Source organism: Rhineura floridana, chromosome 22 (genome assembly GCF_030035675.1).
Source record: "Rhineura floridana isolate rRhiFlo1 chromosome 22, rRhiFlo1.hap2, whole genome shotgun sequence".
In the NCBI taxonomy this organism is placed as follows: Eukaryota; Metazoa; Chordata; class Lepidosauria; order Squamata; family Rhineuridae; genus Rhineura; species Rhineura floridana.
In genome coordinates this window covers 20136071-20274480 of record NC_084501.1, presented here as the reverse complement: position 1 = coordinate 20274480, position 138410 = coordinate 20136071, and the positions used below count along the sequence as shown (strand labels likewise).

The window sequence follows — 138410 nt, the reverse complement described above, 5'->3', positions numbered from 1 at the left end:
CCCCACATCTGTGCTGCTTTTTCAAAACTTGTGAGGTAAATTTGGGGATCCTGCCCAGGCTCATACACGGTGAAATCTTTTGGAATCACTTTTATTTTTGCTTCATCTCTCTCTTTTCTTATCTCCTCAGAATGAAGCTTCTCCCTTTCTAATTTTAACTTTTCCACTTTTATCTCAGCCTCCATTCTCAATCTTTCAGGCTCTAAAATCCACTGCTTCTCCTTTTCTTCAGCCTCCAATCTCAGTTTCATCATCTCAATCTCTCTATCCTTATCCTTGTCCTCACGTTCCCATCTTAACTTCTCTCTTAAATACTCCACATAGGCAGGATTACTTGAGCACTCTTCTGGGGTCTCTTCTCTCACAGGCTCTTGGTTTTGCACCCATGTATACGTGATTAGTGTTACCTGCAATTCATCTACCCCTTTACCCTCATGAGGTAAATGAAAGGCTATACATTTCTCCACCAGCTCTCCTCTCTTCATTTTCAAGAACTCAGCCATGTTTCTAAGAGCTCACAAACTTTACCACACACTCACAAGTTCTCTTTATTGGTTATTCCCCTCACAATCACTACTTTCTAGGGACTCTCTCTTGTTCATATTCCACAGCTACACCACCTGTCAGGCCCCCTCCTGTGGTCTCCACCTGTCACGATTCCACCTCAGGTCCTGATCTCTTAACAGTTCTGTCACCGGCCCTAGCACAGATCTCTCAAGATCCCACTGCTAGGCACCACCACCTGACACTCTCTGTAACAATATTGCCTTGAGACTGTGCCTTAGTCTCCTCCTGGCCCATTCCTACGTAGTGTCTGGGTGCACTTACAGGTCACAAGCCCCCTGTATCTTTGTGCCTATAAAGATTACAGCTCTGGGTTGTTTTGGATACCTGATGATGTCGCACTATCTCTTCACCGCTGCCACCATTGATACTGTTTCCCAACCTTAGTATATGCCCTGCCCACCCTTCTGGTCTGTGAAAACCCAGCCAAGGATCAAGCGTTTTGTTAAACCAAGAACTATTTATTTATTTACACAGGGAATAACAAGATTACTTAAAGGTTCAGTGAACAAGCGTGTGGTTTCATAAAATGTGTTACTCTTTATATTTCTTAGTCATAAATAACCTGCCTCACTACCCACCTAAATCCAATCCACCCCTCCAAAACTCAGAACCAACCAACAAACTCCCAAACCAATTGTCATCCTCTCATTTATACCTTCAGAGACCCAGACTCTCAGCCAATCACCATTCAACTTTCTTCAACATTCCAACCCATGTACTCCCCCCTCTAACTCAGTCTACTTACCACATATACTCTAATAAACCCGCACTTACCATATTTACAGTTATCAAACTATAGGGACATCACAGGCCTTAACACACATATGTGGAGCCCTGACCTAATTTAGGCTCCAGTGAAGGATGGCTGGTCCTGAGGCAGGCAGGTGCTGCCTCACAGTGGCCATGTTTAGCACAGTGCCTGAGCCAAAATCCCCTAAATGAAGCACAATATTTGGTGCAACAATAAATCCAAAGTGCAAATGAATTTAATAGGCAGCTGGACAGCCACCTGTCGGAGATGCTTTAAGTTGGATTCCTGCATTGAACTCAACGGCCTTATAGGCCCTTCCAACTCTACTATTCTATGATTCTATGCGGAAGGGGAAACTGGCAGGAAGAAGAAAGGAATTATATGTAGAGAGGCCCAGAAGATCTAAAGGAAGGAAACTTTAATATGGTCTAAAGCAGGGTTCCCAACTGTGGCCCACAAGATTCATTCGAGTGCTCCATGGCGTGAATGTAAAAATGTAACTAAAAACAGCATCTAGTGCAAGGCATGACAATTACTGCCACTGGCAGAAAATTAATTCAGTGGTGCTCCAATTGTCAATGTTCAAAGTGGTCTGTGGGGGGGGAAATGTCTGGGGAACCACTTATCTAAAGCTGATGTTTAAAACACTGAGAAAGAAAGCAAAGTCCACATTGTTATCCCCTTGTCTGTCTGGAGGTCATGGAGAAAGCATCTGATTTCTCAGCCAACTCCTATTATTCCATTTCTTCATCATCCACTATTTTATTACCTGAATAAGCTATCAGACTTTAAATGTTGGGAGGTGAAAGGGCTTTATACATATTTATAAATGGAGTCCCACATACTTGAAAACAAATTCAGGATGAACTGCATCCACATCAGTGTATTTGGCACAAATTACTACAGGTTAAGCACTTGATAACAAAACCTTCTGTGGAGGAGGAGTAGAGACAGAAATCACTGACTTCATTTGAGAAATATTTAGTGGAAACTTCGTTTACTGTTCAGGATTCTCTATCCTGTTTATATAAAATATTATATATAAAGACTGGGAATCTAGATAGTCTATAACAATGGGAGAAAGATGTTTGTATGGAGATTGACCCTGTAAAATGGGGAAATCTATGGGATAAATTCCCATGTCATTCAATATAAGTGAAACTATGTGAAAACTCATATAAGATTATTCATAGGTGGTACCTAACTCCATTAGCTCTGCATAGAATTAATAACAATGCTACAGCGATGTGTTCGAGTGGGTGTGGAGTATATGGGAATTATTTTCACGTGTGTTGGATGTGCACTGCAATTCAGACATTTTGTGAAAAAGTATTTAATGAGATTGGGTTGATTACAGGGCAGAAGATTATCCCTGACTCTTTTATCTATTTTCTAAGAAGATAATTTGTCACTGCACTCTAAGGATTTGATAGTTACTTTAGTCATTGCTCATCATAGGAAAAAGGTTGACGGCAGTTTAATGGATTCATGGTATTCTCAGGTTTGGAACATAGCTTTGATGGAAAAGTTAACACAACAAAGGTTGGTGAGGTGGGACCCAAATAAAAAATATAATTTTCATATTAAGTGGTTTAGGTTTATAAGCTATGTAGCAGTTGTTGTTGTTGTTATGCGCCTTCAAGTTGACTACGACTTATGGCGACCCTATGAATCAGCAACCTCCAACTGCATCTGTCGTGAACCAGCCTGTTCAGATCTTGTAAATTCATGTCTGTGGCTTCCTTTATGGAATCAATCCATCTCTTGTTTGGTCTTCCTCTTTTTCTACTCCCTTGTTTTTCCCATCATTATTGTCTTTTCTAAAGAATCATGTCTTCTCATGATGTGTCCAAAGTATGATAACCTCAGTTTCATCATTTTAGCTTCTAGTCATAGTTCTGGTTTAATTTGTTCTAACACCCAATTATTTGTCTTTTTCGCATTCCATGGTATGTGCAAAGCTCTCCTCCAACACATTTCAAATGAGTTGATTTTTCTCCTATCCGCTTTTTTCACTGTCCAACTTTCATACATACATAGATATTGGGAATACCATGGTCTGAATGATCCTGACTTTAGTGTTTAATGATACAGTACATCTTTGCATTTGAGGACCTCTGCTATGTAGCAGTGGGGGAGCATAATTTCTGTCTGGCATCGATTCATGCCTCTTTATGGAGGGATGTCTTTGGGTAGTACCTGGAATTTACTATGGCTAAACCCTTCTACCAAAAGTGGGTTTCCAAATCTGTTTTTAATTACTTAGATGAGATCTATGGTTCAATATGTGTATCGATGAAGTAGTAGTAAGGATGATAGCAAAAAGGAAGTTGTTTAGCTACAGGTGTATTACATTCTGTGCTTTTAAAGTTTACATTAATCTCAGTAACTCTTCAATTTTTGAACTTTTAAAAAAATATAATTTTGAAACATTTTTCATTTTGTTTTGGTGTGGGTTTTTTTTGTTAATTTATATATGTATACATGCTTTGCTCATATAAGTTATCATTCATTGGCGGTCACTTGTGGCTGAGTAAGATTGTCTTCCAAGATAAGGTCTTTAGTGGTGGGTCCGTAAGAGACTGTGGAGGCCAATTTTGGATCCACACAGCCTCCCACAGTGAGGACATAGGTTTCCATATGGGAGATGGTCACGATGAGGATTTGCTTGACGTGCCTTCCACTTAGCTCGTTTGTCCCGTTCGCCCTGTACTCGTGCTTCTTCAAAGTCCACAGCACCTTTGATAATGGCCAACCTCCATTTGGCACGTTCATGGGCCAAGACTTCCCAGTTCTCGATGTTCATGTTACATATTTTTAGATTCGCTTTAAGAACATCTTTAAACCTCTTTTGCTGCCCACCGATTTCTTCCATCCTTAAGTTGGGAGTAAAGTAGCTGCTTTGGAAGACGGTTATACACGTTAGTACATTGTAGTAGGTTTCTATATTTCTTTGAAGAAGCTGATTTGTATACTTAAGAAACTGAATAAAAAGAATGTCAGCAAACCAACATGATAATCCCCTGAGGGACTGTAGGGCGGAGGTGCGCGCGAGAAAAAAGGCGAGAATTTTGAAGATCTCCTCAGCCGCCCTTTCACCCTCCCAACCGCCGCCCGCTGAGGCAAAAAGTAGACGAATTTCCCGCTCCTTTCACCCATGCCATATCTCGCCCATTCAGTGGCCGCCGCGCCACTGACAGCCGTGAAGCGCGGCTAATCAGGATTAAGGGCAACGGGGAGGGGGAGCGCGATCTAGGTGCCGCAGCAGCCCAATCGCAGAAGTTCGGAGGCGGGGCCTCACCCCATGTGGGCGTGGTGGAAATGGAGGAGCGGGAATCAAACACCCAAAGGGTTTTTCTAGGGAGGGGGCGTGGGCGTGGTCTAAGTTAGTGGGTGGGGCCTGTCAGTCCAATGGGCGGTGCCTAATGGGGTTGCTGCTGGCCAATGGGCGCTGGAGGGGCGTGGCCACACTTCCAGAGTGTTCCTGGAAGAGAAGGAGGTCGGAGCGCTAGAGGGTAAGGGGGGGGCGGAGGGGCTTTTCGGACGCCTGGGTCCTTTGTATTCTTCCCTCCCCCCCTCTGGCGCTTTGGTCCCTCCCGCTCCTCCCTGTCCCGGACGCTTGGGTCCTTTCTCCGCCCCTGTGGGGAGGGGGCGCGATGGCCTCCTGGGTCCTCCTTCCCCTCCCCCTACCAGCTTTTGTTTGTTTTCCCCCCTCCCCCAACTTCTTTTAAAAACTCTTTGCTGACTTTGTTGTGCCCTTTGAAAAATATTGTGTTCTTTTTAAAATATATATTTTTGCTTCTTTTTATCTTGTATCTTTTTATCTTATCTTTTTGTTTTTATTATTGTATATTTTCATTGCTGTGTATTTTGTTGTGTGTCTTGAAATTATTTTTTATTGTAGGTCACTTTTGGACGTTTTGCAGAGAGAGAGACAGAGATTGAGGGTTTAGGCTGCAAAATGCAGGAAAGAGTCTTGTGCAAAAGCTCCAGTATTTTTTTTTAATTATTATTATTATTATTTAAATAAACTTCCTTTTGTACCTGATGAGGTGAGCCCTCCAGAGTCCATCAAAGCTGACTTTAAGGTGCCACTACAGAACACTGGCTTTGAATTTTGTTGCAATTTTGGCTACTTATACTGTGCGAGACCCCTCTGGAAGGTGGGGGTATGTTTGTGTGTTTAATATTTTTATTGAAGTTTTGTAAAAACAACAACAGAACAAACAGAGAGATTCCCGTAGCTAGATGAAAGCTAGTTTACAGTGTCTCAAGACCAGACCAAATTCAGTCACATCTTTTCAGCTCTTTTTCGAAAGTCATCCTGTTAGTGCCTTGTGTTTTTTTAAATGCTGTGTATTGTTTTTTTATATTTTGTGAGACACTGTGAGTTGCTCCATTTGGAGGGGACAATCTCTCTCACACACACACACAATATATGCTGAAAACAAATAAGATATATTGAAGTTTTCCCTCTCCTTTCGCCCCCTCTGCTTTAGATGACTGACAGCACAACTCTATACACATCTCCCTAGAAGTAAGCCCAACTGACTTCAGTGGGACTTACTCCCAGGGAAGTGTGTGTAGGACTGCGTCCTAGTGACTCCTTTCCCTTAGACACCTGGGGAAAGAGCCCTGACTGCTTTATCTTTCCTTGGCATTTTAAGCACAGGGCTGCTTGTGATGATATTTCCATAGCATCTTTTTAAAATGATTATTATTGATGAAGTATTGTTGACAGAGGACTTGGAGCAAAAGAGAGTCTTTTTCCTGTAGGTGGCGTACAACCTCATGTGCTGTCTGTGAGTAAATACATCTTGGCTTTAGCACAGTGGGGAGGAGAGCCTGGCTGGGAGTCCAGAGTCTGTGAGTTCAAATCCCTAAGGAGCCCAGTTGCCCCCCAGCTGGCAGTTGCAGACAAGGAAGGGGCTGGCTTGTGCAACTGTGGCAAGCTGAGCTGGGGAGGACTAGCCTCAGAGGGAGGCAATGGGAAACCCCCTCTGAATACCACTTACCATGAACACCCTATTCAAAGGGTTGACTTGAAGGCAGTGCATTTCCATTTTGTTAAAAACATCTCTACTTTTCTCCCCTCTGTGCTTCATTCCTATATGTTCCTTTCTGTGTCGGTGAAGTGGCACAAGACCACACACACACTCTTTTTGTATCGCTGCTTTCTTAGGACATCTCAGGCCCCTTCTCTGCCCTCATGGGAGGCAAAATGACCCCAGATCTCCTGCAGGCTTGGCCCAGGCTCTGTGTAGATGCAATATTTGAGGAAGGTCCGTGGCTCAGTAGTAGAGGCAGAAGCTCCCAGGGCATCTCCGGGTAGGCCTGGGAAAGACTTGTCTGAAACGCTGAAGAGCCCCCACCAGTGAGGGCAGACAGTCCTCCGCTGCATGGGCCAAAGGCCTGACTCAGTGTAAGGCGGCTTCCTATTTGTTGAGGTGTCACTTGCTAGCCCTGATCCTGTTGCTCTCAGGTGGTTACTGAGTACACAGGATGGGATCTGGATGGGTGCAGGAGGCTTGTCCCCGGGGGTCTCTGCTTTCTCAGTTTGTCTTGTCCTGGGAAAGAACTGAAGGTGGCAGGACTGGAGCAGCCAATTTCATTTCTGAAGAAAACTATGTTTGTTTTTCTCCTTGTAAATAGGGCAGCCTGAGACCCATTTCACTTGCAACATAATATTGTTGTAATTAAACACATCTATACACCTTGCACAGCAATGCCTAGAGTGCTCCAGGCACTGAAGGAAGTGTGAGTGTTTAACACGTCCCACCAGCGGTACCAGCAACAATCGCACCGCGGCCTCTACGCGTGCAGTGCTGGTCACGCTTGTGAGAGCCTGTTGTGGCGGTTCTTCCAGGGCGCAGTTTGAAGCGCTGCGAAAACCTGTTTGCCCAGATCCTGTGCTAGGACAGGGACGGAAAGTGAAGAACAGAAGTTATTCCCTGGCTGTGGCAGCTCCACAAAACGGCCCCTAAAATCTGTTTCTGCACCCAGCCTCTGAGAGGCCCCAGCTCTAGAATCATAGAATAGTAGAGTTGGAAGGGGCCTATAAGGCCATCAAGTCCAATCCCCTGCTCAATGCAGGCTAGATATAAGGCAGCTTCTTCAGTTCCTCTTTTAGTAAACCCTTTATTCAGAACCATGAGGACTGGAAACTTGCTCTATTTTAAGGAGAAGGACTATAGCTGAGGGGTAGAGCATCTGCCCTAGGTTCAATCCCTGGCAGCGTCTCCAGGTAGAGCTGGGACAGACTTCTGGTCTGAAGCCCGAAAGAACTGCTGCCAGTCAGTGTCAACAATACTGAGCTAGATGGACCAAGTGCCTGACTCGTGTAAAAGGGGGATTTCTGATGTTCTTGGATGAATAGGAAGTTGCCTTATGCCCAGGCAGACCATAGTTCCATCTAGCTCAGTATTGTCAGCACTGGCTGGCAGCAGTGGCTCTCCAGGTTTTCAGACCAGGCATCTTTCCCAGCCCTGTCTGGAGATGCCTTTGGGAGCTGAACCTGGAGGGAGAGTGCATGGAGTCCCCAGAAGCCAGCGGGTGGGGAGCTGGCGTCTCTGTCTCCGGCTTCCTGGCTTCCTTCTAGGATTAACCCAGTATGAGTTAATCGGATGTGGATTGACCTAGCGGTCAACGCTGTGCCAGTTTGGAGTTTCTTCATAAGTGGGGTGTGGAAGTTGGCCACAACCACATTATGCTTCATTTAGGGGATTTGAAAAAGCTCAGCAGGGCTGAGGTAGGAAGGCCTTGGCTTCGTTGTGGGGCAGGATCAGACCCTGAAATCTGCCATGCTGAAGAAGCTTTCGTTTACAAAATGCCCTGGAGATTTGGCCTGACGGCTGCCGTGCATCAAGCATCCTATGTGGGGCAGCGTTCCTGGCGTCTGTTGCCCACAGAGCGCTGCTGCCCTTGGGCAGGAGCCTGAAACCAACCGGGCGGGTTAGCTTTTCACACCTGGCTTTGCCAGGGAGATCAAAGGCACCTCCTTTCACCTTAGAAGCTGTTCCTGCCAGTTACAGTTTCTTGCTTATACAGGGCAATCTTGGGAAGCAGATGTTTTGCCAGCCTGCCATCTCCCAAACAGCTTCTCTCCTTGTCTGGGATGCAGATTGGCCTTCCTGTTAAAGTTAAAGGGCAATTCTGCCGAAGGGTGCAAGGCTGGCCTCTGATGAACTCTTGGCCATCCAGCTGAAACCAGGGGAAATGCCAGAGGAGCGGGAGGGAGGTGGGCAACCATCCGCCGCTTGGGAAGCAGCCGCTTCTCTCCTGCTCTGGGCCTAGATCCAGAAATCGCTGCTTATTGGGAGAACCTCGGCAGCATCAGGAGCTGCGTTCTCATCAGTCAGACCCTTGGTCCACCTAGCTCAATGTTACCCACGGCCGGGAAGGGGGTCCCCCCAGACTGGTCCATGAGCTTCATGCAGGCAGACAGTGAAGTGGCCAAGAGCGCCCTCAATTTCCGAGCAGTCTGGGGGGAGACGGTTTGCAAACCACTGAGCTACACGGACTGGCAGTGGCTCTCCACGGTTTCAGGCAGGGGAAGTTTCCAGCCCTACCGGATGTTGGTGGGAACTGCATGTGGGCCCTTCTGCATGCAAGGCAGCTGCCACTGTTTGCAAATGAGTGGGTTTGTCCCCTATTCATTTTTAGTTGTTTTAAGAGTTCTTGTCTGTCCTTCATTGTAAGGTCCCAGGATGCGTTGCAGCAACTTAATCACACAATTTAAAACAAGACAAGAAGCAGAACAGTTTATAAAAAGGAATGCAACCATTCCAAGCAAAAGTAACACCGCACAGACCAAACGAAACAGCTGAGGGTGAGTCCCACAAAACAAAATGCCTTCACTCTCAACAGCCAGGGTAAAGAGGCGTGTCTGCCACATACATGTGGCTGCAGCTGAGTTGTGGCAGGGCCAGGCGCTCCTCTGGGGAGGGAGTTCCCCCGTTTAGGGGCCACCACGAACAAAGCCCTCTCCCATTCCCTGCATTCCTAGGAGTGTCCCAATGCCTTGCCCGGATATCTGCCATCCGGCAGGATAGTGCCACACAGCCCCTCTTGGTTGGCGCACCACTCAGTTCATCAAAGAGGAGCAATGCCTCAGGCCTAGCAGTGGTTGTACCACACAATAACCAGGCACTGTTTGGCAGGCGTTGAGTGCCTTGCATGAGCCTCACCAGCAAAGGGCCACGAGGTGCTCAGCGCCCATGTGCACGAGTGTCAGGTCTCCGCCTTCTCATATGCGAGGACAGGAGCTGCCGAATGAGGAGGGATGTGTTCACGTGGTTCCTCCTGTTCAGCACCAGCAATGTGGGGAATGGCCAGAGCTCAGTGCTTTGCCTGCAGAAGGTCCCAAGTAGGGCTGGCAGAGACCTCCGAGTCTGAAACCCTGCAGAGCTGCTGCCAGTCAGTTTGGACAATACTGAGGTGAATGGACCAATGGGTCTGGCTCAGTATGAGACTGCTTCCTCTGTTCCTGCGTATTGGGTGACAGGTGGCACCTACCTGTATTGGCTGAGTTGTTGCTTAGCATGCTGTTGGGTCCCTTGGGTCCCCAGATGTTGTTGGACTACAACTCCCATCATCCCCAGACTGCACGGCCAATAGTCAGGGATGATGGGAGCTGTAGTCCAACAGCCTGTGGGGACCCACGGTTGAAGAACGCTGGTTATCATTTAAATCAGGGCTGGGGAACATCTGTGGTCCTCCAGATGTTGGAAGGACTCCAATTCTCCCATCCTCCGCCTTGTTCACCGTTGGCCAGGGCCGGATGCTGGGAGCTGGAGGGGAACACACGTGCTTCCTGCCCCTTTCCTCAAAGAACAGAAGGAAGACGCTAAGACTGTGGCCTTGTGTGCATGAAGAGCCTTCAGCCTGTCCCACAAGTGTCTCAGAGGCGGTTTTCTCAGTTTTTTAAAAACTCATTTGAGCTTCCTCGGTTGAGGCTGTGCTGTGTCAGGTTCTAAAAGGCTTCCTGGGGTGCCTGGGGTGCCCTAGCTGCATCAAAGGGACTCTTGAGCTTTGCAGACCGAGGCGCTTCTCTTGGCTTCCAACCTGTGGCTGTTCAGCTGCTCTTGGGCAAGGCCATCTCGAGAGAGTTTTCCCTGCTCAGCTGACCTTGTGCTTGCAAAACAGCTGACGGGAGCAGATTGCTTCCTGTGCCGTCCCATTCTTCATCCTGGGTTTGTTAACAGTGCTAGAGAATTTGCTAAAGAGGGGAAGGGATCTTGCAGAGAAGGAGGTCTGCGTTGCTGTCTGGTGGCCCCTGTAGCACTTTTAATAGACAAGGCATTTTGAAGTCTCTGTTTTGTGTGCTCATAAGCAGCAAAGGGTTGGAGAGTGTCCCTCTGGGGCAGGCCCTTCTGTGGAGACCCAGTTACCTACCCCCACCCACCCCCCATTATTATTATTGTTGTTGTTGTTGTTGTTGTTGTTATTATATTTATTAGTCGCCCATCTGGCTGGTTATCCAGCCACTCTGGCCGACGTACAAGAAAAATACATAAAACATTAAAATTTAAAATACCAACAGTAAAACTTAACCCATCCCAAAGGCCTGCCTGAAAAGCCAGGTCTTCAAAGTCTGGTGGAAGCTCATCATAGAAGGGGCATGGCGGATGTCATTTGGGAGAGAATTCCACAGGGTGGGGGCCACTATTGAAAAAGCCCTTCCCCTGGTCCTCACCAGTCTAGCTGATTTAACTGGTGGGATCAAGAGAAGGTCTTCTGAGGCTGATCTTGTTGAGCGGCATCCCTGCCGATGCTGGAGGCGCTCCTTCAGATAGACTGGTCCAAAACCGTATAGGGTTTTAAAGGTCAAAACCAACACCTTGAATTGGGCTCGGTAAACAACCGGTAACCAGTGTAGCTCCTTTAGCACTGGAGTGATGTGATCCTGCCGGCGGCTGCCTGTAATCAGACGAGCCGCTGCATTCTGTACCAGTTGCAATTTCTGGACTGTTTTCAAGGGTAACCCCACGTAGAGCGCATTACAGTAGTCTAGGCGAGAGATGACCAGGGCATGTACTACCGGTGGGAGCAGATGGTTGGGAAGGTAGGGGCGCAGCCTCCGTATCAGATGGAGTTGATACAGCGCCGCCCGGCTCACAGCTGAAATCTGAGCCTCCATGGACAGCTGGGAATCAAGAAAAGCTGCTCAGTCTGTGGCTCCATCACTTTGTGGCGCTTGGGGGGGCAGTTGTCATCAAAGACTGGCGAAAGGGATGATGTGTGTCCTGGCTTCTCCCTACGGATTAAGCAAGAGCCCTTGGCAGTGGATCTACGGAGACGTCTTGTTCAGCCTGCCTGCCTCTCCGCTGCTGACGTCAAGACGTAGCCCGGAGAGGCAGCTGGCAGTTAGGAAAGGGCCTGGCTAAGTTGCTTCATCCCAAGCCTGACCCTCAGATCATTCAGGAGGAGTGGCTACCATTTTTTAGCCCGAGGGCCACACAGAGGGTTGGCTGCCCCTTTGAGGGTCACATGCCATCAGTGGGCATGGCCAACAATGCTCTCTCTGTCTCCCTCACACACGCCACACATTCAGGCAGGCAGTCAGCAGTGGGGCAGACGCGCCAGAGGAAGAAGAGGAGATTTGGCAAGGTAAATCGAGGCAGAGGCACCTCATTTTGGGAGGGCTGGTGGGGAAGGGCCGTAGCTCGTTGCCCCTGCTTGAAGCTTTAGAGAGCTGTTGCCAGTCAGTGTTGACAAAACTGAGCTAGATGGACCAATGCTGTGACTCAGAGTAAGGCAGCTCCCCACATCCTCCCACAGTACCGTGGCAGGAGAGCATTCTTTTTAATAAATAACACTTTGGCATTTATTTCTTATTACATTTATATCCCATCTTTCCTCCAAGGAGCTCAAAGTGGTGTACCTGATGATCCCTGTCCCCATTTCATTTGCACAACAACCCTGTGAGGTAGGTTAGGCTGAGAGGCAGTGACTGGCTTAAGGTCACACCCAGTGAGCTTCATGGCTTAGTGGGTATTTGAACCCTGGTCTCCCAGGTCCTAGTCCAGCACTCCACATTATTGCATTCTCTGATTCTCTTTTTTTCAAAGCGTTTGCTAAATTCTTGGGGGTGGGCTGGCCCTGGGTTAGGGGCCCTTGGTCTGCACTGACTGGCAGCAGCTCGCTCTCTAGGGCTTCAGGCAGGGAGTCTTTCCCAGCTGTGCCTGGAGATGCCAACAGGAGGTAACCTGGGGACTTCCTGGGCGCAAAGGAGGTGCTTGGCCGTTGAGCTCCTTTCAGTAAGGTTTGGGGAGGGAGGGAGCACTTTGCCCACAGCCTCTGTTGGTGCAGCCAGGACGACCGGTGGAAGGGGAGGCCTGGATGGAGACGTTGGGGGGGGGGAGAGGGTGGCTCAGGCTAAAGCGTGCAAGGAAGTGGGAGGGGCAGGCTTCATCCTTCGTCAGTGTGTGAGCAAGAGGCAATTAAGCTTTCAAAAGAAAGGCGCTGCTGAGATGAGGTGAGCTGTGTGATTGTGCAGGGCAGAGGACTGAGGAAAGTAGGACAGGTGAAGCTTGCTTGGCCTGTCATTTTGCTGCTGCTGCTGCTGCCGCCACCTCCCTCCTCCACGCCCTATAGGGCTTAGAAGGTGCACACGCTCATCCTGTGAGGAAGGCTGGTTAATAAGCACCTTCAGGATCTGACGCTTCCCCATCCACGCCCTCTTGCTAGCTTCCTCCAGCAGGCTGGTTCACACACACACAGCAAGAAGGCACCTGAATTGGGAGGCTGTGGAGTTGGGGACCTGGGCTCGGAGCTGCCTCCTTTGGCTGGTTGGACGCGGAGCTGCCTCTCCAGTGGCGTGAGCCAAACGACACTTCACTGCAAGGAGGATAAGCAATTAAAAGACCAACTTCGCCTTTCTTCGAGACTGTTGTAAATTACTTTTCTTTTAAGTGTGATGCTGCTGGATCTTTTCCTAGCCAGTGATTTGGGTTTTTTTAAATTTAGAGGCTGTGTCTAAATCGTTTGGCTGTATGTTTGTGGGGTTCTTTTACTGAAAGCTAAGGTTTGTTAGAGCAAATGCTCTCAAGGCTTTGACAAGAGAGCCTGCGATCTTATAAGCCTGAAGCTCCAGGACTCCAACCGCTCAGCTTGCCTTTCCCTTTCCCTGCGGCAGGAAAGATGGTGAAAGAAACTGGCTACTATGACCTGCTGGGAGTCAAGCCATGTGCCACGTTGGACGAGATCAAGCGGGCGTACCGGCGCCTGGCACTGCGGTACCATCCAGACAAGAACCCCAGCGAGGGGGACCGGGTAGGTGCCGGAGGGCAGGCTTGTGGTAGCTGGTGGCTGAGAGTCCTGCAGTAAGCAGTTGCCCTCCATCACCCCTGTTCTCTCTCTCTCTTTCCAGTTTAAGCAGATTTCTCAGGCCTACGAAGTGCTGTCAGATCCCCACAAGAGGTCGCTGTACGATCGTGGTGGGGAGCGGGCCATGAAGGAAGGGGGCATGGGGGGCAGAGGTGGTTTTGGACCCCCCATGGACATCTTCAACCTGTTCTTTGGAGGCAGGGCCCACACTCATGGACCCCGGATGGAGAGGAGAGGTACTTGGGTGCAAAAGAAGAGGGCTGGGGGGGTATTTCTCGTATTCTGCAACTGGCTGGATGGGGCAGAGCCGGGGTGAGAGGGCAGGTTTTGGCAGGGATCGGATTGCAGTAGGCTTTTGGCTGAGTCGCGTCAGGCCTCAGACTAGGATGTTTGAGGGAAGCGAGGCAGAGCCCAGTCTACGGGTCCTTTGGAGGTCAGCCTCTTGCTGAGATAGTCGTGTTTGAAGGAGGGGTGCCTGGTTTTATTTTATTTCCTGAATCTGTACACCACCCTGTGGTAGCAGAGCTTTGTCTGTCACTTCTCTGCTTATCCGCCCATCGCCCTCCATGGAAGGTGCGCCCCATGATGATGTCATCCTGGCTGTCTGTAGCTTTTGGCATGGCAGGTGGGGGGAGTAGCCGTAAATGAGAAGCAGTGGAGGAGGGGAACATGCACCCCAAGTGGTGATGTCATCGTTATATGACTTGGCTGCTTAATAAGGAGGACTGAGGGGAACTTTCTAAACCAGGGACAGGGAGCCCAGGTCATCCCTGACCATTGGCCACGTTGGCTGCTTGGACTGATGTCCAGCAACATCTTAGACAGCCACTGATTCCTTGGCCCTGATCAAAACAGGCCCGAGCCACAAGAGTTGATTAATGTCTGCCTGGTGCTCCCAGAGGCACTCTGCTTCCTCGTGGAGCAAGGAGGAGTGTGAAAGATGTCCCTTCTTGCTCTGTCTCTGTGATCCAGAAGGACGAGCTAAGCCTCAGTTGTGGTTCTCATTTCCCGTAGTGGGTTGCTAGCGGTGGAGGGCTGCCTCCAGCTAAATCCTCTTCCCATTGACATCAGTGGCCATGGCTGGATCTGAGGAAGTTCTGCTTGGGGTACTGACCTGAAAATGGGCATTTTCTGCGTACTCTGGAATGCCCTTCCCTCGGCCATCCGTTGCTTCAGGAGTCCTGTGGTCTTTGGCCCAGGCTTTTCAGGCATAGGAACACAGGAAAGCTGCCTTATACCAAGTGAGAGCGTTTGGGTCCATCTAGCTCAGTATTGTCAACACTGACTGGCAGCGAGCAGCTCTCCGGGGTTTTAGGCAGGGGGCGTTCCCAGTCCTACCTGGAGATTGAACCTGGGTCCTTCTGCATGCAAGGCAGGCGCTTGGCCCCCGGGCGATGAGCCTTTGCTTTCCCTGGGTCAGAAGGACCCTGATTTAAGTGCATGAATCCCCTGAATCCCTGTTTTACTTGCCTTTGTATGTTTTGTTGTTGTTGTATTTATGTTTTAATGGATATTGGTTTTTATGTTGAACACTGCTTAGAGAGCATTTTTAAAATATTAAGTGGTTTGGAAAGAACTTGAGTCCTTTGATTTCGTTGGGCCTACTCTGAGTAGGACTCCGCTGGAGACAACCCTGAGGTCTATGCTGGTGCTCCCTTAAGACCGTCCTGAGAGTGGTGTCCACGGAGGGCCCAGCAAGAGCAAGGGCCCTCTGCTTTCCCTTCCAGGGTCAGGGTGTGACCCTCCCTTGCCCGGTCCAAATTCCAGCTCCCAGTAATTGCATCCTTCACTCCTGCCCCATATCCCAGTTAGGAATGCTTCGCCTGCTACGCAAGAGCCATGGGCTACCCTCTTGGATGTTGTCTTCCTCCTGGTAGGGAGGTTTGCAGTCTTGTCGCTCGCTGGATCAGGCTGCCTCACAAGACAGATCCAGGTGGCTGTGAGAACACTTCACTAGCCTAAACTCCAGGGGAACCTCCATTTGGCACATTTGCATTCTAGCATTTATCTAGAACAGGGGCAGCTAACCCCCAGTTTGAGGGCCTCACCTGCTCACCCTCCTCCAATCTCAGGAACAGCTGTAAAAAGGAAAAGTGATGTAGACGGAGTCCAGGGATGGGCAGAGCCCAGCAGCCTGACGAGGATGCAAATCTCTGCCTCTCCAGTCCTCCGAGCCCTCATTTGATGAACAGAGGGGGGATGAGAAGTGAAGGGGGTTCACTCAGGGGCTCCTCTGGGGAGGAGGGGGTTGGCTGACCCTGGTCCCAGTGCCTGGTCGTGGCCCCAGGCCTGTGAGAGTGGGATGCGCTCTGTTTTGCCCAGTCTGTTCCGCCCCCTTCATTTGGATTCCCCACATCCTGGGAGGGTGACAGGCGGGGCATGAGCACAGCGGCGCTCTCCACACTCCCGATGCCCAGCAGCTGGTATTCGGAGGCATGAGATTATGCAGATTAATTATGTGTTAGCTTCAACTGGTGAGAACAGCTGCTTGTTACCTTTTCCAGCAAGAACTGCACACTCAGCATTGCAGATCAGCTGCTCCTGAGGAGCGATCCTGAGCGCCCTCTCTCCTTGGCGGGCAAAAAGCCGCAGCAGCAGCCACAGTGCAGGTTGAATTTCTTCTGTTGCTGCTCTAGAGCTCCCTGGCAGGGCTTTGGCCTTGGGCTCCCACACCCAGCCGCCTCCTAGCAGGTCGTTGGTCAACAGCAAGAGGTTTCTGACACTTTTCCCCTTTGGCCTCCTTTCAGGAAAGACAGCCGTCCATCAGTTGCCTGTGACCTTGGAGGACTTGTACAACGGTGCCACTCGGAAACTCTCCCTGCAGAAGTGTGTCATCTGCAAAAGTTGTGGTGGTAAGCGAAGAGGGGGCAGCAGTGTGGGGGAGGGCCCTCTGGTAGGGTGTGGGCCCTCAGCAGATGCCTGATGATGCCGACTTCCGAGGCTGGCTGTGCCGCCTGTTTCTGCAGCTTTTTGGGAGCCTGGAGTTTTCCTTCCGGGACTCCTGTCCTGCCATGTCTTTGCTTCTTTTCAGGCCGTGGAAGCAGGGATGGCCTGGACACAAGGTGTCCCAAGTGCCACGGCTCTGGCGTGGAGGTCATTGTCCACCAGCTGGGGCCAAACATGGTTCACCACATCCAGACGATGTGCTCGCAGTGCAAGGGCCAAGGGGAGTGGATGAGAGCCCTGGATCGTTGCCTCGCCTGCAACGGCAGGAAGGTCATCCGGGAAAAGAAGATCCTCAACGTTCATGTGGACAAAGGTGAGCACCGAAGGTTCGGAGTCCCCTTCCATCCAGGACTCCATGTCATCTCCCCAACGGCAGGGTGGAGGGCAGATGTGGGAGTTGGCGCTTGACTTGGGTGCGCCTGAAGGCTGGGCTGGGGTTGTCCTCAGTGAGTCCCTTCAGCTTGTTTTTGGTTTTTGTAAGCTCTCTTCATAAATCATGAGGGCTTCCCCACAATCCAAGATGTACAGAAACACAACACAAAACACATGCTCAGAAGGCTCAATAAGGCCAGTTGCCCCAAGCAACCGCCTCCCCTTGCTGGCTGCGGCCGAGCTTTACTCTCTTGATGCCAACAAGTGTTTCTTTTAATCTGTTTATTTGCTTGCTGCCTTTATGTCCGCCCTTCCTCCCAAAGGAGGCCAGGAGGCAAACGTGAACAAAACAGTTTAAAATATTTTAAAGTACAGCTAAAAACATTATTTCATCAGTGATAAGGAACGAGGGGTCTGCAAGCTTCTTTGAGTTTTATCCAGTTCTGAACCTGCCAGAAAGGGAGCCGGATGTTGGCTCTAGAGAAAGTTGGTTACAAAAATTCAATTATTATTATTTTTTTTTAAATAGCAAAGGTGTTCGTCCATGAGAAATAATTTTAAAAACCCTCCAGAATGTCTTCATTGAGACCAACCAAACTGTCACAGAATTATAGCGAGCTTTTGAGTTCTCCAGAACTCTTTTTGTTTGTGTGTTTGTAATGTTTCTATTAGGTCTTTTCCTCCAGAACTCTTCATCAGGCAAGATGTTACACAAATCGTGGGATGGGGAGGAAAAATTAAATTAAATTAAAAAAGAACAGAAATTAGGCTGGTTGTTGATAGCCACAAGATCAGCTTGTAGCCTCAGTTCCAAGACTTGGGCGACTCAGTCCCTCCCAGGTGCAACAGGGAATCAGGTTCCCCAGCCACCTTCAGACTCTGGGGTCGAGAGAAGCAGTGGCTGCCCCCCTGCCCCTCATCTCAGAAATTAAAAGTCTGGCTTGTTACACCAGAACAGCAATACTTTAGTCAGTTCAGAGAGTTACTGGCGTATTCACCAGGGTTTAAAGCACTTAGACAGTGGAAAAATCATTCTTTCTGTTTATGTACAGGGCTGCTTTATGGGACCCAGGCTCCACAAAGTGGCTCACATCGATTATGAAACGCAAATCCAAATCTACAATGCAGCATAAAATCACTTAAAGTATCCATTTCATAACCATTTAAGGACCCACTTCATCACGGTGCTAAAAGCCCAACAGCCGGCACAGAATAAACTAAACCATAGCAAGAGTAAACGCCTGGCTCACGAGCCCTAGTGTGCAGCTCTCTCTTCCCCATATCAAGCAGCCAAGAGCTGAGGGCCCTCTGTAGACCTCTAGACGGTGCTCAGCTCACGTCGTCATCCCTGACCCTTTGGCGCAGCTGGTGGGAGTTGTAGTCCAACAACATCTGGAGGGCCACAGATTCCCCTGGCCCTCCCCGAAGGCACTGAGAGGGGAAAGGGCTGCAGCTCGGCCATAAGAGCACCTGCTTGCATGCAGGAGGTCTCGGGTTCAAGCCTACCTGGCAGGTAGGTCTGGGAATCCCCCTGCCTGAAATGTTGGAGACCCCCTGCCAGTCAGTGTAGAGTAGGCAGCACTGAGCTAGGCGGGCCACCGGCCTGAGGCAGCTGCTTCCCATGTTCCTCGGTGCCGAGATGGAGGAATCCGACCCAACCCTCTGCAGTCCCATCCAACAACCACACATGCACACTCCGCTGCGTCCCTGGACCTCGTGGAGTGCAAAGGACAGCCACTTGTCTGGGCACCTTGGTGGGCGCAGTGCTCGTGATCTTGTAGATACGCCGGAAACGTTTTCTCACTTTCAGTCACCCTCCGACTGAAGTGCTGGGAGGGCTTGTGCCTGGCGCCCTCTTAGCCCGCCATGAATACACCCGCACAGCCATCCACTGCGTTTTCTCTCGCTTCTCTCCTCCCTGCTCCCTGAAAGTGTATCAGAGAGTCCATTCACCCAGAATTCTGTGAGAGGGCCAGGGCGGTCGGCCCCTGGTGGTGGAGAAGAAGGGGGCCGCTCACAGGCCCAAGGCCCCTTTGGAGAGAGTGCAAAGGAGGAGCAGCTCGTTCTTAAAAGGGTTGTTGTGGCTTGGCACGTTTCAGAACCCAGCGCCGTGAGGGAGACTTTCCCCATCCTCTCTGTTCTCCATGCCCCCCTCCTGTTGTTTTCCCTGTCGTTGCTGGCATTGCGTGGTGCTCCTTCAGCAGCCGGCTCTCCTCATGTGCCCTGCAGGGATGGCCGACCGTCAGAAGATCACCTTCCACCAGGAAGGAGACCAGATGCCTGGGTTTGAGCCTGGAGATGTCGTCATTGTCCTCGACCAACAGATGCACCCCGTCTTCCAGCGCCAAGGCAATGACCTCATCGTCAAGAGGGAAGTGGCCCTGGTGGACGCCTTGTGTGGCTGCAAGCTGGTCATCCACACCCTGGACAACAGGAAGCTGCTTGTCTCCTCGCGGCCAGGTGAGCGGGGGGGGGGATCTGTGCCCACAGGTGGGCTTGGCGCATGAATGCTGGGCTGTTGTGGCAGCTTAGGAAAAAGTGTGTGTGTGTGTGGAGGAGACACGTTTGCTCCTTGATGTGAAATTGCGAAATGTCTGAAATGCTGGTAGGAAGCCTTTCAGGCCCCACAGGGTTGCCAACCTTTAAGGGGATGGGGGGAATCCGGGGGCCGGCCGGCCGGCTTGGCCTTCTGTGCTGCACCCACAAGCTCCAAAAGGTTGGAGGGTTTGCCGCCGGCTCCTCCTTCACACTTGCCTCTGCTCCTGCCGCTCAGGGACAATCATCAAGCCTGGGGATGTGAAGTGCATTCCCAACGAAGGGATGCCCGTCTACCGGAGCCCGAGCCAGAAGGGGAAGCTGGTCATTCAGTTCCAGGTATGTGCCAGCCCCGGCTGGGGGCCGTCAGGCCTAATGCAGAGCGGGCAGAGGAGCCTCCAGGTAGAGGCTTCCTCCAGCAGTCCCGCAGCCCCAGGTGGGAACCTGCTTTGTAGGGCAAGCCCACCAGTCTGGTCAACAGAGCGGGTTCGCCTCGCTGCAATGCAGGAGAGGAGAGAGGAAGGGGTGTGTGTGTGGCCCCAGCCTCCCCTCTGCTCACGCTCTGCCACAGCTCAGCAGGTCCCAGGGCAGCTGCTCTGCATGCTGCCGGCCCTGGCCTCAGTCCCTGGCATCTGCCGGCAGGGCTGAGAGAGAGCTGCTGCTGCTGCTGCCAGTCAGGGTGGACGGTGCTGAGTCAATGCAGCTGTCTGCCTCCCAAGGGTAAGGCAGCTTCCTCAGTTCTCCGTTCACACAGCACCATACGACAACGGAACCCATGAGCTAGGGAGGTGGTGGGCTCTCTGACACTGGAGGCCTTCAAGAGGCAGCTGGACAGACATCTGTCGGGAATGCTGTGATTTGGATTCCTGCACTGAGCAGGGGTTGGACTGGATGGCCTTGTAGGCCCCTTCCAACTCTACTATTCTATGATTCTGTGAAAATTGGGGTTTGGCATAACGCCTGAGTTGGCACTTGAAAACCACTTCTTAGCGTGTTCAGAGTTGATGAGGGCCAGAGACTTAAAAAGAACCGGCTAGGATGCTGAGGTGCCCCAACTCTTTGTGCTGTCAGCAGGAGGGAGACAGTGGGGTGGGCCATGGGAGGGAGCAGGCAGGAGACCTGCCCCACGCGTGCTTTGCAGAGTGGGCCCTGCTGTGGGTGGACGAAGCCCCCTCCAGTCGCCTGCTCTGTCCCCCTTCCTGCCTCAGGTGAAGTTCCCAGAGCCCGGCTGGCTTCCCGCCCACCAGCGCTGCCAGTTCCAGTCTTTCTTCCCGCCCCGCGAAGAGGTCATGGCCACCGAAGACATGGAGGAGATGGAGCTGCGGGAGTTTTTCTCCCAGCCGGATTTCCAGGACAGAGTCTTCCACCGCGAGTGCCACCACGAGGATGACTTTGAGGACCCTCTGCGGCACAACGTCCAGTGCCAGACGTCCTAGCACCAGAGACTGAGCCCACGTGTGACCTTGTGGGGGGTGAGGAGGAGGAGCAGGGGGCAGGGGAGGCAGGAAAGAGGTTAGGAAGCAGCATGACTGTGTGCCCCCCCTGGTCACGGACAGAGCGGTAGAGCACTCGAGCCGCCCGCTCTTCCTCTTACTAGGCTGAAGGACCCTTGGTCCCCTGCAGGGGGGGGAGGGGAGGGCCTTTGGGTCCGGCCTGTCAAAGGGTGCGGGTCACTTCCTGTGCTCCAGGGCCGCCACAGAGCTTCCTGCCCATTCCTCTCCTCCTCCTGTTCCCAGGAACATCCCAGGGATGAACACTTTTTACAAAAGTTGGCTATGCTCTTGGTGGGAGCCAGGAGCCCCCAAGCACTCCCAGTTCTGCAGAGCCCTCTCTCTGGGAAGTGGGCTACGTAGAGAGAGAGGGGCCCTCTTGCAGCCCAGGGAGCCAAAAAGTGGGGGGGGCAGAGCAGCCTTGGTGGGCCTGCCTTCCTAGGACTCGGCACTAGAAATAAACCTCCCAAGTCCTGCTGCCAGAAACGGCTCTACATTTTTTCAGGCCGGGCTGGCTGGGAGGCAGGCACCCGTCTGTCTTACAGGTCTGTCTGCTTTGGAGGGCAGGTGGCTAGGTTCCTTCCGAAATTCAGAATTCATGGGAAAGGGTTCTGCTGCAGGCCTGACTTTGTGCCGTCCGTGTTGGCTCTGCCTTCCTTTCGCTTCGCTTCCTGCACTTCCTTTGCAGGGTTTGTTTCCTTTGGTGCTGGGCCTTGGTGGGTAGAAATGGGGGGGGGGCTGGATTGGGGGCAGTGAGCACTGGGGTGGCTCAGGGAGGGGGAGGGAGCAGGGCAGAGGTCCAGACGCCATTGAACGCCTTCTCCTAACTCTCTGGAGCTTTGTCGCTCCTGGGTTTTGTTGCACAGTTGAGGCTGACTTCTCTGAGGGCTCCGAAGGCCACAGCCAGCTGCGATTTCTGGGGCTTCCGTTACATCATGTCCCCTGAACCTCTGGCTGCAGGGATCCTTCTCCAGACAACTCCACTTCACTGCTCGCTTGGCCGGGGCCAGTGAGGAAACGCCCCTCTCCGTGCTGAACAGTCTTGAGCAAGCAGGTCTGGAGCCCCTCAGTCTCCTGCCCATTCACCAAGCAGAAGCAGTCAAGAGACTATCTTGGCAACAGCTGAGCCTCAGCCCCCTCCTGTCGGGATGGGTTGCTTGGGATGGTGGCTGCCTTTCTGGCTCAGGCAGCATCTGCCATGTGGCCTCCTGGGCTGAAAAGGATTCTCCCCCCACCCCCAAGATTTTGTGGAGAGGGCTTGACCCAAAGTGTCTTGGTGAGAGTGGGATAATTGCTTAGGTTTTCTTACTCTGAATAATGTGTGTGTGTGTGTAATTTTAAGCATCCAAAGCGTTTGTTGATGATGATGATTAACTTTGCGCATCCTCTCAGCAGATCACTCAGTTCTCAGTTTATGGATGGGGAACTGAAGCTGAGGAAAAATGGCTTGCTAAAAGGCTCAGTGGGAGGAGGAGTGGGCTATGAGGAAAGGTGGGTTTGTGCCTCACACATCTGTGAGCGTCTGGGGGCAGATGGAAATCAAGCAGGGCTTCCAGAATGTCTGTTTTATCAGTAGACTATAGGTGGGGACTGAGGATCAGGAAATCAGAGCTACCTGCCCAAAGAAAAGTAGGTCTATGTCTGAATCTGGTTACAAAATAGGCCTAGGACAGAATCAAGAGACAAGTCACATCCTGAAGGCATGGTGACTAAACCCTGAGAGTCAAATGTCTTTGTTTTCCAAAGGCAGGCGAGTGCTTTCCCCCAATGAGATGCGATCTTGAATATGTCTTCGATATGGGGAACCCTCCCTCAAGTGCAGGCAGCAGCTTCAAGAGGACATTTTTCGCCAGCAGGGGAGGAAAAGAATTAAGCTCCCTCTGGTTCTCATGATCCTGACAACTCTTGGCCTCTCCAGCACTTGATTTTTGCAATTCCCCCCCCCTTTTTTTAACGTGCATGCTAAATGAAAAACATTTGGCATCTTGTTTGGCCTTGCAAGTTAAGCACAGACTAGGGAACAAATAACAAGGTTTAGGCCTGGTTTGCATGACATATCATATTGTTTTTAAATGTTTTTATTTTGTTGTACACCGCCCTAATGTTTTGTAAGAGGGCAGTATCCAAACACTTTTATAAATAAATAGATAGTAAGCCAAACTTTGGCTTGACAAAGCGGTGCAAGCACGCGCCCCTTCCGACAGGGCCCTAGCCCAAACCTTGGCTTAGCTCAGCACTGCAGCAAAAAGGACCTGGAGAAGAGCAGTGCCGCTGCAAACTCCTCTCCAGGAGCCCCCAGCCTCCCCTGGTCTTCCTGTGTGCTGTCAGCCAGGCCTTCTGGTCTGTCAACTACAACCCCCATCAGCCCCAGCAATGGCCAGGGATGATGGGACTTGTAGTTCAGCCACATCTGGAGAGCCAAAAGTTCCCCTTGCCTGCTCTAGGGCTTCTCCACAGCTCACCTCTATGTCCTGCAAAGGCTCACTCCAGAGAAGTGTCTTCCTTATTCTCTTTTCCCCAGGAAAGCTCCTGTGTGCTTACAGATGCACTGAGCAAAAACAACTTGTAGGCGTTACATGGGATGGGATGGTATTTGGATAGCCTCCTTCCACTTAGCTGCTTGGGGTGGGGGAGGAAGGGCCCCTGCCTAGTACAATAATGATGCAGTTGAAGAGAGGCACACCGCTTCAAAGGGCAAAGGAGGAAGTCAACATCTCTGGGGAAACAGGTCAGCACTGAAGTCTTGAGGTTTACAAGCAGTTGAAACGCCTTTAGCATGGGTGATTGCAAAAGATTCTTGCTCCCATTTTCAGTATTGGAATTCAAGTTTTGTCTCTGGTCTCTTTTTACCCTCCACCCCCCCCAAAGGGCTGCAATATCTGGGGCTGGTGTGGTGGGCTTGGAGGAGATGGCTGGAACTGAAATAAGCATTGGGTAGCACACTCAGATGTCTCTCCACAGCTTAAGGACTGGAAACACCTTTAAAAAAATGGAAGAGATTCTGTCTCTGTGTGTTTACTGAGAAACTCAAGATGCCTGTAGGATCCAGGTGCAGTTTCTGTGCTTGGATGTTGCAGTTGTGGAAGGAGCCTGGTTCTCTGGGGCAGGGCGGTTCAAGGGAGCCTAAAATCGGACAGTGGGTGCAGATCTCATTCTGCATTGTCTTCAAAAGATCCCAGAGGCCCTGGGAAGGCTGCAGATAAAATTTTGAAAGTAGTTTGGAGGGGGGGGGCTGCTGAGATTGTGAGACACCAGGGAGTGAGGGGGGGTCTTTTGGTGCCCTTGCATCTCCACCCACCCTTCTGGCAAGCACAGAATGGGTTGTGCAACATAGTGAAAAGGCAGGAGAAGTTTCCAATTAGCTGGATTTTGTGAAAAATGTGTACTGGCTGTGGAGGCCAGTTTCTCTTGGTGCAGGATTTAGACAGTCTGGTTGATGCAGGAATAATTTGTTTTTTAACATGGAACTATTCACAGCCTAGGCTGCATTAGCATCTGGGTTACTGGGCTGGAGTGGGATATTCCCCACTCCAAAGGGCTGCCTGAGGGCCGCACTTCTTTCATGTGGCCCTCAATGCCATTTGGTTTCCCAAGCGCTATGGGCCCATGCTTGCCCACAAAAGCACTCCTTTAGGAATCACTTCCTCTTCTGGTGAGGGAAATGGGTCAGGAGGCACAGAGAGAGGGGGTTGTGCAATGCTGCAAACTCTGCCCCCCATTGCCATGCCCCCCACCACCAGTTGCAGCCTCCTCCCTTTGACTTTCTCCCATGGGTCAGCAGGTCCTTTATCTCTGTTGGACTCCCAGCTCCCTTCGTTGTCACCCTTGGCCATGGGGGCTGCTGGGAGTTGGAGTGGAGGGCCCCAGTTCGGCTGTCCCTGGTGTGAAGGATGCTGGAGTGAAAATGCATCAAGGTCGTGTTGTTCTGAAGGGTGCATCCTCTTCCACAGCAGAAATTGGGCCTTGTAAAGTTGGGGGGGCTGGTTGTGTTACATGCAGGAAGGGATGGAGGAATCCAACCCATTTAAAGTATTTTTAAAAAACTGGTTTCAACTCCGTGTCTGCTGCACTTTGTATGTCCAATGAAACGGGGTGGGGTCTGCATCCGAGAGGGCTTGTGCTCCCATTTCCCAGTTTGTTTGATCAGAAGCCTTGCAAGGGGTTTATTTATTTATTTACAGATTTATATCCCGCTCTAGTTCAGAGAATCCAAATTCAGAGCGGTGAACAAAGTAAAACAATTCATTAGTACAGAATCAAACAAAGTATAACAATAATTACTAAAAAGTCGGAGACATTTCCCTTTAACAATTAAAAGCTTGATAAAATAAAAAAGTTTTGGTCCGACGACGAAAGTCCATAAGGGAGGGTATCTCAAGTGGTAGATTGTTCCAAAAGGTAGGTGCTGCGACAGAAAAAGCTTGTTTTCTAACGGCCATTTGGCGGATGGTAAAAGATGATGGAACCCTAAGGGTGTATTCGGCACTTGATCTCATCGGTCGATGGGTTTTAAATTTAAAGAGACGGTTCGCTAAATACGCCGGTGCTAACCCATGTAGGGCTTTAAACGTTAGAACCAGTAACTTAAACTGGTGTCGAAGTTCTATGGGGAGCCAGTGTAGATGATATAGAAGAGGCGTGGTATGGGTCCGAGGGCCAGTTCTTGTGATCATCCTTGCCGCTGCTCTTTGTACCAATTTGAGCGGTCAAAGCGATCTAATCGGGAGTCCAACATACAAGGAATTACAATAATCCAGCCGCGAAGTTACCAAGGCTTGGGTTACTTTTCTTAGATCAGCCATTCCTAAAAATGGTTGCAGTTGGCGGACCAGCTTTAATTTGGCAAATGCAGCTCTTGAGACAGCCGCAACTTGAGGTTCTAAGGTCAAATTTGAGTCCAGAATTATGCCCAAGCTATGGACTTGAGTCTTCAGCGGGAGTAGTATTCCATTCAGTGATGGTAAAAATTCAGTTTCTTGAGGAGAACTTTTTCCAATCAGGATGACCTCTGTCTTTTCTGGATTTAACTTCAATTTGTTTCTGGTCATCCAATTCTGAATTGCCGTGAGACATAATTTAAGAGGAAGAATAGCCTCTTTGTCATTTGGTGAAAAAGAGCAATAAAGCTGTGTATCGTCCGCATACTGATGGTAATGAATTCCAAATTTTTGAATGATCTTGCCTAGAGGCCTCATATAAATGTTAAATAACATCGGGGATAGAACAGAGCCCTGCGGAACGCCATATCTTAAAGGCCAGGGTTCTGAACAATAATCCCCGAGGGCAACTTTTTGAAGTCTGCCTTCTAAGAAGGAGCGGAGCCACTGTAGGGTCATGCCTTTAAGTCCAATTTCCGAGAGACGATCTAGCAAGATGTCATGATCGATAGTGTCGAAAGCGGCTGATAAATCTAATAGAACTAGTAGTGACAGATTACCCTTATCTAATTCTAGCCGAAGGTCGTCAATTAATGTGACTAAGGCTGTTTCTGTCCCATGATTTGGCCTGAAACCTGATTGTAAGGAGTCGTAGCAGTCAATGGTGTCAATGAACGTTTGTAGCTGTGTAGCTACGGCTCGTTCGATGACTTTACTCAGGAAAGGCAAGTTGGACACTGGTCGGAAATTATTAAGCACTGTGGGATCAAGAGAGGGTTTTTTTAATAGTGGTATAACAATAGCTTCTTTCAGGCACTCAGGTAAGCGGCCTTGTTGTAAAGAAGAATTAACAATTATACTAAGCCAATTTGCCAATTCAGCTTTTGATGTTTTTATAAGCCAGGAGGGGCATGGATCAAGTAAACAGGTAGTTGGATTCATTCTGCTGAGAAACTGAGGAATGTCATCCGGGAGAACAGGTTGGAATGTGGAAAAGACGGAAGGGCAGACCGTTTCTGATATGACAGTATTTGCGTCTGTCACCTCCGTATGATCTAAGGTAGATCGGATCTGTTCAACCTTTGCCTCAAAGAATGTGGCAAATTCCTGGCAACGGGCCTGGGAATAAACTGAGTGGGAAGCAGATTGAGGCGGATGCAGAAGACCATTTACTATGCGATAATGTTCTTTTGGTTGGTTTCCCGCTGAGGCAATTGCTGTCGAATAAAAGCGTCTTTGGGCTGTCAGTCTGGCCGAGGCGTAGAATTTGGCAAATTTCTTTGCTTGTATTTGATCAGATGGACTTTTTGTCTTTTGCCAACGCCTTTCTAGACATCGATAGGAACGTTTTATTTTCAAAAGATCACTCGAAAACCAAAGGGCGGATTTAGATCTGGTTGTTTTCAGTGGACGGAGAGGAGCTATTGCATCCACTATCTCAGTCATCATATTGTTCCATGAGTTGGTCACGATATCAATGTGCACTCCCATAGACGGGCTTGTATAATTTTTAAGCTTGGTTATAAACGTATCAGGGTCTAATAATCTTTTAGGGCGGTATAGTTTAGTAGGAGGTGTAATCCTGGGAGACGAAAATGATGCTGATAATTTAAATCGAATCAGATGATGATCAGACCATAGTAGTGGAGAGATCGTAATGTTATCTATACGAAAATTGTTTAAGTCTAGGTGTGATTGAAAAATGAGATCAAGAGTATAGCCTGCAGTGTGAGTTGAGGCCTGTACTGATTGCTGTAACCCCAGAGTGGACATCGTAGTCAAGAAATCTTGTACTGATCGAAGAGAAGGGGAGTCTACATGAATGTTGAAATCTCCCAATATTAAAAGTTTGGGGGATTCCAACATCAGTCCTGAGATTAAATCAAACAGTTCCGACATTGAATCAGTTGGGGAGTGAGGAGGACGATAAATTAATAAGATTACAATAGGATCCTGATGACCAAGCTTTAGGCCAAGGAGTTCAAAACCTGGATAATTTTTGTAAGGTAATCTAGATAACAAGATGGATTTGCGATAAATAAAGGCTACACCCCCCCCCCCGATTGTCTAGTCTCGGTTGGTGAAGAGCAGCGTATCCCGGGGGGCAGAGGCTTTAGATTAGCTCCACCTGAGTCTTCAAGCCAAGTTTCGGTTATACATGCGAAATCAGTGCATTCATCTTTAATCAGATCACAGATGAAAGCCATCTTGTTATTTACTGATCTCGCATTAAAAAGTAACGTTAACCCAGTTAAAGGGTGGGTGGGTGCCTCTGGTTGGGGGGAGCACGACACCCATGTTGTAGTCCCCCCAGGTCGCCTTGCTGCTATGGGCAGAGACCTCTTGAATCTATGGGAGCCTCTGGCCACCTCAGGTGTGGGGCTTGTGCAGGTCTCTGCCCCCCCCCCCCCAGATCGCAGTCGAACACCGAATCCTGCTGGGGAAATGCAAGGATCCTGCTGGGGTCTACGACAGCCACGACCAAGGAGGCCTCCCTAGGAGAGGATCGGGCCCGCAGCAGGCCCTCGTCCCTGCGATGCCAGCCAGCAGGCCCTCGTCCCTGCGATGCCAGCCGCGGCCTCTGGAGGGCAGTGCCGGCTCAGCAAAGGGCCTCTGGCTGCCCGGGCTTGCCTGTGCTGTGAACACGGGAGCTCGCAGGAGCAGCTCCGCGCGGGCCGCTTTCTCCCTCCATCCGCCCCTAGAGGGGAAATGGGGCAGGGCTGATCTTGGCCAGGGCCGGGACTTCAGCAGCAGCGCTGTCTCGGTGTGCAAAAGAGACACGGACGGCCTTTGCCAAGCCAGTGCCCCCCACGTGTCTGGACTGCAATTCCCATCAGCCCCAGACGGCGCCGACCCAAAACGCCTGGGGGGCACCAGCTCCGCGAAGGCTGCACCGGGGCTGCGTCTCTCTTCCGGGCAGGAATAACGGCATCCAGACCGGGGGGCGGGCGGCCCTCTCCCCCCCTCCTCAAGCCCCATCTCAACAGGGGCGGACGAGGCGCTTCCCCCGGCTTGGGCCTACTGGGCTTTAGGAGACTGCCAGGGGGCTCTGAGCGCGGGTTCCCCCCCCCCGCGGCCTTTCCTGCGGCATCTTTCCCTGCTTTTGCCGTTCCCGGCTGGCTGGTTGCTAGCTGGCTTCCGTGCGCAATCCCAGCCTTGCGCTCGATCCTCTCCCGATGAGAACAGCCAGAGGGGGAGGGGGAGCTCACAGACGGAGGTGCCCAGCAGGTAACTCCCCCCCCCGCAAGTCTGGGGCAGCTGCGACTTTCTGGGAAGCAGAGCGGGGGGGGCAGACCCGGGCCGGGGAAGCCTTCTTGGCAATTTGGCGGCGGGGGGGGGGAAGAGTCCTCCCTCCCTCCTTGGGGATCCGCAGCTGCCGGGCTTTGCCAGGGGTCCCCCCGCCGCCAACTCCCGGGGGTTCCCCCGCCGCCTGGTAGGAAGTCGGAGGAACACGGAGGCTCTAGCCCCGCGTGGCAGTTTGGTGTAGTGGTTAGTGAAGTGTCAGACTAGGACCTGGGAGACCTGGGTTCAAATCCCCCTCCCTCAGCCAAGAAGCTCTGGCTGGCTAACCTTGGGCCGGTCATCCTCTCTCTTGGCCTGCCTACCTCAGAGGGTTGTTGTTGTGAGGCTAAAATTAGGAGGGGAACCCAGGGCTCCTCCTTGCTGCTTTGAGGAAAAGGCGGGGTGGAAATGCAACCCTGCACATTTGGAAAGGGCTCCCGCCTTCTTCCTGCCCATCCCAAGAGGCAGCTGCTGCTTGTTCACAAACCCAAGAAGAGCCCTTCAGCAGCTGGATTAGGCCAAAGGGGGCTGATCATCTAGTCGGGCCCCCTGTTCTTCTCAGAGGGGCCAACTGGAGCACCTCTCCCCGACTGCACTTTCCAACAGCTGCTATTCGGAAGCTCACTGCCTCTGACAGCGGAGGGAGAGCACCTTGAGGGCTGTTTATTTCAGTAATAAAATGTATATCTACAAAGGCCAATCTGAAATGTCAATTAAAAAGACTGATACAAGCAAACATTAAAAAACAAATTGATGTACAACCAGTTGCTCGCTGCCACTGTGCCTATCTCTGGGGCACCCTAAAGAGCCCCTCAAAGCAAGCCCTGGCTGGGAGCCGCCTGCCAGGTACCCCTCACTGGAGGGGACGGCGCCCCCAAGCTGGCTCTGCCTCTCCTGTGCGGACAGATCACTCATAGGGCTGCGGCAGCCCGAGGGCGAATTATGCAACACTCCCCCGCAAAAAAATCCCACCCCAGGCAGCCGCCTGTGCAGCTGTCTAGCTGAGGGATCAGTTTCCCCCTTTGGCAAAGCCAGGCAGGCCACCCAGGGCGAGACCTTTCCTTGCCCCTGAAACCTTGGTTCACAAGTTACTCATCTGTCCCAGGTCACGCAACACTGGCTCAGGAGCGCCTTGGCGGCCCATCCGGAGCTGCCGTGACTCAGTCACTCACAGCACACCCTGGAGATGAGAGCGCTGAGCTGCAGCCTGGATGGGTGACGCAGGGAGCCTCCCTGGAGGGCTGTGGCTCTGGGAAGGTGGGGGGCCTCCTGGAACTGCCTCTGCTGAGGGAGCCAGACTCTTCCCTGGTTGCACCTGCAGGCTCAGGGGATGCGATGCCCCCCAGCTGGAAACTGCAGGAGGCTGAGGTTGCGCTCGGGCCCTGCTTGGGGCTTCCCCTGTGAGGACAGGAGGCTGGGCTAGATGGTGGGCTCCCTTTGGCTGACGCGCGCCTCGTATGGCCTTGCGTATGGATGATGCCAAGAGGCACGACGCATGGCCAGTCACATTCCCTTAAGCATGTGCAGAGTGCAGTGTCCCTCTGTCCAACCAGCCACACTTCCCCTGCAACGCGCTGCCCCTAGGGAACCTTCCAGAGCACCTCCTGCTCCACATGTCACGCACACAGGCAGGTCACGGCGGAGGGAGCTGTTTTGGGGGTAGGACAACCAGCTCCCCTAATCCTCTCTTGAGCAACCTGAAACTCCGGGGACTTCCTTCTTTTCATGCCTCAGCTGGGAGCTGCCCAGATTCCCTCAGGCCTTTCACGTTCTGCTCAAAACAAGTTATAGAGAAGGTGATGCACAGGGCTGGTCTTGGGTGGGAAGCCTCCCTCAGGAGAGGCTGTGCACCCCTTTGGAAGCCTGCCCCCCAGCCCCCCCCTCGGCTGCTTTTTAGAGAGGATTAGACACATTCACGGAGGTGGAAGAGGAGGAGGCTATTCATGGCTACGGATCCCAATGGCCACATGCCACTTCTGCTCTGGGACCAGCGGGGAGAGTTGCTGTTGTACTCACGCCCTGCTGGTGGGCTTCCTGTGTGCAGCTGAGGGGGCCTGCCCAAGGAGGTGGATCCTTTTCCCCATGGCCCTCAGGATCATTCAGGCACTGACGGCTCCCAGCCGCCTTCAGCATCAACAGAGGCTGCAGACACACCCTACATCTAATGCAAAAAGAACCCTGGGCCTGTCGTTTGTTGAGGGTGCAGGGATTGTAGCTCTGTGGTGGGCAAACTACAGTTCCCAGGTTTCTTTGAGGGAACTCGCGTGCTTTAAATTATTCTTATTATCTTTATACCCCGCCCTTTTTCCAAACTAGAACTCAAGGCGGCTTCCAAATAAAAATAAGTACATATCATTAAGAACCTATAAAAATATAAAACATATAAACATATAAAATCAGCATTAAAACAGGATTAAACTATTAACTATTAAGATGTTAAAACCAATTACTCTTAAAATACTGCAACTCTTAAATGAGCAGTGTGTGTACACAGCCAGATCCTGGTTGGGCGCTGGGCATCTTGGGGGGAAGCCAGCTCTCCACCTCTGTGATCGTGTTGTCCCTTTCAGGGCAAGCGCCATTCAGGGCAAGCGCCTGAGGGCAGGAGCAGCTCCTGGATTCCTGCCTTCGTGCTGTGCTGCCAATTCAGTGCCTGGGCAGAGGAATGTGCTTATGCCAACTGCCTGCCATCACTGCCTCTTTCTCCGGGGGGCTCAGAAACACTGGCAAGTGGGTTTTCTGACCTCCTGCTTTAAAAAAACAACCAAGCACACCCGTTAGCTGTTGCACCAAAGTTACGGCAGGGCCACCGGAGAGTATATAAGAAGAGCGCGGCTGCAGCGGCTGGATCAGGCCAAAGGGGGCCCATCTAGTCCAGCCTCACAGAGGCCTACCAGATACTCCAGTGGGAAGCCCCAGAGCAGGGCCTGAGTTCAGGAGCAGGCCTCTTGTCCCCACACGGGATCCTTAGGCATCCTGCCTCCAACGGGGGAGGGGAAACATAGTCACCATGGCTGGGAGCTGTTAATGGCCTTTCCCCCTCAGTGGGTTGGTGTCACCCTCTTTTTAAAGCACTCCCGGGTGGAGGCTCCCTCCATCTTTTGTGAGGTTCAAATTCCAGAATTTGACGCTGCGTTATGTGTGGCAATCCTTATTTTGTCTTTCCTGAATCTACCACCTCACCAAGCTGGGATGTGAACCCACCCCTGCCCTCAACACTCTCTTTCCCCCCCACCCCAGAGGAAACTCACAGCCTGCCTCTACCATGGCCCCCCCAACGCTCCTTCTTTGCTTTTCCTACAGTAAAAAGCCCCAAGCCCTGGGACCATTCTGCAGATGGCGCTTTGCTCTGGCTCTCATCAATCCAGTTGCCCTTTTCTGCACAATTCTTTTTTTGGGGAGGGGGGATGAAAAATGAGAGGTTCTGCCACAGTAACTTTAATCTGGGAAGAACAAAGGCCGCTGCCTTAACAGAGGGACAGTGACTCAGTGACCCCGGCTGGGCTGGGCTGGGCTGCTTAGAGTCTGTGTGGCAGGGGTAGCTGGGGGGGATTAATGCATTTATATTGCAGTCTCCCCTCCCAGACAGGCCATCCATCTCATTCAGAAACAGCCCATGCGACAGAGGGTCGCAGCTGCTCTGCCTTGCAGCCCCCATAATGGGGGGGGTCTACGTACTCGTTAACCATGGTGGCCAGAGAGGACCCACATTTAGCTGGCCTCTGCCCTGTCTGGGTGCCATGGGGGGGGTGAAGAAAACCATTCCCAGCACAGACAGAGAGAGAGGAGGAGGGGGGCGCTCTTTGTCTTGGGGGATGAAAGGAGCCTCTCTTGGGGGGGCATTGGAGAGATCCTCTTCTCTGTCCTCACTCTCCTTTCCCGGGAGTCAGGGTTAGGGTTAGGGTTAGCGTGGGGCTAAAGTTCGCCACACGGAGCTCTGCCCTGGGTGGGCCAAGAAAGGGCAAAAAGCAGAAATATTGCCACAAACGTTGAAAAGGTCTTCAGGGCTGGGCCTTCCTCTTCGTGGGCAGAAGAAGCTGCTCCCTTTCTCTCTCTCGTTGCTGCCTTGAGCTGTGTACACACCGTACAGTTCAAGGAACATCCCTCGTCCGTCTAGCTCAGTATTGTCCACACAGACTGGCAGTGGCTCTTCAGGGTCTCCGATGAAATGTTTTTCTTCTTCTTCTGCATTTCCGCTTGGCCCGAGGCCATCCTCCACCCAGTGCTGCTGAGTTCCCTCCTGAGATTCCAGCACCTTCGATCCCTTTGTGGTTCTGCTCCAGCCCGCTATTCATTTTGGAAGCCCCCCCCTTGAGCTGGGGCTCCTTTTCCTCAGGCTGACTGGGCTGTCATGAGGCCCAGACTTCTACAGAGAGGGAGGCCATCAGTATTAGGCCCAAGAGCTTTGGGCTCAAGGCCAGGGACTGCCCCATTTCCACGGCAACCCTAGAAGAGAGATGGGATGGGGGACATCTGGGGCCCTCACACGTTGCTGGACTCCCACCTTCCCTCACTGGCTCTGCTTGCACTGGCTGAGGGGAGTTGGACGTCCAGTAGCCTCTTGGGTGCACAACCAGCCTGGCTCCCTTCGAGCTTAGGCCGCAAGCCGGGGCAGCTGCTGGTCTCCAGTGGCCAGTGAGGGTGCATATCATAGCCCAGCATCATCTGGAGGGCACCACCTTGGCTACCCAAGCTGAAGCAGAAGGCCCTTCTAGGACATCCCCCCCCCCGCTCAACAGCCCCTTTAGCCCAATGTGAAAAGCAGCAGCTGTTAAGGATGTGAATTTGGGTTGGTGCCCTCATGGCCTCCGTCTGGCTCTGAAAGGCCTAGTGGGACCAGAGCCTCACACAGGCATTCTGGAAGAGCTTTCCCCTCCAGCAGCTGGTGCAGCACAGCAGGGAGGGGAGCCTGCCTGCGGAAGTGGAGCTTGACTACTCCCCACTGTGGGAGTTGGGCCAGCTCCAAGGCCTAGTGGAGAACAGCGGCCAGCCCTGCAGCCTTGGGGAAAGACTTTCTGGAGCAAACATGAGCCTCCGAGGATCCCAAGCAGCCTGTCAGGGCAAAGAGACTGAGGGAGGCCCTAAACAGCAAGGCGCCCTTGCCAGCTCATAGCCAGGAGCAGCCTTGAAGGCCGGGTCTCCTCACCTATGAAGGGGGTGCCTCGGGGAAAATGCCCTCATGGCTAGAGTCACCAGGCAGGACTTGAACCTGCAGCCCACACGCTTCCCAGCCGCAGGAGCTGGAGGATCCTTCAAGCCCTCTGGGTGCAAGACGAAGAGGTGAGCACCCACAAAGGGATCTGAACCCCTCCCCACCTTTGGCTGTGAGTGAGCTGTGCCCACAGTTACCTGGCCTCAAATGGTCTTCGGGGGGGGGGGTTGTGTGTTTCATATGCATCTGTTAATAATATAACATGCTCATGTTTTTAGATGTGTTGTAAGTCGCCTGAAGACCGTTGGGTAAATAAATCATCCTCTAGACTTGTAGTCGGCCAAGTCCTTCTCAAAGTAGACCCATCAAAATGAATGAAAGTCATGTCTGTTGACTTCAGTGGGTCTGCTCTGAGCAGGACTAGCCTTGAATGCCAACCTCTAACTCTGATTCCGCTTTCCATCAGAGAGGTTCTTTGGAGGGCCTTCTGGGGCCTCGCAGGGAAAGGGCCTGCACAGTGTCCTCTCAAACAGAAATGGCCAGAAAGTACTTGTTGGTCCATCTCTGGATGATGTGCAGGAGATTACCAAGGGTTTCGGAATCTCTGTGGTGGGCGGTTCGCCTTCCGCACTCAGGCTGCTGAAATGAAGAACGCTGAGGTGGTGGTGGGGAAACCAGGGATGTGTCTTTTGGCCAGTACTACCTTGGGGACAGTGTGACTCTTAACGGCTTGGGCTATTGACTTGGCATTTGGGGGTCACTTCAGGGAGCCCATCAGGGCAAGTTAAGTGAGAGAAAGAGGCAAGAGAAAGGGGGCAATCAGACAGACAAGGGGGTCCCCTGTTGCTCCCAAACCACCCTGAGACACAGCAGAGAGCGCTCCAAGCAGCTGCTTCTTACAAGTCATTTATTAGCCAGAAAGTAGAAGATCAAAGCGGCGGGGTGGATTTCCACAAGGGGCGCCTTAGTGGGCGGGGGGTTGTCTTGGGGGGGGGAGGAAGCGGATCTCTCCTGTTTTTCCCTCTGGTTTAATACAAGGGTAGCAAATAAATACTTGAAAGAATAGGAGGTGTTTAATGGGGGGGATTGGGATGGATCTCAGCCAAATTACAACTTTTATGCTAAAGGAAATTGTGTGCATTGGTTAGTAGTGTGGAGGCGGACATTCTGCATAAAATAAAAACCTATACAGCCTCTTTTGTGTTTATTTTCTCTCTCCCCCCTCCCCCCCAAAGTATCAGCCAAGAAAGCAACAGCAGGTCTGTTGTGGGGCAGGAGAGGCGCAAAATGCAGGGATTTTGCCCGGGTACAGGAAAATGCAGCCCATTTATTCACTTGGGAGGGTTGGGAAGACTGGTTGTGCCCCCCCCCCAATTCCACCCTATGCCTGAGGGAGGGAAAGAGAGGTCAGAACTGTGGGGACCCTGACACACACCCCGGTCTGATCCCAAGCCTCACAATTAAACTCCAAAACAAGGGAATCCTCTGTCTGCAGTCCCAAAGGCAAAGGAGTGGTGCTGGAGGAGGGGGGGTGTCACAGGCCCTTAATATGCAGACAAAAGGATGGGGGAGAGGCTGCTCTGGGGGCAGCATCACAAGCACAGAGCTAGCTTTATCCATCCCAACACCCCCCTCCAGCCGGAGGGAATGTTATGAAGGGCCAAGAGTCGTCAGGCTGCTCTTCTTCACTCTTGCTGCTTGTAGAGCCTCTGAGCATGGGCAGAGAGATAGGTGGTGAGGGGGGAGGAAGTCAGGCAGTTCATTGGGGGGGCGTTGCTGGCTGGTGAGACTGCGGGAGTGCTGGTTCCATGGCAGAGTGGTGAAGGTAGGTGGGCTACCTGGTGCCAGAGTCGCATGTCCATGCCCGTCGGTCTCTGCTGCTGCCCCTCTGCATACGCACACACCTGCACACTCTGACCCCCCCATCCCATCTCCCCCCCCCGCCCCCCCCCACACACGGAGACAAGCAGGACATGAATCTCACTCCCGGACATAAATCCTTGTGCAGACAACAGCATCAGCCGTCATGGTCTGAAAAAGCAAGAGAGGAAATCAATGAGAGGTGGGGAGAGATGCACGTCATCTGGTGGTTCTCCTTCCCAGTTGGGGAGCAGAGATGTGAAGCTATGGGGGGGACGGGTTTTGAGGGGAAATTTAAAAAATCCCCCCTGAATTTTTCTTCCCCCCTCCCCCGGGCCCTCACATCTTTACTGAACTCGGACTCATGACCCCCTCAGGAGGAGGAGAGGCTTCAAAATGTGGCCTCCGTTCCAGCAGGAAACACACTTCTTGGGCTGAGAAACCTGCAGAGGTGCCGGATGGATGCCTGGATTGGGTTCTCCCTGCACCCTGGCTGTTTCCTAAGGCAAAGGCGGTGCGAGGAAGGGGCTCAGTGCTGCGGGTGAACGACCTGCCAGGCTCAATCCCCGATGGGAGCATCTCCTGGTAAGGCTGGAGGAGACCCCTTGACTGAAACCCCAGAAAGCTGTTGCCAGCCAGAGTAGACAGTACTGGCCTTCATGGACCCTGCTGGCATTAAGGCAGCTTCCTGGGTTCCTAACGCCAGCTGCGGAGAGAGCCCCAGGCCACCTCCGTGGACAGCTGCGCTCCAGAGCCCAGCAGCAGAGTCTAATTCAGGGCTAGGTGGTGCCTGGCTGACAGGAGGATCTGGGCCACGTGGGTGTAGGAGCTCCTGGCTAGCCCTGGCGGCGGGAGCAGGGTGTGCAGGAGGGCCGTGGCTTCATGGTCCCAGGCGCAATCCCCCAGAGGGGGCATCTCCAGGCGGGCTGGGAATGTCCCCGGTTTGAAATCCTGGAGATTCACTGCCAGTCAAAGCGGGTGCTTGGGGACCAGCCAGAGCTTCCCAAACAGGGAGGAGGGAGGCCGGGGGGGCAGGTTTCCTTACCAGAATGAGCTCCCCATCGTTGGTCATCTCCCTCGACCAGCCAGTCGTGGGGCCTTCCCCCTTCAGCAGCCGCTGTTCGCAGACCATCTTGCTTTCACTTTCCCATCTGGCTAAGCTCTGGGGAAGAAGATGGGGGAAGGGGGCAGAGAACAGAAGAAAGGGTCACCCGCTGAGGGACGGAGCCCTTGTGCGAGCGGCCAACAAAGGACTGACCCACCATCGCCCCGTTTCCCCCACCCCCCAAAAAGGTGCCCATTTGTCACTCAGCAGGCAGAACACGCTGGACACTCACCATTTGTTCCCCCTTTTCCACCCAGGCTGACAGGCACATCCATCACCCCGAAAGGGCTCACCAGGAATTGTAAAGGAGACGCTTGGAAGAGGCAGCCGTGGGGGGGGGCTGCCCGGACTCCTTTGGGGACTTCGGGGGAACTTAAATCTTCATCATCACTGGCATTTGTTTCTAATAAAGCAGCCAGACAAGTTGCTCTTGCATCAGGGCCACAGACGAAATGGTGGGGGGTGGCTCAGAGCTAATAATGGCATTATTCTCCCCCCTAAGAAAAATTGAAGTCTAGGAACTGGAAGAGGAGCATGTTGGCAAGCCAAGGAGAACGTTGTGCTGGTTTGAGGTGCTCCAGGATGTTCACAGAGCAAGTATCCTTCGCACCCTCATCTCACCCCATGGCTCTGTAATGTTGGCTTCCTTCCTCTCAGGAAGTCTCAGCCCTTCGGGACCAAACCTTGCCCCATCCCACCATTGCCTGGGCTGATACAGGGAGGGTGTGTACGTGTAGCCACGTGGACACACAGTGCTGCTTCAGATCGCCTGCCAAAGTGCAGGCAGACAAATCTCCCATCACCTGGACATCTCAGGTAGCCCGCCACCCCACTTAGGTTTGGCTCTAGGGTCAATGTCTGGGGCAGGGGGCAGGCCCTCTTCTGCCTCCACGGCTGCCCCCTCACAAAGGGCAACAGCAAAGCCTCCCCCTCCCTTCCTGACTCATCCTCTGTGGCCTTTCTTTGCCTCTCGCATATTTATTTACATTGATATACCGTATATTCCGGCGTAGACGACTGGGCGTATAAGACGACCCCCAACTTTTGAGAAGATTTTCCTGGGTTAAAAAGTCGTCTTATACGCCGGAATATACGGTAGTCACTCCTTATTCAAAGGTCTCCAAGTGAGACACAACACAGTTAAGGATGTCAATATAAATCCCTTGTGCCCTAACAGCAGGACAAAGCCAGCCCCATCATAGCCACAGGAAACTTTGGCAGCACACTAGCAAGAAAACCACCTCATGTTTCACTTTTCAGCTTTGGGCTGCAGCCCCCCTGTTCCTGACCCCCTCTTTCTTTGCAGATCAGCTCTCCACCCCTCCCTCCCTCCCTATTGAGGCCAGCAAGTGGCATTGCTCAATGGGGCCAAAGAACAGGACTACAAAAGGACCCTCCTGGACCCCTGTGGGGAGTTGCCCTGGGGCCTCCTCACTTTCCTTCTGAGGGGGAAGGGCAACAATGGGGGGATCCTCCTCCTCTGCTTTGTCTTGCAGAGTTCAAGCCACTCCCTCCCTCTCCAGGCATAGCAGCCACAGGAGTTAAGCGGTCTTTTGCGCCAGAGTCCTGCAGAGAGAAGGCCAGGGCGCTTGGGGGGCATCCAAAAGACAAAGGGGAACCTCAGAAACTCAGACTGAGCACTTGCTTGGGGGGCATCCAAAAGACAAAGGGGAACCTCAGAAACTCAGACTGAGCACTTGCTCTGCATGCAGAAGGCCGCAGGTTCAGTCCCCAGGCAGGTCTGAGAAAATCTCCCCGCCTGAAACCCTGGAGAGTCCACTGCCAATCAGAGTAGACAGCATTGAGCTACATGGGCCAAAGGTCTGACCTTCCCGAGTTCCTCATATGTGCTGCTAAGAACCAAAGGTCTCCTTCAAGCAGACGTCAAAGTGGCTCAAGTCAAGCGGATCAGGCCCAGATCTTCCCACCCAGCAGCGACCCGCCTCTCCCTCAGAGACAGAGGGCAACCTCCCGGCAGCATGCAGGACCACAGAACTCGCTGCCCCCCCCTGCACCCCTCACCTTGCAGGGCCGCCCATCCACCGTCTGCTCTTCAAACTCTTCTCCAATCTTGAAGTTGATCTCAGTGGTCCGCACCGTCGTGGAAGTCTTGATGTAGAAAGAGTCCCCGTCCTGTCTGATCTCCACAGCCGGCTTGGAGGCAGCGGCCACTGCAATTTTCCGCAGCATGACGTTGACGCCTGCCTCAAGATATGGCAACAGGGAATGAGATGGGGGGGCAATGGGAACAGATGAAAAAAACCCCACACAGGTGCACCTCGCCCTTGCCTGTTACATCTTTCCCATTTATCCCACTTACTGCACCCCCCCAATATTTCCTTTGCTCACATTTAAAAGCATTTCAGGGATTTTCATGGCAATTGCTGTGGGGCTGGGAATGCAAGTGAGCTCGCCTGTAGGTCCACTTGAGCCAGGGTCCCTCCAACCTTAATCCAACTCTCTCCCATTCTGTCACTGGTTGACATCACCGGTTGACACCTTTTCTTTAAGGCATGAGAGCTGTGGAAAACCAGGCTGACCACGCACCCCAGTCACTTTTCTCTGCGGCTGCTCTTGCAAGTGTCCGTCCGGTTCGTCCTTTGCTGTTGCCTTCCTTCTGTGTTTCAAGGCGGTGTCGCATCTGCCAGCAACACCTGGCTGCTCTTTGCCCCGACCCAAAGGGACCATCTCCATACACGAGAGAATAAATGGGCCCAAATCAGGCATTAAACACAGCAGTAACAGGAAACCCTCTCAGGCTGGTGATGGTGGTGCTGATGGTTGCATTCCCAGTATCTCCCTGGACGTTTTGTACTTGTCCAGTTGCAAGATCTCCTTTTCATCTCTTTTTGTTGAAGTATAGAGACCACAGCACAGTGGAGGTCCTGCTTTGATTCCATGGGCAGATTTGACACTATCCAGCTTGGGCTCAATAGGGATTGGGGAGAGGCAAAGTAATTGTTCTGCTGTAAGACAAGGAAGATTGTGCACCTTGCTTTCCCAGTTCATTGAGTGTAGGACTGAGAGGGGGTCACACCCACTCTGATGGGATCCTTCCCTCATTTACATGTGGGCTTTGTCTTGTAATGCGACACATAAACATCCCAACTGCCTGAATTCCTGCCCTTGCTTTGCAAGGACATCTTCAGTCCCCCTCTCTGTCTGCAGCGGTGCACGTATACATGGATATATGTCTGCCAAGTGAGGACAACAGGTCCTGCATTTGGCCTCTAGTCCATGAAACTCTTCTGCCACAGGAAGTATTATAAGGAGCCTGTGATGCCTCTGTAAATATAATCCTATAAATATGGTAAGTGCGGGTTTATTAGAGTATATGTGGTAAGTAGACTGAGTTAGAGGGGGGAGTACATGGGTTGGAATGTTGAAGAAAGTTGAATGGTGATTGGCTGAGAGTCTGGGTCTCTGAAGGTATAAATGAGAGGATGACAATTGGTTTGGGAGTTTGTTGGTTGGTTCTGAGTTTTGGAGGGGTGGATTGGATTTAGGTGGGTAGTGAGGCAGGTTATTTATGACTAAGAAATATAAAGAGTAACACATTTTATGAAACCACACGCTTGTTCACTGAACCTTTAAGTAATCTTGTTATTCCCTGTGTAAATAAATAAATAGTTCTTGGTTTAACAAAACGCTTGATCCTTGGCTGGGTTTTCACAGACCAGAAGGGTGGGCAGGGCATATACTAAGGTTGGGAAACAGTATCAATGGTGGCAGCGGTGAAGAGATAGTGCGACATCATCAGGTATCCAAAACAACCCAGAGCTGTAATCTTTATAGGCACAAAGATACAGGGGGCTTGTGACCTGTAAGTGCACCCAGACACTACGTAGGAATGGGCCAGGAGGAGACTAAGGCACAGTCTCAAGGCAATATTGTTACAGAGAGTGTCAGGTGGTGGTGCCTAGCAGTGGGATCTTGAGAGATCTGTGCTAGGGCCGGTGACAGAACTGTTAAGAGATCAGGACCTGAGGTGGAATCGTGACAGGTGGAGACCACAGGAGGGGGCCTGACAGGTGGTGTAGCTGTGGAATATGAACAAGAGAGAGTCCCTAGAAAGTAGTGATTGTGAGGGGAATAACCAATAAAGAGAACTTGTGAGTGTGTGGTAAAGTTTGTGAGCTCTTAGAAACATGGCTGAGTTCTTGAAAATGAGAGTGTCAACAAGCATATAGATAGAGGTGATCCAGTGGACATAGTGTACTTAGACTTTCAAAAAGCGTTTGACAAGGTACCTCACCAAAGACTTCTGAGGAAGCTTAGCAGTCATGGAATAAGAGGAGAGGTCCTCTTGTGGATAAGGAATTGGTTAAGAAGCAGAAAGCAGAGAGTAGGAATAAATGGACAGTTCTCCCAATGGAGGGCTGTAGAAAGTGGAGTCCCTCAAGGATCGGTATTGGGACCTGTACTTTTCAACTTGTTCATTAATGACCTAGAATTAGGAGTGAGCAGTGAAATGGCCAAGTTTGCTGACAACACTAAATTGTTCAGGGTTGTTAAAACAAAAAGGGATTGTGAAGAGCTCCAAAAAGATCTCTCCAAACTGAGTGAATGGGCAGAAAAATGTCAAATGCAATTCAATATAAACAAGTGTAAAATTATGCATATTGGAGCAAAAAATCTGAATTTCACATATACGCTCATGGGGTCTGAACTGGCGGTGACCGACCAGGAGAGAGACCTCGGGGTTGTAGTGGACAGCACGATGAAAATGTCGACCCAGTGTGCGGCAGCTGTGAAAAAGGCAAATTCCATGCTAGCGATAATTAGGAAAGGTATTGAAAATAAAACAGCCGATATCATAATGCCGTTGTATAAATCTATGGTGCGGCCGCATTTGGAATACTGTGTACAGTTCTGGTCGCCTCATCTCAAAAAGGATATTCTAGAGTTGGAAAAGGTTCAGAAGAGGGCAACCAGAATGATCAAGGGGATGGAGCGACTCCCTTACGAGGAAAGGTTGCAGCATTTGGGGCTTTTTAGTTTAGAGAAAAGGCGGGTCAGAGGAGACATGATAGAAGTGTATAAAATTATGCATGGCATTGAGAAAGTGGATAGAGAAAAGTTCTTCTCCCTCTCTCATAATACTAGAACTCGTGGACATTCAAAGAAGCTGAATGTTGGAAGATTCAGGACAGACAAAAGGAAGTACTTCTTTACTCAGCGCATAGTTAAACTATGGAATTTGCTACCACAAGATGCAGTAATGGCCACCAGCTTAGACGGCTTTAAAAGAAGATTAGACAAATTCATGGAGGACAGGGCTATCAATGGCTACTAGCCGTGATGGCTGTGCTGTGCCACCCTAGTCAGAGGCAGCATGCTTCTGAAAACCAGTTGCCGGGAGCCTCAGGAGGGGAGAGTGTTCTTGCACTCGGGTCCTGCTTGCGGGCTTCCCCCAGGCACCTGGTTGGCCACTGTGAGAACAGGATGCTGGACTAGATGGGCCACTGGCCTGATCCAGCAGGCTCTTCTTATGTTCTTATGTTCTTAAGAGAGGAGAGCTGGTGGAGAAATGTATAGCCTTTCATTTACCTCATGAGGGTAAAGGGGTAGATGAATTGCAGGTAACACTAATCACGTATACATGGGTGCAAAACCAAGAGCCTGTGAGAGAAGAGACCCCAGAAGAGTGCTCAAGTAATCCTGCCTATGTGGAGTATTTAAGAGAGAAGTTAAGATGGGAACGTGAGGACAAGGATAAGGATAGAGAGATTGAGATGATGAAACTGAGATTGGAGGCTGAAGAAAAGGAGAAGCAGTGGATTTTAGAGCCTGAAAGATTGAGAATGGAGGCTGAGATAAAAGTGGAAAAGTTAAAATTAGAAAGGGAGAAGCTTCATTCTGAGGAGGTAAGAAAAGAGAGAGATGAAGCAAAAATAAAAGTGATTCCAAAAGATTTCACCGTGTATGAGCCTGGGCAGGATCCCCAAATTTACCTCACAAGTTTTGAAAAAGCAGCACAGATGTGGGGGTTACCTGAAGATAAATATATGCAGTATTTATCAAGTTTAATAAAAGGAGAATTGGCTGAGGTGTATCAATGTTTCCCCTCAGACAGGCCAGTGACATATGCTGAGTTTAAAGAAGCAGTGCTCAAAAGGTTTAGATTGAGGCCTAATTATTTTAGAAAACTTTTCAGAAATTGCCGGATACAGACAGGGAGGCCTTTTGTGGAGTTGGGGGCAAAATTGATGGATATATTTGAAAAGTGGAAGACGAGTGTGAAAGCTCAATCTATGGAGGTGAAAAGCCTCATGGTATTAGACCAGTTATACCATCAACTGCCACCAGAAATTAGGTTACTGGTTAAAGATCGTTCCCTTAAGTCTGTGCAGGAGGCGGCAGAGCTGAGAGATCATTTTACCTCAAACCAAATGGGTTGGTTGGGAAAAACACAAAGAGATTTTAAAACAAAACCCAATAGTAATGGCCGAAGGGATGTGGCATCACAGAGAGTAAACCCTCCAATAAAATCGGAAGGACACAGGGCACCTCAAATTGGGTCTGTGTATCCTAAAATGGAGGGGGAAATCTGTTAGATGTCCTGGTAAGCCAGGACATCTAAGTTTCCAGTGTGAAGCTACAAACCCCATCAGTAATTCTGTTCAAGTAAGAACAGTGAAAAATGAGCTGAGCGAAGGGGAAACTAAGAAAATACAATTCTGTCAAAGAAGCTGGTCAAATGTGCAGGATTTTGACACAAGCTTAAGAGAAGAAGTGTGTGTGCAAGGGGTGAAATATTGGGCTTTACTGGACACTGGTGCTGCTCAGACCTTGTTGAGGCCAGATTTGCTGAAAGCTGAGGAAATTTTACCTCAGGAAAAAGTAGTTATACAAGGTGTGAGAGGTGAGCCAGACAGCATTCCAATGGCCTTAATAAAATTGAACTGGAGAGGAAAAAAGGAGTCTTATAAAGTGGGTATCAATGCCCAACAGCATGAGCCTATGATTTGGGGCAGAGATGTAATGCAATCTCTAACATGCATGCCCCACTCTTCTGCGGCAGGAAGTCTTTTAAGGAGCCCCCCAAAGGACTCTCTATAAAACAATGTATGATGCTTTGAGATTATTTTTTTAACAGAGAAATGACACACACGTTTGATAAATAAATAAATAAACAGTTGGCTTGAATAATCCTGCAGAAGAGATGGTCTCCAGCAAAGCTCCCTGGTTTAATGTGGTAGCTGAGCTCTTGCAAAGCTGATCTTGCTTCCCTTAACATTCTTCAAGGGCTTGCCAGAACTTCCAAAGCTGGCAGAAGCAGTGGGAAGGGGGAGCTCAGCTCTGCCCCTCTCCACCTCTCAGAGACCCCTCCTGGCTGTTCTGAGCAGGAAGGAGAGAAAAAAGGCCTTCAGGAGAGCCCTGATGTGCTGGGTCAAGCCAAGGGGGCCCATCATGTCCTCCAGCCGCCTGTTCTCCTAGCAGCCAACCAGATGCCCCTGAGGGCAACAGCAGCGCTCTTCCTGCCTGCAGTTTCCAGCAACTCTCCACGCCTGGCAGCTGTGCCTGCTGTAAGGGCATTCAGGAGCAGCTGTTTTGCCATTGTCCAGAAATGGTAACAGTCCTGAACAAACACATCTGGGCAACTCCATTTTATTACCTTCATCATCATCATCATCATCAGTCTCTCTCTCTCCTCGAGGGCCTTAACCTAGCCACTCCCCTAATAAAATTACAGTCTCTGTTCACTTCTTGCAATCAGTCTTCAGACAGGAAATTTGGCAACACCCAAGACTTGGAAGGGCTTTGGGCTGTGCAATAATGTTTCCCGTAACAATAATTATTCCCAGAGGGAGATGGGGAGATGCTCCCACTTCTTTCTCTGAGAGGGTGAGTTACCCAACAGTTGCTCCCCACATCTCTGGGCAGAACGGGGAAATCAAGGACCTGTTTTTTTGGTTTGAATTGCAAGGTGTGTTTTTTTTAACAGTCTGAATTATTTTGACAATCAAAGCAAAGCTATGCATGAACCCTTAATTCAGGGACACAGACAAGGCCAGCACAAGCCTTGCTGGTCATTGGGGGGGGGGAATTGCTGGTCATTGACCGAAATAAACTTATTTACATTTTGCCTTGTGAGAAAGCAGTACTGGCCCTGCACAGTGGAGTGTAGGGCAGGGGGCTCCTGGCAGCTTTGAGCCCCGGTACCTCTTGCTTTGGGGATTAAGCTGCTGTCGGCAGCAAAGGGGGTTGGGGGGCTACAAAGAGGCAGCTGAGAGGAGCGGGCGGCCCTTGACCTCGCTTGGAAAGAGGCCTTTGGGCAGCCCCAGGAGAGTTTGCAGAGGGCTAGAGTCACCTCTTGCAAGGAAGACTACTGTGGCACTTTAAAGACTAACACATTTATTAGGGCACAATAAGCTTTCATGACTAGCTGAGACCCATTTAAATGGATTTTCACAGCTCATTCAGACCCATTCATTTCACTCTGAGTTGGATATAACCCCCAAGGCCCGTCTAGTCCAGCTTCCCATTCCCCACCAACAGCCCACAGTCTTGTCTGTCTGCAGCTGCTGGTCTTCAGAGGCAGACTGCCCCTGGCAAGAGAGGTTCCACTGAGCTCTTGCAGTCGGCAGCCACGGGCCTCCCCACCATGGAACTCATCTAATCCTAGAAGAACAAAACAAAACAAAAACAGAGAAGCCCAAAGCCCTGCTGGAGCACAGTGCAGTCCCCCTGGGATCTCAGCCACGTGCCTCCAAGAGCCCTGCAGGTGGGGCACAAAGGCAACTCGCATTCAGAGGTAGACTGCCTTGGTACATGGAGATTCCACGGGGCTCACCTGTCAATCAAAAAAAGCATTGATAGACTATTGTGCTATGGGTTAGGGGAGCGGCGTGGAGGGGGAGAGACACCTTTGCTCAGCTCAACCCAAACACTGGAAACAAGATCTTCTCTTTAAAACCTTGATGGCTCATCCTCTCCGGCTTCCTGTTAACTGAGAGCTGTGTGACCCAGCAGAGACCAGCCACCCTCTGCACTGCTAAATGCCCACAAACCCTGGGCCTGTTCATGGGGAAGAGGGGATTTAACAACACTGGGCAGAGGTGATTTCCCCAGCTGGTTTCCTCACCCTGCACTCCCCCATCGCCTATGCCAATTATCCCCCACATCTGAGACTTTCTGCCCCTGTAATTCAGAGATGGGGAAAGGGTGGCTGAAGGGGGCTTGAGAGAGAAACACAGTGAAATATAAGCATGTGGTGATTATCCTGAAGTATGTTGCACAGCCCCCTAACCTGGAACGTATTTGCTGTGAGCGACTCATGCTTTGGGGAGAGAAAGGGGGGTCAGGGAGAGGGGAGGGGAAGGAGCTTTTCCTGGTTGAACAAATGGGGGGAAACCTGGTTGATGGGGATTTGCCTCCTTTAGAAGATACGCAGTTGGGGGGCAATCTTTTTGCCCCACGTTTCCCCTAAATTTTGAAGGGCTAACCCTCCCCAAGTTCTGCTCAGCAGCAAAGGGGGGGGGGCGTGAAGCAAAGCATGCCAAGTGGATTTAGGTTACCAGCCCTCAAGGTGATCTCTTGAAAGGAGAGAAGGAGGGTATTCTCTCTCTCTTTCTCTCCATTGTTTCCAGAGAAAACAGAGATTGGGGGGGCATCTTCACTGCTGCTGCTGCTGGTCCCTGCTAGGAGGATTTTCCAAGGGAGGCTAGGCGGCACAAATCCCTCCCTGCTGTCATCAGGAATCAGGAGGTGTAGCCAGAAATGTCAACCCTTTTCATTCCTGCCTGCCAGAGTTTAAGCCCCGTGTAGATGCGTATGGGCCCAGGTCAAAGCAAGGGCTTTTTAGTGCCTGGTTTCTGTTGCTCTCTCTTGTAAAGATTTTCAGGGGGGCCCACACACACAATCAAGGGAGGAGGAGCATTGTTCTAAATATGGAAGCAATTTGGGGGGTGGATGCATCCCCCCCCAGCCAACTCTTGGTGGCTGTTTTTACAAAGGGGCCAGACCATGAACTGAGCAAGGGCTGAACTGCCGGCTGTCTTGTCTTGCCCCCTTGAACCTCCTGCCTCCAGCCAGCGCTCATGGACCCCCTTCCCCACCTAAGAGGAGGGGCCTTTGGCTTCTCTGTTGCCCACCTCAAGCCACATGAGGATCCATCAGAGCTGCCTTGGCTGAATCAGACTGAGGGGTGTCCGTCTTGCGCCCCCCCCATTCCACCACTGCCAGCAATGTGCCTCTGGGAACCTGATAAGCAGAGCCCGAAGGCAAATGGCCCTGCTCTGTTCTCTGTCCCCAATCAAACGGCATTCAGAGGTAGACTGCCTTGGAACATGGGGGTCCATTCAGCTACAATACCGAGAGGTTCCCCCTCGGCCTTCGGGAGCCATTTCAAGCCAGCCACCAAATTCACCGGTTGCCAGTCCCCTCCCCTTAAATTGTTTTCAGACACTGCAAAACACCCCAGTCCCCTCCCCTTAAATTGTTTTCAGACACTGCAAAACACCCCAGTCCCCTCCCCTTAAATTGTTTTCAGACACTGCAAAACACCCGTGAACACCCGTGAAGGTGGAGCTGGCCTCAGGTGCCTGAGGGCCGCTGCTTTGAAGTGCACATGCACACACACACACACAAGTGCCCTCGCCTGCCTCCTCCTCCTCCTCCCAGCTCATCTTTCATCGCCTCCTGATTGCCCAGCAGTGTGTGCAGCTCTTTGCACCGCTCACAAAGGGGAGCGCCAGAGGTCAGTGGCACAGGTCAGTTTGTCATGCCTGCCACCCGCCAGGCATTGTTATTGCAGCTCCTGCATCATCCTTCGGCAGAAAAGGGAGAGCAAACAAGGCCAACCCCGCTGCGCCCACTGCTCCCGCCACCCCCCTCCTCCTCCATCGGGCAGGGGGGGGAAGAGAGGCTAATGCAGGAAGAATTTGTCCTCGGAGGGCCCAGAGCACCCCCTTCACTTAGCATGACAAATGCCTGCCCAGACCAGGGCCCAGGGCGGGACTGAGAGGTGGCCCACTCCAGCACTGAGTCTGGGCAAGGCCCTGCCAGTCTGTGCCAGCAAAAGCAGCCAGAGCATCAGAACAAAGGCAACGGACTTATACTGAGTCAGGCTATTGGGGGTCCATCGAACTCAGTGCTGCCTACACTGACTGGCAGTGGCCCTCCAAGGTTTCAGAGCCAGGGCTCTTTTCAGCCCGGGACATTTTTGCACTCAGAGCAGATGCTCTGCCACTGGGCAAGGGCCTCCTCCAGGAGCCACAAGGAAGCCAGAACCGGCCAGGAGAGGAGGCTTCTGGGGGGCACTGCAGTGCCCAGAGGCCAAAGCAAACTGCTGTCCAAAGGGCACTTTTTTGGGGGGGGGTCACCCATGAGAACCTGCACACGTCAGAACAGCCTCATTCCCCCCCATGTGGATCCTACACTCACAAGATTCACACATGTCCAAAACAGCAAAAGAGTTTGGGGCGGGGGGAGTTTATGCTCATGGTGCACGCAAATAATAAAGCCTGCCCTCCTCCCCCTTCCTCCTCTCCCTCTTTCCTTATCCCTTCACCTCCCCTCTCTCTTCCCCCTCACCATATGCTCAGAGGCACATTTTACACAGGAAGCGGATTGGACTGTTAAAGACCAACCCAAATTGTGTTTGCATTTTTACAAATGTGTAGGGCAGTACAATATCTCAGAGGGGAGGTCAGGTCTCCTCCCTGGTGCAGTCACTATAGCAGCCCAAACTACCCACAAGCTGGGGGAGGGGTGGGGGAAGGACTCTGCAGGGCCACAGTTTTGCCAGAGGGCCTAAAGGGGGTTTCAGCGAGGCCAGATGGCAGCCTTCACCAAGACCCCCATTCTGTGTGTCCCCCTCCTGGGGCGGGGGGAGCGGCGGCCGCATTTTTCAACAGCGAAGCGAGCATTCCCCGGCTCTGGAGGAGGTTCCAAACACCTTCCACAGCTGTCCAGGTGGTGACTGACTCAGCCAGCCGCACCGAAGCAAAGGGATTCTGAGGATTTGGTGCGCAGCAGGGATGAGTCGCCGGGAAGGGGCTGCTGGTCCAGCTCTTTGCCTTCGCCTGAATCCACCAACTTGGAAGCATTTTGAAAAACAAAAAGCTGATCAGCCTTAACAGGAATCCTGAAATTCCTGCTGCAAAAATTATGCAAGCACTGAAAAGGAGGCAACTCTGCCAAGCCTCAGAACACAGGAAGAAGAGCCCTGCTTTTGGGGGCAGGGGGTGCTCATCTGGCCCAGTGACCTGCCCTCCCCCCTCCCCTTCCCCCCGCTGGCTTATGGGACGCCCCAAGATGTAGGGGGTGACAGCCAGCGTCTCTATTGTTACTTGCTCCTAGTATAGGGGGCTCTGTGGTACACTGCTCCTGGGCATGGAGGCTCCACAGGGCTATCAAGGCTACTAGCAGTGGATGGACAACTCTCCCCCCTCCCGCATTGTATATACAAAAGGGTGATCAAAAGGGTACTTAAGTGCCCGCGCAAGCACTGTCAGAACAGGAAGTCTGCAATGGTTCCAGAGGGGCGGGAGGAGCAGCGCTGAAAACGGCCCCCTCTTTCATAGGGTTGTCCCTGGGGGGGCGTTGTCTAGCCTGGCGTCTCATGGGTCCATAAAGAAAGGCTCCACTTGACCTGCTCACAACTCCTCATCTTCCCCAGCCTCCCTCACAGGGCTGTTGGGAGGATCAAATGAGGTTGCCTCAGCTCCTCGGGAGCACTGGGAAGTCGCTAAGGTGCGGGGCGCCGACGAGGGTGCCCCCTCTCCTCTTCTCCTCCAGCCCTTCCCACCTTTCCTTATGTAGCAAAGTGGCAAATGCGCGCGCGGAGATCGTGGTTCCACACGCCCTCCTTCCTCCTGTGGGTTCATCTCTCCGGTTCTGGGGAAATGTCCACGAAGCGGGGACGCAAGCCCACCAGGTCCCTGAGGCCATTCACACGTGACAAAAGCTGGGGATTCTCCCCCCCCAAAGAACAGCCACAGAGGAGCCAGCGGGGCGATCAAGTGTGTCAACGGCAATGGGGTGAGGATGGGGAAGGGGGGCCTCTACCCGACGGGTCTCCAACCCTCCCCCCTCAAGATAGCATCTGACCAGGCCGGAACCCCCCAATGGCCCAACACCGGTACGCGGCCCTTCCCCTCTGTGCAGCTGAAGGTTCCCAAGTGTGTCCCCCCCTCACCCCCAGAATTAAGATCTTCGAGGCTACACATTGGATCCCCCCAAACGTGGCGCACCGTTCAGGACGCAAAAGCCACGTGGGAGCCAAACTTCTCTCCCCCCCATCCAAAAAGGGAAGGTAGCCTCGTTGCCCGCCGGGGGGGGAGCGAGCCCACCTCCACCTCCGGGCCAGCCAAGAGGTCCCGCTTTGCCCGGAGCCGGCCCTGCGAAGGCGGCCTCTGCGCTCACCCCGAGCTCCCGGCGCCGCGCAAGGGCGGCAGCAGCGGCAGCAGCTCCTCCGCCCCCCGCCCCAGGAAGCCTCCTTCCCCCGCGGCCGGGCGCACCCACCCAGCGCCTTCAGCAGCTCCTCGAAGTTCTCCGAGTTCTTCATCTTCCAGTGGCCGGAGAAGGTGGGCATCGCGGCGGCGCCTGGAGACCGGCCGAGGGAGGCGAGGCGAGGGTCGCTCCCGGGGCGCCAAGTGGGACCTCTTGCCTGGAGGGGGCGCGCGAGCAAGTGGGGTCAGGAGCAGCTGAGCGAAGCCCCGCTCCGTCCGCGGCCTCGGGACCAAGCGCGCCTCCTCGACTCGGCTCGGCGCCTAGTGGGAAGGCGCCGCTATCGCCCGGCAGAGAAGGAACGACAGGAGGGAGAGAGAGAGAGAGAGAGGGAGCGAGGGGGGTCCTGCCTAATTGTGCGCTCGCTCTCTCCCCTCCCCTTATGAGCCTTCCTTTCCCCCCCCCGCGTCCCCGCCTGGCCCCTCCCCCTCCTCGCTCTCTCTGCTCCATCCGTGCCTTGGGGGGAGGGGAGCCATCGCAACCTGATCCCCCCCCGCCCCAAATCGCCGCCCCTTCTCAGTCCCACCTGCGTCCCCTCTGCCTGACGCCGCCCCCTCCTCACTTGCCTTTGGCCGCGGAGGCGTCTTGAGGCTTTGGGCTAAGAGCACCTGAGTGTGGGGTGTGGGGCATCCCCTCTCCGGGGCTGGGGCTCCCCACCCCTCTTGCTGCCCTTTGAACGCCTGGATGGGCGGGCATGTGGGACCCCCCCATGGCGGGATATAGATGTCTTAAATAAACGCCATTAAATGAATAGCTGGCATCCTCAACCAGTGCTACATCATTCCAGTTCCCACAGATTTGGCTTTGGCGCTTTTAAGGTCTTCCCTGCTTAGCAACCTCGCCCTCTTTCCCCCGCCCCAAAATGAAACATATCAGCTGCAGTGCAATGGGGGGGGGCTCGGCTTGAAGACAGGGGCTTGGAGCACATGGAATAAGCACATCAGACATGTCGTGCCCTCAGATGTGCAGTGCAAACGTGCCCTTACTGCTCATGAAGCAATCTCCCCCATTCCATAACTGGTTTTCAGTTGATTTGCATGTGGGGGGTGGAGAGAAGGAAACACCGGTTTTCATCAGTCCCCCCCCCCGCGCGCCGCCATTGGTAGGGTTAGAACATTCTGAATGTTCCGTTGAGATGACATGCATCATTTATTCCGAAGCCTTGCTGTGTATCCGTCCTGGACACACCACCAAAAAGAGCTAACTGCAAAACTATGATCGACTGGTTTTTGTGCCAGCATTGAGAAATTAATGTATGTGCAACTAATTCAAACACTGCTTACCAAGCAAACTCTTTCCCCAGTTGAACTTTTCGTTAAGGGAAGTCAGATAACCAAAGCAATGTATCAAGAAATGGACTTGCTAGTGCCGGCATAATTGATGCTGTGGGCGGGATGCACCGAGGGACGTGATGTGACCTACACCACCGCGGCTGCCAGGCACACGATTATTTGCGTTAGAAGGAGTCTGAGTTATTTCAGCTTCATGTTTTGGCATATTTGAAACAAAAGATCCGATGGAGGAACTTGGTGAATCTAAGACATGTATGACATGAGGCCTTTTTGAAAAAAAGAACTTTGACTATAAGCAAAGACACAAGTAATCTACCAGAGGGACATGTAGAACATTAATGCAACTAGACACGCACAGCGATGCAGAATCGCATCAAATCCCAGGTCCCGCTGAGGAATGGCTTCCCGCCGCGAAGGGTGTTTTGTGCCTCTTTGAAAGCGATCCCTCCCAGCCCCAGATTGCTGTCGCGCCGCTGAAATAAATGGATACAGGCCTCATACTGGTGTGTTCCTGGCTGGCCATCCTCGGAATGAAAAAGAGGCAGCGGTTGTGGCTGGTTTCTCTCCATTCCTGCCGGGTCCCACAGTTTAACCTAACCGCTGTGGACGTTCAAGTCCTGCGGGGCTTTTCTAGCGCTGTGCAATAATCCCAGCCGTGAGTGTGAATCATTCTGGTGCAGCCCTCCGAGGGGGCTTCCGCCTCACCACCAGAGAGTATCAGTCGCCAGCCCAGGCTGGGAGGGCCCAGGCTTCAATCCCCGACGCAACCCCAGCTGGAGGTGGGGGAGAGCTCCTGTCTGAGACTGGGGAGCTGTGAGCTGCGGGTCAGTGATGACAGTGATGAGCTAAAGCGACAAAGCGTCTGACTTGGTATGAGGCAGCTCCTGAGGGTCCTATCAGGTCCTTATTCAAAGGGCATCAGGTAATGACCCCGCCTTTTAAAATAAAAAGAGGAGCATGCTCATTTGCTGGTTAGGAAATGTTGTAAGCTTTCAGACCAGCAAAGTTCCTCCTCCTCCTCAGTCTGGCTGCCTTCCTGGAGTATTTGCATCCTCAAAGGGCGCAGCCTGTTTTCACACCCCCAGATTGATCTCCTGGCAGGTGAGTTCCTGCAAGACAAGTGTTCTGTCTGGTTGATTGAATCCACATCATTCCCCGTGGGCTGGACCGGAGATAAGAAGCCCTTCCTAGAGTGTGATTGTAAAACGAACATTCTTCTCTTCCGAAGGAGTTAATAATAGACAGATGAAGACACTGAGGGTTGCCTGGGAGCCTGGCTGAGGAACGGAGCTGCCTCTCTCCCGCCCAGTGTTTGCTTTCTCCCCTGAAGCCACCCTGGCGTCATTTGGGATCTTCTCTGTGAATGTTGATAGAGGATTGGACAGCATGCAAAAACCTACAATGTCATCAGAGCTTCCACCACAACCCATTGTGGATGACCCGGCTGGAATCCCTGCTTTCAAAGGTGGGGAGGCCCTGGGTGCACCCTGGGGTCCGTCTGGCACCTGGTGCCTGCGTGACCCCTCCTCTGCTTCCTCTTAAGACTGTGAAGCCCCCCCATGCCCTTCATTGTCTCTTTTCCACCCCATTTTCTGTTGTGTTTTGCGTAACAGTCAGCTTGATGCAGTTGTGATAAACTTCACAACTTACAACTTTTTAAAAAAATAATAATTAAATTTGAATAACAGTTGTATGTATTTATGAAAACTGAGCAGTAAACACAAGGATTACAGAGCTTGCATATCCCTGGCAATCCTGCTACACTCAACTGACAGACCAGCAATAGCTAAATTATAAATGTAAACTTGCTCACAGCCTCTACAGACAGAGCCGGGAATATCTCCTGCTTCCAGAGAGGGGCAGCCAGTCAGTGTAGGCAATACACTGAGCTAGATGGTCTGACTCAGTACAAGGCAGTTCCTCTGTTCCTGTTTAAATTAGCCTTTTATGCGGAACCATGAGGACTAGAATATTACTTTATGTTTAGGGCAAGGCACAGCATTTGCTTTGCATGCAAAAGGCTGCAGGTTCAATCCCTGATGGCATGTCCAAGTAGGACTGGGAAAGCCCCCTGTCTGACACCTTGGAGAGCCTCTGTCAGTCGGGGTAGACAATACTAAACTAGGTGGAACAAGGTTCTGACTCTGATATCGCTTCCTCTGTCCCTAAAACAGGGCTGCCTGCTTCTGCTCAGGACAGCTACTGGGGCACTGGGCATCTCCCCGTCTAAGCTGTACAGGACTGGGGTCCTCCAGTCCCCCCTCTCTCTCCTTGGCAGGTTTCCCATAATATGAACACCCATATTAGCTGGGGGGGGGGAACAAAAGCCCCCAGTGCTAGAGGTGTGTAGGAAGGAGCCTCCGTCTCTCGTTACTGCAATCCTTCTTTTGTTCCACACTGTGTGTGAAGTACCCTCATCTTCCCCTTCCCCTCCTTTTTATGGGAGAGAAGCTCAACCCATCCATTCTCACGGGTGGGGCCCATTTCCCCTCACTGTGGGCCTTGACTGAGCTCAGACCTTCGCAGGGGTGGCGTTTGCGACAATCCCCTGTGGAAGTATTTGAATGAAAAAGAGGCCTCTGAACGGAAAACCCGCACAAACCTGTCAGGGAAGAGCTCTAAGCTCTGGGTGGCTACATTATTATTATTGATGGGTTTTTCTTGAGGGCTAGGACACTCGCACACACACACCCCATCCCTCATCCCTGTTATGAAGCCATCTTTTCAGTGCAATTTTCCATCCCCTCTACGGATGTGTCCAAGAGCCTGTCTTGCAAAGGAAGACTCTGGGCTACTCCAGAGCATCCACACCCTGGTTTGCTTGCACAAAGCTCACACCAAGGTCAGACTGTCTGATCTTCATTTGGCCTTCATCCTGATTTGCTTGAAGGGTGTTTGCACATCTTCCCATTAATCATTCATTCATCCCACACTTTTCAGCGCATTTATTTCCCGATCTCCTAACCACAAAAAGCCTGTTTTTTTTAAGTAGATTTGTTGCGCATAGAGTGCTATAATCCCCTTTCATTGCGCAAACATCAGTTTCCTAGTGTGCTCATTAATCTGTTCTGCAAAATACTGACAGAATGGAGGCTCCCTCTGTGCCAGAAAAGCCCCCTTGTTTGATGGATGCCCTCCAAAGCAGTCCTGCCTGATTCTGCACCTCTCATCTCCACCGGGTCCTGCTGCTGGCCAGCATCACGTGGGCCAAACAAGCCTCTCCAGGAGGTCACAGACACAGAGACAGAGACGAAGCCACCTCTTGGGAGTTGCCCTCTGCTTCACTGGCTGGGCCTGTTGGGCTGGAAAGGGGAGGTATTTTTTAAAAAGAGCCTCTTTAATGAGCCCTGTCTTGGCACCAGCTGGCAGAGAGACAGGCAAGGCAGCCATTGGTGCTGCTGCATTCTGGTGGTGCTCAGACACAGGGCCAGATCTGGGGCAGGAAAGCAGACAAAGGAGGTCCACCTCTGCCATCTGCAGGCAAAATCGGTGGCACTGGGGTGCTTGATTGTCGAGTGCAGCACAGGGTAGTTGCTGGTCAAGAACAGCTGCCTCTCTCCCCTCATCCCTCCCCCCCCATGGGTATGCCCAGTCCTCTGGCACTAGCAGACCCCCAATCCAGAAACAGTATATTGATAAATGGACAAAGGCAATGGAGGAGGAAGAGGGAGCCCTCTGACAGGATCCCATTTTCCTACTTTCTAACAGTCAAGTGAGTGGTGAAACTGACTACACCAAACAGTAAGGTTAGTTTGGTTTAGTTAATTTCAGAAGGAAGGAAGGGGGAACCACTGAAGGAATTTATTCAGTGGAGTTTTGTCTTACCATAAGAGCCTAAATCAGTGGTTCCTAAGCTTTTTTCCCACATGGACTACTTCAACATTGCAGATGGTTTTCACAGACCACTTAATGGTTTTTCTGCCTGTTGTAGCAATTATGCACTGCGCAAGACACTACGTGATTTTTTAATTGTATTTTGATTGCTACATTTTGTTTCTTGTATTGTACTGTATTACAATTTGAATTCTATGGAATTAAAATCAATAATATGTAACACAGACACATTGCGGATCACCTGAAAGATGCTTGTTCCACACCCATTTGGAAACCTCTGGTCTAAAAATTTAGCCTCGATAGGTGTGTGGCGCTGCTGTGCTGCTGAGCAAAGAGTGATCAATGCCACTTTCTCTGCCACCATCTCCAGGATGGTTTGCAATCTACGGGCAAGAGTTTCTCAGACCTGACACTGTTTCCTCACAGGAAAATATGAGAGAGAGAGAGAGAGAGAGAGAGAGAGTTTTATTCTGTTGTGCAAAGTTTATTTTGGCTCCAGACGTAGGACAAAGCAAGAAGATTAACTGCTTATGCTAGAGTTTGAAAAAGGAAAAAGGGGGGGAGGCAAACCTGGCAAGAGCCAGGCCCTGTCCACAGCAAGGTCAGTTATTGTGGTTGTCTTGGGTTTGGTCCAACACCTGCCAAGCTGGGGAGGAAGGGAAGTGGGCCAGGCGGGGGGCAACCGTGGGTGAGTGGTTTCAAAGTGGCCCATCTTCCACCCCCTCCCCAAACTGGTGGCTAATCAGAGAAAATGGCAAAAAGCAGGAGGGGAAATGAAATCCCGAGAAGGGCCTGTCATTTTTTTCTCCCTCACTTCACACAGGGACATTCCCAAAGAGTCTAGACTTTTGGGGGGGGCATTTTTGGGAGGAACAAGGCGTCACCCACCTCCCTCCCGCCAGCTCCAAGAATTCCTTTCTGCTCTGTTCCGCTCAAGTCACTCTTTGTCTCCCCCACCTTCTTCACGCATGATTGGGTAATTTTGTGACACAGGATCTCTTCTCCCCCCCACACACACAATGTGTATAATCCCCCCCGGAATGAGGGTGTGAGATACTGAAGGGGCTCTGCAGTAAGCACCTTTGGGCCTAGATTTGAATTCTCTCTGGATCCTCCTAAGCCTTGAGACTGGAGTTGTCATCTGCCTGATGTAGGATGGAAAAGCAGTTTGCACAATAAGGTTCCCAAGGGTTTGCAAAAGTGGGGACACCCTCCCTTATACAGACACCCCCATACACACACCATTGCACACCAGAACAATTTTTGCTCGTAAGTATCACTTACAAAAGTTATTGCGGAAGCTTCTTCAAAACAACTCTGACCATTTGCTCCTTGGAGGTGTCATTCAGGAAACCCAAAGCGAAGTTCCAGCTTAATGCAGCAAAAAAGGCTCATCTGGATCTTAGGATCCAAATGTCAAGGCATCCATGAGAGCAGCTGAGCCAAAGGGAAGCAGAAAGGCTGTAAAGACCCCAACCCCACCCCTCCAGCCTGCCCAGAGCTGCTGCACCATCAACTGCTGCAGCATCATGGCCCAAAGGAGAAGACTCACATCCTGTGAAGTTTTAATTGGGCTAAGATTACCAATAAGGGCTCCACCAGCTTCTTGCCATTTTGAAGGCAGCACCGACACCACCTCGCCGTCTGTAGCTGTATCCTTTCAACATAGCGTTTATTCTTACTGGTACATAACTGTACAATGCACTTCATTAGACTTTAGTGCTGTCTAATTAATGCCAGTGCCCTTAGGTATTTGCTGCAGCTGAAGCATTAGCCCTTCCCCATTGGCTTCCTTCTCTCCTTCCGGCTCTTTGAAGAGCTGCTGAATCCATCACCTGATGGGACTTTAATTGGGGCATTCTTGCTCTGCTCTTTTTGCCGCCCCGTAGAGGAGAAGGTGCCTTCAGCCTTGAGCTTCAGGTTGTCCAGCTGCACTTGGCTGCATGTCAACAACGGTGTTCCCCAACCCTATCCTGAGCCTTTCTCTTTGGCTCCATAAGTTTCAAATGGAAATGGACTGCCTTCAAGTCGATCCCAACTTATGGCAACCCCATGAATAGGATGTTAATGGTAAGCGGTATTCAGAGGGGATTTACCATTGCCTCCCTCTGCGGCTGGGTGCATTAAAAGGGTGACTCGGTAGAGTTTTGGCATGACACCTCCCAACAGCACACCTTACATCCTGGGTCTAGACAGACCTCAATCCTCCTCGGAGCCGGAAGATTTCCTGGCATACATATTAGATAAATTACAGGCCTTTTTCACGTTCCTTTCCTTTCCTTTTTGCTAAGAGGGGAATCCAACCAGAAGCAAAGGCCTTCCAGAATGTGGAAGCTATGAAAAAGCTGCGTTCTAGAAGGAGACTTAAAAGAACATCATTGGCATAAAAAAACCCAAATATGTTCAATTTCCCAAATACAGATCTACTCAAAATCTGACACCGAGGGCTCCTCCAGATGCCCTTTTTATTGTGACAACTCATGACGATTTGTGCTCAGGATGATATTGGGGCCGTTATACACAATCCCACTTTCAATAGTTGTTGAGCCTGCAGACATTTTGGGGCAGACTCAAACAGCTTCATTTCCAGTCGGTGCATGTCCTGTAACTTCCTGCTGAGATCCTATAACCTTTTATATGACAAAAGTTCTTTATTTTTGTTGTGGCATTAGTTGCGCTACAGCCACTCCGGACAACAATAATGTGGTAGTGAACAAATCCACCACTAAGGCACTATGACTGTGTCAAGAACATTCTGCAGATACACCCACAACGAAGCCCCAGTCTGGAGAGGTCCTTCCTTCCTTTTCTGAGGAACCTGAGTCAGACCACTGGTCTGTCTAGCTCAATATTGTTGACCTGACTAGCAGCAGTTCCCCATGGTCTCAGAGAGAGGACATGTGACATTGATTGGATAGCATTTTCCCAGCTCCACCTGGAGATGCTGAGGATTGCAGGGGGGGACCTTCTGCATGCAAGGCAGGTGCTCTGTCACCGAGCTAAGGCCCTTGTTGTCGCTGAGGTGCCCTGCCCTAAAGATGGTCCAGGAGGGGATCTGTGTGCCCCAAAGCACACCAGCAGGCAGCGTCTCATGATCTGTGGGCAGGAAGAGCTGAGAGCCCCACATCATTGACGGAAAACTCGGAGCGAATCTGACCGATCTCGGGCTAGAGCCTATTTGAAGGCCTACTCGGAGGCAGTACGGGCTAAGAAGAAATCTTTCTTCTCGGCCTTCATTGCGTCTGCTGGAAGCCGTCCAGTGGAACTGTTTCGAGTGGTTAGGGGGCTTTTAACTACCAGCCCCCATGAAGGTAATTCTGACCACTCAGCAGTCCGCTATCAAGAATTTGCACGGCACTTTGCGGACAAAGTCACTCAGATTCGCTGTGATTTGGACGCTAAAATTGATGCAATCTCTGAGGATGTAACTTCGATGCCTGTTTGTCCAATTAAAATGGATTCCTTTCAACTTGTTCTACCCGAGGATGTGGACAAGATCCTTGGAGCGGCGCGTGCCACTACGTGTGTATTGGATCCTTGCCCTTCCTGGCTCATTAGAAGTACCAGAGGGGGACTGGTCGATTGGATCAGGGGAATAGTTAATGCCTCTTTACAACAAGGCAGAATTCCATCATGCTTAAAGGAGGCAGTTATAAGACCACTGCTGAAAAAGCCCTCCCTTGATCCCTCTTTATTGGGTAACTACCGGCCAGTCTCCAATATTCCATTTTTAAGCAAGATAATAGAACGTGTGGTGGTCGCCCAACTCCAGAGATTCTTGGATGACATGGATTATCTAGATCCATTTCAATCTGGTTTCAGACCTGGCTATGGGACAGAGACGGCTTTGGTCGCCTTGGTGGATGACCTACGCAGAGAACTGGACGGGGGGAGTGTGTCTCTGCTGGTTCTACTAGACCTCTCAGCGGCTTTCAATACCATCGATCATGGTATTCTTCTGGGCCGCCTTGCTGAGATGGGACTTGGGGGCACTGTTTCACAGTGGCTCCAATCCTTCCTGGAGGATCAAACCCAGAAGGTGGTACTAGGGGACTCCTGCTCGACCCCTTGGACATTGACCTATGGGGTCCCTCAGGGTTCTGTTTTGTCCCCCATGTTATTTAACATCTACATGAAACCACTGGGAGAGGTTGTCCGGGATTTTGGTGTTCGGTGCCATCAGTATGCTGATGACACTCAACTCTATTTCTCTTTTCCACCTGAAGCCAAGGAAGCCGTACAGACCCTAAACCAGTGCCTGGCATCAGTGATGGACTGGATGAGGGTAAACAAGTTGAGATTAAATCCTGACAAAACAGAGGTACTCCTGGTCAGTCGGAGGGCAGATCAGAGAATAGGGGTTCAACCGATACTGGATGGGGTCGCACTCCCCCTGAAGTCTCAGGTTCGCAGTTTGGGTGTACTCCTGGACTCAGCTTTGAAATTGGAGGCCCAGATTGCTGCAGTATCCAGGAGCGCATTTGCCCAATTAAAACTGGTGCGCCAACTGCGCCCGTTCCTTGACCTGCCTGATCTGACCAGGGTGATGCATGCCTTGGTTACATCCCGTTTAGACTATTGTAACGCGCTCTACGTGGGGCTGCCTTTGAAGACTGTTCGGAAACTTAAACTGGTACAAAGAGCTGCAGCCAGAGTACTAACTGGAGCTGGTTACAGGGATCATACAACTCCCCTGTTACAACAGCTCCACTGGCTGCCAATTTGTTTCTGGTCACAATTCAAAGTGCTGGTTTTGACCTACAAAGCCCTATACGGCTCAGGTCCAGACTATTTGACAGATCGTATCTCCCTACATGAACCTGCCCGGGACTTGAGATCTTTAGGTGAGGCCCTTCTTGTGCTCCCTACACCTTCGCAAGCATATTTGACGTGGACACGAGATAGGGCCTTTTCGGTGGTCGCCCCTAGGTTGTGGAACTCCCTCCCTAGTGAGGTACGATCAGCTCCCTCCTTGCCGTCTTTTCGGCGACAAGTAAAGACTGTTTTATTTCAGCGGGCATTTGGGACAGAGAATGATCAGGATTAACGCCTGATCGGCTTGGTGATCATATTATATGGTTTTATTATTTTAAATTGTTCGCTGTTTTAACCTATATCTTGTAGTTTTTAATTTCCCTTATAGTTTAATTCTTTTTTAATAATATATTTGTATGTTTTTAACGATGTTGTTTTTAGTTGTAAGCTGCTCTGAGTCCTATTGCAGAAGGGCGGGGTAAAAATAAAGTATTATTATTATTATTATTATTATTATTATTATCGTGTGGTCTAACTATTGATGGTGCTGAATTGAAAAGGAAAAAGCAAGAAAGTCCAGATAAAATATGAGGAAACCGAGCAGGAGTGGCGAGGAGAGCAGCCAGGGCCATTTTCTGGCCCTGGAGCCCCAGAGTCTGAGAGCATCTTTAATAATGACAATAAAAGGTGTTATTCGTCGACTCTGAAGAATAGTTCTTTCTAAAACTCCAGGCTGATTCTTGCATGCCTTTGCAGTTTTTAATCATGTTTTGGGAGGGAATCAAGGTTAATTTTTCATTTCACATTATTCCTCCTTCCCCAACGCCACAATCCTCTGTCCAAGTTTCTGGGCTGAGACATTTTGGAAGTCAAAATTGTAATACCCCAAGGAAGGGGCTTTATAGGAAAATGCTGCCGCCCCAACCTTGCCTGCAGCATTGCGTGCTCACTCGTCATTGTGGAAGGCGGACTTTGATGTCAGCTGTGAAGCCTCGTGCAGAGGCAAGGGGCGGGGTGGTGGGGCTTGGGTCATATTATTGGCAAAGGGCCGAAGACGGGCGTGGAGAGGAGACCCCGGCTCCGGGCTGGGGTGTGACACCGCAATAGGCTCTTCTTTCAGCCTCTGCGCAGCCTGGATATTTTGGGGGGGGGCGTGGAATCCGGGGATTCCCATAATATTCAGGCACTGCCGCCTTCGCCAACCAAGGGGCCAAACCTTGCCAGCTTCTCGGCTCCGCTTAGGGCCGAGCAGAAGAGGGGTGGGCTGCTCTGGACCCAGGCCAGGCCGCCGCCGCCCGTCCTCCTGCCCCCCGGCCCGATCCTGCAGCCAGGTGGTTCCCTTCGCGGTCCCTCCCAGGCGGCTGCACGCTCCGGCGCGCTGCCCTGCCCAGTTCCAGCCGCGCGGACAGCGGCAGAACCCTCCCTTTTTCAGGAATGAAAGCCGACAGCTTGGGCAGGGGTAGGAGAGAAACGGGCGCACAGGCGCAGCGCCCTCTCCCCGGGCTGCCTCCCTCTTGGATGGGCCAAAAGCCTTGCACAAGGAAAGTGTGTGTGTTGGGGGGATGCACAAGGCCTGAATGTCAGCCCGTGGGGGGGGGGCTTGCACATTTACAGCTCCAGATCTTCAATGTGCAAATAATTACACGTGCACCAACTGACTCCATCGCCCTAATCGATTCCAGTTGAGGAAGTTGGCCTTCTGCGGGACTTGCAGGGGGGGGGTCTGGGCTGGTAAGGAGGGAGGGGGAGCAGGCGCCGTGGCGGAGGGCACGGGAGAGGGGGAGGAGGGGAGGAGGAGGAAGAGGGCGGCTGAGTAAAAGAACGGGAAGCGCGCGTGCCAGAGGAGCCCCCGGGTGGGTTCAGTCCTCGTTAGCAGCATCTCCAGGCAGGGCTGGGAACGTCCCTGGCCTGAAACCCTGCAGAACTGCTGCCAGTCACTGTTGACAGTACTGCACTAGATGGACCCCAAGGGTCTGACCTGGCACAAGGCAGCTTCTTGCATACATGATTGGGAAGAGCGGTAGATCAGTGGCAAAACATGCATTTTTTCCACACAGAATGTCCCAGGTTTAGTCCCCAAGTAGGGCTGGGAATGTGCCCTTTTCTGAAACCTTGGAGAACATCTGCTGCCAGTCAGTGTAGGAAACACTGACCTAGATGGACCAAGGGCCTGGCTCAGTGTGTAAGGCAGATTCCTAATTTAACTGAATCAATAACCAATCAGTAGCATTTCATTCCATACACTCAGATCAGAATGGGAACATAACGAATGCCTCCACCCCCCCAAAATATGGGCAGAAGTCCTGATCTGTGGACAGGGTGAGGGGGGCAGGAGGTTGTGCTGAGTGCAAGGCCAGCCTCTTCACCTGAGGTGCACTGAACAAACCTCAGGCTCCACCTTGGCTGGCTGGCTGGCAATCCTCTGCACCATCTATGCCCTGGACAGGGTGCCACCTCCTGGGCCCGGCTTATGAAGAGAAAAAAGCCCAGCTCTGGCTGCCTTTGATCTCACCCTTCATCCTGCTCTGCTCACAGAACAGGAGAGGAAGACAAAAGCACTCCTCCTGGCCGGGAGGGTAGGAAACAGCCAGGCACATCTGGAAAAAATTCTTCCCCCACTTTTTTTTTTGTCCAAGAGATGCTTTTTGCAAAATTGCAAAATTCTTTCCTTTCTTTCCTCATTTTCCCACCCCTCCCCCCAACATTTCATTAGTCCAGGGGAGTCTTTCAGGGAAGGGGAGGGGAACCATTTGTCTCACTATTCCAGGACCGAGCATTCCTGAAGCTGCTCTTCAAACGTAACAAAGTGCTGCACTAATGGAGAGAGAGAGAGAGAGAGTGCAAAGGGCTGCTGAGCACACACACACACCCCATTTATCCACAGGGCACATCAAGCAGAAAAGTCATCTCATCTCCTCCCAAGTTGGTTCAGACTGGCAGTCTTCTGCCTCTCCAGAAACGGCTGCTTCTGGGGTGAGGCAGATGGGGAGAAGAGGGGTCCTCCATGCTGGCTGGTTCCTCATCCGGATGTTGTCCTGAGACCCTTCCCAGATCTGGCCCTCGCCACCTGGCTCAGAGAATCAGAGGAGCAGAAGGGGAGATGAGAATGCTTTGTTGCTTGGGAAGGTTTTCGCAGCCATGGCCTGGCCCATTGGTGCGCACATGAGCACATGGCCGGGCCTGAACAATTCCTCCTGCAGCCTGCATGGCAAGACCCGCCTGCGAGGGCTTCTTCTTCCCGGCTCTTGTGTTGGGGTCAACACCACAGACCAGGAGGAGGCTTGTGCGGTTTTTCACACTCTCATCGCAAGGTGCCAGAGTGCGTCCAGCGCCTCAGAGCCAGATATGTTTAGTGAACCTGCATCTGGCCATGCATGGAGAATCGCAGGGATGCTGCAGAGCACAGCAGGCAGCTCTCACTCTGAGGTCACGGAGAGCTGCAGTGGAGATAGTTTGCCCATGGGCATCTTATGATATCTGGTGGCTGCAGGGTTCAAGGAAACACGAGCACTGACTGGCAGCAGCAGCTCTCCAGGAGTTCAGTTCTCAGCCCCAAGTGGAGATGCCCTTGGGGACTGAACCTGGGACCTTCTGCATGCAAAGCGCATGCTCTGCCACTGAACTATGGCCCAACCAGAAATACTTGGGGCACTTAGAAAAAGATCTGGAGTTTGTGCCTCAATTAGTGCCAAAAAAAGCTCATTAAGCAGGTGCCCGATGAGAGTGTTAGGAGAACATCCCACAAGTCCGGGGTGGGGCACCACTAAAGAGGCCACGTCTGTGGTTGGTGCCTGCTCTGAACATGGGGGGGAGGGGCTGATTAAGCCTCAGATCCTCCTGTGACACAGCCTGTGGTGGCCTTAAGTTGTGGGGGGGAGGTGCCCAGAGGGATGGCAGCCACACCTGGGGGGGTGGGGTGATGAAAGTGGGTCTCTTCCCTCTGCTGTCTTAATCTTCCACCCTCCCCATGATGCCTCCTACGGTCAGGCACCAGGAAACCAAAGTCACAGTGAGATAAATGTGGAGGTGCACATGCCAGCCCTGCAAAGAGGCTTGTGCAAGAAGTGCCTGCAGCTTCCTTTGTCGCCCTTCCACTGCGAAGGGAATGCTGGACGCACAAACACTGTGTTCTTTGTTGTGTTAGATCTCAGGACAGCAAGCAGGGATCAACCACCCGGAGCAGCCAGAGAACCTCTACATGGCAAACAAACCGAATGCCTTTGCAGGCAGAATTAAATTCATTAATGTCATCCAGCCGACGGGTTTTGCACCCTCTGGGAGGAGGAGGCCCAGCCAACCGGCCACCCACCCATTTCATCTGTCTCTCCCTAATCAGATCAAAGGGAGCCCTTGGGAAAGGCAAAGTGACTTGAGAGGTAACAGAAAGGCAGAGTCCAACATGCCTGCCTCTCTGACCCTTTGAGGTGGGTGAATTTTCACATCTTAATGTGATTATTAAAATAGCTCTGGGACCTTTTCTCAGAGTCTGCCTGACAAGGCGGCAAGGGCAACAGATTATTTCAATTAGCCTGAGCTGTGCTCCAGAGAAGGAGGAAGGGAGTGTGCCCCCCCGCGCCCCCTGGAGCCAAGGCCCACCTTCTCCGAAAGAGCCACACTCCCATTCCACAGTGGTGCCATTTTGACCCCCGCTGTGCAAGGGGAACCCACATGAACTGGCTCATGCAATGCAGCGGAAATCAATTTGACCCCAAGACTTCCCCAGGCTGCCATGTTGGGGTCCAAGCTGCTCTGTCAGGCATTGGGAACCTCAGGCACTCCAGGCCTCTCTGCCTGGCCCTTGGAACTCTCCCCAGGCTACCCCTCCGGCCCTGCTTTTGCTGAGCTGGGCTTGTGTGGAAGGAGGACAAAGGGGTATGTGTGTGTAGAAAGCAGCCTATGGCACAGAGGTAATGTTTACTTGCATTGCTCTGCCCACCTTTGCCTCTGGCCACACCATCCACTGGCATATGGCCCCCAGAAGGAAATGCGGCCCTCCTCGGGCTAAAGAAGGTCCCCCGCCCCTGCACTAAGGTGAGGGCAAACCTATCTGCCACTGTGGTGGGTCAATGGAACCTCCAGCTTCAGAGGCAGTCTGTATCCAAACATCATTTGCTGGGGGACAAACAATGGAAGGAGGGCTCTTGCTCCTGGAGGCATCTGCACAGCCTCTGTGGGTTGTTATCACACTACCTGTGTTAATCGGCTTGCCAGTGCTAGGAGCTCTGTGCCATCAGTGGCTGCTTCTTGTGAATTACCTGTCGCAGGGGTCAATGCAGCAATCTCAGCTAAGAGGAGGAGGAGGAGGAGGAGATGCTGTTAGATTTCAACCGTGGTTTTCCTGTTAAGGGAGCCCAGGGTGGCATACAATAAAGCAGGAAACAAAACAATTCAAAATAAAATAAAAACATCATTTAAAATCACCAATCTGTGTGTAAAGGGTGCGCTGGCTTAACACGCATTTAAGGTCTAATGGTCACTGACTGAGTTTTGCATCTCATTGTCCTTCAGCTCCCACTTTCCAGTTTCCCCCTGCCAGCTAAGATTTCACCTCATGCATCTGACAAAGGAGGGCTGGAGTCTACGAAAGCTGATGTGATGAGAATAAGCTTGTTCACTTTTAAGCTGCCACAAGACTTGTTGTTGGTTTTGGAGACCAGATGTGGTGACGATGGCCAGTGGATTAGGAGGCTTGAAGGTGGGGCAAAGGGTTAAATAAATCCACAAAGATCTGTCAGAGAGTAGGATTAGCTGTCCCTGAGCCTCCATGATCAATGGCAGTCTACCTCTGCACAGGTTTCTGGGAAACAACAGCAGGAGGGGGCAGTTTGTTTCTTGTTTGTTTATTTCTAAGGCAATAAAGACATACTAATACCTGTTATTTTTTGTATGCAACTTTTCCAGAGATGATCCAAATACATAATTTACTCCCATCCCACTAAAACACAGAGGAAGGCCTGTTGGATGGAGTTTGGCTTACTTATTGGCTGAGATGAACAAAATACTCACAGAAAGCTGTTCCTAGATTTCTCGGTTCTGGTGCAGAGACCATAAAGGAGTTCTGAGCCTCTTCCCTCCTGGCCAACCTCAGCCAAGAGGCTCGTCTCCACTCCAGCTGTGCTTGCAGAGGCAAAGGGACGCTGAGCCAAGAGGCAGGAGCACCAGAGGCTCCAACTGGCAAAGGCAGACATGCCCAGGGCTTGTCAGAGCCGACGGCCAAGAGGAATGAACGCTTTGGACTTTGTTTGAACTTGCAGAGCGTAACAGATATTTTTTTAAAATTAAGACTTGATAGTTCAGTCTCAACAGTTGGCAGCGTAATAAAATATCTCCACATTTTGGGCTCCTAACAGAGATTTAGATACAAGGATGGGACGTATGCATGCCTCAGAGCACCTGGCCCAGGTGCTTGTTCAGTCCACTTTGGGGCAGAGGGCTATAGGAAGCTCCTAATGCTGTGTCAGATTAAACTCAGTACTGTCAACACTGACTGGCAGCAGCGGCTCTCCAGAGTCTCAGACAGGGAGTCCCTCCCAGCCCTGCCTGGAGACGCCTTCAGGGATTGAACTGGGGACCTTCTGCATGCAAAGCAGATGCTCTGCTGCTGAGCTAAGATTCCAGTCCTCATGGTTCTGAAATCTGAATAAAAGCTCAGGTTAACTAGTAACATCCCTTATGTACCAACTCAAGACAAGGAGTCTTTCCCCGGAGCCGTCGTTGGGGACTGAAATCGGGGCCTTCTCCTACACAGCAGCTGCTCTCTCCCTGAGCTACGGCCCTTCCCAAGGTGGCCTGGGCCAGGCCTACTGGTTCAGAAGGGAGCGTGTGCCTGGCTGCGCCCACTTCCACACCGGCGGCGGGCCGGCTGATCCTCCCTTACTGGTGGAGAGGTGGCCTGTTCAGCGGAGGGAACTTTCTGCATCATGTTTTCCTGGGCGCCCCCAGTGAGCTCTTTGCTCCAAGAGGGAAACGCGGTGCAGCTGGGCTGCCCTCGTCCCACCCAGGCGGGCAGGAGGAGCTGCGGAGGGCAAGAGCCAGAGCGGCTTTGCCCGGGCTGAATCCAGCGCAGTCAGCAAAGAAATCTAATGAATAATAAACAAATAAATAATCCAAGTGGAATGGGATGATTGGGGTGGTGGTGGTGGAAGGGCCAGCCTCTGCATCCCTTTGCTGGAGGAGGAGGAGGATTCAATTTATTACCTGCCCTTCACCCGTCGGTTCCAGGGTGGCTCACAACGATGCAATATCCATTATTAAAAACAGTTCACAGCAAATGGCATCCAGGACTGGAGAGGGCCAACCAGAACCACCCGAAAAGGGCTCCCCTCATCCCACCCTCTGCCGGCAAGATGGGGCCAGGGTGGCTCTTGTACCAATTTCAAGAGGCCTTTTTTTAAAAGGGTTTTTTTTAACAACTGCCCATTTAGGTAACCCGGCCTGTAAACCCTTCGGTTTCATTGCCTCCAAATTGAGGCCAGACACAAAGGCCCTCCTGCCCCCCCATTTCACCCCCTTTTGTCCCTTCATCTCTAATGGCTTTCTGCCCCACCCCCCCAAACACCCACAAATCTCAGGAAGGGGATTCTTCTCCTCTGGCCATTGCCTCTTTGCAAGACATTCCCTCCTTTTGTAGTTCTTGAGAAGGTCTCACTTGCAAGGCAAGAGAGGAAGGTTTTAAGTTACACAAAGGACTCTCCACCCGCCAGCCCCTTCAGACCCCCAGAGCATGGAGACCCATGGGGGGGGGGTCAAGGGAGGCTGAGGAAGGAGGGGGGAGCTTAAATGGGCAAGAAGGAGCTGGAGGGGGGGACAGATCCCCCAGGCAGTGCCTTCCAGACTTGGACACCTGCTTCAAGTTAGGTAAACAGGAAGATTTCTCTCTCCCCCACCCCTGCCTGGCTGTGGCTGTGTGGAGAAGGTTGTTTGCAATGTTCTTATGCAGAGAGAAAACCTGGAAATGGGTCCTGCTCTGCCTTTTAAACGTTTTTACAATATTAACTGCAAAACAGCTACTGTTTTTTAATTATTATTATTTTAAAATACTAACCGTCAACTAGGAAGGAAGTAGGGAGGTTGGGGGAGAAGGGAAGACATGACTGCTGGGAGGTAAAAGTTCAGCTCTAGGGCGAGTCTTGCCTCGGATCTCCGGCCCGCAGACCCTTTTCTACACATCCCTGTTTCCTACTTGCAGTTCAGAAGAGCTGAGTTCACTCCTTCAAAGCCAGCTACTCTGCAAAGCACCTCAGGGCCCTAGCAAAACAATTTCAAAAGTAGAACCCAAGCTGCTAGGCTACATGAGGAACTTACGACAAGACCTTAGCTCCTTTGCAAACAATCTAAAACAGACTAGCTGGAGCTGCTAGCTAGTTGCAATGCAAGATTCCGCAGTGTTTGCCCAGCACCTCAGACTTACTTATACAGCCCTCGCGTCCTCTGACACACAACCTCCTGCAGGCCAAGACTGAGACTCTCCCTGGCACATCTGACAGCCTCCCCCTGCAATGGGAAGGCTGGTAGCTGGGTGGGAGAACACCTGCTTTGCATGCAGAAGGTCCCAGGTGGAATACCACAATGGCATCCCAGGTAGGGGGTGGGAAAAGATTCCCCGTCTGGAGAGCCCCTGCCAGTCAGTGTGGTGAGCTACATGGGTTTGACTCAGGATAAGGCAGCTGCCTGTATCTCTGTTTAAATCTGCCCTTTATTCAGAAGCGTGAGCACTAGAAGGGCCCCTGTTTGGCGTGCCAAAGGCTTCGGTTCAGTCCTCTGCGTGGGCTGGAAAAGGCGCCCTGCCTGCAACCCTGGAGAGCCGCGGCCAGTCAGTGTCAACAACGCTGGGCTAAATGGACTGGCAGCGAGGCAGACGCGCCTCCCCTGCAGGGCAGACCCAGTCGTTGCACACCTCTGACACCAGGTGGCGAAATGGCCCTTCCTATTCTCCTCCTGCTGCCAACTCTGCCGGCATCCTAGTCAGAATCTATCATACCTTGGGGCAGCTCCATAGTATTACAGTTCTGAGAGAGTAAAACCTTTGCTCAATGGCCAGCAAGCTATTTTATTTATTTGTTTATCAATATGTTTGTATACTGCCATTTTGTTAAAAACATCCAAAGCGGTTAGAAGTTAAAAACAAAGCAAGCAACCACACACAATAGCAGCATTAAAAATACAATAAGAACAAAGGTCAACTATCTGGCTGTTTGGGAAAGAGATGCAGCCCAGTGGTAGCACCTCCTCGTGGCCTACAGAAGGCCCTGGGTGCAACCCAGGCAAGGGGGGGAAGGGCCTTGCCTGAAACTCTGGAGGGCCTCTGGGGTGGGGAACCTTTCTCTGCCTGAGGGCCGCTCTCCCTTCTGGGCAATCTTCCGAGGGCCTCAGGCCAGCAGTGGGCAGGGCAGCAAATGTAACTCCTAACTTTACAAACACCCTCTCTTGCCACCCCCATCCTCCATAGAGGGGAGCAAGACGCATTATCCAAATTCAGGGACACCTCTCTAGCCAGGCAAAAACATTTTGGGTACGGATACTGAGCTGGAGGGTCGGAGGGTCTGATTCTGGTACCAGCAGAGAAGTCATGCCATTTCTGGCCCCCTTTATAGAGCTGTGAGCTTTAGCAAATGCAAACACTGAAAATATCTAACCCGTTGTTCTTGGCTTGTATGCCTATTGTCTCAGCCACAGGGAGAAGGGTGGGTTCGAGCACCCCCCCCCAGTCCGATATATAAATAAATGAAGCATGGGGAAGGAGGGATGGGAAGAGCTTCAGCATGAGATGTGCAGCTGGTATTAATTCAGACATCAGAGATTCCGGCTTATCTCTGTAAACACAAGAGCTCCTGCACCCCTAATTATCGGGCCTCCTCCACCGCCTGGCCAGAGGAGTCAGACCGCAATGCTCTGTGTGGTCTTCCAAAATGATGGGCAGGTTCCCACAGGCAGGCAGGCAGATTTCAGGTGCAGAAAAGTTCTGCCACTGCTGTGCGGAAGAAACACCATCTCCTGCTGATGACCAGGGCTGCAGCAGGGCTGGTGCCTGAGGGGATCTTGCGGGGTCCCAGCCCCTCTGATTCACCCATGACCTCCCTGCCGAGGGGACAACTGGACGGGGGTCCTAGGTGAGCCCCCTGCCCCAGAGCCCTCCTGGGCCACAGCTGCCTTATCCAGAGGCCTGCACTCAGCACCACCGGCCTGATGGCCTTTGGCCCCAGAGACCAGGAGAGTTACTGGTGGGGCAAGGAGGAAGAGGTGAAGAACGCCAGCTGGAATGACAGCCTTTCCAGGGGCCTTCCATCTCTGACTTCGGTGCAGGGGGCAGAGGTGACGCCCCTGTTAGAATCCATCTATTGTGATATTTATTTATTTGTCGCATTTGTATCCCGCCTCAGGGCAGCAAATATAAACAAAGCAATTTAACAAGAAAGAGAAAAGCATACTAGAAAGTTTAAAACATTCCAAAACACAATTAAAAACGTTCTTTCGGCAGAGATCTTGGAGTTCATGGCTTGTTGCCACTCAGTGAGGGAGGGGAGGGGAGGGGTGAAGAAGACCTGGAGAGCAATGGGGGGTGCTCAGGATGGTGTTGGGAGGGGCGCTCAGCGGGACGAAGCGGCCATAGAGGGAGGAGACGCGGCAACGCCTCTAGCTTGGCGCAGTCCAGCCTTGCTGGCAGGCAGCTGCCGTCTTCCAGGGTTTCAGGCAGGGACATTCCCAGCCCTACTTGGAGATACCGCCGGGGATTGACCTTCTGCATGCAAAGCAGGTGCTCAGCCACTGGCCTGTGGCCCTTCGCTGTGAGAGCAAGCTGCTGGGCCTGGTGGGCCTTTGCCCTGATCAAGCAGGGCTCGTTGTCACCCATCCCTTTGGCACACATCGTCACAAGGCTTAGCATGAGGTATACACTGACATTTCCAAGTTGGCACCTTTACGACAGCCCTGTAGAGTAGGCACCTTGCCAGGGAGTTCCATGCCAAAAAACCCTGCGAGATCTCTATTGGGGAACTCTTCAGTTTGCTCTCTTAGCCATGAAATGTCTCCAGCTCCTAGTCCCCCCCCCCATACACACCTTGGGGCCCACTTCCCATACCACCTGCTGAGCACCCTGCAAATCTGCCTTTTGCCCAAATGTCCATCCTGAAACAGTTTCTGAGTTTGCTTTTGAAAGCCTGGAGTTTTTTAAAAGGACAAGTGGGGGTGACCTTGCCCCCCACAAGTTCCCAAACCCATCCAAGAGCATAACCTGTGGGCACCTCCCTGCTTAGGGCAGCCGCCACCAAAAAGGGGGGCTTTCCTCTCTCTCTCTCTCTCTCTCTCTCTCTCTCTCTCTCTCTCTCTCTCACACACACACACACACACACACACACACACACACACACAGAGAGAGAGAGAGAGAGAGAGAGAGAGAGAGAGAGAGCCAGATCCCAAGGGCTCTCATGTCTGGCTGATAAGCTGTGACCTCAGGCTGACCTGGCCCAGGAAGGAACAAACGTGGAAAAAGTCTGCTTTGCTCAGTAGCCTTACCCAGGCTCCTTGGTGGCGCCTGGCTTTCTGGAGACAATTCCCGGGGAAAAGGAAAGGGTGCTGTGCCGCAGAGGACCACCGTTGGCAGGCTTGCCGTGTGCTGTGGGTGGAGGAAGGACTCTGGGGAAGAAGGAAAGATCTGCTAGCCAGGATAACTCAACTGAGCCCCCAGCACAAAGGCAAGTCTACCAGATGCTGAGGGATGGACACAAACACCGGCCTGTGGATTTTCTGGAGCCATTTGACCGGCTGCTGTAGGAAACAGAGCAAAAGGCTTGATGAGTCAAGTTGGATCTGACCCAGCAAAGCAGTTCTGCTTATGTCCATCCATCATTTTTATGCCCTGGAGCATTTCCTAGACATTTTGATGACTTCGTTACCCAACCCCCATATCTTCTTTCCCCTTAAGCGCAACACACACATGACTGATGCATTTGGCACTTGAACCTGAGGAGTTTCTTGGGCATGAGGGCAGGAGGAAGTCTCCAGAATGTGTGATGCGGGCCTGGACTCAGGAAGCCGCCTGGTATGGAGGCAGACCATTGGGGCTTGTCCAGCTCAGTCTTCTCTCTACAGTGTAGGGTATAGAGACTCAGGGGTCTTTCTCAGCCCTGCCTGGAGATGCCAGTGGGGATTGGCCCTGGGACCTTTGCTTGTAGAGCAGATGATCTGCTGCTGAGCTATGGGCCTCCTCCCATGAAATAAGAACAGACCAATAGGCTGCCCTGCTCAGTTAAACCCACCAGATATATTGCTGTGGGTGTCCTGCAATCTGTTATATGTTCAGTGCACAGACAGATTTAGTACAGCATTTGCTGACAGATGCAAAAAGATTAACCAGCTCAAAATGGTGCTCATCTTAAACCCACAACAGTCTAATTAAAGGCTTCAACAAACATGGCATTTTGCCCTAATGCTTGTGGGTTCACTCACAAGGTGGCAGGAGAACATATTCTGAAACACATTGGGCAGCACCTGATTGTATGAGGAGATGTTACAGAACTGGAACCAGCCCTTGCAAAGCCTTTCCACTGCCCTCAGGAGTGGCTGGTTGCTTCGTGTATCAACTCGAGGTCTTGCAGATGTCCTTCCTTTCTGATGCTAGTGTGCTTTTGCAGCGCAGCTATTTGAGCTTCACATTTTGAATTTAAGGAGAAAAGGCCCTAGTGGAGGATAAGGCTATCAATGGCTGCTGCTTGCCACGGACCTCCAGCATCGGAAAGCTGGTGGCAGGAGCACAACAGGTGCAAGTGCGCTGCTGTTGCGCTCAAGTCCTGTTTGGGGGCCTTTTCCCATTGGGGCCCATCTGGTTGGCCACTGTGAGGATACGCCGGCCTAGACGACAGGCTCCCTTTGGCCTCACCATCAGCCAGGCCCTTCTTACAGTCTCCCGTCCCATCCCTGATTTAGGAGGAAAAGCAGGCAAGGGCACGACTGTGGCCTTCTGGAGGCTGTTGGGACTCGTCCTTTCATCGCTGAACACTGGGCATGCTGCTTGCTGGGAACTGTAGCCCAGCCACCTGTGGAGGGCCAGATTGCCCATCCCTGACCTAGACACTGGAGCAGAGGTAACCAACAGGGCGCTCTCCAGATGTTGCTCAACTGCGGCTGCCAGCAGCCAGCAGCCCCTGGAGAGGCACAGGCCAGCCACTCCTGCCTTACAGAGGTCCCAGGCCCCGAGGAGCCTACACTCCACGCCTGGCATTGGCCACACCCTGCCTTCCTTTGGGGTCCCATCCAGCCCCAGTTGGACCAGCAGCACCTCCTTCACAGAGCAGAGGGGGACGCTTGCTTTTCTCTGAATCTCCCTCTCTCTGCTCCTCGGGAAGTGGGGGGGGGGAAGCTGCGATTGCAAAAATGGGCATCTTTGTCCTCCTCTGCTTCAGCCATCTCGCCTTTGTGAAGCTTATTAGGTACCAGCCACTCAACAGTGTCATCCCATGATTGCTTTGGAATAAATGAGGTGCTGATGAGGACAAACCCTGAGTCAGCAAAGCGCCTTCCCAGGCAACTCTCAAAACACGCCTTTAAAAGAAACCAACGGCCAACAAGACTGAGTGCTGGCCCCATCCACCCTCTCCCTAGTTAGTGCTGTGATATCTAGTCTACAGGTAAAGGGGGGTTGAGAGGTGGGGCTTGAAGCCTATGGCCAGAGGCTGAGCTTGCAGCAGGAGGAAGCGGGGTGTGGCCCGGGAGAGTCCCAAGGGCCAGACAGAGAGGGCTGGGGGCCACATTGATCCACCCCCCCAGCTGGAGGCTCCCTACCCCCGTTCTCACTCTAACGAGGGGCAACATTTTGGAACGGCAATGGGAAACGAGAGCCTGGCTGGTCCTCAGGTGGATGGCCCAGCCCTTCTGCTCTCGGAACGCCAGGCTCCTTCGCCGTTCTCATGAAGCAGGCCTGTCTTAGCCAAGACCAATGCGAGCCCGATATCGAAGGCAAGGGTGCCCACCAGGCAGGGAGCTGGTGTGGTGGCTTGGTCTCTGGGCCAGAGCTGCCATGTCGGAACTGACAAGCTGTTTATGTGCAAAAGGAGGTGATGGAAGTAAGTGCAAAGATTAATTCCTCCAACTGCCATTCTTTAATTACTTGAATACAAAAAGTGGAGTAAAAGCAAACAAAAGGGGGAGTTTTATGTTATTACAGTTATAAATAGCTAAACAGTATCAACATTGATGCTGGGCAGCTGAGCAAACCACACGCACCCCTCTGTTAAAGGATGCAGGAGGCACAACTTTGGACCCACTTCGGATTAAATCAGACAGCAGCGCCCTCTTTTACTATGATCTTAAGATACAAATTGGCTCTTCATCTCTGAACATCGATTTTCTGCCTTTTCTTTTTGGATTTGCAGTGTGACAAAACAAGAAATACTTTAAAGGGGGAGAAGGGGAAAGGGAGGGAGAGCGAAAGGCCACACAGAGAGTGTTTTTGGATGAGTCCCGAGTGACAGATTCATCACAAAAGGATTGTTTGCTGGGCTCTCTCTCCAGATCCGAAGACAGAGGCAATAGTTCATATTTAAAAGCTTTCGCCTCCAGCAGCCCCAGGGGGACCACCATCACATTCCTTCCCTTTCCCAACTATGAAGAATTTTTAAAAAATCAACACCAGCTCCGGGCGCACACAGGAAGCTGTGTGCACACGCTCACACACCCTCGCCTGGCTGCTTAGGGAGACCACAAGCAACAAGGCCCTGCGTTTGCCTTCCATATAGGAAGGATGCGCCACAAAACCCAGCTGACGGCCTGCAGTGGCCTCTAGTGGCAGGGAATGCACGGCATCCACACACAGTTCCTCTTCACATCCAGAGCGTGCACACATGCTGCACAGAGCCCCCGGCTGGACGCTATGGAGATGGGCATCTGTGGCTGGCTGAACACCGCCCAGGGTGGCCAAAGTGGCTCGAGAGCAGCCAAGGAAGCAAGCCACTTAAACCTTCTTTCTCTCTCTCACACACACACAAACAGCCTGTGCTTTAGCAAGTGGGAGAATGCAGCCAGAGGAAGCTCAGTAGCAGAGCCCCTGCTTGCGTGCAGAAGGTCCCAGGTTCAGTCCCTGCTGCCTCTCCCAGGAGGGCTGGGAAACGTCTCCAGCCTGAAACTGATCTGCTGCCAGTCAGGGTAGCCACAACTGAAGTAGATGGACCAAGAATCTGAGCTGGTGAAAGGCAGCGTTCCTGTGTCCCCTGAGCTGGCTGGGAATGGAAAAGATGGAGTAAAGAAAATGCCCGAGTGAGATGCAGAGCAGCCAGATTATTCTCCTGCCTCCCTTGGAAAGCTGCCACTTGGGTGGGCAGAGCTACAGCACAGGTGTGGGGAGATGCTGTGGGGCAGGCAGGCCCCATTTGCCTAGCACCTGTCACCTTCTGTTTCCAATGGGAAGTGCTGATCAGTCTGTGCTAGGACTGGGATCTTGACCTGCTGGCCAGCCCACGCAGCAGGTGGCCCAGAGCCACACAGCGCCAGGAGGGAGGGAAGGCAGCCCTGCCCGGCCCAGCCTTTGCCAATGCAGTACCTGTGCTCCATTCGCCCAGATTCATTGCCCATCAAACTCAGGCCCAAAGAGTTTAAAACAACCAGACTTGTGGGCCCGAACCTGCGGAACTCCCTCCCACCTGTGACTAGACCGGCACCCATCGTTGCTGAACTCCAGGTGCATGACTAAGACTTGCTTGTCCCAGCAGGTCTTTTCAGGTAGCACTTGGGTTTACGATGAAATTTTATTGCTGTTATTGTCTGGATGGTTTATCTTGATGAACACTGCTTAGAAATGCTCTTTGTTAAGCAGTATTTAAACGTCTTAAATCAACAAGAACAAGCAGAAGGGAGAAGAGGTGGGATATAAATCCAATAAATAATAATACTAAATATCTGGGGACACCCAAGAAAGCCAGTCTGGGCCCAATTCTCCCTTGCATTTTACTGGCTCCACCCAAGTTGCCAGACCAGGAGCGCCTCCCAGAATGTGCAGACAGCTAGTGAACATCTGCTTGGCTAGGCCCAGAAAGCCACACTCTGAAACGCACCGTTTTGGCCAGGATCCCAAGCACCTTGGAATCACAGACAGGCTTCAGGCTTGTTTCCCCTCAAAGGGGCAGCTTGCCTATCTACCCCCCCTTCCAAGGCAAACTGATTTTGAAACCAAAGGGCGTATCAACAGCAGTTTGCATTTGCTTCTTCTTTAAAAAATAAAATAATAATAAAATAAAATAGTAAGAAGATTTGAGCAGGCTAATGTGGGTGAGAGTCCTCTGGGTGAGGCATATGGTGGGGAAAAGACTGATAGGAGCCCGCATTGTGCTTTCGCTCCAGCGGCGCTTCGAATCACCAGGTCTGAGGCAGCCAGGAGATGAAACAGTTTTACTTCTTTTTAAAAAAGATGAACAGTCCCAAGCACAGACAGAAGACAAAACCATTCGTAATTACCAGTATTAACACACATGGAATAAGTAAAGTTTTCTCTTTTGAGGGTGGGGAATAGCACAGACTTTTCTGTGTAGGAAATCAGATGGTTTTTTTAATTATTCCTCACATTAAAAATTTTTGTTTAAAAACAGCTTGAGGAATATTTTCAGCATTCCTGCAAAGAACCCGCATCAAAGACTCCACTTCCCGGGGGGGGGCGCTCAAGGGGCAGCTTGCAGGGGCCTCTTTGCAACGCAGCTGGCTGCCCCTGCGAGCCACAAGTGCAGCGGATGCTTCTGCCTGAATAATGCAGGCGAGCTCAAGCTCTGCTTCTCCATCGGATGATGAGACTTTAAAAAAACAACCACCCACATCATGGCCTGGAAGCGATTCTATCCGGGGCTCAATGTGGAAAAAGCACCTTTATATGAAATATCTTTTCTCTCAGAGCAGTTGATGGAGTTAACAGTGATGCATTTGCGGCTCCCTTCTCCTTCCAGAAACAGGCGTTTCTTCACGCTAACATGGAGGCCAATGTGGTATCCCTAAAGTCACCTTCCTTTTTGCTCGCCACTTACATGAGCAACTCCTTTTCCTAATGGCACCGACTCTCCCCCCCCCCCAGTCTGGCAGCTGCTTGAAGGGTGGCGGGGGTGTGTGACAGCAGCAGCTCACAGCCCCCCCCCGACAGGTCACTGGCACGACTGCAGTAACTGCTGGAACTACAAATCCGAGGCTGTTGAAGGGACAGGGCGGTTGGAAGAGAGCGATTCGGGCTGCCCGACAGAGTCTGGCTCCTCCGCAGGGCCCAGAGAGCAAGCGAGGCGGACGCAGGCAGGACACTCGCTGGCAAGAGTAAAGAAGGAAACAACACAGCCGGTGTCCTGAGGGGTGTCCAACGCCAGAATGTAGCATTATTGTTGCTTTTTAACTGCTTCAGAAAAGCTTTGTCGATCTGCATCATTTATTCTGATGGTGCACTTGGGAGGCCTCACTCAGCATGGAGTGGGAGGAGGGCAGAGTATTACTATTAGGAAGGGGGCGAAGAGAGCAGAGGCCCTAAAAGGCCACCAGAGAAAGGGGGGAAGGAGCATGGGGGCAGCCAAACGAATAAAAGCCTCCCTTTCCATGTGCATATCAGTGAGCCTTTGCCAACCTGGTGCCCCCCTGGAATGACTGAATGAAGCTGGGGCTGATGGGAGCTGCAGTTAAGGCTGGCCTAGGCAAGCTCTCTCTGGACAGGTCACAGACCCTGCCTGTCTTCCACGGGCCTCGCTTCCGGCCTGAAGCACCCCCCTGCCCCAGCCCAGGAGCCAGGATAGGCAAGAGAGCGACACTTGCAGGGACCCTGGCTGTGGGACGACCTCCACTGGGCTTCTCTTGGGGCACTCCCAGTTCCTTCGCTCAGGACTTCGTAAGGCAATGATGCACCCCCAATCTCTCCCAGGGAGCTTTGTCCAAGCGGTGGCGGAAGTGTGAAGAGGATCCTCCCTCCCTCCTGCACCTTCACCAGGATGAGCCCATAAGGGTGTGCCTCTGCAGTGCTTTCAGACCAAACCGATCAAGGGGGCTGGAGGAACTCCCCTATACCAGGAAAAGTTGCCTCTTTGGTGGCTTCTGAAGTTCAGGCAAAAGGTGAGCGAGACCTGATAAGAGGTGTATAAAAGGGGGCAGAGGGAGAAGGGTGCCTTCCCCCCTCCCTAGGAGCACGCAGGGCCACACCAGCCAGCTCCCGCCTCACTTCCTTACAGAAGAGGGGAAGGCGGGCTTCCTTAGCCCAGTGGGAGAGAGGGGGGTCAGGATCCCCACAGCTGCACAGAGACAGACGCTGGGGGCCCTGGGACTGCCCCCCACCCCACGACGGCATCAATCAGGGACAAGGAAGGGAAGCAGCAGAGGGGAGCTCAATGCCACCACGGGCTGCCCCCGGACTCCGAAGCACCCAGCCATGGCCCACACACAGCAAGGCTGCCCAGCTGGCCAGGTTATCCCACACGCCCAGTTCCCAGCTGCCCCTTGCACTCCTAGCCTGGGAGGGGGGATGTTTGAGGGGCCCCACTTTGCAAGGAGGAAGCTGGCAGGGCTGAAGGGGCCCCATGTTTCCGGCACAGGAGGACATTGCTCACCCCTGCCAAAGGTCACAAGCAGAGGTGTTGTAGCAAGAGTCCACTCAAACTCGGCGAAAACAGAAGCTCTCCCCCTCCACCGCCCAGGGGAGCTGCCCAAGTCAGTCCAGGCATCAAGGGGAGGGCCTGATGGTGCCACAACAGGCGAGGAGGATCCCTTGACCATGTCAAGACGTCCACTGCTTGGCCCTCAGCAAACCTGCCCGTTCTGATCACGGCAGGGCTCAGAGATGCCCCAATGGGAAGAGGCGGAACTGGGCAAGCCCTCCCAGCTCTGATTTGGCAGGCACACCAGGGGGGGGGAAGGAACTGGAGCTTCCCTGGGAGGCCTCAAGCAGCACTTCACTCAGCGAAAGTTCAAGGAGCTAAACTTTCTGCCAAGCCAAGGAGCACCCCCCCCCGCTGCACTCCATTACGGGGCAGGGCAAAGGTGGGGGGGAGGGACAAGGCAGGGTTAGGTAACCAAGGGCCTCCTGGCCAAGGCAAAGTGGATGCGCTTAGCCCTAGTTCATGGGCCCACTTGGTTCTGAATAATTTCCAGGCTGCAGCCAGCGCCAAACCCCAAAAGCACGTGAAGCCACCCAGCTGCTGGGGCCGTGCCTGGCTTGGCTCTGGGGAGCCGACAGCACCACTGCGAAACACACACACACCCCGGCCGAGTGCAGGAGGCTGCCCGCCCCAGCCCAGCCCAGGGTGAAGGTGAGAAGGCCCAGCGGCACCCGACCGAGAGAGAACTGCGAGGAACGCACCATGGCTGCAGACACTGTAATGGGCTCCCCCGCCAGTCCCATCACGCAGCCGCCTGCCCCCCCTCTGATGCACCCCACAGTCTTCACTGTCGTCATGGAAACAGCTCCAGGGGGCAGGGGCTGCAGCCCTGGCTCCAGATTCCAAGGCCGGAAGGTGGCAGGAGGCAAGAGTCAGTCCTGAGCTGGGGAGGCGGCCAGCTGCCTCTCCCACTCCCTCTCAATCACCTTGTACAGCTCCATGGTGGCTTGGGCGTCTTCCACTGAGGAATGGCCGTTCTGGCCCACCTGTGGGGGGGATGGGGGTCAGAAGGAAGGAAGGAAGAGATGGGCTGAGGACAGAAGCTCACCAGCCACCCCACAGGGCCCCTCTGCCCCCTCGCAAAGAGAGAGGAGCCTTTCCTCCCTCATTCATGAGAACTGCCCCTTGGGGAGAGGACGCAAGGTCAGAGGCTGGCCCCTCGGAGCAGGGCCTTTGCCATGGCTGCTGCACCCCAGTTTGAGATGCCATTTCCCAGCTGGATGAAAAGGTCTCTACCACAGGGGTGCTGACTTCCTTAAAAACACATGTGATGTTGCTTTCTGTGCTGTTTTGGCTGCAGGGGCAGTTCAAAGCTGTTGTCATTACATTGCATACATCACCTTGAGACATATATGTGGAAGGCAAGTGATGATGATGATGATGATGACCACCACTGCCACCACCACCACAGAGTGTCTTGAAATGCCAGGTCAGAGGTCACTCTGACTCCAGAGCCTGGGGCGACCAACCTTAATGAATAAATACTCCCAGCATCCCCAGTGGCCACCACGGCACAATCCATAGCCAGGACTGATGGGAACAAGACAGAGTGACGTCTTGGCTGCTGCTGCTCCAGAGTTTAGGTTTTTTTAAAAGAAGGTGTGTGTGTGTGAGTGGCCTAAACACCACTAATGTATGGACGGCAAGTTCGCATTTGGCCCAACTCCGTCTCGTGATTGTGCCCCCCACATTCAAGCAAATTGTGCTGGCCGCTTTACAGTGTTGCAATTTCAACTACAGCCAGCCAAAATGAGGGACTGCCACCACAATGGCTTTTTTCTTTTTTACAAATCTACGGTGGCGGGCAGCTCTGTGTGGAAAGCTGTTTGCAGTTCTGGCTACCTCGCCTCAAAAAGCATCTTGTAGAGCTGGAAAAGGGCAACCAGAATGATCAATGGGTTAGAGTCCTTTGTGGGGAAAGGGGACAACGCGCCAAGCCTTTTAGGTGTGTGTGTGTGTGAGAAAGAGAGACAGGGGGAGGTTTTTACCCCTCCCTCAATCATGATACTAGAAATCCACATGTGAAATTATTGGATGAAAGGAAACTCAGGACAGACAAAAGGAAACTCTCCTTCAGACAACAGAAACATAAAATCTGCTGTCACGAGATGCGATGACAGCTCAGGTGGCTTAAAGGAAAGCAAATTCATGAAGGTCCATGAATGGCTGCTAGCCATGGTCAGTAAATGGAGCCTCTAGCTGTAAAGGCAGTTTCTGAATACTCATGGGGAGGGCAATGGTGGGAGAGGGGACTACTGCCTTCCTGCCCTGGTTGTGGGACTGGTAGGGTGGCCTTTGGCCTGATCCTGCTGTCCTTAAGGCTTGGATCACAAAGGAGATGGGGGGGTAATGGGGAAAGATGTTACCTGGATGTCTCTGTGGAGCAGCTGCCTTGTGAGGCGTTTCAAGGAGGCCGGCTCGTTCTCTGGGAAGCCAGCCTTGCGGTTGAGCAGCGGGATTTTCGAAGTGTCCCTGGTCAATGATTTGGGATGGAAGTACTTGAGAGCCTTGAAGTCGTTGTGGATTGCATGACCAATGACAATCTTCCCAGACAGGATCTTAAGAATCTGAAAGGCAAGGCAAGAAACCACTTAGGAGACTTTTTTTGTTCTACTAAGTGGCATACAAATCCAGTTGAACAGAATAAAGGATGGGAATATCCTCGGTCAGCAGCAAATAGCTCAAGAGCACCTAAACTGGGATGAGGAGGGGGGAAGACTCGACCTCCCATCAGTAGCCAGCCAAGCCCAGAAAGCTTCAGACCCAGAAGAGCCTCGTCACCTCTCATGTCTTGCCCACTTGCCCCCCCCTACCAGTCAGGAGTAAAATCTATACAGTTCATTCCAAAGGCATGCTTGGGAATTGAAACCTTGATGTACGATGCATTCTTCTGCCCAAGCAACTCATTAATTTAGGCACAAGACTGAAGGTTGTTGGGGCCATATACACACATTTTTTAAGAGCAAAGACGGCCTGTCATTTTAACCCCGATGGGGCAGGAAGAGAGAATTGTGGCCCAGAATGGAAACTCTGCCCAAAGGCCTCTCGCATCCCCCCGCCCCCGTGGCTGTTAAGGCCAGGTTGGACCATCCCCACAGCCACTACAGGTGCTTCTGTGCAGGTGCTGCTGAAGTGAAGTGATTGAGCTCCAGCATACACCACGAGCAGTTCGAAATGATAACTGGCATTTGGAAAGACCATCGTGCCTACAGGTCTGACTTTAAAGCAGAATAAAAAGGCGAACTGCCTTTCTTTCTTCCTTTAAACCCAGATGTGGAAAACCTCACAAGGGCTGGAGGGGAGATCCCTCTCCTGACAGGCCAGTGGAGCTCCGCTGTTGCCCACTCACCTCCTTCTGGGCCACCTTGAAGGGGACGGCGTTCTTCATGTGATGCCTCCGGATACCGCTCCACCTGGTCCGGTAGTTGGTGATGGGGTTGAGGGGCCGGATGTACTTGTCGTACATCACATCGCCGTAGTAACTGACCACGCTGCACCTGGCCAGGTCACTGTTGCGCCCGCCAGGCCCCGTGCCCACCATCTCACAGTCGATGGCCACCATCTTGCTCGGCTTGCCAGGGGGTGGAGGCGGGGGCAGGCCGCTCTCGCGCTCGCTCAGCAGGGCGACTCTCCGGACCTCCCCCACGCTGCGGTTGGCCTGGGTCCCGTTATGCCTCACGGAGCCGCCCCCACCGCAATTCCCCGCTTTGCTTGAGGCTGCGGGGGCTCCAGAAGGGCTGTTGCTCTGGGATCTGGAGTCCTTGGCATCACGGCTAGACTTCTCCTTGGGGAGGGGTTTAGGCCGGTGGGCGACGCTGTCCCCTACGTCCAATTTCTGCCTTTTCTTGTTCATCTCCCGGTCCACCCCTGCGCGCTTGTGGGAGGCATCCCGTTTGGGGAGAGGCTGCTGCCCCGGCAGCTGCTTCTGCTTCAGGAAGCCCTTCCTCTCCAGGAACTGCCGCCGCTTGAGAAACCGCTGGTGCTTCGGATTGCCCTCAGAGCCCTTTTTTGCCCGCGGGGGAAGGGCTGTGTCCAGGTTTAACAGAAGATCCGACATGGCGCCTCCGCTGACCGTTACCATGAGGAGAGAGCTGCAAGGGGACGCTTCTCTAAAGAGACCGTAACGTGCACGAGGCTGGACATGTCAACATGTTAACACTGGCAGGGGAGAAAAGGAAAGGGGTGAATGCATTTCGTCAAACGCAAAGGTCTTTGCCGTGTTAACTGATATTCAGGATATTTGCTCCCAAGGTTACTGGAAATCAAATTGCAGGGTTTTATCCTGAGGGAGAAAGGGCTCCAGCTCAGTGGCAGAGCATCCGCTCTGCATGCTAAATTCAACGTCAGGCACCTCCAGGGAGGGGGAAGACTTCTGTCTGAAGCCCTGGAGAGTCACGGCTGGTCAATGGCAGCAATAAGCCAGTCTGACCTGACAAAAGGCAGTTTTCGAGGTCCTTAGTTAAGCCAGCCGTTTATTCAGAAGAATGAGAAAAGGAATCTTAGGCTGCAATCCAATACGTGTCTACTCAGATGTAAGCTCCATTAGGTTCAATGGGACTTACTCCCAGGTAAGTGTGTACTGGACTGCAGCCTTACAGTTTTGGGGAAATAACCATAGCTCAGTGGCAGAGAACCTGTTCTGCACACGAAAGGTTCAATCAGCAACACTTCCTGGGGGGGGGGTTGCGGAAAAGTGCCCCCAGAGAGCTGACAATATCAAGTTAGCTGAACCAAGACCAAGAGTCTAACTTGGTTCATGAAGCAGCTCCCTTGGATCCTGTTCCTATGAACAAGTCTCCAGTGCAAACCCCCCCAGAAGCGTAATGTCATCGTATTCCAGCCTTCCCCAATCTGGTGCCTTCCAGATGTTTTGGACTATAATTCCCATCATCCCCAGCCATGCTGGCTAGCGCTGATGGGAGTTGCAGTCCAATAACATCTGAAGGGTGCCTGGTTGGAGAAGGGTGCCCTGTGCAAAGCCCGACCCTCCTCCCGCAACTACAACTTAGCAGTCAGTCAGCAATTTAAGGTAAAGCAGTGGCCCAAATCCAGATGAACTGGAAGAAGTCCCTCCCCTTACTTCCAGGGTCTCAGGACGGGAGGGGGGAAAGAGAAGGGCTGCAATGCTGCTGGTGTTGCTCCCTCCTAAAAAGAAGCCGATTTTGCTCCAGATGAAATGGGGCAGCAGGAGAGGGCCACAGAGCCCAAGATCCTCAGGCAGGTGCCAGCCAGTCTTTCTCAGCTTGGAGAAACAGGCCCACCACAGGAGTGGTTGTGATGCAACAGTCCACCCTCTCCAGCTTCCCCTTCCCAGTTCACACCACATCTACCCTAGACTCAGGCCCACTGTCTCCCTGGACCTACCTTGCAGGCCTTGAGAAGAGGTTTGTGACATAGGCTGACCTCATCAGCCCGAGAGGGAGCTGTGTGCGTCAAAAGCTACAAGGTCCAGGAGAAACTGAAGGGCAGCCCTAGGCAACACCCCACCCCAATCCCATGGCCAGTGTGCAACCCCCCCCACACACACACACTAAGATCATGAAGGTTTTTCTTCATGGGCTGTTTTCAAATGTTGCTACTACAAACCACCAGTCTGACAGAGAGATAGTTTTTAATCAAAATGAAGAGAGAGAAGTAGAAATTAAAGGAGACGTGTGCATGTTTTGTGGGTGAGAAACACCTCTCCCCGTCAAATCATTCCCATGGCCCTCTCTGCCTGTCCCCACAACCAGCAGCAGGCCATGCAACCAAGCAGGTAGAGTGTCCCATAAGGGACAGACATGGATTCAAATCCCAACTGCCACTGGCTACAAAGCTTACTGGCTGATCGCTCTCTCTTCCGCTGGCTCTGCCATCCCCACAGGGTTGTTGCTGTCTTAACGATCAAATTATAGCAAGGAGGGGAAGCATGGCACATCCACCCACATGTACCATAGACAGTTGAAGGGAGTCTCGTAGGTCATCTAGTCCAACCCCATTTAATGGAGGAAATCGAGAGAGAGCTCCTCAACTGGTGCCTTGTCTAGCCTTGATGTGGAGACCATTGTGGGTGAGCCAGAGCCTGCCCATGTCTCTTTCACTAACTGGTCCCATTGCCAAACTGCTCTTACCATCAAGAAATGTCCCTTAACGTCCAACCAAGATCTGCCCTCCAATCTTGACCTCTAGGGCAGCTAAAAAGTATTCGCCCTCTTCTATTCCTCCAGGCTAAAACATACCCATTTCCTTCATCCTCTGCTCTCAAGCTTGTCCACTGCAGTGAAAAAGAACAGAGGCTTGTGGCGACTTAAGAACTAACAAATGGGGCATAACATTTCATGGACTACACAGCCTACCTTCATGATATGCCGGAAATGTTATCCTGAGTTGCAGATAAACTTATGTTTTTGCATCAGTCAATCTACGCATGATAGAAGAATCATGAACAAAATATAACTTGTCTTGTGAATTACCACAGTAATACAATAGGATCCTGCTTTACAGCGCTTCGCTTTACAGCGTTCTGCTAATACAGCGGTTGTGAATTGTAGAAAGGCCCCGCTTTACAGCGCTTGTTCCACTTTTGGTCAATGTAAGTCAATGGGATCCACTTTACAGCGGTTTTCGATTTACAGCGGGGTCCGGAACGTAACCCACTGTATGAGCGAGGCCCTACTGTAATCGACAGTGGCAATTCACAACTTAAGTTGTGGTTTGTTTATGATTCTATAGTATTTGTCTGCACTTCATTTTCTTCTGACTTCAGTTAACAGTTCCATCTCTCTCAACCATGGGTTAAAGCCAGCCAAGGCTGTGTACACACCACACCTTCAAAGTACATCTCAAATACACCCCCCCTGAATCCTGGGAACTGTAGTTTGCTAAGGGTGCTGGGAATTGTAGCTCTGTCAGGGGTAAACTACAGTTCCCAGGATTCTTCAGGGGGAGCCATGTGCTTTCAATGTATTGTGTATACACAGTCTTCAGAAGTTTACACAGAGACATTTTCTGGGTTAGCTAACTAACCTGCCCCCAAATAACTCCAAAGCAAAGCTATAACATTAAAGCACATTCACAGCACATTGTTCCCACTGAAGAATCCTGGGGATCTGTAGTTTAAGGCTGCTGGGAAATGTAGCTCTGTGAAGGGTATACGCTTCCCAGGATTCTTTTTTTGCTTTGAATTTGCTTTGAAGGGATGGGGTGTATGCAGCCTTTGTGAGGATAACTGGGGAAGAAGTCCTTCCCAGCGCTGGGGCTCTGTCTGATCCTCCCCCTCTTAGGCTGTCAGTGACAAGGATGGCTAGCCCAGCTGGAGATGAGTTAGCCGAGGTGCTTACATCCAGCGACTACGCTTCAGTATTGGTTGACTCATTAATCCTCGGCTGGACACAACAACCCTGCAGAGTAGGTATGAACGTCTTTCTTCCCCGCTCGCTCTCTGGGCCATCCCTCGCCTCCAGGGGCGCCTCCGGCCTGCCCAACTTTACTTCCTCCCTCACCTCCTACCGCAGCCTCCATCCCCGCCGCCTCGCAGAAGAACCACCGGCAGCGCCGCTAACCCGGAACCGGAACCGCCCACCAAGGGGCGGGAGAGCCCCTTCGCCCTGAACTTCCAGTCTATGCCGGAAGTTTCTCTCCCCTCGGACATACGAAAGTGCTTTCAGCATAGAGACGTCACGGGATACAGCGGCCACCCCAGTTTCAGATTCATAACGTCCGTTCTGAACCGGAAGTCGAGGGTGTGTGACATATCTCTACCGGTCCCCCTCTCTTCTCTCCCTCTGCAATTCTGGGGACGGTTTTGTTCCCTCTCCTCCCCCTCCCCCTCCCCGGCCGTCCTTATTACGAGTCGTCGTATCTCTATGGGAGCTTCTCGCTGAGCGAAAGAAAGGAAGGAAACCGATCGGGGCCAATCGCTGGGCTGACAGCCAAAGTGCGCATGCTCTCCTTTAAAGGAGAAGAGCCGGTTGCGACTGCGCAGGCGCGATTGCAGGACTGAACCATCGAGGAGCGGGCAGGTGAATCCGGCGCGTTGGGTTTGTTCCATTCATTCTCAGGCGGAAAGAATTATCATTGGTTGAACGCACGCCAGGCCAGTGGACTACGGAGTTGTCATGACGGAGGGGCGGGGCCTATGACGGCCCCTCCCACAAACCTGCCTCTATGCAAAATGATTGGGCTGTATCCCTTGGGTGTGAGGGTGGCAGCTGGCGGCCCTCCTTTAGGAGGCTGAGGGTTGCCAACTGCCCAGGCTGAGTATTGGAGGCGGGTAGCCAATTGATCCTCTCAGCCTCTGCCTTCTCAGCAGCCACCTCTGCAAGGGAAGTTTTAGCCAGCTAAACCATTTGGAATTCGCCCGCCTGTTTTTCCTCAAAAGTTTCCCTCAAAGCAGTTTTCATTTGCAACAAAACAACAGAAACAGAAAACACAATAAAATAATTTTTTTAAAAAAAACAATAAACGGTACAAATAAATAAATAACCCCGATTCCAGAAGCAAAGCCTGTAGCCAGGCTGCAGGTAGCCCCCAAGCAAGGCGCAATATCAATCAACACGCAGTCAAATATGTTGCCATGTTTTGCCTCCCCGCAGAGCTCCTCCGCCTGCCCCTCTGCTGGGTTCTTCTGCCATGGCTGGCTCGTCCCTGGAGGCGCAGAAGCGCTTAGCGGCAGACATCACCCGCGTCCTCTCCCTGTATGGCTTCATCACAGACGCCTACATCATCGTAAGCCAGCCTCCAGCTCTATGGGGTGGGATGGAAAGGGGTGGGGGCTGGGGGAGGCGCCTTAAGAGCCCCTGCCCTACACATTGGGGTGGGTGTGATGAGCAAGGGGGTGGCTCTGGACGGCTCCGCTTTTTGCACAGAACTTGACAAGGCTGCATGCACACCATACATTTAGAGCACACGCCCTCCGAATCCTGGGAACTGTAGTTTACCCCTCAAAGAGCTACCATTCCCAGCGCCCTTAACATACTACAGTTCCCAGGATCCTTTGAGGAAGGGGGTTGTATTTCAGATGTCTGCAGCACAGGCCTGTAACTCTGTTGCCCCCTTCCTCCCTGCTAGGAGTTTTTCACCGACAATCTTTGGGGCAGCCTCCCACTGACCTGGCAAGCAGCCTTGGCTGACGTCCCACCCCCACAGCTGGCTGCCCTCCTGCTGGAGAACAGAAGCTCTGTGGAAGGAGGAGGAGGAGGAGGCATCAGGTAGAGCAAAGACTGCTCCTCGTCGTGGGGACATTTCAGGCAGCAGCACCGCCTCTTGCAAGATCCCAGGCCTCAGGGGCACTGCCACTGAAATGGCTGCATTTTAGGAAGGCGTGCCAGGGGCTGCACAGCACCCACTGGGTACTTGTCTCCTGCTGCCCCATGGTATGCACAGCGGTTGCCCATCCTGATCCTCGCACCCTGCTTCTACAGAGGTGCATTCCAGAGCAGCCCTCCAGATGTTTTGGACTACAACTCCCATCAGCCCCAGCCAGGATGGTCAGAGGCTGGGGAAGGGCCATAGCTCAGTGGTAGACCACCTTCTTTGCATGCAGGAGGTCCCAGGTCCAGTCCCAAGAGGGCTGGGAAAGACTCTGTGTCTGAAATGCTAAAGAGCTGCAGCCAGTGAGTGCACACAAAACTGATGGACCAGCCACCTGGCTCAGTGTGTTCCTATTTAGATCAGCTCTTTATTTAGAACCATGAGGACTAGAAGCTCCCTTTATTTTACGGGGAAGGACTTGTAGACAAGTAGTGGAGCAGAAATCCCAGGTTCAACCCTCAGCGGCATCTCAAGGTCAGGCTGGGAACTTCCCTTGCCACTGCCAGTCAGTGTAGACAGTCCTGAGCTTGATGGACTGAGGGTCTGGCTCAGCATTCAGCAGCTCTCTCTCTTCCCGCAATGGGAGTTGCAGTCCAGCACTATCTGGAGGGCCCCAAGTTGGAAAGGCTGTGGAGCAACTCTGGAGACTGCCTAAACATGAGGAAGGGGTGGGGATGATTCTGCACTGACTGTGTCCTCCTCCCCCCCATGGACACATTGTCATAGCTGCGGGGAGAGGCTGTAAGGGACATGGAGGCTGTTGGGACTCCCCAGGAGCAGCCACATACCCCTGGCTTCCTGCTAGCCGAGGCGCACCCTCCCCTGGGCAGTTGCTCTTGGCTGCTCCCGCCCCGCCTGCGTCCGTGTGCTCTTTTCCCCCAGGATCCTAGTAACCCCCCCCGGCTCCCCCTGCCTCCCCTCCCTCAGCTACATCTCTGTCTGGCCACTCTCTCTGCTGGCCTTCAAAGCCGCCGCGCATGCCTTGGCGCTCCCCAGAAGGCCCACCAGCCAGGCAACTGGGTCGAGTGACCGGACGCCGGAGGAGTTCCGGGAGAACCGGTGCCAGAGCTCCAAGCTTCACCCTCATTTCCGGAAGCACGTGAAGCCCAAGAAGCAGCACGAAATCCGACGGCTTGGGCGGGTATGGCTCCCGGTTGGGCTTGGGAGGCAGGCGGGGAGGAGGGTGGTGCAAGCCAGCAAGGCAGGTTGCCCCTCCACCCCCTGCTGCCAGGCCCGGCCCTACCGTTGGGCAGAGGAAGATGCTGGAGGACAGGAGGGGTTGGGGGCAGAGCTGTGTGTTCTCCTGCATCCCATTGCCTGGCTTCTCCCCCTTCCGGCACAGTGGAGGACTCTGCCCTGCTGCCAGGGCTGAACTGAGGCTCACCATCCAGCCCAGCGGCTTCTGCATGTGCAACTGGAGCAGGGGGGCTGTGCCGTCCTTCGCCTCTGGCAGCAAAATGTCTGGGGCTGGCCCTGAGCAGCCCTCCCTCCCCTCTCCCTCCCACCTGCCAGCTGCTGTTTTGGGACCTGGGCACATGCCGCCGCCTCCTCCTCCCTGGCATCTCCTTGATGTCCCTTTTGCTGCAGGTGGTGAAAAAGCTGAGTGACCTCACAGGGTGCCGCCAGGTTGTCGATGTTGGCTCTGGCCAGGTGAGTCGGCAGGTGAAGACCTCTTGCCTTTAAGCACCAAGTGTGGGCCTCTGCTTGCTTTTAAGTGTGTGTGCGTGCGAGGCAAGTTCCGTTTTCTTGTAGTCACGTCGTCTCTCCCTCCCCATATGCCTTTTTAAAAGCATTTTACATTTTAGCCAAAGTTAGTCCTAATCAGAGTAGACCCATTGGCTGACATAATAGACATGGTGAACTTAGGCCCATTCATTCCAATGGGTCTGCTCTAGCTTAGCTGGCTCTACCCCCTACCTCTTTGTTTGTGTTTCAGTTGCTTTCGTTTAATGCATTCATTGCAAGCTGCCCAGAAAATGTTCAGATGGTGCTGGGGGCACCCTCACCCCATCAAGGTGTAACCTGTTTGTCCATCTTGCTCAGTATTGTTACTGTTATTGGCAGCAGCTTCCCTGGGTCTCCGAGCCCTGCCTGGAGATTCCACTGGCGGCTGACCCTGGGACCGTCTGCCTGCAAAGCAGATGCTCTAAGTACTGAGCTATACAGCCCTCCCATTTCATGTCCTTACAAAATGGTCCCAGCCGCACTGCCAACAGGAAGCCGGCCTTCTTTGAACCCCAGGCAGGCAAGAGCCACCTTGACCATCCGGCCTCCTCCCTCCCACAGGGCCACCTCTCTCGCTTCCTGGCCTTTGGCCTCGGCTTGTCGGTCACCGCCGTCGAGGGAGATGCCCAGCTGGTTGCGCAGGCCACCAAGTTTGACCAGGAGCTGGTGCAGGCACTGAAGAAAGAGCAGGCCAAGCAGGGAGGCCAGGTGAGGAGGCGCATGCTGGGATTGGAGAAGCAAACGCGGCAGCACAGGCAGGAGAGAGATGGGGCTTTCAGCTCGCCAAGGCGCAGCCCCGCCCTGTGCCTAGTTCTCAGCTGGGGCTGATGTGAGCTGCAGGCCAAAGGGCCCAGGCTGGGGAAGGGCTGGCACAGGCCCTGTCATCGCCCCAGCCAAGACTGGCTCCTTTGTTTTTTCCTCCTTCACATGCCAATACTCTCTTTGCCTCCCTGCAGACTCCACGTGGCCTGTCTCTCCGGGGTCCAAGCCACGTGGTTGCCTGGGTGGATCCCAGAGCACCGTGGCCAGAGTTCTTGCACTTGCTGCAGCGTGGGAAGGATGAGGAGGGCAGCGGCATGCCTGGAACCCCCCATCCTGGCCCTAGGTTCCCTGGGAGGACCAAAGAGAAGGGAGGCCAACCCAGGGAGCCCTTTGAGCAAGGAAGAGCAAAGGCTGGAGAGGAGGATTATGGGGGAGGGGGTATCCCAGCCTCCCCAGAACACGGGCCCTTGGCAAGGGGGGGCCGGGCGGACCCCTCCCGCCCCGCAGCTGGAAGGCAGTTCCTGCTCACTGGGCTGCATGCCTGTGGCGACCTGAGCGTGGCCCTCCTGCGGCAGTTTGTGCGCTGCCCCCACGTGGTGGGAATCACTTCCGTGGCCTGCTGCTACATGAAGCTGACCACAAAGGAGGGCCCCAACCCGCCTGGCCAGGCCCCCACCCACCCCTGCCCCTCGCCCTGCCCAGTGGAGCACGGCTACCCTCTGAGCGCCTGGGTGGCCGCTCTGCCGGGCCACCAGCTCTCCTACAAGGCCCGGGAGGGGGCCTGCCATGCCCTCGAGGACCACGCCCTGCGGCTCAAGAGCGAAAGTGCCACCTTGAGGACCCACTGCTTCCGCGCCGTGCTGGAGACGGTGATACGGGCTGCCAACCCAGCCAAGAAGCGCCTCGGGGTGCAGACCATCCACAAGGCCTACCTGCTGCCCTTTGAAGAGTGAGTGAGTGAGCGAGTGAGCAAGGCAGGCAGTGTTGCTGCAGGCAGCCCCAGCTCCGAGGAAAGTGCCTGGAGTGGGGATGGGTGGGAGAGCAGGGAGAGGGTGCATTCACGGCTGGGAGTCTTCCTCAATGAAACAAGGGTGGGGGAAGGACATAGTGGCCCTCTAGGTGTCCCCTGCTCTAGGCCCAAACCACGCGCAGTCCGAGGATGCACGGGTGGGCAAGTGGGCTGCAGCTGTCCGTGGGGGGAGGGGAGTCACTGCAGAAGTTGGCCATGGAAATGAAAGGTGCCTCAGGCCATTAGGAGCCAGGAGCCCATCCTGTTGCTGCCGTTTTACTGAGAAGGCAAAGTGCCTTTGTTTCCTTTCCCCGGCCCCCACACTCCAAATGGACGTGGCGCCCTCAGAATCAAAGGGAGCCCTAAACTCTGGGGTCGTTGTGCGGGCGCGCATGTTCCCAACACGATTTGAGCTTCGGCACAAGGGAAGGGCCTTCCTTCCTCCTCCAGGTACGCTCGGCTGGGCCTGGAGGGCGTGGGGCTGGACCCAGGCGCGAGGCTGGACTCGGCGGCCTGGGAAGCGATGCTGGCCCAGGAGCAGAAGGTGGTGGCCTTCTTCAGCCTGGCCCTGCTGCTGGCCCCCTTGGCGGAGACCCTCCTCCTGATGGACAGGACGATCTTCCTGCAGGAGCAAGGTGAGCCCCAGCACGGGGGCTTCTGGGAGGGGGAACCTCTCCTTAGCAGGCTGGTGGGTGTAAAACCACGGCTGAGGGGACGAGGGGCTCCATCATCACCAGCTTCAGTTCAAGCAGCTTTCGCCAACATGGTGCCCTCCAGATGTTGATGCTGGACTCCAACTCCCCTCAGCCTGCCCCTGCTGGAGCCACTCCCATAGCTGCAGCTCTCCAAAAGGCACCCAGCCTGAAACAGAAGCTTTTCACACCCAGCAACCAGGCTCCTCCTGAGCTGGTACAGTCATATAGGTGAGGGCCTGTACCACGCAGGCCTGAACATATTTAAGCTGCCTCTGAGGCAAGAGCTTGGCCTGGCCCCGGCCTTCCAAGCCGGCAGCAGCTCCTGGTTCTAATGAAGGTCCCTGGTAGGAATCCCTTCTCCACCGCTCAGCCATATTCTTTTCTGAGCAGCCTTCAGGGGCCATATCCCAGCGGTGGGCAGGGCCAGAGGGAAAAGTGGGCGGAGCAACAAATGTGACTGTCACCTTTGTACACTGGGCCAGTTTCTCCACACACGACACCCCTCCTGTCTGTCTTCTGTCCTGGTGACCAAGACGCCTGATCAGAGTTCAAAGGCACATTCCAGTCGAGAGTCTGAAGCAGGGACGGCGGGGAGCATCCCCAGGGCCACACAGAGAAGCCTGGCCACATTCAGCCCCTGGTCCTGAGTTCCCGCTCCTGTCTCAAGGGCGGCAGAGGCTCAAGCCTGCCTTGACGCGGTCGCACTCACCCGCTTCCCTCCCAACAGGTTTCCACTGCGAGGTCCTCCCGCTGTTTGACCCCGTCTTCTCCCCCAGGAATCTGGTGCTGGTGGCAGCAAAGGCGGAGCTGAGCTCTGCCCTCTCGTGTGTGGCAGCAGAAAAATGAGGGAAGGCGCTTTCCTGGCCCCCAAAGGGAACACAGCTTGGTGAAGCCTGGACTCCGACTCCTCCTCCACAGCATTCAACCCCAGAAAGGGAGCCGGAGGACAGCCACGCAGAGGAACGAAACAGAGATGGAATTTCAGACAGCCAGATTCTGCGTTGCAGCTGCCACAACTCTTTGTAAACCCATAAACTGGGGTGGGGGACATTGCTGGCCCTCCAGGTGTGGCTGGACTCCCCATGGTCAGGGACGACGGCGGGAGCTGGGAGTCCAGCCACGTCTGGAGGGGCACACAGGTTCCCCCAGCCTTGTCGCAGATCAGGCGTGGGGGAACCAGTTGTCAGTGAACTACAACTCCCATCAGCCCCCGCCAGCACGGCCACTGATCTTTTGAAATCCTCCATGGGGATTTAAAGTGAGTCAGGAGCTTGTGCCGTTGCCATCCCATTTCCTCCCCCCTCCAAAAACAGCACAGAGAAAGAGGCCTAAAGAGCAGCAGAGAGAGAGAAACGTCACGAAGAGAAAGGACGGACGGACACAAAAACTGGGCTGAGGAGATCCTTTATACGGCACTTCCTGCCCAGCCCCATTTCAGCCTTGAGTCGACATCCTTCCTTCAGACTGAGTCCCAGATGGGCAGAGAGTCTTTCACAGTCCAGGCAGCCGTCTGCCACTCCAGAAGGCAAGAGGGGCATTAATACCAGTAGGACTTCCTGAAGTGGCGCGTCTCTATGATTCCCTTCAGCTCCATGATTTCCTCTTGGAAGGTCTTCAAGGAGGGGACGTAGGTCTTCTCTAAGGCATCCTCTACTGATGTGTCTTTGGGACCATCTGCGTTGGTGATGGGGGTGGGGAGGGAGAGAAGGCAAATGAGAAGAGAGGCTGAGTTTGGTAAACTACAGTGTTTTATGCTCTGGTGTGGTTTCTGCAATCCCCAGTCTCTCTGGTTTTTTAAAAAGTTCTAGTCCTCATGGTGATAGAGGATAGTTTGAAAACACAATGGGGCCCATCTGAAGCAACAGACAGCCCCTCCTAGAGTGAGGATTCCCTTTTCCCTACATAAATCTGCTATACCAGGTGTGGGGAACTTTTGGCCTTCCAGATATAGCTGAACTACAGCTGCCATCATCGTGCCTGGCCATTTGCCATGCTTGCAGAGGCTGATGGGAGTTGTAGTTCAGCAACATCTGGAGGACCAAAGGTCCCCCACATCTGCATTTGATGCTTGCTCGTTCCTTCCTTCCCCCACCCCTTCCCAATGGAAGAGCCCCTCACCGGTCCACTGCTCTGGTATTATGCCATCCTCTCTCTCCTCCACGGGCTTGGGGATGATTCTGCCGGTCCTGAGAGAGACGCGCACCCTCTCCCCTTCTTCAGTGTAGCGCCATTCCACCTCGGTGGGTTTCCTGCAGTTACAAGATGTGGAGTGAGCTGTCCAAAGTAGCAAGTCCGGCAGGACAGGCGTGGGGGTCTTTTTGTTTTTAAAAGGGTTAGGGCCTTCACTGAGTCAATCGATTGCTTAGTTACCTTTCAGTTGTCAAACTAACAAATAACAACTAATGCAACCCTTACACACTGACAATCATAATTTGCCCAAGGGCAACCCCTCAAAGCAGGAAACAAACCAGAAATCATAAGAGGGCAAGTGAAGTATAATCCTCCAGGTCCCAAGGTGCTGATTATAATCAAAATAATGAGTTGTATCTGATGCTAGTTCTGCCCAGAGTAAAGTAAAGGTAAAGGTGTCCCTGCACTTGTAGTGCGAGTCGTTTCCGACTCTTAGGGTGACGTCTTGCGACGTTTACTAGGCAGACCGTATATATGGGGTGGGATTGCCAGTTCCGTCCCTGGCCTTTCTTTACCCCCCAGCATATGCCGGGTACTCATTTTACCGACCACAGATGGATGGAAGGCTGAGTGGACCTCGACCCCTTTTACCGGAGATTCGACTTCCTCCTTCCGTTGGAATCGAACTCCGGCCGTGAGCAGAACTTTTGGCTGCGTTACTGCTGCTTACCACTCTGCGCCACGGAGGATCTATCTGCCCAGAGTAGACCCATGCAAAATAATCAACGTGTCTAACTTAGGTCCATTAATTTCAATAGGTCTACTCTTAAGTAAAGCTTATATGGATACTGCCCTTTAATAATATTTTTTAACAGGATCATTCATAATCTCCAAGTGGCTTACACAGAATATAAAACATTTATAAACTAAAAATACTAACAATACATGTTTATATATTTTATATGTTATCATAATAAGTTATAATTGGGGCTAGGAAGGATTCTTCCTTTTCCTCCCCCCAGCAAAACAAAGATGGGCAAGCAACACTTCAAGGCATGAGGCCCAGAAGGGGGACCCTTGTGGTCCCTCTTCAGCAGCTGCCAAGGGCCAGGGATGATGGCAGCTGGAGGGCAGCAACATCGGGGGGCCCACTCGGGGTCACCGTACCTGGGACAAGGCTTCAGAGCTGCTCTTTGTACCCTTGCTCATCGTTAAGATTCAAAGAGCTGATTGCCTGAAACGTGCTGGGATCCAGCCCGATTGGATTAATGCACAGTGTGCCTGTTGCAACCCTGCCCAATTCAACTGCCTTCCAGCTGCTGCTGGCCTTTGGTTCCCATCCTCAGCCCTGACCTTTGGCCATGTTGGCTGCTGGGGCTGTTGGGAGATTGGGGGAGTCTGGTCTAATGCATCCGTTTGTCCCTAATCAATAAAAGCCAACCATTTCTTACAACCAGGGCCCTGTGCTGCTGCTGGTGGCTGCCATCTTGCAAGAGACGGGGGACAAGTGCCTCATCTAACACACTCCCTGCTGCCTAAGAGATTTAAAAAAAAAATACTAGGCCAGGAGATTCCCAGACTGCAGTCCACGGACCGCTCGTCATTCAGTTTGTCTGCAGCGTCTCTGAAGAAAACATACAATTTAAATCGCTTCAGGATGCCTCAAGGGAAAAGTTTCATAAAATTCAATTTACTTACTTCATTTATGGGATTCAAATTATAATGCCATAAAATACAATATAAACGAAGCAAGAAAAATACAATTAAAAAAATACAGGGTCTAACCCAGCACAGCACAAGGTCTACAATAGGCAGACAATTCATTAAGTCACCGGCTAAGACCTGCGAGCAATGTTAAAGTGGTCAGTAGGGAAAAAAGTTGGGGCACTGATGTAATAGGTGGTTTCTAAATACTTTTAAATAAACAAGCAGGCAGGCAGAGGTGGCATCACATCTGAAAACAAACGAATGGTGCTTGTTTGATGGCATTAGATACAGGCAAACAAATGTGGGCTGATTGCAGCAGATAAAATTGAGCAAACAGTTTTTAAGCCCAAAGGCTTACCTGTCGGTGGGGTCAATCAGTGCCACGTCCTTCACCAGCAGCGGGCCTTCACTGGCAATGTACGTACCGGGGTAGTTGCGGGATTTGCCAATGTAGCGGTAATGCTGCCCACGGGGAGAGAAAAGAGGCACAAAAGGGTCCCCTGTGCATGAGGAAGGCAGAGCACATGGAGGGGGCGGCAGCAGCACAACCCCCTCAAGGCCCCCCCCGACCTCATAGCAGCACAGCTGACGGATGCGCAGACATCAAGCTACGCCACCAGCCCAAAGGAGATGCCCACACTGCAAGGCCCTGCTTTGGTTCTGCATTACAAGACAGGGTAAACCTAAGACCGAGGAGTAGAAGGACTGGCCAGGAACTGGGTAGAGGTTCAAATCTCCACTCCGCCACTAAGCTCCGTGGGGGAACTCGGTCCAGTCGTTCTCTCGGGTGAGGTTGCTGTAAGGCAGGTCGATCTGCGGAAGGGCTGTAGCCCAGGTTGGAGAGCGCTGCTCTGCGTGCAGAAGGCCCTGGATTCGATCTCCAGCAGCATCTCCAGATAGGGCTCAAAAAGGCCCCCCCACCTGATAACCTGGAGAGCTGCTGCTGCCAGTTGGTGCAGGCAGCGCTAACGTAGATGAATCAAGGGTCTGCCCTTTGACATTTCCCAGCCTGTGGCCTTCCCGGCGCTGTCAGACTCCCCAGCATGACCACCGTCCAGGGTTGGCGATGATGACAGGAATTGTAGTCCAGCAACATTGCAGGGCCACACAGGTTCCCATGGAACCTGCAGGGGACCTGCATCTTGAGCTGGGCCTTTAAAATTACATAATTTTGCAAGCCGGAATGCTGTGTATTTGGACAGTTCCCTGAATCCAGGGAGCCTGATGACGCTGGCTCTAAGATAAGGGAAAGGTGTTTTCCCCAGTGGCCCCCACCACCACCCGGTGGCTTTTCCTGCCTCCCACTGTCCATATGGCAAGCATGTCCACAGGTGGGGGGAGAGGAAGCATCTTGAGTCCAACCACCTCCTTGCTGGTGCCAGTTTAGCGTTTGCAACAGATCCTCTTTCAGCATTGCAGGATTATGAGGGGGCCCAGATTGTGACCCCAAAGGCTAAGGGTATCCCTTCCTCTGCCCTCTTACCACGTTCAGGCCCTGCAGGACAACCCAGTTCCGCTCTCGGATCACCTGGCTGACCAGCCCTTGCTTGCCAACATCCTTCCCCGTCAGGATCTGGACCTGGAACAAGAGACAGACATTGTGGTCATGAGGTCAACAGGAAAGGAAGACCCTGCCCATGTTTGCTGACCCCGGCTGGGCGGGCAAGCCAGTCGTGGATTCCATCCTCCAGCTAAGAGAGGGTCCCACCTAGCCTCTGATGGGAATGCTCAATGGACAAAGATCTGGAGGCTTTAGCATTCTCTTCAGTTAGATACATTAGGGAAGATATGACATCACTCTTGCAAGTCCTTGAAAGGCTGCCACACAGAGGAGGGCCAAGATCCCTTCTTGATTGTCCCAGAGTGCCGGACACGGAATGATCAAAGCTGGTTTGGGGGGCAGAATAGGGAGAGGCACTCCCCAGCAACATTTGGGAAAGGCTTTTTGGACACAGCCCAGCAGTTTGAACTGAATCCGGAAGCATCCTGGCAGGAGTTGCATTTGCCACGAAACCAGCTGGATGTGTTTGCACTGTCTTACATCCACAAGTGGACAGACAGCATTTGGTATGAGGGTTGTATTCAAGGGCAGTCCTATGTGGAGCGCCTGGTAGCAGTCAGGTGGGGGGGAAGGAGTTTCAGAAGTATGGATTAGCACTGCAAATTCCTTTCTGTCCATGAAGGGGCACGTCTTGTGCAACAAACGGGGCAGACAGAAGGAGCAGCAGAGGAGACTCACCGTGTCGCCCTGGAAGACCTTCCAGTCCTCATCTCGGATGGGCTCCACAAATATCTTCTTGCGCTGGATCCCAGGAGGATTCTTAATCTTGTCGGCCATCGACCCAGGCCGGTTCATACCGTACCGGTAGCCTCTCGGTGGCTTGAACTTCTCTGCCATGGCAAGGAGGACGGAGAGCCTCATGGTCCCTGCAAGGAAAGGACAGCTCAGGAAGGCGATGGAGCAGCGAAGGGAAGCTTGGGGGCTGCCCCAAAGCCCCTAGCAGAAGCCAGGGCTGCTTAAAGGATGGTCTATCCCAGCAAGAAGCTCCCTGGAAAGGAGTGGGGGGACCCACCGCCCTCCAAGCATTGTGGGACTTACAACTCCCATCATTGCCCCTGACCATTGGACATGCTGGCCGCTGGGACTGCTGGGAGATGGAGCCCAGCAACATCTGGAAGGCAACCGGGATTCCCCATCCTGCAATCTAGGGCAGGGTGTGTGAGCTCGTGTATGATTCTCCACCCCTGATCTTTCCACTAGCATCGCTGTCACATAGCAGTTTCGAGGCAAAGCTGTGAAGCAAGAACCCCCCAGTCCAGATCTCAGCTCTGCCCAGGAACTGCAAGAACAGGCCGCAGCTCAGCAGGGAGAGCACCTGCTCTGCATTCAGGAAGTTCAGGCTGAAACCCTGGAGAGCCGCTGCCAGCTAGGCAGACCAGTGGTCTGACTCAGCGTACAGCATCTGCCTAGGATTCAATACCATGCGGGCTGGAATCTTACATTTATTTGTTTGTTTTAAGTGTAGTATGATTATTTTTAAGGGAAAGCCATAGCTGTGTCATACAGCTGCAGCTTCCCACGCAGAAGGCCAATCCGCAGCAGCATCTCCAGGCAGGGCGGGGAAAGGCCCCCCTGTCTTGAGGCCCTGCAGAGCCATTGCTGCTGGTCAGTACAGGCAACACTGAGCTGAACGGACCGACAAGGCAGCTTCCCGTGTTCCTCTGTAAAGCCACCTGAGTCGCCCCGCTCCTTCCGTGCCATGTGGCGAACTTTCTCCCGCGCCTGTCCTGAATCTGCCGTCAGATCGCGTCCCGGGAGGGCGACTGGCACGGGGGGGAGGCGCTGCATGCTGTCGGTCAGACTATCGGTCCATCTAGCTCAGGGTTTCCTGCACTGACTGGCAGCAACGGTTCTCCGGAGCTTCAGGCAGGGTTCTCTCCTTCCCGGAGATGCGGCCGGGGCTGAACGTGCGACCTCCCGCATTCAAAACAGGGGCTCTCCCCACCGAGCTGCCACCTCTCTTCCTTGCCCCTCCTCTGGTGCTTGGGCTGCTCGCTAGTCTACAACAGAGGCGCCCCGCGCCCGCCGTCGCGCACCCTCCGCTTGCAGCTCCAGCGCCGGCACTTGCAACTAGTTCCCAAGCAGGCTGTTCGCGCTCGTGCAAAGAACCAAAGGGGGGTGTCGGAGCAGTGCATTCTGGGACTTGAAGTCCTGGGAGAGGGCCTGCAGGCGCTCGTCACAGAGCTATGAAAATACAGAAAGGAGTCACCACGCTTTGCCTTTCGGGCCGTTGTAGAGCTTTATTTCTGTTTCTGTTTTTATTTTATTCTCACCTGGGGTGGAAGGAACTCGAGATGCCCACCGAAACCAATATTTGAAATCCAGGAGTTTAGCTTAGCTGGGCTGCGCAACAGTACATTCAACAAGCAGCTCTTTCTCACCCAGGTCCTACTTTGCGTGGAAAACTCGGGATTTTAGGGGGAATTTTTAAAGGACATTTTAAAGCGCAAGTGTTTTGTTTTTGAGATGCTTTGAGACTTTTTTTTAGTGTTTTGCCCTTTGTTTGCCACCCCGGGCTCCTTCCCGGAGGAAAGGCGGGAGAGAAGCTGAACAGATGAATAAAATAATATCGTGCCGGCCAGGCAGGGAAGGCTAACACTCGCCACCCACCGCCGCAGCGGAGGCGGTTCGGTCGCCCCCTTCTTGCCCATCAGGGCCGGGGCGATTTGAAACTCATCTCCGGCGTAGCGCTGAAGGAGAGTCGGACCCCCAGGAGAAGGCAGACCCTTGCGACGCCTTGGCTCGGGTAGGGGGAAGCGAGAACCCCTCAGAGGCCTCCCCACTTGCCGAGCCCTCCGGCAGACCTTTGGGGCATGGACTGCGGGGGCTGCGGAGCTCTCCCCTTTGGGCTGCCCCCTCCCCAGGGGGGCTCCCCCAGAAACTTCTCCTCCCCCCACCAAGAATGATGGGCCATTCTCCATCCCAGCCCCTAATGTTGTGGGGCTGCAACCAAGTGAGGGTCTTCTCGGTGGCGGTGACATGCCCCACTCATGACACTGCCCCCCCCAGAGAAGCTGGCTGGGCCTTCTCGTTCTCCCGGGCCTTTTAAATCACAAATCCATCTGGTGCTTCCCTTTGGCGTGTGCTCTGCATGGGGCTTCTCCTGCAAGACAGTTTGGAAACTTGTGACCTGTACATGTGCGTGTGCTAGAGTAATGTGGGCTGGCCACACCAACCTACGCCGCTGGCATGGGGCCTCCAGAGGGTTTGCCAAAGCCAGGAGAAGCTGGTCCAGTTGGGCAAAGGGGGCACTGCCCCACCAGCCTCAGCCAGCGCCTGCCTGCCCACTTTCAGTCAACCCCGGAGTGGGTGCGTGGGCAGCCCACCTGGAAGGGCCAGCCTCCTCCTCCTTGGAACTCAGCAGGGAGGAAGTCAGGGGTAAAGCTGCGATGAGTTGGCTCTGCCTGCTGTAGGGCTCCCTGCCTTCCGCCCCACCAGTCCCAAAATGGGCACCCGCTACCTCTGGCCAAAGCAAGGCTGGCCACCCTTTTTAAATTGTGCTTGTGGAATGTTTGTATTTTCACCATAGTCTGTAAACTGCCTTGGGAAGACATTTTATTATTATTATTATTGTATTGAGTGAATGAAGAAATAAAGGCTTTTGGCTTTCGGAAAGCAGAGCTCAGCTGCAAAACGGGAGGAGGCGGGAAACCAGGGGGACATCATCCCCCTCTTCCCCTGGAATCCCCGTACATTTCTATGTATCAGCACCTTCACACCCAGCCTCTCCTCCCTTTTCCCCCTCCCCTGCTGCCCCTGGTCTCTGTCCTCTATTCTGGGGGGACACTGGGATGGCCAGAGGGGCTCTCTTCCTCCTCCTCCTCCTCCTGTTTGGGCTGCTCATCCTCCGGGTCCAGCTCCTGCGGCGGGACTTGGATGCCCAACTTGGCCTCCACTCGCCACAACCTGCTCTTGACCGACTGCAGATTCTCCTTCATGGTCTTGATGGACTTGAGGCAGTCCTGGCAGCTGCGGAGGTCTTTTGTTCCTGCAAGTGACCGAAAGAGCATTGAGGGGCCAGGACGACTGGAACTCTGCAATCCTCATCCCGCCCAGGAATAAAAGGATTCTGAAACCTGCATGCTGCAAGCAGAGCAACAGCAAGGAATGCACCATTTTGCAAAATGCAACCTGCTGCTTTTGTGCTTTGCTATTTTATGTGACTTACTTTAGTTTTGCTAACCTGCCCCCCCCCCACATCTCATTCATCCATGTTACTCTGTGGCTTCTGAGGTTTCAGCAGGTCCCTCTCCACCCCTTTCCTATAGATCTTTGCAGCTTTCTTAGGGGCTAGGAACTTGCTTTTGTTTTTAAAGGGGAAGCAGGAATGCCAGGAAGCCAGAGCAGACACCCTCAGCCCTGGAGAGGGTGGTGGGGTTGAAGAGGGAAGGGGTGGTGGGCAGCAGCATATCGTCCTGCTTACGCTCCCGGCGGTGGTAAGACTGAACCTCCCTCACTGCTTCCAGCTCCTGAATAATGGCCAATATTTCATGGTGAGGAATAGGGAGGGTGAGAGCAGGCCGGGGGGGTGGGCAGGCTGCCAGGGAGACATCCTTGGAGGGGAGGGTGCCAGGAGGCAGGAGGGGTGCAAGAGCCTTGGCGAGGCTTTCTGGATCGCCACCTACAAGAGGGGAGAAAACAGAGCGGGTGTCAGGAAATGGAGGCTGACCTGGGCTCCTCTGGGGATGGCCCGCCTGCCCCTTGGCTTACCATCCTCCACTGCTGTGGCTGCCTGGGCTTCAGCTTTAGGGGCCGGCTGAGGGGGACAGCCTGAAGAACAGAGGGGAAAGGGAGGCGTTGGGTGGTGCTGGCAGGGCACCACCGTTGCCCAAGCAGGGGCTGCTTAAATCAGGGCCAGGGCCAGGCTCTATCTGCCAAGCAGGAGCTCTGCAGGACCTGCCTGATCCCGAGACAGACCACTGGCTTTGGCTGGCCAGTGGGCCCTCTCCCTCGGCTTCAGAGCAAGGCCTTGCCATGTGGTCCTGGTGATCAGGAGGAGGAGGACTGGCCCTGAGACCTCCAGCATGCCAGGCAGGTGCTTGGCAGCTGCACCTTCTCCCTCAAACAAGGCATGGCCGGGAGGATGGCTAATGTGGCAGTGGGGGGTAGAGGAGGACTTCTGCATTGCAGCCTGGTGCCATCGAGGGTTGTGGTTGAGAATCTGGAGGAAGTGAATGATGGGGTCTCTGTGGTGGCGGGCACAGAAAGGAAGGGAAAGGCAGTTTCCCCTCCGACTGGCTCCAAGGGGCACCTGCCAACTCTGCCTGGGTGGAAGCATTGCCCATGTCTCTTGGTGCCCATGCTGGGATTCTGCCTCTCCACTCACGTACCTGCCCCACACAGAGACGGTCTGAAGCGAATATGCCCTTGGGCTCCGCTGCTCTCTCGCCCAAGGCAGGAGTGGGTCAAGAGGGAGTGGGAGTGGAGAGGCAAAGGGCACTCTCAGACTCCTTGGAGAAGCCCTCGGCCTCAGCAGCCTCCCGCTCAACCACAGCCACAGTCCTTCTGCCACCTTGTTGGAGCCCTATGGAGGAGGGCACTCAGACGCAGCCAGAGGCGACCCCACACTGCTCTCCTCCAGGCTCTGTGGCCACCTCTGGTGCCAGCACCACCCAGCCTGTCCTTCGCAAGGGGACACAGAGAAAGAGCTCTTGGCTGTCAGTGTCCACCGTGCCCCTGCCCTGCCGGCCCCCTGCTCAAGGCAGGCTGTTCTCTGGAGAGCAAAACCCTTCGGGGATTTTGAGCACACGCCAAGACCCGTCTGGTCCTCACCTTCTCCTACAGCTGCCTCCGGCCCACCTTCCTTCTCGGCTTCTCTCTGCTCCTTATTTTCTGACAGCCTGTAAGAGCAAGAATTATTAATGACATCCCAAGTTGGCGCTGTGAGATGCCCGTTGGACTGCATGTTGTTGTTTGGTGCCTTCAAGTCAATTTTGACTTATGGCAACCCTTTGAATCAGCAACCTCCAATAGCATGTTATAAACCACCCTGTTCTGATCTTGTAAATTCAGGTCTATGGCTTCCTTTATGGAATCAAACCAGACACGTGATCTCTGCCCACAGGCTTGACAAAAGACTTTCAAGGTTTAGGATTCAAGAAGGCCATTCACTCACCTGTCGTCTTCCTCATAGCTGGCTCTGGAACAGGAAAAGGAGGCGGGTCAGACAAGTGGCCATGCGATGAATGGGTGTTCTGCACCCCCTCCGCAACACACACTCGCACACAGAACCTGCACACCTGTGGCACAACACAGACTCACTGTTGCCTCAACGCTGCAGAGGACCAGCTCTCCTAGTAGTGAAAGCTACCATGTGGTGATAGTGATACATGCACCCAACACGGTCTTTGTGCTATTATATTTGTGCATTCATTTATTGTTAAGTCAACTCCCCCCTGCCCTTTGGCCTTCCTCCAATGGGAGTAGAGGACAGGCTAACAATATATGAAGAGTAAAACTGAATGAACAATGCAATTTGGGAGAGCTGAGAAGCCCCCAATAGCCCAGAAATCATTATGGAGAGATGTCCACATATATTTTCTTGCTGTAGCAGGGTCTTGTTACATTATCTCTTGTCTATGGGATGCAAAAAACCCTGTAATTTCCACAAAATCCTGTAACATGGTTTGAGGTTGTTAGAAATTTGTTTTTTCTTTTTGTTGTTGTTTGTTTTTATCCAGTCGAGTTATACATTTGCATTTGTAGTTTTAATTTTTGTTCTTATGGTTCATCATTTTGAGATGTTTCATAGAAGCAATTCATAAATGCAATATATATCCATAGTAAAATATGAACACATCTAAACCACCTTACATCACTTCACATCATCATCAGCAAAGTATTTATTATACCAAAACTAGCAGCACTCAGTTTGATCAAAAGGCCTGGGAGAAAAATGAACATTTTCAATTTATGTTTAAAAATTTCTTCTGCTGGGATGAAACAAATATCCTCTGGGAGTGGCAAGGACTCCACACCTGTGCTGCTGCCAGAGATAATGCCCTTTCCTGCGTCGGCATTGCCCACCTGGCTTCTGCCAAGGACAGGACCAAAATCAGAGCATCCCCTGCAGATCTCAGTGCCTGAGCGGGATGGGAATGGACACGACATACAAGTTGCATTAATAGAGGGGTGGGGGATCTCTTTCAGCCCAAGGACCGCATTCCCTTCTGGGGAATTTCCAGAGGGTCATATGCAAGTTGTTGGCACGGCTAGAGGCAAAACTGGATAGCGCAACAAATGTGAATTTTACTTTTGTAGAGTAGGTTAATTTCTACACACACTCGCACATCCCTCTCTGTCCTCCATCTAGAGATGCAAGCGCGCTGACCAGAGTTCAAGGGCACATTCCAGTCAGGCAGTAAGTAAATAAATACTAATAATAATAAAGGGTGCAAGGCAGGGCTAGTGACCTGCTGGGGAGAGTTAGGAAGGCCTGGAGAGCCACATTCAGTCCTTGGTCCTGAGGCTTCTCATGCTTACATTAGGGCAGAACCACTCAAGTGGAGACGCTGATGAAAGAGGCTTTTATCAGGCTGGACCGAGAAGGAGGTTTAATAACCCAGGGAAGACCTTCAACAATGAATCACACCAAGAACTCAGCTTTGAAACAAAGCTCTCATGGCCTGTGGGCTCTTCTGGGCTTTACCTATGATGCCGACGGTTGCAGGAGAACCAGCCCCTCATCATGCAGCAGAGGAGGAAGAGGAAAAGAACAGGAGAGCAACCTCTGATATGGAGAAAATTGTGGTGGAATCATCGTAGGTCTCCGGGGAACAAAGAGTGCAGGATTCTGTGGCCAGTTGTGAGGTCACTGCCTGCTCAGTTGTTCGCCACAGCAGCTGCAGTGTGAATCCACCACACCAAATGTGTGGCTGAGGCTGGGTACACACCATACATTTAAAAGCACATTATGTCCTCCAAGGAATCCTGGGAACTGTTGTTTATCCCTCACAGAGGTACAATTCCTAGCTGCCTTTAACAAACTACGGTTCCCAGGATTCTTTAGGGGAAATAATGTGCTTTAAATGTATGGTGTGTGCTTCAGTACCTTGACACCTCCTTGAAACTTCAGACTAAAACCTGGAGCAGATTCCACTGCCCCACTGATAAGAAGCCACCAGCCACCACTGCAATGTATTTATCATTGCAGCATCCTGACAAGCTGGGTGCCTTGCAAAGGCTGTCTTCTGTACCACTCTGGTCTTCCCCGTAGGTTAGAAGCTCAGGGAACTAAGGTGTGGGCCCGAGATGGTTGTGCAATTTCTCAGATCTCTTTGGAGACAGAGCTATTGCAACAGACTTCAAAGCTACCTCACCCAGTTCTGACTTATTAGATGTTTCCAATAGGCAATTAGCTCAGAACCGGGGGGGGGGGGAAGAGACTGCAGCGTTAGTGGAGTGATTCACCCGATAATCATTAAGTCAACAATGTGGAATATAAGATTGCAATTAATGGTGTTCAAAGTTTATTGGCAGAGCCTATTGGATGCCTCAGCTATTTGTGAACAACAACCCAAATTATTCCTCAGGGTAATGGAGAAGTTTCTCTACACTCTGGGTTGTATCCAATGCCAGTCCTAGTCAGAGTAGACCCACCGAAGTTAACAGACATGATGATTAACTTAGGTTCATTCATTTCAAAGGATTAGAACTTGATCGGGTACAATTTTGTGTGCTCATTTTGGGGCACCAGCTGTGTTTATCCACCCTGGAAAGAGATGCCTTGCTTTGATTCCAGGAGCAGGGAAAGGTGGGGAAAGGCACTCACCCAGGCCACTGAGGGCCCCGCAGCCCTCCTGTGGCAGAGATGGATCCAGGAGAAGCTCCAGAGGACGGACCTCCTCCTGTGTGTGGGGGGGGTGACCCCCCTCCCCACAGCTCTGGGGCAAGTAATTGATGTGCCTCCGAAACACAGGAACCCCTCGCTGCTCACAGTGCCTCCACCTTGTGGGACAACAATAACAGTAAAGGCCAAATAATAAAAGCAGAAAAATTGTGACAATAAAACAGGCATCATCATCATCATAATTTTAATTTTAAATAAATCCATAAAAATGATGATAATAATGATAATAATAATAATAATGGAAATTGACAATAGCAATTAGGGTTGCCAGGTCGGAACCATCCAAAAACCTGAGAAAATGGGGGCGGGCCCTAGTGACATCAGGGGGCAGGCCATAGTGACATCACAGGGCGGGCCCTAGTGATGTCACAGGGTGGGCCCTAGTGATGTCACAGGGTGGGCCCTAGTGATATCATTAAACATGATACATTGTATCAACCACAGTTGCTTGGAGCATACCATTCAAAAAAAATTCTCTGGAGATTAAAATAGAAATCTTACCTAAAATAGGGTGTTCCTAGGTCCATCTGAAGTGACAAGGTCATTCTTTCTCACAAGCTTAGGGTGATGCAAAATGGAAATGGACTGCCTTCAAGTTGATCCCAGATAGGGTCTTCATGGTAAGCAGTACTCAGACAGAGGTGGTTTACTATTGCCTTCCTCTGAGTCTGAGAGGCAGTGACTGGCCCAAGGTCACTCAGGGAGCTTCATGGCTGTGTGGGGATTCGAACCCTGGTCTGCCAGGTCACAGTTCAACGCCTTTAGGGAACATTTAATCTAGCTTACTTGCTTCTGGCAAGAAGGGTTTACGTGCCCTCAGGCCAGGCCATTATTGGAAGAAAGGAGCTTAGTGTTGCAGAGACGTTAGATGGGAGCACAGATAGATGCCCCTGAAGGCAGCAACTGTAAACATGCTTATTAAGGAACTAAGCCCCATAGAACTCAACAGGACTTACTTCTGAGTAGTAGCTTGTTTAGCCTGTTTTCAGCAAGGAAAGGCATCAAATGTAGGATTTTGAAAACTTGCTTAGAAGCAACCAATGTCTGATGGTCAATATTTTAGTTTGCATCCATAACTCCATTACTCTCCTGCTGTCATTTGGCCACAATGCTGAATTAGATGGCAATATAAGAAAGCCAGCTTCACTGTCAACACACTTTTATCCAATTTCAACATGAAGGGATACAGTTGTGTGGTAGGAGCATGTTGCAGCCCAAGAGCAGGTGTCTTCTGATGAACCATTGGAAACACGCCCCCTTCGCCTCGCGCCCGCCGCCGCAAGAAACGGACAGGACTTGCGAAGAAGTCAGAGATTACGATTGAAAACGTTCCCTACTGAAGCTGGCAGCTCACAGAGGGCAGTCGCTGAGTCAACTTCCTTTACACACCGCAGAGCATGTCTAGAGTGCAGATAGGGATTTCTAGTGAGTAAGGCAGGTTTCTATAGGAAGCGCAATGTCTTTGATGTATCCATTACTTAAAGCAAGATTTAATTGCACCCGCATCTCCGTCTCGTGGTTCCAGCTCTGGACGGGACATGCAGAAGAGGAAGTAATTCAGACACTTTTTTCCCCATTAAGGAGGATAGACCACTCGAGGATGAGACTGGAGGACAGCCTGTGGTTGAAAAATTACAGGAGACCCCGTGTGACAACAAGCAAGAGGCTGAAGCTCAATCAATCAGGGACAATGAAACCACTCCCCACAACAAGATGAGAAGAGTACTAGTAGTGGGAGACTCCCTACTGCGTGAGATCGAAACCCAAGTATGCAGAGAAGATCCATGGGCTCTCCAGGCATGCTGTCTACCAGGAGGATGGATTAGAGATGTGACGGAAAGGTTGCCATCACTCATCAAGCCAACCGACAGATATCCCTTTCTCCTCATCCATGTAGGAACAAATGATACTGCCAAATGGAGCTATGAAGAAATCACATCAGGCTTTGAAGCTCTGGGAAGGAAACTCAAGGACTTTGGGGCCCAGATAGTTTTTTCATCCATCCTTCCAGTAGGAGTAGAAAGGGAAAGAAAAATACTCTGTGTGAATGAATGGCTATGAAGGTGGTGCCGACGTGAGAGATTTGGATTCAGGGACCATGGTCTATGCTTCCTGGAAGATGGACTGCTGGCAAGTGATGGGTTGCATCTCACAAGAACTGGGAAGAATGTGTTTGGCCACAGCATGGAGATGTTCATCAGGAGGGCTTTAAAGTGAATCCTAAGGGGGAGGGAGACATAAACTTGGTGGGAAAGACTGATGAAGGCTTGTGCACAGTAACGGGAACAGAGAGAGATTGGCTGTAATAGGGACCAGTAACAGTCCTCAGAAAATGTAGTAAGGGAGCCAAGTCATAAATCACATGGTCTTTGATGTCTGTATACTAATGCGCAGAGCATGGGAAACAAGCAGGACGAACTTGAACTCTTAATACAGAAGGGCAATTATGAGTTGATAGGTATAACTGAAACTTGGTGGGATGACTTCCATGACTGGAATACAGCAATTGAAGGATATAACTTGTTCAAAAAGAACAGAAGGAATAAAATGGGAGGTGGAGTCGCGCTATATGTTAAAAATATATATCCCTGCACAGAAATACAGGAAGATGAGCTTGGTAGCTCCACCAAGAGTATTTGGATTAAAATTAACAGGGCAAGTAATAAAAGGAATGTGGTGCTTGGAGTCTACTACCGACCACCCAATAAAGGAGAAGATGAGAATGTAACTTTTGAAAAGTAAATTGCCAATGTTTCGAGGAGGCATGATGTAGTAGTAATGGGGGACTTCAATTATCCCAATATTTGTTGGGAGACAAATTCTGCCAAACACAGCCCCTCCAAGAAATTATCTATTATCTTTATATAAATTAAATAAAAGAAATAAATAAATAATAAATATTATCTTTGCGAAATCATGGAGGACTGGTGAAGTGCCGGATGACTGGAGGAGAGCTAATGTTGTCCCTAACTTCAAAAAGGGCAAAAAGGAAGAACTGGGGAATTACAAGCCAGTCAGCCTAACATCAATCCCTGGAAAAACTTTGGAGCAGATTATAAAGCAGTCAGTCTGTAAGCACCTTGAAAGCAATGCACTGATTACTAGGAGCCAACATGGATTTATGAAGAACAAATCCTGGCAAACTAAACTCATCTCATTTTTTGACTGGGTAACCTCCCTTGTAGACCGTGGGAATGCTGTGGACATAATATATCTCGACTTCAGCAAAGCTTTTGACCAAGTGCCCCATGATATTCTGATTAGCAAGCTAGCTAAATGTGGGCTGGATGGAACAACTATCAGGTGGATCCACAGTTGGCTACAGAATCATACTCATAGAGTGCTTATCAATGGTTCCTTCTCAAACTGGGCAGAAGTAATGAGTGGGGTACCATAGGGCTCAGTTCTGGGCCCTGTGCTCTTCAACATTTTTATTAACAACTTGGATGAGGAGGTACAGAACATGCTTATCAAATTTCCAGATGATACATACAGAAACCAGTAATGATTTGAAATGAATGCTGATGAAAGTGAAACAGGAAAGCACAAAAGCAGGACTACAGCTGAACATCAAGAAGACTAAAGTAATGACAACAGAAGATTTATGTAACTTTAAAGTTGACAATGAGGACATTGAACTTGTCAAGGATTATCAATACCTTGGCACAGTCAGTAACCAAAATGGAGACAATAGTCAAGAAATCAGAAGAAGGCTAGGACTAGGGAGGGCAGCTGTGAGAGAACTAGAAAAGGTCCTCAAATGCAAAGATGTATCACTGAACACTAAAGTCAGGATCATTCAGTCCATGGTATTCCCGATCTCTATGTATGGGTGTAAAGCTGGACAGGGAAAAAAGCGGTTAAGAGAAAAATCAACTCATTTGAAATGTGGTGTTGGTGGAGAGCTTTGCGCATACCATGGACCACAAAAAAGACAAAATAATTGGGTGTTATAACAAATTAAACCAGAACTATGATTAGAAGCTAAAATGATGAAACTGAGGTTATCATACTTTGGACACATCATGAGAAGACATGATTCACTAGAAAAGACAATAATGCTTGGGAAACCAGAAGGGAGTAGAAAAAGAGGAAGGCCAAACAAGAGATGGATTGATTCCATAAAGGAAGCCACAGACCTGAACTTACAAGATCTGAACAGGGTGGTTCATGACAGATGCTCTTGGAGGTCACTGATTCATAGGGTCGCCATAAGCGGTAATCAACCTGAAGGCACATAACAACATATGTGTAATAGGAGAAATAAGGTTTAAAATTCTGATGAATTTGCATGAGGATTTTAAAAAAATGTATAAACTAATGTAGAGAACTGAATTTAAGATTAGAAAAATGAGAAAAGGAAAGAAACTGATCTTGATAAATTCTCCCATCCCTAGTGATGGGTAACCTCTTCACCCTCTCCCCTTTCTCCCTTTTTTAAAATGAGCTTGCTGAAACACAGAGAATATTCTTCAGTGTTCATTTTGCCAGCTCCAACTGTGGGCCTCATAAATCTTCTTCGTGTCCTTTGGGGTGGCTCACTTTTTTCTGCCCAAGAACTGTGTTTATTATTGGCCAACCCACTGAGGGCTGTGGCAAAGCAAAAAGTGGGTGTGGCCATACCTCACACAGACACCCGTTCACCATGCATGCATACGGACCAAATGTAACAGGAAGCACTCAGAAAGGCTGGAGTGGAAGCAGAACCAACATGGTGATAACTGCTGTGGTCACTGTGGCAAAAGCTCCCAAAAAAAGCCCCAGTCCTTGAAGCATGTTAAAAAAAATGCTTCGAGTTCTTCAACTGGGCAGTATTTCTGAGGGTTGCTGGGAAGAAATCTTCCACCACTTGGCTAGAGGCGTGGGTTGAAGGAGGTGGGGAGAAGTTTCTTTCCTTGTGGCTGGGAAGAGTGTTGTTGCACTCGGGTTCTGCTTGTAGGCTTTCTACAGGCATCTGGTTAGCTGCTGTCAGAACACGATCCTGGACTGGATGGGCCACTGGCCTGATCCAGCAGGGCTCTTTTCATGTTCTTATGAGAAGTTCCTTTCCTTTTTTTTTTTTTAATGCATTCTCTGTCCTTCACAAATCAATGCTGCAAAATAAAATCCGGAACAAGCTTTGAAAAGTGGTGTTGCTTCAGAATAAAAGTGGCCTACCTGGAGAAGAAGAATGGAGTAGGTGGGGAATTCTGAAGATGACAGGACCAAGCAAAGGGGAGGGGGGGGGTGGCGGCGGCTATGATGAGATGTTTTCTTTGTTGTCCTGTCCAGTGGTGGGGGCTGAGGGGGGGAACTGGAAGAAGGAGCTTCTCTTCAGTAGCGATGGAGGAGGAGTCCTATGGCCTTCCCCATGTATCTTCTGGTGCATTCCCTTTCTCCTTTACCTCCTGCTAGTTTGATCTTTAGTGTAAAAAGAAGATGACGGTGCTATGTAAAGAGCTAGATGTTCTCTCTAACACAGCTGAATTCAGGTGTCCATCTATGCAACCTCCATTAAAGGTGATTTGGGGAGTATAGAGAAAAAATGGCAGAGTACTGTTTCAGGCAGGGATGGGGGAAACTGGTGACCCTTCAGATGTTGCTGGATTCCAAATCTCATCATCCCTGACCATTGGCTGCGCTGACTGCAGGAAGTCCTAGCGTATGGAGGACCACAAGTTCCCCATCCCTGGTTTTAGCTTTCTTATGTATAGTGCAGCAGATGTCTCAGTCTTGCACAACTGAGCAACTGCTGTGCATCATCCCTACTCTTTTGTTTTTTATATAATTACAAAAAATATTAGAGGGGGAAGCTAAAGAAGAATTGTCTGTATAATCAGAAACCAGACAAGAACAAAAACAGCTATCTGTACATCTGGCTCCATTTCTGCTGTTGCCTTCTGAATGTCATCAGAAAATCAACAACCTCCTCCCCTTTTTTAGTTGGCTCTCGCTCTTCCTGTTTCAGATTAGGATGTTCTAAAATTCCACCCAATTCAGATCTGGTATCAAGGTTTCTATTATTATTATTGTTGTTGTTGTTGTTGAAAATAATAAAAATTACAATTACAATTAAAAATAAAAAAAAATAAAAAAATTAAAAAAATTAAAAATTAAAAAAATTAAAAATTAAAAATTAACAAAATTAAAAATAAAAATTAAAAAAATTAAAATTAAAAAAAATTTAAAAAATTAAAAATTAACAAAATTAAAAATTAACAAAATTAAAAATAAAAATAAAAAAATAAAAATTTAAAAAAATTAAAAATTTAAAATTAACAAAATTAAAAATAAAAATTAAAAAAATTAAAATTAAAAAAAATTAAAAAAATTAAAAATTAAAAATTAACAAAATTAAAAATTAACAAAATTAAAAATAAAAATAAAATAAATAAAAATTAAAAAAAATTAAAATTTTTTAAAAATTAAAAATTAAAAAAATTAAAATTAAAATAAAAAAATTAAAAAAATTAAAATTAAAATTAAAAAAATAAAAAAATAAAATTAAAATTAAAAAATTAAAAAAATTAAAAATAAAAAATAAAAAAAATAAAAATAAAAATTAAAAAATTAAAAATAAAAAAATTAAAAATTAAAATTAAAAAATTAAAAAATAAAAATTAAAAAATAAAAATAAAAATAAAAATAAAAAAATTAAAAATTAAAAATGAATAAAAATTAAAATTAAAATTAAAAATTAAAAAAATTAAAAATAAAAAAAAATAAAAAAAATAAAAATTATTTTTTTAAAAAAAAATAAAAATAAAATAAAAAAAATTAAAAAAATTAAAAATAATAAAAAAATAAAAACATGAAAATAAAAATAAAAAATAAAAATAAATATTAAAAAATAAAAATAAAAATAAATATAAAAAAATAAAAATAAAAAATAATAAAAAATAAATAAATAAATAAATAAATGAAAATAAAAAAATAAAATAAAAAATGAAAATAAAAATAAAAATTAAAATTAAAAAAATAAAATTTTAAAAAATAAAAATTAAAATTAAAATAAAAAGATGTGAGAAGATGTGAGATGTGGTGGGATGTGGGATGTGGTGAGATGTGATATGTAATATGCGATGATATGTGATATGTAATAATATATATTATATCGTATGCAATAATATATATTATATGATATGTAATAATATATATCATATGCAATAATATATAATATATCATATGCAATAATATATAATATATCATATGCAATAATATATATTATATGATATGTAATAATATATATTATATCATATGCAATAATATATAATATATCATATGCAATAATATATATTATATGATATGTAATAATATATATTATATCATATGCAATAATATATAATATATCATATGCAATAATATATAATATATCATATGCAATAATATATATTATATGATATGTAATAATATATATTATATCATATGCAATAATATATAATACATCATATGCAATAATATATAATATATCATATGTAATAATATATAATACATGATATGTAATAATATATATCATATGCAATAATATATAATATATCATATGAAATTAAATTTATTAGTTGCCCATTTGGCTGGTTTACCAACCTCCTCCCCTTTTTTAGTTGGCTCTCGCTCTTACTGTTTCAGATTAGGATGTTCTAAAATTCCACCCAATTCAGATCTGGTATCAAGGTTTCTATTATTATTATTGTTGTTGTTGTTGTTGTTGAAAATAATAAAAATTACAATTACAATTAAAAATTAAAAAAAAATTTAAAAAATTTAAAAAAATTAAAAATTAAAAATTAACAAAATTAAAAATAAAAATTAAAAAAGTTAAAATTAAAAAAAATTAAAAAAATTAAAAATTAAAAATTAACAAAATTAAAAATAAAAATTAAAAAAATTAAAATTAAAAAAATTTAAAAAAATTAAAAATTAACAAAATTAAAAATTAACAAAATTAAAAATAAAAATAAAAAATAAAAATTTTAAAAAATTAAAAATTAAAAAAAAATAAAAATTAAAAAAATAAAATTAAAATTAAAAAATAAAAAAATAAATAAATAAAAATTAAAATTAAAATTAAAAAATTAAAAATTAAAAAAAATTAAAAATTAAAATTAAAAAATTAAAAAATTAAAATTAAAAATAAAAAAATAAAAATAAAAATAAAAAAATAAAAAATAAAAAATGAATAAAAATAAAAATTAAAAATTAAAAATTAAAAAAATTAAAAATTAAAAATTTTTTTAAAAAATTAAAAAAATAAAAATAAAAAAATTAATTTAAAAAAAAAATAAAAATAAAAATTAAAAAATTAAAAAATTAAAAAATTAAAAATAATAAAAAAATAAAAATATGAAAATAAAAATAAAAAATAAAAATAAATATTAAAAAATAAAAATAAAAATAAATATAAATATAAAAAAATAAAAAAAATAAAAATTAAAAAATAAAAAAATGAAAATAAAAAAAATAAAATAAAAAATAAAAATAAAAATAAAGATAAAATTTAAAAAAATAAAATTTAAAAAAATAAAAATTAAAATAAAAAGATGTGAGAAGATGTGAGATGTGGTGGGATGTGGGATGTGGTGAGATGTGATATGTAATATGCGATGATATGTGATATGTAATAATATATAATATATCGTATGCAATAATATATATTATATGATATGTAATAATATATATCATATGCAATAATATATATTATATCATATGCAATAATATATAATATATCATATGCAATAATATATAATATATCATATGCAATAATATATAATATATCATATGCAATAATATATATTATATGATATGTAATAATATATGTTATATCATATGCAATAATATATAATATATCATATGCAATAATATATAATATATCATATGCAATAATATATAATACATCATATGCAATAATATATAATACATCATATGCAATAATATATAATATATCATATGCAATAATATATAATACATCATATGCAATAATATATAATACATCATATGCAATAATATATAATATATCATATGCAATAATATATATTATATGATATGTAATAATATATAATATATCATATGCAATAATATATAATACATCATATGCAATAATATACAATACATCATATGCAATAATATATAATATATCATATGTAATAATATATAATACATGATATGTAATAATATATATCATATGCAATAATATATAATATATCATATGCAATAATATATAATATATCATATGTAATAATATATAATATATCATATGAAATTAAATTTATTAGTTGCCCATTTGGCTGGTTTACCAGCCACTCTGGGCGACGTACACCATAAAAACATATAATTCACATTAAAACCTTAACATTCCAACAATAAGACTAAAACCTAACCCACCCCAAAAGCTTGCCTGAAGAGCCAGGTTTTCAAGGTCTGGCAGAAGCTCATCATGGAGGGGGCATGGCAGATGTCATTTGGGAGGGAGTTCCACAGAGTGGGTGCCACGATTGAAAAAGCCCTCTCCCTAGTTCTCACCAGTCTAGCTGTTTTAACTGGTGGGACGGAGAGAAGGTCTTTTGAGGCTGATCTTGTTGGGCGGCAACGTTGATGATGCTGGATGATTCTCTATTGGTACAGATCAGATTTTTATGTAGTGATTTTCTGCAGCTGTTTTTGAAAATAGATTTTTAAAAAAATCTGCCTCTATAATAAGAATGGTAATTTATTGATACAGTATTTCCTTTCAAAATATGTATTTCCTTTAAATTGATCAATATTTCCTTTTAAAATATTAATATCAATATTTTTTGCAAGGGGAAAAACGGATCTGTAAAAGTTGTGGCTGGCAGACAAAGAACCAACTCAAATCAATACCATCCTGTTAGGTCAATGGAATGCTTTCGAGCCAGCGCTAGCCAATGGATCCTATCCCTGTTCCTAATATGCACTCCACTTTCTGCAGCTGATCAATGGGAATTGAAGACGTGAGGAATTTATCCAGGTGCAAAAAGTGAATCTCATTTGGAAGTGTCACACTTTCCTGTTCTCTGTAGAATAGAAATTGCATTTCAATTGGGCCCTGAATAAACCTTCAGAATACTAAAATTTGGCAGGAATTTACTTTTGGAAGTGATCCATTGAGGTAGCCTATGTCTGCATTGGGCATTAGGGGACACAGCTAATACTGTGGAAGACAGAAACAAAATTCAAAAGGACCTTGATAGGCTGGAGCATTGGGTGAAAACAAGAGAATGAAATTCAACAGGGATAAATGCAAAGTTCTACACTTAGGAAAAAGAAACCAAATGCAGGGTTATAAGATGGGGGATACTTGGCTCAGCAATACAACATGTGAGAAGGATCTTGGAATTGTCATTGATCACAAGCTGAATATGAGCCAACAGTGTGATGTGGCTGCAAAAAGGGCAAATGCTATATTAGGCTGCATTAACAAAAGTGTAGTTCCCCTCTATTCAGCATTGGTTAGGCCTCATCTTGAATACTGCATCCAGTTCTGGTTTCTGCACTTCAAGAAGGATGCAGACAAACTGGAACGGGTTCAGAGGAGGGCAACAAGGATGATCAGGGGACTGGAAACCAAGCCCTACGAGGAGAGACTGAAAGAATTGGGCATGTTTAGCCTGGAGAAGAGAAGACTGAGGGGAGATATGATAGCACTCTTCAAGTACATGAAAGGTTGTCACACAGAGGAGGGCCAGGATCTCTTCTCGATCGTCCCAGAGTGCAGGACACGGAATAATGGGCTCAAGTTGCAGGAAGCCAGATTTCGACTGGACATCAGGAAAAACTTCCTGTTAGAGTCATACAACAATGGAACCAATTACCTAGAGAGGTAGTGGGCTCTCTGACACTGGAGGCATTCAAGAGGCAGCTGGACAGCCATCTGTCGGGAATGCTTTGATTTGGAATCCTGCATGGAGCAGGGGGGTGGACTTGATGGCCTTATGGGACCCTTCCAACTCTACTATTCTATGATTCTATGATTCTATGTGTGCTGTATTTACTGGGCATTTTTTAAAAAATTAAAAAATACAGAGATGCAGAAATAAAAAGTTAAAAATACTAGATACCCAGTTGGAGACTGAACTGACAGTTGGAGAAAGAATGAGAAAAGGTGGCCACATTGTGAGTCTGAGTCTTCTTAAGAGTTGAGACTATTTTTTATTTTATTTACTTTTCTTTTTGTGAATGGGGGAGACTGTTGGGAGGAGAAACGGCAGGTTGTCTCTGTATGTTTGTTTGTTGCCTGCCTTGCACGATGAGAGGGGAGAGTCCAGAGCCAAGAGAGTTTCCTCCATGTCCTTGTCCAACCTCACCCTTAGGTGTGACTGGGATTTCTTCACACACACACCCTCAACGCACCTTGCACATGCTTGGGTCACACGTGCCAGTGTGGGATCTATTGTGATCCTATACATGCACACTTTACCTGGGAGTAAGTCCCATGCAAGTGAATGGGGCTTCCTTGCTTCTGAGTAGGCATGTAGAGGGGTTGCACTATCCACAGTGCAAGCCTGCCTGCATGTGTTCACTCAGAAGTAAGTATGTAGTGAGACTTACACTGTAGTAAATATGCTTAAGATTGCAACGGTGACAATGCAGCATCTTTACTCCTTAAAGGTGCTTAGTTTGGGGGTGGATTATGCTCCTCATCCTCTGGTCTTTAAAAAATTGTGGTTTCCTCCCAACATCAGGCAGATACAGTTTTTGCGGCTCCGTGAGTTTAGATCAAAGATGTCAGAATAATGTCACAACAATATGAATGTTGTTATAATTGTTTCTGTTTGTTTGTTTTTTTATTTTGTAGCGGGAAAAGCTGGAGAAGCTTGTAGCAAACAAGACCAGTCCGCAAAGACAACAAGTGTGTGAACTGAGGGAGAGTATGACGCCCAGTTCGACCTCAGCAAATTTCTCCCTCATCCCTAATAGTGTTAGGATTGCACTGTTTGTGGATCGAGACAAAAGAAATTCGCTTACACTTTTGCTGCTAATGCTAAAGATGATATAACCATCACCATCATCATTATTTTAATATCCTGGGGGGCAGAGCCTTCCCTGCTTGCTTTCCTTGCCAAACCCCCACCCCCAAACACACAGACACACATCCCATACACCCCCAAAGATACAACCCCTCACAGGCACCTCCTGGCACTCCTAAGCACACATGGATACACATAAACATATAGAGGGACTCTCTCTCTCTTTCTCCCCCCCCCTCACCCCTGGCACCCACACTTCCTAACACCACCCACTTGCCTTGACTGCTGGGGCTTTGCTGATGTTGCCATCACCCTCCTACCTGCCCAGGCCCAAGCCCTGGCCCTCCCACCTGCCGTGATATGTGTGTGGTCTCCAGCATCACCACAGCCTCCCCCAGTGCCAGTGCCATGGCCTACATAGCCTCCTCAACTGCTGCAGCTTCACTGCAGTCTGCGTGGCTTCCACCACCACCACCGCCTGAAGGGCTGCTCCTGCTCCTCCTCTGTCCTCTCTGCTGCCGTGGTGGCCAGTGCAGCCTCCTCTTGCACTGGTGCCAGGGCCAGTGTGGCTTGCAGCCTGTGCTACCTCCACCACCGCTGCATACCCTGCCTGCTTGCCCACTGGTCTTTACCACCATGCCCCACTCCAACGTCACACAACATCCTGCTGGTGTGAAGGCTTACAATTTTATGATATAGGAAGATCACACACCCTTCACCCTGAGGTCCCAGGACAGGAGGCAACAATCTAAAATACATCATTAATACACCATTTAAAATAACTTACAATCACAAAAGTAGGGTGGGTCCTACAAATATTTTTATGGGTTTGGGGATTGAGATAGATGATTTCTGTGAGTACCCTTCTAGGTTCTGATTTGGAACCCTGCACCTGGAGGTGGGCTCTGCAACGGAGAAACCTGCTCCACAGGTCAGGTGAGTCTCTTTTGCTAGTCTAATAGAGTGGCCAGGTGAGTTAATGGGTCTGTCAAGTGCCCATTAACTGGACCACGGAGATCCCGTTGTTATTGAAACTCTTCAGGAGAGAGCCCCCCCCCCCCGCCCTAAGAGAGGCTTGTATTGTTAGTTGAGTCTGAGAAAAAGCTGCGAACAGAAAACAAGGCAGAGAGGCTGGCTCCCTACACCATGGATTTAGGATGCCTCCTATAGCAATAATAACAGAGCCCTAATAATAACAATGGTAATTGATAATACCAATAATAAAATCAGCATAATAAAATAATAAGATCAGCATAATAATCATAAAACAGTCATAATAACAATGACAACAAACATAGTAGTAAAACTGCCATAACTATTATCATTATTATAATTATCATTAACAACAAAATAATAGCAAAATAGTCATAATAAAATAATAATCGTAAAAATATAATAAAATAATAATAACAATAATAATAATAATACAACCATAACAGGATTTTAAGTAATGCAAATTATAATCATCATATTCCGTAGATTGTTTCCTGAACAGAAGGAAGCGGCACTTCCTTCCGGTGTTTGCTTCCCCCCTCCGGAAGTGGCGTCAAAGCGCCGCGCGGCCCCGCCCCCCGCCCGGGCTTCCCAGAGGAAGTGACGACAGCCTCTATGGCCCGTGAGCGCCTGGGTTTCCTCCCTCCTCCGGAAGTGACGCAAGAGCCGAGTCAGAGCCCAGTGGGCGACCGACGAGGCGTTTCCGTTTCCGGTGGCTGGAGGCTGGGGGTGGGTGAGGGACTCTTGAGGGGAGGAAAGAGAGAAAAGGAGAGAAAGAGAAAAGAAAGGGGAGAAGAGAGGAGGGAAGAGGGAAGAGGAGGGAGGAGGAGCCCCCAGGCGGAAGGACGGGGCCCGCGGGCGGAGGCGGCTCAGGTGAGGAGGGGCCGGAGGGAGGGGGCGCTGCTCCTGCTCCGGGCCTGAGGCTGGCCGTGGGGCGGGCGGCGAGGAGGAGGAGGAGGAGGGGGCTCCTGCCTGTATGTGTTTATTGGGGAGAGGCCTGGGAGGCCGTCGGGAGGAGAGCGGGTCGTCTGTGGGGGAGCCCCCCTGCTCTCCCTTGGGAGGGGACATGGGGAGGAGTTGCCGACCTCGGGTGGCGGCGGCGGGTCTGGCTTGCCCGTCCCCCCCCGGCTGGGCCTGAGCGCGTCTGTCGTGCAGGGAGACAACCCCCCCGGCTCAAGAGGGGCCTTGGAGGGTCTCTGAGCTTGTCTCTTGCGGGCGTTAAAAGGGTGTCAGGCGAGGCGCTGGGAGACCCAGCCTCAATTCCCCCCCCCCAAAAAACCTTGGCCATCAAAGTCAGTGGGTAGCTTTGGCCTGTTTCTCTCTTTCTGGCCTACCTCGCAGGGTTATGGTTAGGATAAAGTGGTGGTGGGAATGGGGACCAGGTGCATCCCCTTGAGCATGATGAAAATGTCAACCCAGTGTGCGGCAGCTGTGAAAAAGGCAAATTCCATGCTAGCAATAATTAGGAAAGGTATTGAAAATAAAACAGCCGATATCATAATGCCGTTGTATAAATCTATGGTGCGGCCGCATTTGGAATACTGTGTACAGTTCTGGTCGCCTCATCTCAAAAAGGATATTCTGGAGTTGGAAAATGTTCAGAAGAGGGCAACCAGAATGATCAAGGGGATGGAGCGACTCCCTTACGAGGAAAGGTTGCAGCATTGGGGGCTTTTTAGTTTAGAGAAAAGGCGGGTCAGAGGAGACATGATAGAAGTGTATAAAATTATGCATGGCATTGAGAAAGTGGATAGAGAAAAGTTCTTCTCCCTCTCTCATAATACTAGAACTCATGGACATTCAAAGAAGCTGAATGTTGGAAGATTCAGGACAGACAAAAGGAAGTACTTCTTTACTCAGTGCATAGTTAAACTATGGAATTTGCTCCCACAAGATGCAGTAATGGCCACCAGCTTGGATGGCTTTAAAAGAAGATTAGACCAATTCATGGAGGACAGGGCTATCAATGGCTACTAGCCGTGATGGCTGTGCTCTGCCACCCTAGTCAGAGGCAGCATGCTTCTGAAAACCAGTTGCCGGAAGCCTCAGGAGGGGAGAGTGTTCTTGCACTCGGGTCCTGCATGCGGGCTTCCCTCAGGCACCTGGTTGGCCACTGTGAGAACAGGATGCTGGACTAGATGGGCCACTGGCTTGATCCAGCAGGGTCTTCTTATGTTCTTATGTTCCTTGGGGAAGTTGGGCGGAGGGGGAGGGAGAGAGATTAAATAAATAATATTTATATCCCTTCCCTATGCAGAGGCTGACAATAAGTGGCATATGGTGAACTTAAGGCTCTTCTGTGGCAGGGGCATGTGACTGACGAAGGGGGTGGGAGGGAAATCTGTCCCTCAAGCCGTATCTCTTTATAACACAAACGCTTCTGCTGTGGTTGGTTTCACACAGGTCTTGTATAGCACTTTCAGAAACCAGACAGATACAAACACGCGTCTGGGTAAGAAGATGTGAGAGACTTGCTCTATTTGGGGCACAGAGATTAGAGGAGGGAGGAGGCAGTGGCTGTTGCTGCTGCGTGATGGAGGAGATTTGTTGTTATTATTACTATTTATCCAAACAGAAGAGTTACACTGAGGAACTCCCTTCTCCAAGTCGTGGGGATTGCCACAGGCTCTGACGGCTTTGTAAGGGGCTTAGGCAAGTCCCAGGAGGGAAGGAGAGGGGCCTAGCAAAGCCTCCCAAGTTCAGGGACTGGGACAGCACCTGGGAGGCAAGGTGGGGGTGGAAAGTGACCTGTTTTATTCTTCCAACCACCCTGTGAGATAGGCTGCAAGATGGGGACTGGCCCAGATCATCTTCTTGGAATTTGAACCCGGGTGTGAATCTCATCCTTGGATGTGCACACCTCTCGGTGCTCTCGGGTGGGATTGGGCTTGTGCATGGAGGAGCCGTTTCTTGGAGGCAGCCTCACTGGTGATGGCTACCTGCCTGCGTCTCTCCTTGTTATTAGGCACCAAGTGCTGTTTTTTCCTTTCAGTGCTGGGAGGCAAAGGGTGTGCTCTGCAGAGAGTGGGGTTGGCCTGGTCTAGGGAGTGTCAGGTGCTCTGTGGAAAGGCTCTGGAGCATTGTTTGAGCACAGGAGCAGGTAATCCCTTTATTACCCCCCTTATCAATCTCTCCCTGCTCAGGGAGAGGAGGAGGAGGAGGAGGAGGGATCTCCCCAGCTCTTGAGTCCTAGTTGTTGGGCTCTGGGGGGGTTTCTTTGCTTAAAATAGTCTCCTGGTGACTTCACTGTTCAAACACGGGTGTGGTAGAGGGAAAGGAAGCCAGCACGGAAGCTGTCATGGGGAGGACAGGCTGAATAGCTCACAAGCAGGAGGCATGCAGCAGCCGTGAACTCGGCTGGACAGAGCCAGGGTTCCCGCAACGGGTGGGCTGTCGCAGGGAGGCAGGCAGGATTGCGTGTGCTGATAAGGGCGAAGTCATGGCATGCCCTCACCAGAGCCCTGCCTTTCAGCAGGCTCAGAAATGCTTTCTCCTGACACTGGGACTGGTTCCTGGTGTGCTCTTACCCTTCCCTTAGTTGCACAGCTTTGCCACTTCTAAGCAGAGCCGCCACAAGGGAAGGACTTTGGAGAACACAGGTCTGGGAGCAGACTTCCCCTTCTGCTAGGCAAGAGCTTAGCCGTGGCTGTATCCTTTTGTTTGCTGTGTGGATTCACACCAGTTTGCAGGCTCTGCCACTGCAGGGCTACTGTTGGTTCTTTCCTGAGCCAGCAGAGAAGGGCCGTGTGAGCAGGGATTCATGCCTGCCTGCCTGCCACGTGTGGGCTAAGTGATGGAGGTTTGAAAAAAGTTTGCCTGCTTGGGCGAAGCAATTGGAAGGACCACCTAGAAAGCCTGTAAGGACATGAAAGGCAGCCCGAGTTGTGCTTAATGTGGCTTTCATCAGAGTAATCGGGATCAGATGTGCCGTATTCTTCCACAAGAGGGAATCAGGCTTCTCCTCCTCCCCCCAGTTGCTTTCCCTAACTCGGCTCCCAACCCAGAGCCAGAAGAGACCCCCCTTCTTTTGGTCTGACTTAGCCCCAACGCTTTGCTGCTTCTTGCTTTACTGGTTTGCCGGGTCGAAGAGCAAGATCAATGAATAGTAATTGCTTGTGTTTATGACGGTTTGTGGTTAGACTCTGGTTGGCCTGTTGGGATCACAACTTTTGACAGAACCGTCGACTTTTGCAAGGTGTGGACTTTGCAGGGAGTCGGTGGTGATTTTGAGTCGAGGGGGGGAAGCAACTGGGAAGCCTTGCATGGTAATTGTATGCTAAGATGTAACTGTGGTCTCTCTTTCTCTCCCTCTCCCCCCCCCTTGCAGGAGCAGAAAAATGAAGGCAGGTTGCCCCATTGTGGAGAAGCCGGAGGGCGGAGGAGGTAAGATGGGATCCTCTATGCTCCGCTCAGGCCCACAGGCTTGATGACTTACAGTTAGATTCTTTGAGTGTGAACAGACCTTTCCACTTGTTCCTGAAGATGTTATCGTGGCAGACCCGTTTCTTCCAGCACTGCTTCAGACGGCGTCTTGTAACTTCATTTCAGGGCTGTGGAGTCGGAAGTAATTTCCAGTGCAGTCAGAGTCAGTTGAAATGTACTGACTCCGACTCCAGCTTCAAAATAAATCTTGATTGACAATTTAAAAAAATATATAAATTCAAAATGTCAAAGAAGCTTCCCATGAAGTCAGCTGTAGTTGAGCATTTCACCATAACTCAGGATGGAAAGCATTTTGTGTGTCAGTGCATGATACAGGACCCAGATGAAGACAAATGCTGTGGTGCCAAGATCAGCGCATATTCAGGCAGCGATAAAAATGCTGCTCTGAGAGCTTCTAATTTAAAAAGACATTTACAGCCCTTTCCAGGGCTGTGGAGTTGGAAGCAATTTTGGGTGGAGTCGGAGTCGGACAGTAGAAAAATAGAGAAGTCAGAGTTGAAGGTTTGGCGTACCGATTCCAGAGCCCTGCTTCATTTAGGGCCCTATTCCAGACAGGCTGGCTGGGGCGGGGAGAGCACCACACCAATGCTTTTACAGTGTAGATATGGCCACCGTCAGTCTTACGGCTTGGATCCGTTGATAATATAAAGCATTAAGTGAGGAACGTGGTGCCCATCCAGGTGTTGCTGTACTCCCAACTCCCGCCTTCCTCATTCCTGACCATTGCACAGGTGGCTGCCTGGTGGGAGGTGGAGTCTGACAGCATCTGGAGGGCCTCGCGGCTTTCCTGATCCCTGATGTAAAGGACATCGAGATGGCAGAAGAGCCCAGGGCTTCATAATGTGTTCTGGAGTCTCCTGTGTTTGGGGGTGAGATTATTAGGCAGAGATAATGATGCATGTTGGAAAGCCGCCAGCCTCTTGGAGTCGGGGGTGGGAGGTATAAGGGTGTGTGCTCCAGAGGGAGCTTTTACATCTGTCCATTTGCTCTTCCCACATCCCTGTGAGGTAGGCCAGGCTCATTGGCTAAGGGTGGTGTTGGTGTTTGCAGACAGGTCTGGTTCTTTGGTGGGTATTGCTATGAAGGTTCCTATAAGCTCTCATTTATGAATTTCAGTTGCTTTTCAGTGTTAATTTTTTTAAAATGGCGCAAAGCAGCTTAGAGATGAGGAGGAGGACTGAGTGACTCAGAAGTGTGATAGCTTTAGGTCACGGGTAGTCTAAACGTTGTTGGATCCCACCAGTCAGCCACATGGTCAGGGAAGATGAGCGTTGTAGTCCAGCAACATCTGGAGGCACCATGATGGCTATCCTGGCTATAGCCTAGGGCTGGTGTGCTGGATCCTTATCTCCCATGGGCCATGTTTGACAGGCAGGCGAGTCAGTGACCCCTGGTTTGGCCTGTGCCAGCTAGTGGCTGGGGCTTGTGTAGCACTACACGATTCCCTTTGGCCTGGCTGCATCTTTGCCTGCCCCACACCTGTTGCCCTATATGATGCCGAGTGCAAAGCAGGTGGGTGTGGTTTGGCTAAAATGGTCTTGTGAGCCAAATGGGGGGGGGAGTCCTGGTGGGCCTAGTTATCCTTGTGGCCCGGTGGTTGACCCCTCCTGCTGTAGCCAAATGGATCCCAGCTGGTTATAATTTTAGAGGCCCTCCACAAAAGGAAATGGTTCTCAGACTCGGGGTCCTGCTCCTGTCCCACTTTTTGATGGCTTTTTGTTGCTCCTCAGGCTACCACTTCCCGGACTGGGCTTACAAGACTGAATCCAGCCCCGGCTCCCGCCAGATCCAGCTCTGGCACTTTATCCTGGAGCTGCTTCAGAAGGAGGAGTTCCGGCACGTCATCGCCTGGCAGCAGGGGGAGTACGGGGAGTTTGTCATCAAGGACCCCGACGAGGTGGCGCGGCTGTGGGGCAGGCGGAAGTGCAAGCCCCAGATGAACTACGACAAGCTGAGCCGGGCCCTCAGGTGAGGGGGCCTAGAGACAGGAGACGGGGAAGGGGTTGGTGGTGGTGTGAGTCGAGGGCATTGATCGCTTCTCCACAATCTGGAGGAGTCTGGGCGTTGTCCATTAGCAAAGCCATTCCAGGCAGGTTTCAATCCCCTTGTCTCTAGCTTGCAAGTAGGTCAGCACAGGAGATCTGCCCTCTTGGGTGTGCAGAATTCTGCAGCCTGAAATACTTAGGATGCAATCCTGGACGTGAGCACTTGGCAGTAAGAAGCTTCGTGGAAGGCACAGGGACTGCCTCTGAGTAATCAGCCTTCTAGGAGGTTTCCTAATTCCATTCCGAGTCACCAAGTCCCATCTTGAAAGTCTGGAAGAGGGTGGGTGGATACGGACTGAATCACTAGAAAAACCAGCTGGCTTTCTGGCATTTAATCTCTGCATCATGGGACCTGTGCTTGTTAGGATTGTGCAGAGGGTCTGCTTTGCATTCAGCAGGCTCCCTAAGCTGAAAGGCCTGTGGGCTGTCAGTCCTGCCTGGCTGAGCCTTGCCAGCTACTGGTGGTTGGTGGGGAGGGGGGTCCTCATGCACCTCCTCCCTCTGCTGAACAGCATCCATGGATTCTCTCTGGGCTTGAAAGGGGTAACAGAGGTGATGTGTTGCTGCGGGTAGGTGGTTGGGACGGCCCCTTGCAATGCTGCTGTGTGCTGGACTCCCTTGCCTGGCCCAGGACCAGTCAGCGCAGGGGCCTGGCTCTCTCCCGCCTGGCTCTCGGCTGGTCTGACTCAGCCAGGCTGGCAGGCAGGCTCTCCATTAGAGCTCCTGGGGCTGCCTGTGGTTGCTGCCTGTTCCTCTCTCTCCAGGGCCCCCAGCGTCCCTGTGCTTGGCCCTCCTCCTCCTCCTCCCACTTCTTCTTCTGAGAAGGCCGCCGGAGTTGAGCCAGCGCCAAGCAGAGGAGAGCACCGGCTGTGCGACAGCGTGCTTCCCTTTGGCTTTTGTCCCTGGGAGGCTGCCTCTTGGCTGCTGTTTGCCCTCTGATCCCTCCTTGGTGGCGAAGGCCAAGATCAACAGTGCAGCATTTGCATAATGGAAGAGGAAGGAAGTCCCAGCGCAGAGGATCCTGACACAGCCCTTGATTCGAGGGAGGGGAGGAGGCAAAGCCTCCATTGGGCTCAGGATGGTGCTGGGGAGGCAAACCAGTACAGCCAGCTTGACAGGCCAGCAGGAAGAGGATGTCTGTCTCCCACTTGGCGCTCTCCTTTGGGCACCTCTTCCGGGAACATGGGAATCCGCCTTATCCTGAATCAGGCCCGGGCTGGGGGTGGGGTCTGTCTAACTCAGCGTTGTCAGCACTGACTGGCAGCGGCTCTCCAGACAAAGGACATTCCTTTGTTTAATTGCATTTTAATTGTATGTTTTTCTATGTTTTTAACTACATGTAGTTTTATTTGTAAGCCGCCCTGAGTTCCAGTTTGGAAAAAGGGCGGGGTAAAACTAAAGTTTCAATTCAATTCAATTCCAGCCCCACCTGGAGATGCTGAGAACTGAACCTGGGGGCTTTTGAATGCAAAGCAGAAGCTCTGCCACTCAGCCGGGACCCTTCCCAAATAGGAGCGTAGGGAGCTGCCTTAGTCTGGGCCAGAGCCTTAGTCTGTCTAGCTCAGTATTGTCTGCACTGACTGGCAGCTGCTGTCCAGGGCTTTGGGCAGGAGCTATTCCCAGCCCTAGTGGAGATGTCGGGGACTGAAGCTGACCAGCGAGCTACAGACTTCCCCTAAAAATCAGGCAAGATTCCAGTCTTCATGGTTCTGAATAAAGGCCTGGTTTAGGTGGGAACATAGTACGCTGCCTTATACCAAATCAGAGCCCTGGTCCATCTAGCTCAGTACTGCCTGCACTGACTGGCAGGGGCTCTCCAGGGTTTTGCTCAGGAAGCCTCTTCCCAGCCGTACCTGGAGATGCCGCCAGAGGCTGAACCTGGCGCCTTCTGCACGCCAGGCAGCTGCTCTGCCCCCGAGCTACAGCCATTCTTGCTAGCCACCCCTGCCGTGCAGTGACCTTGTGAGGCTGGCTAGGCTGAGAGAGAACGATTGGGCCAAGGTCATCCACAGCGCTGAGTGGCGGAGTGTGGATTGGAACCCTTCCCTTGTCCTTGGTCAGTCCTGCTGTTCCTTGGTCTTAGGCCTCTGCTTTGCCCTGTCTTGTAATGCAGAACCAAACAAGGTGGAGGCCTTGCAGCGTAGGCAGCACTCTTCATCCCAACATGGGTCCCCACCCCCAATAAAGTAAGGTTCTAGTCCTCAGGGTTCTGAATGAAGCACTGATTCAAATAGTAACATATCAAGTCAGACTGTTGATCCAGCTGGCCCAGTATTGTCTGCACTGACTGGCAGCAGTGGCTTCCCAGGGTTTCGGAAGAAGGCGTTCCCAGCCCTACCTGCAGATGCCGCCATTGTGCAAGTGCTTCCCAACTAAGTCACAGCCCAGTCTGGAGGTCGCAGCAATCACAGGGGCTGACGCTTGATTGTATTCTTACCTTTTGGCAGATATTACTACAACAAGAGGATCCTCCACAAAACTAAAGGGAAGAGGTTCACCTACAAGTTCAACTTCAACAAGCTGGTGATGCCCAACTACCCCTTCATCAACATACGGCCCACAGGTGAGCGAGTTCTTGTCTCTTCAGGTCAATGTGGAATGTCATCTGGCCCGGAACCAAAGGCCTGTTGTAGGCCATCAGGTGGGGTTGTGAGTTTGGGGACTATGGCCAAATATCCCACAGGCCGCCTCCAACTGTGTCCTGCACCAGAATCACACGTGGACACTTGACGTTTGCTGTGAATATGTGTGTGTGTTTGTGTTAGCGTGTGATGCTCAAGCATTTGTAAGTAGATAATTATTTTTGCATTTTTTGGAAGAAACCAGAGCCCTGCAGAATAGCACTGTCACACAGGTTTTCATGTCCGGATATTTAACTTTGCATCACGTAGCTGGACGACACAAGATCCGGGTTTTGCCTTTGGCCATCTTAACGGGATCACAGAAGTTTGCATTGGGGCAGCATTCCCCCTAACAAAACCCTGGTGTCTCTCTCCTTATAAAGGATGTGTTAAATAACAACCAGAACCAATTTATTAGTTCAGAAAGCTTGAAAACTAAGATCCTTGTGGGGGGAAGGGGTTGCCTCTTCTAAACATTCTGTGGTTTCACAGTCTCTCCCAACCCCCAACCTAGTAGCCATCTTTGCAGCATGTAGTCTGAGTGGATTGAGGCCCTGTTGGTGGTGTCTGTTGGCATTGACTTGTGACAGGGCCTTCCTGGTGGTGGTTTCCCATTTGTGGAATGCCCTTCCTGGTGAGTTGTGTCTGTCTCCCGCATTATTAACAATCAGGAGGATCTTAAAAACATTCCTTATTCACCCAGGCATTTGATGGCTGAAAAAAATACTGTTCCTGGCAACCTAAAAATTAATAGTTGTGAGAGTATGCCATTGTTTGTAGTTGCTTTTGGAGATGTTTTTATTGTACTGGTTTTTCCACGGATGTGTTGGCCGCCCTGGGCTCCTTTGGGAGCAAGAGCAGGGTATAAATATAAGGAACAAACATCACTTATAAACTCAGTGTAAAGTGACTGGGCCTGTTGCTTCTCTTGGCTGGGCTGAAGCCAGATCTGGAAGCCGCACTCTTGAAGCGACAGTGGTTCCAGCAGGAACAAGTCTGGGCAGTTTCTCGCCTGACGTTGCTCACCCTGGTTCCTTCCTTCTTGCTCTCGGGCCCGCCCTGTGCTCTTTCTTCCCTCCCTCCCCCCAGCCTGGGGCTGACACTGAGGACAGAGGAGGTTGCCAGCGTCCTGGAATGCCTCTCGGTGATCGCAGCTTGTTTTCTTTCCTCTTGCCTGGGGAGGTTGATGCAAGAAACCTGTCCGGTGCTCTCCTCCTTTGCCCTTGCTCCACCGTTGCATTCCCTTCGTTGTGCTGCTCATGCTGTGCAAGGCCTCTTAGTGCAGCAAGTGGCGTTTGGGGCCTGGGCGGCTGCTCTGCGCAGAGAGCGAGAGAGTGAGACGAGCGCAGCGGTTCCTGGCCCAGTTGCTGCGGGTCACAGTGGAGCTAAGAGGGTTGTGGGTCAGCCAGCTCAGCCGGGTTCTGGGGCTCCCCCAGAAGACATCCTCTCCATCTCCCTCTCTTGGGGGCATCCAGGGAAGCGGAATGTCGGGAGATTCAGGATTTCCTCACGCAGTGCAGCTTTAACTATGGAATTCACTCCCACCCACCCCAAGGGAGCGAGGGTCGCCTATTTGGGTGGCTTTAAATTAGACAAATTTATGGAGGAGGACAAGGCTGTTAGCGGCTACTAGCCACTGTCGGGAGCTTCACGGCTCTGAATGGTTGCTGGGGATTGCAGATGTTTCCCTCATATGCGGAGAAGGGGCACCTCTTTGTCCTGGCCTTTGAGACCAGACGTAAATATTCTCTGCACCCACCCTGCTCAGAGGCTGGTTGCCCTGTCTTGACTGATTTGTTTTAAACTGTCTTTTCATACTTGGTATTTTTTAATTGCTGTAACCCACCCTGAGACCTTCCAGTAAAGGACAGGTAAGAAATGTGATGATGGTGATGATAATGCCTCCTGTCTTCCTCCTCCTCAGGGGTCGTTCCCCAAAGTGCTCCTCCAGTCCCGACAGCTTCTTCCCGGTTTCCGTTCCCTCCGCTGGACAGCCACTCTCCCACCGAAGACGCCCAGCCAAGCCGCTTCTCAGGCAGATCCCTCGTGCCTTCTGGCCAAGAGGCTCTAAATCACCGCGGCCTCGGTGAGAAGTCTTCTCCAGTGCCAGAGTTGGAGGGCAGCTCTCCAGACTGGCGGCGGGGGTTGGACCTCCTGGCCTCTCGCAACTCTGCTGCTGCTGCCACCGCCACCGCTCCAGGTGGTGCCAGCCACCAAAAGCGCAAGCCAGACTTGGTGCTTCCTCTCTTCGGCTGCTCTGGGATGTACCCCGACCCACACAGCCCGTTTGCTGTGTCCCCACTCCCGGCCCGCGGAGGGGTCCTGAATGTCCCTCTCTCGCCTGCCTTGTCGCTGACGCCCACCCTCTTTTCGTACAGCCCCTCCCCGGGCATGAGCCCTTTTGCGGCCGGGAGCAGCTGCTTCTCCTTCAACCCCGAGGAAATGAAGCGCTACCTCCACTCGCAGGCCTGCTCCGTCTTCAACTACCACCTGAGCCCTCGGACTTTCCCTCGCTACCCAGGCCTGATTGTCCCACCCCTGCCGCGCCAGGTGCCCCCGGAGGATCAGGGCCAGTTCCCCATCAAGCTGCAGCCCCCGCCTGTCGGGCGCAAGAACCGCGAGCGCCTGGAGAGCGGCGGGAGGCCCGGGGCTTCTCAGCCAGCCCCAGCGTCCCCTCAGATCAAGATGGAGCCTGTCTTGGACCACCAGGAGTGCGAGAGCAGAGATTCCCCAGAGCGGGACCCGGCGGGACAGGAGGAAGGAGGCAGCAGCCCAGCTGTGCTTCCCAGCCAGAGCAAGGAGCGGGAGGAGGGTTTCTTTGTGAGGCCGGTTGCCCCATCTTGGCCCGTGGCACCACTAGGGCCGCCAGCCCCCGCCCAGACCAATGTCCCAGCTGACGAGAAACCTAAGCATGAGGAAGGCTCTGGCGAGAAACCTGCCCGAGAACCTGTGGAGGAGCCAGTGGGGGGCCCAGAAAAGAGGGAGGATGCTGTGATGCCCCCCAAGCTGCGCCTCAAGCGGCGTTGGAACGGCGACCGGCAGGCAGAAGCCCCCGAGGAAGCACCAGGCAGGAAGGCCTACTGGGGCGGCCACCTGGACACCCCACACATCTTCTTGGCCCCCAAGGCTGCTGTGGATACATAGGATTGCAGAGGCCCCACAGCAGAGGGCTGGGGGGTCCCTGCACTGTAATGTAGCAAGGTTTGCCTAGTGGGGTGGGGAGGACCGGAAGGGGGGGCTAGAATGGCCTGACTAATTCTAGAGGGCTTTGTGAAGGGTGTTGCGTGTGTGTGTGTGTGTGTGGGTTGCAGGTGAAATGCGGCTGTTGGTCATGGGGCGCAGGGGCGAGGTGGCTCTTGCAGTGCGCCTCCCCCCGTCTGTGGGCGAAGCCGCTTGGCCGTTTCTCCAGTGACCCCCCCACCCCCTGCCCCTCCGGTGGGGTTTCCACTGAAGTGGAAAAACTCTCGCATGAATTCTCTCCCCCTTTTCCTAATAGCGTTTTATAGAAGCCAGAATTTGTCTGGATGTATTATAGTTCTTTTGTGGGGGATGGGGGGGAGAGGGAGGGCTTTCTAGCCATTCACAACTGGAATGTCTCTTGTGTCAAAATAGGAAGACACTTTATTTGGGAGGGTGAGGAGGTGGTACTGGGGGGCGTTGCACTGTCTTTAAACGTTTTAAAAGCAGAAATTGCAGGAGAATGATACGGAAGTGGCCACCCTGGCAGGAGGGGGGGGCTGGTTGGCGTGAGGGCTTTTCAACCTTAAGTGTCACTTGTAGAACTTGGAGTGGGGCGGAGGGGAGGGGACACTGAATGGCCACATTTGAAATGATGTTTTTGAAAATATTGAAGAAGCCATGATGAGCAATTGTAGAAATCTTTTCAGGGATGTAGAAGGAACGTGGTTGTAAACTAAACAAGCAAGCCAAATGCCTTTAACGAGACCCCCTTTCGTCCTTTCCTCTTTTGGGTGGCTGTGGGTGGGACCTCCCATGGGACGAGTGCTGGGACACCCCCTCCCTGACTGCCCCCCTTCCCTTTCCCTTTTGCCTTAACTGCACTCTTTGGAGTCCAGCACCGGGATACAGAGGGGGGCTTTGGTGTGGCTTGAAGTGGGGGTGGGGGTTCCTGCTTTGGGCCTGGAAGAGGGGCATGTGTGGGGGGGAAGAAGGGCCATGAACAGCTCAGGGTCTCAAACTAGGGTCTGGATCCTTGCAGCAAAGGGATGATGGTTGAGGATGGTGTTGGAGAGTGCGCAGCAGGGCAGATGCGGGGGGGATCCCCGCCAACCTTGGGCCTGTGGGCACATTTGGAATGCAGGGAGAATGGTGTGGGGTGGCCACACTACCCCCTGGCTGTTTGTCTTTCCCCCTCCCCTGAGGAGAGGGAGAGAGGAAGCACACACGCGCCCGTCTGTCCCCCGCATGCACACGCAAACTCTTTGCTTCTCCAAAGCATTTGGGTCGGATTCTGTAGACTTAAGTCTTGAGTTTGCAATGCGGGGTCCCCAGGCCTCAGTAGTGAGGTGCTCAGGACAAGTCGCCGGTCCAGGGCCGTGGAGGCGTTGAGCCCAAAGTATGGGCCCTGCGTGGATCTTCATGGTTTTTGCATACGATGAGAACACAGGACGTGCCTGTGGGCATGGCAGTACCCTGTGGTTTGATGGTGGTTTTGACGGGCTCTCCAGTGAAAAAGAGGATCCATTCCTTGGACCCACGTGGTTTCTGCCGTGGCAGTGCTACAGAGCAGCCACTCTGTGGCTTTTATGGTTCAACCAATAGAGAGAGTTGTGTTCTGTGATTTCATCGTGGGAATTTTTGTGAGGGGTGGGGGAGCAAAACTTGTGAAAAAACGATTCGGTTTCAAGAGGATCTATTCTAGCGGATCTGGTGTGTGTGCTCCCATTCAGCCTCCCCCCTGACCTCTGTGGCTCCCTCCCCACTTTACACACACACACACACCGGCCATTCCTTTCTCCTCCCCCTCCTGCCCTCCTCTCAGTTGCTCCGCTGTCAGTTCAGCTCCCATCTGAGCCTTGAAAAGCCCATAGAGCTGAAAGAGGAAGTGGGAAAGAGGGCCCTCCTTCCCCACTTCCTCCTCCAGCCCTTACACTCTTTTTGTGATGAAGTCATGACGGGCCGTGAGCGTGGAGGGACTCAGCTTTGCATGTGTCGGAAGAAGTTCCCCAAGGGGCACCATTGTGCCCATTGGCACCATGTCGGCAACCCCCAGACAGAGAGATCTTTGTAAGTTGCCTGCCGTTTTGTGGTAAGGGTCCCCAAGAGTACGTTCTTTTTTCCCTCCTCTACACCTCCCAAGGCGGCTCCCTGAGGGTGAACCTAAGCCATGTCTACATTAGGAGCCTTTCCTTGTATGCTTGTGGGTAATTGTGGCCCCAACTGCCGTCTTCATTGCAGTTTCACTTGTTGGACCCGGTGGCACCACCTCTTTTAACGTCCCCTTGTCTGCCCCCCACCTCCCCATCTTTCTCTCTACACACACACACACGCACGCACGCAAGCTGGCCAGGTTGGATGAGTCTCTGGTCCCCCTGTGAGCAAGCGATGCCTTCGCCTCCTCGGCCAGCCACGCCTGGCTCTGAGGGGCTCCATGAAGGAAAGCCGTTGGCTGCCACGGAGGTTTGCTCAAGTGAATACTGTAGGTGTTCTGAGGAGGGGGAGAGTTTTTGGGAACTTCATGCCTGGCATGGGTGGGGCAGAGTTGGGGCTCATGGCAGCGTGTGGGGCTGGACCTTCTACCACATCTGCAGGGCCTTGCAAAAGCTCACACATACCCCACTCCCAATCTTTGACGGTAGCCACCATTCTGCACGGTAGCAGCCTCACACACCTCTCTGGCTTGGACCTGGGGTGGGGGTGGCTGCCAGGATAGTCTGAGGCTTCCCCCGAAGAGGAAGGGGGCTGGCGGAGATGGGCTCGAAACTCAGGGACTGAAACACGCGGCCTTTTTTGTTTCATCTTTTTCTTAAAGATCAGCACATGCAAACCTACAGCCCATTGTACCCAAGTGCCGGAATTGATGTCAGGTGGGGGTGGGAAGTGGGGGGGCTAAGCCCATTTGGGGGAAAGGGGGCATGAAAAATACCCTTTGCACTTCAGTGAAAATTAGCGCAACTTTGTGTCTTATGTGTATATATATTAATCTTCGCAGTCATGTTTTTTCGTTGGGTCCCCTTCCCCCCAGGCCCCTCCTTCCTCCAAAGCCATTGCACTGCAAAGTGGGGGCACCTTGCTCAGGGATAAAAGGGCTCGGGGTCTTGGGCAGCGGACAGGGGGAAGCGAGGTAATCTGGGGGGCAGAAGGAGAACCCAGTTGTGTGGGGAAGCGGGCCTCTTTCCCCTTCAGCCGGCTCAGGGAGGCTTTGCAGGGGCCACAGCAGGCAAGGCCCGTCTCCTAGGACAGGGTTTCTCCGAAGGGCTCCTTTTTCTTTTTTTGGCAGGAGAAACGGCCATGCACTTAAAACAGAAATGTCTGTTCGTTGTGCCAAATACTTAAGCTGGTGAAGTGTGGACAGTTGGAATCCCACATTGTAACTAATCAAGAATGCATTGACTTCTTCAAAATGTTTTGTATTTTTTTTCCTAAATTTGCTAGCCCAAGAAAATGTTTAGGGAGCAAGCAAACTTTAGCGCTTGCGGCCCACCACATTTCCCCACCCCCACCCCCAAAAAATCTCACCCACCCCCTCCAGCAGGAGGAGGGTTCTCTTCCTCACCCCCCACCCACCCCACCAGTTTTGAAGGCTAACAAAATGACCTTGGGAACTGAGCCCAGCTCAGTCTTTAATCATATAACAGTGAATTTCCTGGCCCCTTCCCAAAAGGGCAGGCATGTGGAATCTTGCTCACTCCTGGGTCGGTGGGTGGTGGGTGGGGTGCATGGCTCCTCTCTCGAGACCCACACATCAGATGCACATAATGCTTGAGAGCACCTCACCCAGGGGAGTGTCTAGAGTTTGGGGCTGAAATCCACCCTGGGTGACTTTCTTCTGGCATGCAGGGAAGGTGCCATTTCCTCCTCTGTCCTGAGATGCCATTTCCGGCCACTCTTCTGTGCACTGAGGAAAGACACCCAGACTCTGCCCCCCACGCACACTGTGGGGCATTATTTCTGGATTGGAATTTTAGGGCTGCGTACCCTCTAACTGGGTCCCTTGTGTGCAGACCCACACATGTGAGCCATGGGTGATGCGTCAAGTCCATGCTGTTCCCTTGGAGAGAGCTGGCAAGTTTTTTTAACCTTCCAGGGAGGTTTATATCTGCTTGGTTACCCTTTTAATTCCATAACCGTTTTGCTTTTGAAAAAAATGTAACTTTTTTTCCTCTCGTTTTGGTCTTACAAATCCTGATGGGTTTTAACAAGAAAAATGTTTTTGGTTTGGAATACTTTCAATTAGTTTTCTTTTAAAAGAAATAAAAGAACTGTTCGATTTTAGAGTGTTAAAGTGACAAAGTATTTACTGATAACTTTTTATTATTATTATTATTATTAAATCATTTTTCATGAGACATGGTCCTGTCTTTATGATGCTTTGAGTCAGCAGAGACTAAACATCTGAACAGCAACTCTTAGCTTGAGGTAATTTTTTTGTCCTTGTAAAGCAGGATTAAAATTGTGTGTAAAAATAAAAAAATATGTAAGTAGTCCTCATGCTTTTGTGCAGTGCCTTTAGACGTTCCACTTTCTATAAAGTCTTCAAAAAAAGTTTGCATATATATTATATATATGATGTAATGTTATAGAAATATATGTATAATATACATATTTTTTCCAGGGGTATCTGATAGCTCTGTATTTTGTTATGGAAGTTGATATGAAAAGTATTTTACCTCAAATTTAAAAAAGTTAAATAAACCTTTTAAATAAGCCTCCCGAAATTCTTTTCGTCTCTTGCTTTTTGCGAGCTTGTTGGGATGCCGATGGGGGTGGAGGCAAGCTGTGGCGCTCTGGCCTTATGGGAAGATCCCAAAGGTGAGTGAAGTGCCCCAGATCTCACTCCATGGCACACCTGCCCTTCGCCATATGGGGTGGGCTTCGTTTTTTTTTAGGTAATGATGTTTGTCAGTGGCTTCCCACAACTGGCAGAAGTCCTGAAGTGATTTACAGAACAGAAAATAAAAAATTGAAAGCGCAGGATGTGGGTCTGTGTCACACTTGTGAGAGCCTTTGCTACTGGGAAAGTGAGCTGAGGTTTGCTCAGACTGTCGTGACTTTGGGCAAGAGAGGGATGGTGGCCCAAGTCCTCCTTGTAAGGGGAAGGGTTGTGGCTCCGTGGTTGAGCACCTGCCAGTCAGTGTAGACAATACTAAACTAAATGGACCAATGGTCTGACTCAGTTGAAGGCAGCTTCCTTTGTTCAGGAAATGAGTTGCAACTTTCTTCACTGGTCCCGGGGCATGGTTTGGAGGCCCAGGATGCAGCAGCTGTGCTTAGGTCAGGGTCTGGTCAGTGCCTGGCTGGAAGACCCCACCCCAAGGAATCCGATGAATGCTCCCTTGAATTCCAAGATGGAAGATTGCTTGGGGTGGTGGTGTAGGAATGGACAGGACACTGTCGTTTCTGGAGGTTTCCCCCCACAGGGTCTTGAGAACCCTTTGACCTGGGTTCTGATTACCCTAGAGACAGGTTGAGCCCAGCCATTCGCTTATTAAACATGTTTCTAAGCTAAGCTACCCTTCATCATAAATAGATCTCAGGGCCTTGCCCAACCCAAAGTCCAAAACTGAATAAAGCACAAGAACAAGCTGGAAAAAAATGGGTAAAAATTACGGCACAAACCTTAAAATGAGCCAAAACACATAAAACCACAAGCATGTGAAGTGGGGCCCTGTTGTAGCGTTTGCATAGCCTCGTGCATAATTGCAAACACTCGCCAGGCAGGGAGAGGATCACCAGCCTGTTTTGACTTTGAACATTTATTTATTTAAGAAAAATTATATGCCGCTTGAACGTAAAGCCCTCTAAGCAGTTTACCAAAAAACCACAATATCAATAAAACAGTTAAAAGCAAGTAATTAAAAACATATTAAAAATAATTAAAACAGCTGCTAAGTAAAAACAAAAAAACAGATCAATAACTGTGTCTGGAAAGGCTTGCCTAAAGAGAAAAGTGTTAAGCTTTAAGGACACTGCAAAGGGGTCAGGAGGCAGGGAGTTCCAAACTTACCAAATCTCCCCACAGATTCTCTTGTTTACACTGTGCCGTCACTCCAGAGTAACATAAGCAAAAGGGAGACAAGGAAATGTCTCTGACGCTGAGGAGCTTACAGTCTACACATTTGGCCATGGGAAGAGTGATGAGGACAAGGGGTGGTCAACCAGGTTCTTCCGTGACGGGAAGGATTCTCTGAGGCGGGTAAGCTTCCCTTGCACTTCCACTGTGGATCTGCCCCCCCATTGACTCCAC

At 50.9% G+C, this 138410-nt stretch overlaps 6 protein-coding genes across 23 annotated transcripts; 3 read left to right on the top strand and 3 right to left on the bottom strand.

The window, feature by feature from the left end:
- The first annotated feature begins 4736 nt into the window (after positions 1 to 4736).
- Positions 4737 to 21714, top strand: LOC133374927 (dnaJ homolog subfamily A member 1-like). Of its 3 annotated transcripts, XM_061606269.1 has the most exons (9): positions 4767 to 4833; positions 9017 to 9146; positions 13455 to 13591; positions 13689 to 13881; positions 16393 to 16497; positions 16677 to 16904; positions 19193 to 19423; positions 19737 to 19837; positions 20707 to 21714. In XM_061606269.1, the coding sequence occupies exons 2-9, from the start codon at positions 9092 to 9094 to the stop codon at positions 20932 to 20934; spliced, it is 1278 nt and encodes a 425-aa protein (XP_061462253.1). In that variant the 5' UTR covers positions 4767 to 4833; positions 9017 to 9091; the 3' UTR covers positions 20935 to 21714. The 3 variants fall into 3 exon arrangements, with proteins under 3 accessions (XP_061462254.1, XP_061462253.1, XP_061462255.1); XM_061606270.1 differs by lacking the exon at positions 9017 to 9146 and having other exon boundaries at positions 4737 to 4833; XM_061606271.1 differs by lacking the exons at positions 4767 to 4833; positions 9017 to 9146 and adding an exon at positions 12878 to 13210.
- Positions 21715 to 36247: 14533 nt separating this feature from the next.
- CRABP2 (cellular retinoic acid binding protein 2) lies at positions 36248 to 51086 on the bottom strand. The gene is made up of 4 exons (XM_061605988.1): positions 50735 to 51086; positions 39287 to 39465; positions 37205 to 37321; positions 36248 to 36330 (listed from the first exon to the last, which is right to left on the bottom strand). Exons 1-4 carry the CDS (start codon positions 50802 to 50804, stop codon positions 36280 to 36282), a joined length of 417 nt encoding a protein of 138 aa, XP_061461972.1. The 5' UTR covers positions 50805 to 51086; the 3' UTR covers positions 36248 to 36279.
- A 25873-nt stretch (positions 51087 to 76959) lies between these two features.
- ISG20L2 (interferon stimulated exonuclease gene 20 like 2) lies at positions 76960 to 87113 on the bottom strand. Of its 5 annotated transcripts, none has more exons than XM_061606919.1 (5): positions 86675 to 87113; positions 85304 to 85446; positions 82543 to 83351; positions 81560 to 81760; positions 76960 to 80179 (listed from the first exon to the last, which is right to left on the bottom strand). In XM_061606919.1, the coding sequence occupies exons 3-5, from the start codon at positions 83272 to 83274 to the stop codon at positions 80066 to 80068; spliced, it is 1047 nt and encodes a 348-aa protein (XP_061462903.1). In that variant the 5' UTR covers positions 83275 to 83351; positions 85304 to 85446; positions 86675 to 87113; the 3' UTR covers positions 76960 to 80065. The 5 variants fall into 5 exon arrangements, with proteins under 5 accessions (XP_061462903.1, XP_061462905.1, XP_061462904.1 ...); XM_061606921.1 differs by having other exon boundaries at positions 85412 to 85446; XM_061606920.1 differs by having other exon boundaries at positions 86826 to 87113.
- METTL25B (methyltransferase like 25B) lies at positions 86768 to 94581 on the top strand. Of its 6 annotated transcripts, none has more exons than XM_061606913.1 (9): positions 86768 to 86914; positions 87767 to 87899; positions 88242 to 88381; positions 89412 to 89625; positions 90072 to 90134; positions 90771 to 90917; positions 91166 to 91920; positions 92431 to 92615; positions 93403 to 94581. In XM_061606913.1, exons 2-9 carry the CDS (start codon positions 87804 to 87806, stop codon positions 93519 to 93521), a joined length of 1719 nt encoding a protein of 572 aa, XP_061462897.1. In that variant the 5' UTR covers positions 86768 to 86914; positions 87767 to 87803; the 3' UTR covers positions 93522 to 94581. The 6 variants fall into 6 exon arrangements, with proteins under 6 accessions (XP_061462897.1, XP_061462898.1, XP_061462894.1 ...); XM_061606914.1 differs by having other exon boundaries at positions 86768 to 87193; positions 93452 to 94581; XM_061606910.1 differs by having other exon boundaries at positions 86768 to 87193.
- On the bottom strand, positions 94070 to 100214 carry MRPL24 (mitochondrial ribosomal protein L24). 2 transcript variants are annotated; one of them, XM_061606924.1, is made up of 6 exons: positions 100110 to 100214; positions 98752 to 98939; positions 97996 to 98091; positions 96871 to 96974; positions 94794 to 94924; positions 94070 to 94349 (listed from the first exon to the last, which is right to left on the bottom strand). In XM_061606924.1, the coding sequence occupies exons 2-6, from the start codon at positions 98932 to 98934 to the stop codon at positions 94213 to 94215; spliced, it is 651 nt and encodes a 216-aa protein (XP_061462908.1). In that variant the 5' UTR covers positions 98935 to 98939; positions 100110 to 100214; the 3' UTR covers positions 94070 to 94212. The 2 variants fall into 2 exon arrangements, with proteins under 2 accessions (XP_061462908.1, XP_061462909.1); XM_061606925.1 differs by lacking the exon at positions 100110 to 100214 and adding an exon at positions 100030 to 100109.
- A 20328-nt stretch (positions 100215 to 120542) lies between these two features.
- On the top strand, positions 120543 to 136871 carry LOC133374829 (ETS translocation variant 3-like). 6 transcript variants are annotated; one of them, XM_061606069.1, is made up of 5 exons: positions 120543 to 120603; positions 124202 to 124257; positions 126048 to 126285; positions 128810 to 128925; positions 130908 to 136871. In XM_061606069.1, exons 2-5 carry the CDS (start codon positions 124212 to 124214, stop codon positions 132125 to 132127), a joined length of 1620 nt encoding a protein of 539 aa, XP_061462053.1. In that variant the 5' UTR covers positions 120543 to 120603; positions 124202 to 124211; the 3' UTR covers positions 132128 to 136871. The 6 variants fall into 6 exon arrangements, with proteins under 6 accessions (XP_061462053.1, XP_061462050.1, XP_061462055.1 ...); XM_061606066.1 differs by lacking the exon at positions 120543 to 120603 and adding an exon at positions 120611 to 120747; XM_061606071.1 differs by lacking the exon at positions 120543 to 120603 and adding an exon at positions 121257 to 121345.
- Positions 136872 to 138410: the final 1539 nt, after the last annotated feature.

Coding starts and splice junctions, on each gene's coding strand:
- ISG20L2 (XM_061606919.1), bottom strand. CDS start 83,274: ATGGTAACGGTCAGCGGAGGCGCCATGTCGGATCTTCTGTTAAACCTG. Junction 81,761..82,542: donor TCAAGGTGGCCCAGAAGGAG/GTGAGTGGGCAA, acceptor CTTGCCTTTCAG/ATTCTTAAGATCCTGTCTGG. Junction 80,180..81,559: donor TGCTCCACAGAGACATCCAG/GTAACATCTTTC, acceptor TCCCCCCCACAG/GTGGGCCAGAACGGCCATTC.
- CRABP2 (XM_061605988.1), bottom strand. CDS start 50,804: ATGCCCACCTTCTCCGGCCACTGGAAGATGAAGAACTCGGAGAACTTC. Junction 37,322..39,286: donor TGGATGGGCGGCCCTGCAAG/GTGAGGGGTGCA, acceptor CTTCTTCCCCAG/AGCTTAGCCAGATGGGAAAG. Junction 36,331..37,204: donor ACGATGGGGAGCTCATTCTG/GTAAGGAAACCT, acceptor TTGCTTTTTCAG/ACCATGACGGCTGATGCTGT.
- LOC133374829 (XM_061606069.1), top strand. CDS start 124,212: ATGAAGGCAGGTTGCCCCATTGTGGAGAAGCCGGAGGGCGGAGGAG. Junction 126,286..128,809: donor AAGCTGAGCCGGGCCCTCAG/GTGAGGGGGCCT, acceptor ACCTTTTGGCAG/ATATTACTACAACAAGAGGA. Junction 128,926..130,907: donor CATCAACATACGGCCCACAG/GTGAGCGAGTTC, acceptor CCTCCTCCTCAG/GGGTCGTTCCCCAAAGTGCT.
- LOC133374927 (XM_061606269.1), top strand. CDS start 9,092: ATGCAACCATTCCAAGCAAAAGTAACACCGCACAGACCAAACGAAACA. Junction 9,147..13,454: donor ACCAAACGAAACAGCTGAGG/GTGAGTCCCACA, acceptor TCCCTGCGGCAG/GAAAGATGGTGAAAGAAACT. Junction 13,882..16,392: donor ACCCCGGATGGAGAGGAGAG/GTACTTGGGTGC, acceptor GCCTCCTTTCAG/GAAAGACAGCCGTCCATCAG.
- MRPL24 (XM_061606924.1), bottom strand. CDS start 98,934: ATGAGGCTCTCCGTCCTCCTTGCCATGGCAGAGAAGTTCAAGCCACCG. Junction 98,092..98,751: donor AGGTCTTCCAGGGCGACACG/GTGAGTCTCCTC, acceptor CTCTTGTTCCAG/GTCCAGATCCTGACGGGGAA. Junction 94,925..96,870: donor CTGATTGACCCCACCGACAG/GTAAGCCTTTGG, acceptor TTGTAACTGCAG/GAAACCCACCGAGGTGGAAT.
- METTL25B (XM_061606913.1), top strand. CDS start 87,804: ATGGCTGGCTCGTCCCTGGAGGCGCAGAAGCGCTTAGCGGCAGACATC. Junction 88,382..89,411: donor GGAGGAGGAGGAGGCATCAG/GTAGAGCAAAGA, acceptor CCCCTCCCTCAG/CTACATCTCTGTCTGGCCAC. Junction 91,921..92,430: donor TACCTGCTGCCCTTTGAAGA/GTGAGTGAGTGA, acceptor TTCCTCCTCCAG/GTACGCTCGGCTGGGCCTGG.